This window comes from Panicum virgatum, chromosome 1N (assembly GCF_016808335.1).
Source record: "Panicum virgatum strain AP13 chromosome 1N, P.virgatum_v5, whole genome shotgun sequence".
Lineage (NCBI taxonomy): Eukaryota > Viridiplantae > Streptophyta > Magnoliopsida > Poales > Poaceae > Panicum > Panicum virgatum.
This window is the reverse complement of record NC_053145.1, coordinates 37514754-37658365: the sequence shown is the minus strand read 5'-3', so window position 1 is coordinate 37658365 and position 143612 is coordinate 37514754. Positions and strand designations below refer to the sequence as shown.

The following is a 143612-nucleotide window of genomic DNA, read 5'->3' as shown; positions in this document are numbered from 1 at the left end:
TTTCGGTGGTGTTCCACTAAAGGAAACGGATGAAGCTGGTGGGGTGCTTTGGTAACCTGGAAAGTATCGGTTATATGGCTGATTGGTTTGCTGCTTGTGATAGCAAGCATATGAGAGGAGTTTGGTATTTATAGGGAGATATCTAAGGCTGGCTGGCCTGCCTTGCTAGGTCTGATGGCTGCAGGCGAGTTGACGTGCGGTTCGGCAGGAAAAAGTCTTCTGGCGGGAATGTGGCATGCCGTGTTTTCTTCTCAGCAAGGTTGCCTCCAGATATACTAGGGAAAAAAGGGCTGTTTCTCCGTTGGGCGGATTAAGCCATCAGTTTGACTAGGCCATACCCATACGTAAATAATATAAGTGTCAAACTATTGATTCCCAGGTAGAAGTAGTCGCAGCTTGATCGACGAGCTTTTCCTGTATGATGTACTATTGTTACTACTACTTATTATCATCGATCACCGTAAGAACAATGTTATTCTAGTTTGGGTCACTATATAAGCCCTTGATGTTTAGCAACTCTAAACAGATATATTAATTGTCTAAACTTTCTGCTAAGTAACTTGCCTTTACTTTTTTTAACGTCAGTGGTTTTCGATCCCTTTGTCATGCTCGTAGTATGAAAGATATGGCTACAACCGGAGGCATGGAGCCCCTCCATGGATTTTTGGTCCTAGATACAAGCTAGCTGTAGGGGTGTCGTAGTGGTTTTGAGCCTCTCCTAAATTTTTTTCTGGACCCACCACTGAACGAGAGGGTGTTTAATTAAGGGTAATGCAGCGGCGGCCAAATATCCGTCATCATGGAGGTCATCAAAGAGGAACGATGCTGGATCATGGCAGAACTGGTCAGTATCCTTTTCATCATCCCCAATGGCTAGTTTTATGTCGAGTCTAGTTGTACGTCATTTCTTTCCTTTTAACAGTTCTGTAATCTTCCTTTTTGAGTCTTTGGTGTGTCTAGTGCGTGTCCTGTAAAACTTCTGCTTCTTCAATTCTTAATAAAATGCTTGCCCAGGCAACTTTTTTCGTGCCTCTTCAAGAAAATTTGAACACTGAAGACTAGCTTAAGGTGATTATTTTACAATGCATCATGACAAGAAGAAAATTGTTTCCTTAGGAAGAGAATAGAGATCGATGGATTCCTGGCTGAAAACGGCTGACAACTGTTAATTTTATATCTGAGCCGGCTAGCACGAACGCTTGTAGTCTGGTGCTCTCCAACACAACATACCACATATTATATGTCATCGCCTAAACTATTTAGTTTATGTTGATGTCAACGATTCCATGTTCAGACAGAGAATGCAACATGCATGCATCAGCTATCCCTCTGCCAAGACTTTCCAAATCACTAGTACACAACATATCATCGCAAATACCTCATCACCGCCGCCGCCAGTTTGAAACGAACCGGCGGTGATAGACTATCACTGCCGGTTCTATTTATTAGACTTGGCGGTGATGAATACACATCACCGTCGATTCCTATTACGATCCAGCAGTGATGCTGGAGATCTAACATCACTGCCAGTTTGTAATACGACCCGGGCCGTCGGATCATATGAACCGCCGGTGATACGAATCTCTACTCTATTTTAATCTGTCCTCTCACTACTCCAGTGCCCTCCATCACCGCCGGTTCAAAATGGTCATCACCGCCGGTTTTGGGGGGCGTTGGATTTAAATCGATGGTGATGAAAGGGGCCATCACCGCTGGTTCTCAACCCGACGGTGATGTTCCAAAACCATCACCGCCGGTTCAACAACCGGCCGTGTTGACCCTGTTGCGAAACAAAAATTGTCCTAGCTGTTGTTGTGCATCTGCCACACGCCGTTGTGCTGCTCGCTCTGCACCCACCGTCGCTCGCTCCCATGCCGAGGAAGAAGGGAGGAGAGGGTGCGGCGGGGGAAGGCCCGTGCGCCGGCCGCTGCGACTGCGGCCGCACCAACCCGTGCGCCAAGCACCCATGTGTCAAGCTCCATGCTGCCCGGGGCCGCCCGCCCGTGGATCTGGCCACCGGCAGTCGAGCACCGGCGCGCCAGCCAGCGGCGGCCGCGGTCGAGCTCCCGCGGTGGCCTGCAGTCGAGCTCCCGCGGTGGCCGGTCGACAGCACGTGAATCTGGGCCACCCACAGTAGAGCTCCCACGCCGAGCTCACGCCGGCCGTGGTCGAGCTCCCGCGCATGGGCCTCCCCGCCACTGGGCAGAGAAGGGAGGGGAGAGGAGAGGGAGTGGGGCGATGGCGGGAGGTGAGCTGCGTTGTGGGGGCGGCGGTGGGAAGAAGAAAGGGGAAAGGTGGGAAGAAGGAAGGGTGAGGAGGAGAAGGTCCGAGAGTGGGGAAAAAATCTAAGGGAGGGGAGAGGAAGAGAAAATATTTGAGACAGATGCAGGATACATCACCACCAGACCATATTACCGTCCGACGGTGATGCTAATGTATCACCGCCGGTTCGTAATACAAACTGGCGGTGATGCCCTCGAGAGCATCACCGCCGGTTTGTATTACGAACCGGCGGTGATAGTCTATCACTGCCGGATCGAATTAAACCGGCGGTGATAAGGTGTTTGTGATGAGGTAATCTATAGTAGTGTCTTCACCGTGTCTCTCTTATTCACTCCTGTCCTTATCCCCTCTCCCCACCACCTCCCCTTTCCTATCCCCGACCAAGATCCCTCCTCTCTCCTGCCGCCCCTCTCCTTCCTTATCTCGAGCTCCACCTCCATCCTCTCTCACACAGCCCCCTCTTCACCCCTCCCTGCCACGCTTCCCGCCGAGTCATGGAGGGAGTATATTGCAACTACAATGATCCATCATGCTCATAGAACAAAAAACTAAACCGATTCACTAATTGGACTGGGGAACTGTGGCCAACCGGACCGGTTGAACCAAAACATCGGTCGCGTAGTTGAATATGTGAACCATTGAAGTGTCTGATAGAGAGTCGGGCGCGAAGCAGACCTGTAGAAACATGCCTCTAACCAGCTCAGAGGCATAGTGGTAGCAAAGCAAGTGCGACAGACGATGCGTGACGGGACTGGATGGGAGACGCCCGAATCCAAAGCATCGAGCTTTGCAACGCTATTGAGATTTTACCCTTGAGCGAGTCTCTGGCTCTCCCAGAGGCTCGGGGGCTACACCCGGTGGGTGCGCTCGCGCGCAACCACCAGAGTCTGATCCAAGTCGAGACTGTTTCCGACCATTCCCGACCGACAACGGGAAGCTAACCCGAGATGAGATAACCATCTACACGAATCCCTTAATCACCTAGAGGCTCGGGAGCTACCCTCACTAAGAGCGCTTGCGCGCAACTGGCCCATGAACCACCTCAGGCAGAGGGCAACGTATTCAATCGGCAAGTGGACCCCTTGTGGGATTTGAGTCAGGAGCCCAACAAAGGCTCGGGCCTACTATCGGGTATATATATTAGGGATACCCAAGGACGAGGGATTAGCGGATAAACCACTCAGTTAGACCAAAATACGATCACGCCCAACTAGGCGGTTCAACATTTGCGGGAGGACTCCACCTCGCCCGACCGATGGGAGGAGGTTTCGCCTGGCCCGACTGGCAGCCGGGTGAGGGGAACGTGCCCGACCTACAAGAGGGCCCACCATGACCCACCCAGCTCAGAGACTGACAGCGGTGTGGGCAGACAGGCAGACAGGCGACTAGACATGCATTGATGCAGCAAACAGTGGAGCGCCCCTCCCCATCATGGCTTACGACAGTATAGGGCGTAGGGTAGGGGCATGCTGCGCCTCAGCGGAGGCCCCTCCACGTTCCCCGCTCTGCAAATCGCGCGACAAGACGAACCCGGCCGCGGAGGAGGAGGGCGGGGACGACATGTCTGGACGGGCCCACGATGACCGGAGCGGCGGAGAGCATGGAACTCTCTCTCTCTCTCTATTGTACTATTTTCCCTCCCTTGTCGTATAAAGGGAAGAGAATGGCCCCCGTGTGGGGAGAACTCTTTAGACATCGGATCCTCTAGACACACACATAGATACTCACATTCCCTTCTCTGGAAGAGGCACCGCAGAAGCTCCGCTCAGCTCAAGACCTGCGGCTGCCTAACCAGGCAACAACTTAGCTCTCCCCCACACTCGCTCACACTAGAGACTTGGGACGCCTGATCCTCTCTCGACCGTTTGTACACCCCTACTGCAAATCAGTGCAAGATACACGAGCAGCCACGCGAATTGGACGTAGGGTATTACGCTCCTGAGCGGCCCGAATCAGAATAAATCCTTGTGTCTTCTTGCACAATCATTTGCCTCTAAACATGCAATCCACGAGAATCACTAGCTGGTAGTAAAAACAATGACACACCCCGATACATTATAGATATACATATTTAATAATTTTATATATATCTATATATGCACTGATTGATGAATGAGTAATGATGAATCAAGAGCCGTGTTTGGTTAAAATTCACGAAAATACTGTAGCACCTTTGACCACTAATTTAGAGTAGTAAACGAAGTCTAATTACAAAACCACCACCACAACCCCCCGTGTAAATCGCGAGACGAATCTAATGAGACCTTTGACCACGTGATTCGAGGATGGTTACTGTAGCATCAATGTAGCAAATCATCGATTAATTACTGTCATTAGATTCGTCTCGGAAAGTTACACTCATCCCTGAAAAGGTTTTGCGAATAGACTTCATTTAGTACTCCATGCATGCGAGATTCTATTCTCGGAAATCGTGCCGGTAAAAAACCAAACACGGCCAAGAATGAATTTTTAGGCAACGTTCTTAAACTCTCAACCTTCGGTCCAAGCCTCAGGCGCGTTTAGTTCCCCAAAATTTTCACCTCAAACTTCGTGCCTATCCTTTTGGACACGTATATGGAGTATTAAATGTAGTTAAACAACAAAACTAATTGCACAGTTTGGATGTACACGACGAGATGAATCTTTTGAGCCTAATTAGTGCATGATTAGCCATAACTGCTACAGTAACCCACATATGCTAATGATGCGTCAAAGGTCTCAAAAGATTCGTCTCGCGGTTTCCAAGTGAATTCTGAAATTAGTTTTTTAATTAGTGTCCGAAAAGTCCTCCCGACATCTAATCAAACTGTTGATTTGACAACTAAAAATTTTGGTTTGGGAACTAAACGGCCCTATTTTTAGGCAAAAATGGTTCATCCCTTAGCAGCGTCATTCGTGAGAGTTCCGCAACTGCTAACCGTTGGCTGCTGCCTTCCTGAGTAAAGAATCTGATCCGTCCTGTCCTTTTCATAGCTCTCCCCTCATCCACTCTTCACTCACCGACGAGTGGGTCATAGGTCCCACCTGTCGGTCGGCCTCAACACGGACGCTCAAGAACACTCCAGAAGACTCACGCTTCCAAGCACGTGCGCTCGCTCAGTCTCCGCCGCGCTCACAAAATCGCCGCCGGGCATCGATCTCGGAAACCGCGAGGCGCACGCCCCCTCACTCCAGATTCCAGAAACCACTCGCACTCCTCTCTCCTTCTAGAAGCTTCCATTTCGGGAGAGGCCATGGACGACGACTACGACTTCCCGGCGGCCGGCGGGTACGACCCCATGGCCGCCATGGGGATGGGGATGGGGGGCCTCGGCCTCGGCGGCGCCATGGGGATGGGGGGCTACGGCCTCGGCGGCCCCATGGGGATGGGGGGCTACGGCCTCGGCGGCCCCATGGGGATGGGGATGGGGGGCTACGGCCTTGGCGGCGGCGAAGACGACGAGGAGGCCATGAAGGACCTCTACGCGGGCGCGGGCGCGGGGGAGGGTGAGGGGGACCACCCTCCCGCCGAGTTGAAGGTGGGGGAGGAGCGGGAGATCGGGAAGGAGGGGCTCAAGAAGAAGCTGGTGAAGGAGGGCGAGGGGTGGGAACGCCCCGGCGCCGGCGACGAGGTCGAAGGTGAGATGATTTAGTTCCCTCCGGCTTGCGTTCAGCTCTTGGATTGGGTATTGCGCGTGCTGATTGTGGTTTGCTCGCGCAGTGCACTACACGGGGACGCTGTTGGACGGCACCAAGTTCGACTCCAGCAGAGATCGCGACTCCCCCTTCAAGTTCACACTGGGCCAAGGTATCATCAGGCTCTCCTAGCCAATCTATTAGTCATCCTTCGACTACTACTAGTACAGCGATTTATAAAAGTTCGTGATGCAAACGAAGGGCTTCTGTTATCCGAATTCCGAAACCATGTGAAGGTAGGGAAATTTTGTAATGTAAGCTTTGTTTTGGGAAATGGAAAGTTTGTACCAAAGGAATTCGTAGGTCACAACTAGAAGGATACTAACAGAGCATCACACATTATTACCTTGCGATGCTTCAATGAGGCACGTGATAGACTGGGGTTATATGCATCTGAATCTATATGTCTGTACCTTGAGAAGGGATTGACCTAAAATTTATGTACTTGATCTTTAGGGTAATTGGCTTCAAATTGAATATTTTTCACTCTGTGAATTATCCAATGTACCAGATACACAGTATAAAGTAGCAGTACCAGTAGCAGATTATGCTTTAGCGTGTGCTGCTACTGTAGTTCTTCAAATGTTTATTTCATGTACAACTGATTTATTGTTTCAACATTACTGCATTATTTCCAAATAACCATTGATGACAGAGCAGTCTTTACGCTGATCACTATAGTGAAATTAACAAGATGAGATATCTCTGTAATTGTCTGGCAAGGAAACATTAAATGATCGCATCACTTTTCTTGGAGTCAAGCTTTAATTTATATTTTAGGATACCATGGCATCCTTTAGATTGGTGATATTTTAATACAAACTTTTAGTAGTGTTCGTTTGTGCTTGTGGTCACTCGTTGATCACCATGCTAACGCCATGATTTTCTTTCAAAAGTAAGTTTCAGCTTTTGTATTATGGGGGTTTGCTAGTTGTACTTCACTGAATGAGATGAGGTTTTGTATTATGGGGTTCTGCTAGTTGCACTTCACTGGTTAGTGTGTTTAGTTTTTTTTAGCTTACTATTTTACTATACTACTAGAAAGTGTATTCTACTTGTTTATTATGCATAGCTATACATGAAGTAGAAACTTTGGTGGAATAATGATTATTTTAATGGAAACAATATTGTTACTCTCCACAGGACAAGTTATAAAGGGATGGGATTTGGGCATCAAGACCATGAAGAAGGGTGAAAATGCTATTTTCACTATTCCACCAGAGCTTGCATATGGTGAAGATGGCTCCCCACCAGTCATCCCTCCAAATGCCACCCTGCAGTTTGATGTTGAACTTCTTTCATGGGTGAGTATCAAGGACATTTGCAAGGATGGAGGCATCTTAAAGAAGGTGCTATCTGAAGGAGATAAATGGGAGAACCCCAGAGATCCTGATGAAGTTCTTGGTACCGTACCATGCTCTACTCTCTTTGATTCAACATTGCCCTTTCAGTGATAAAATTTCTTAAAAGTTTTTTCAATGTTTTGTACAGTTAATTATGAAGCAAGGCTTGAGGATGGAACTTTGGTGTCAAAATCCGATGGGGTTGAGTTCACTGTGAAAGATGGTACTGTGCTTGCATTTTTGAGTTGTTGCAATGTAATTCTAGCTTTCAAATGTCAGCCTCTCATGCAGGAATGTTGTCTTACTTCCAGGGCTTTTCTGCCCTGCCATATCGAAGGCTGTCAAGACTATGAAGAAGAATGAGAAGGCCCTCCTTACTGTCAAGCCACAATGTGAGTTTTGCTACTAAATACTAATAACTAAGAATATCGGGTGCAGTGTAACAGTGGAAGCATGGCTAACATGTGTCAATTCGTGATAAATAGATGGCTTTGGTGAACAAGGAAGGCCAGCCTCTGGAGAGGAAGCTGCAGTGCCACCAAATTCTACGTTATGCATTGATCTTCAAGTGGTTTCCTGGAAGACAGTAACTGAGATAGGCCATGACAAAAAGGTCCTTAAGAAGATCCTTCAGGAGGGTGAAGGCTATGATCGTCCCAATGATTGTGCAACTGTCAGAGGTACATGATTAGATATGATGAGTTATTTTTCTAACTTGATTATCTCAGATTGGAAATCTTGGTAACATTCTTTTCCTTCTTCCATTGGCTGCAAATGATAATGTTCTGGCTGTGCAGTGAAACTTATTGGGAAGTTGGCGGATGGTACCTTATTTGTCAAGAAAGGTCATGATGGTGAGGAGCCATTTGAGTTCAAGACTGATGAAGACCAAGTGATTGAAGGGCTTGACAAAGCAGTACTTAGCATGAAGAAAGGTGAAGTGGCCTTGGTGACTATTCCTCCTCATCATGCCTTTGGAGCTAATGAAACAGCTCAAGATCTGGCTGTAGTTCCACCTAACTCATCTGTTTACTATGAAATGGAGCTTGTGTCATTTGATAAGGTAACTGTGCAATGACAGCATTTTTGGCTTAACAGTTACTGATCACCAATGAAAATTTAAATCCTACCTGCCATTTTGTGTAGGAGAAAGACTCATGGGATTTGAAAAGCAATATTGAGAAGATTGAAGCAGCTGCTAAGAAGAAAGATGAAGGGAATGTGTGGTTTAAACTGGGCAAGTATGCCAGAGCTTCTAAGAGATATAAAAAGGTCATAATTAAGTACACAGTGAAAAGAACCTTTTGCACTTGTTTTGCATTATGTTAAAAGTTGTACTATGTTCTGCTCTATGTCAGGCTTTGAGCTTTGTTGAGTATGATAGTTCCTTTAGCGAAGAAGAGAAGCAACTTTCAAAACCACTTAATATAAGCTGCAAGCTCAACAATGCTGCATGCAAACTAAAACTTAAAGATTACAAGGAAGCGAAGGAACTGTGTACCAAGGTACTATGCATAGAAACTAAAACATCGTCAAAGTTACATAGTCATAATATGAAAAATATTTACCTGTGCTGACAACTAATACTGGTCTTCAGGTCCTGGAACTTGACAGCACAAATGTGAAGGCCTTGTACAGAAGGGCACAGGCACACACCTATCTTGTTGATCTTGATCTGGCAGAGGCAGATATCAAGAAAGCACTAGAAATAGATCCAGACAACAGGTAATCCTTTGCTTGTATCATTTACTTCTATCAAATTTACAGGCTCGGGACATAGTAACCATATACAGCACTGAAGTTACCTTCACGTTGATGGCATCAATTGCGCATTCACATCTACGTCTTGCACAATTTTGTTTGCATGCAAAAATTCATCCTGAATGCTAATACACGTAACAAGCAATCCATTTTTTTCCTATCAGGGATGTGAAGATGGGGTACAGGAGGCTGAAGGAGACAGTCAAGGAGTACAAAAGAAGGGATGCCAAATTGTATGGCAATATGATTTCCAAACTGAGCAAGGTTGAAGATACGGAAGGCAATGTAAGTTCCCTGCTCCAGCCTCGCACCACCTTGCACCTTTTTTTACCTTGACAGTCATAGGTCTAATAGTATTTTTGATGATGTTGCTGCTTCAAGGACCATGAAAGTCAGGGGCGAACCAAGAAGCGTGGCCTTTGGCCATTGGCGGAACTGCTTAGGAGGTTCTTCACTGCCGATGGTACCAAGGGTTCCAGACTGTGCCTTGTGTTGAGGCTGTTGATTTTGGTGGTGCTAGTGGTTGCAATTTGTGTGGGTTACTACACGCAGAGTGGTGTTCAGGAAATAGACTGCATTAACTGTTAATGGAGGCTGCATTACTTGTTGACCGAGGAAGGTATATGTTCTTGCCTTCTCTTCTGTTCGTGGAACAAATTGTTTGTCACCGTATATATACGAGTGTTTGTTTAGCTGTGGGTCGAGGGTAAAAGAACTGTTAAATTGTACCGGTGAACTTTCTTGGTGTAATATATATTATATATACTACCAATGCAATGAAGCTTTCATGACGTCATAAAACGTAATGCTACAAGCTTGTGTAGTACTCCCTATTTGAGATTAAAAAATTGTTGCTCTTAACTACAGTTATATTAGTTCAACAATATGCATTAGCAATAATGCAAAAATAATGGTGTTGAGATTTTCAATGGGATGTACCCTGGTATGGTGTCGTAGATTCGTACTTATGGCCGCCAAGTACAGTTTTGAAGGTCTTGTCGAACCCATGAATATGGAGTGGCATAGGTGGGGTAATATATTTTTGGTTCTCTTCATTAGCTGCCAAAATCAAGAAGCTCGAGCATTTGTTTTTGCCATGCGTCCTGTCTATTCGAGCATTCAAGAAACAAGAAGACAGGAGGATGTAGAGGAAGCGAGACTTTGCGAAGTCGACAACAATCAGACTGAAGTAATTGGGGAATAGACAAGGAGGTGGTTGTGGCTGGTGTTGGGGAATAGACACGTACGTCACTTCTTTGGTCGGCTAGCGGTGCCATGTGGTTGGTCTGGTCATTTTTTGTTATATGGTTGATGCTCGGTGCTGATTTGTTGTGAGACAAAAGTATTGCTAGCTGGTTAGTGACTGGTTTGGTGTGAGAAAAACACTACTGATTGGTTGGCTGTATAGCTAGGATGTTCAAAGGTAGCAGAGTCAGACGAATGCGAACAAAGTGGCAGACACATCACACATGACACCAGTTAATGTTGGCTTCCTACGCAATCTCTAAGAAGTTGACTTGAGGCCGTGGTCGCCGTGATGCAGATTCCTTTTCAGTTCACTGCTTTGATTTAAACCGAATTATCATCGTGTGTTTGCGCCATAAACCGGCAGTGATACTGCCTATCATGACCTCTACACAAGCCTCTAGTGATGGTCATGGAACATCAGTGTTGACCAGTCACTGTCTGTTAAAAAATCTGATAGTAAAACCGTTTCGAACCGGTCACTGTCTGTTAAAAAAACCGATAGTAAAACTGTTTCGAACCGGCGGTACTGGTGACCAGGGTTTTGAAATTCGTTTGAGAAAAAAATTCGAACATGGCCGAAATCAGCGAATTTCACGAAATTTCGGCCGAAATTCATTTTAGACTATTTTAAAAATACTTTTAAAAATATTTAAATTATCATTTCCGAAATTTTCAAATTTCGGAGGGGGCCGAAATCAGCGAATTTCGTAGAAATTTCGGCGAAATTTCGAACACTGCCGGTGACGACTTTTTATGAGTGGACAGAAAAATGTAGTAGAATTACAATGGAAGCAAGTTTAGCCAAGCGGGGAAACCAGCACTTGAAATGATGGCTAAGCAGAAAAAGACAGCTGAACATCCCAAAAATTTAAATCCAGAAACCAATCTAATTCAAAACCTAATTGTAAAACATATTTCAAAATCAAATCGATCTCCTTCGTCACTCTCTTTGGGCCACGTGTCGGTCACTTCTGCAGAGTTTCATGGTGTTTGCATCCAGCAGTGGAGTCTGAAAGGGACAGAAACTCTGCTTCTTGGTCGTATTGAATTGATTTCCTTCTGCGCCGAGCGCCTGAGACTTTCCTGTCGCTAGCAGTGTTGTGCTGTACAAGTTCTATAAATGACCTCTTAATCCACTGTTGCTCGTAGGGACAAGTTTTAACTAGAGACAAGAGACCACTTGGTCACTGTTTTTATTTTACTCCTCCTAGTTTAGCTGCATACTTGTTGAATCTATAAGCATAGTTCATCAAAAAGATGAAATTGTTGCATTAGCGATGACCTTGCCCCCCAACACTTACTTGATGAATTCCCCCAAAAAAAATAAATATATTTCTACTGATCACTTGCTTTGTTTGTTGGAACTCAGAGAAACTGTTGTCTAGTGTCACAAAAATTAAGAACATTCTGATCACAAATGACAACTGATAAATCGCAGAAACCTGGACAGGTAAAGGACTAAACTCAGCATACATGATCAACTTGTATGCAGTATTCCAACTGACACAAACTTTACAACAATATGGAACTTTACAGTATCCAAACGTGATCATCTGCAATAATTTTGCAGGAAAATTTGCAGTGCTGAGAAGGTTTCTGATTGCACTGTTAGCAGAGCAGAGAAGGGTTCTAATTGCACTACCATCCTCACGGCAGGTAGTTCATGGTTCCTCGGTAATGTGCATTCCTCAAACAGACATGAGTTTAATCTGCGGCAAATGCTATCATGAGTATACTGTCAATCTCAAAGACTCTCTCCGGTGGCATGTCCTTTGTTTTTAAGTTTCCCAAAACCTCAACAAAGTCTGGCAATATCAGTGCCGTCTCCAGCCTGCGCCTGCCGTCCTCCCTCTGAACAGCATTGTAAATCATACCAACCGCAGTTTGAATGCCCCTGGAGGTGACATACCCGACTCCATGCTTGGTGGTGACTTTCATCAGAACTACAACACTTGAAACTATCCAATCTCGAACAGATTCACGATGTAAAGTACGCTCAAGCAGCAGCAAGGTCTCGTCAGTGACCACGCCATCTGAAAGGCACTCCATCAGTGAGGCATTAGGCACATGGCTCAATGCTGTAGCATCATCTGTGCAGAGCGCGAGAATTGCAGCACTGGCCTCATTCCTTAGCAGGGCATCCCTTGAGTGAAGCAGCAAACCAAGCATCTCAATTCCACCTATCTCGACAACCTTTCTCCTGAAAGTGTTATACTCTGACAGGATGGCGACTAAAGAAGATACCTTGAACGTTACTATTAATGGATATCCAAGCTCACGTGCCCTTTCAAGTTTCAATGGTTTCCATCAGTGCTTCTGGAAGTTGCTCATGCTTAGCGAGTATCTCCCGGTTCGGACTGTGGAGAGACAGGTTCAGCATTATTGTCACCCTCTTTTCCTCCAGGTCCCTGCTCCACGTTGACTTCCACTTCTTGTGTAGACCCATCAGCTTGGGAAGCAGATCTTGCCACTGATCAAGGCAGGGATTGACGCCTTTGGAGAATGTTGATAATAGCTGGATCTTGTGCAGAGCCTCCTCCCGCTGCTCTACTGAATGCACAGAGAGGTTCTCAAGGAGCAGCTGCATTTCTTCCTCTGAAGGTCGTGCGTCCTCACTGGCAACTGAGGTAGCAGGAGCGGATGGAGGAATTGCGTGATCAAGGCACCATGCCGTTATGACATCACGGAGGTGATTTGGAACCGTGAGTAAACGTTCGCCAGCTTGAGTAGAGGACAACTGGTGGGACAATCTGTCAATGGACTACAATAAAAGAAGGCAAACTTCAGTGACATCATCAATTGAATCGGTAACTATACTGGAACATAAATTTTAGAATGGTACATTACACAATGAAGACTACCTTGGCTAAACAATATAAGCAATAATGCACGTATAGCATAGTAAATATGAACTGCAATAAAGTTCGGTTTCGTAGTTGAAAGTGGTTTTGCATTTTCTAAAAAAATTAAATAAATCTAATTAAATTTAAAAAATTAAAACGAATTCACTTTAAATCAGAAAAATATAAAACTAGTACCAAAATTTTTCTAAAAATATAACCTATCTATTATTGCTCCATTTAAATCTTAGTTATTAAAAATAATAGGCATAACTGTAAGTAGCCAAATATTATGAACATAAAAAAATTAGATCTGAATAGCTCACAAGTCATATGACAATAGATAGGTTATATTTTTAGAAAACTTTTGATACACATTTCATAATTTTTTGACTTAAAATAAATTACTTATAATTTTTTTAGTGTAAAATTGAATATTTTTAATTCTCACAAAATGGAAAACTACCTTCAAAACCACCCCAGGGGCCAAATTTGCCCTGTTTTGACAGTTGGATAGCCTATATTGTCCGGTTTCGTAGTTGGAGGTTGAAAATCGGACTTTTGCGATAGTTGGAGGGTGTAAACCGGACTTTTCCCTAACCAAAATTATTAGACTCTGGCAATTGAGTACTTAACAGAGTTCATTAAAACCAAATATTGCAAGTCTGGAGATTCTGTCAACAGTGAGACTAGCATATCTAGGAATATTTGCAGTTTCACTGTTTCAGAGATCACTGGTAATGGTAAAAAATAGTAAAATACATGTTGAAACTGACCATTTGTGGCTTAATGGCAACACAATCTGTTAAATAATTCAAATAACAACCAAAGTGGTGGATATCAATTTACCAACTTCAAAAAAAATGATATCCGAAAAGACGGTGGATGAATATTGAGATGTGAAAATTTATAAATGGACATATATCGCAGTAGCATATTGACAGAATAAGAGGTTTTCAATGAAAGAAACAGTACACAATCAGATTATCAACCGAAATGGAGAAGTAGCCGACAGCATAGTAATATGACCAAATGAAAGCGAAGTAACAGCAAAAAATTGCCAAAAAATAATAGAAGTGAAATGAACACGGTGCTTACATTTCCAGACATCAGGATTAGCGGATCAGCAATAATATCCATCTGCAACCAATTTTCCTGGAAACAAATCATTGTTGTTAGATCTACTCTAACGTTAAGAACATGAGTATCTCGACCAATTTTCCTGGCACTGCTGCAATAAACCAACAAAACTACTAAAAGGGAACTGCAACTTTCCTGGCACTGTAGCAATAAACAGACAAAAACTACTAAAAGGGGACTACAATTTCCCTGGCACTGTTGCAATAAACAGACGAAACTACTAAAAGGGAACTACAACTGACACAAGCAAATGTGCCTTCTTTCACGAACTATTTCAGTAGGAGCACAAAGAATTTGAAACAAACTATGAGTATCTCGAACTAAGAAAAACAGTTAGTCTGTCTATAAATTCCAGTCCTCAAGAAGCCAAAAAGGACGGCACGAAGCTACCGAAATTAATCAATCTACCAAGAAAGAACCAAGCAAGACAAAGCAGAACACCCTGAAGGCATGAACGAAAGACAAAGCAGAACACCTTGAATTGGAACAAGAATCATAGCATTCCATGATACTTACATTAGCACAAGACCATTTGGACATGAACTCCGCAGGCAACACGGGCTCCTTCGCTTCGAACGAGACATCCATGAGGCCCTTCAACGCCTGCTCCATCTCAGCGAAGGCCTCGGCCCCGCCAGCTTCGCCAACCTGATGAATTCTTGCCAACGCGGATGTCATCATCGCCGCATAACCAGGCCTGTCCAGAACAGCGTCTTGCACCACCTGCACGCCGTCTCCCGCGGCGCCTGCTTCCGACGGATGCCAGGGCACGGAGCTCGAGTCCCCGGCCGGGACGCCGGTACCCTTCTTGGGGCGCTCCCGCTCTTCTTGCTGCGTTCTTGGCAGCGCCGGAGGCAGCGCGGAAGCGCTCTTGGAGGTGGCAGGGCCATTCTTGATCTCCTTGATCACCTTCCTGAACCGAAAAGTCGCCTCCACGATGAGACATTGGCGGTGGCCGCGGACTTGGACGCCTGCTTGGCCGCGTAGCTCCTAGCTATTGCCCTCTCAACGGCGCGGAGCAGCTTCTCCTCGTTGGACGACGGCACTCTCGGGGAACGCTGTGGCGCTGGCGAGGAAGGTCCGTCCGACATGGCGCCTGTCCCTCTCGGCGCCTTGCCTCGCCTCTTGCTTCAGGGAAGGAGGAGGAGGCGGTGGTCAAGTGGAGGCGGGTTATTGGTTTGCGAGTTTGTTTCTGGAGGAAAGAGGCGACGACGCCGTTGGGTTCCGGACAATATATAGGAGAAGGGAAGGCGGTTTGAAGATAGCCCATAGCGCGGCGCGGCGCGGCGCGGCCGTCCAGACATTTCGTCGAACAGCTGAGGTCCCGTCCTTCCCTCGACTGCCAGCACCGCCAGCGGCCAGCGCAAGTGCCATATCCGCGTTCGGAGCGCAGAAGGCGAGGTTCGCCGCTCTCCGGGGGCGGGAAATTGGGCTTCCTCCGCGGCCGGCGGTGCGGCATGCTGACATGCCGGCTGTAGGTGGGGGAGGCTTTCTGGGGAGGCTATTCATCGCGCGTGAGTGCGACGCGGCAGAAGAGGCGCTGCGTCGCTGCAGGTGGGCCCGCGCACTGTGCATCTTCAACCTTGCGCTCGCGATGGTTGGGGCCGCCGGCGAGCTAGGGGTGGGGGAGGGGGTGGACGGCGAGGGGTGGGAGGTGGGCGGGGCGGCCGCCGGCGAGGTTATCGGCGGCCGGGGTGGTGGCAGGAGGCGGCGGAGCTTTAGGTTTCGGGTTGCTGGGGGTGAGGCGGGCTCCATGGTCGCCGGACCTAGAGGAGAGGCCGGGGGTGGGGGGGGGGGCGGCCCGGCGGCGGCGGTTCGGCCGGCGGAGGGCGCAGCGGAACGGGAGCGCCGCCGGCCGGGCGGGGCCGGATAACCGGTGGCTGGTGGCTGGCGGCAGGGGCAAGAGAAGGCGGCGGCGGTGCTGGACAGACGGCGCGGTGACGAGATTGGTTCGCGTGGCGGTGGTGGAAGGCGGCGGCAGAGGCAGCGGAGGCTGCCGGAGCCGAGGGAGGGGCTCGACGGCGGGGGCGGGCGGGGGTGCTCGGCTGTCGGCTCTCTGCAGATAGTGATGAATAGACGCCCCCAGGCTTTGCGCGGAGCAAGTCTGGTTTGGATTAACAGTGAACAAGTAAACAGGGGTACCCGGATGCATTTTCTTTTTCTTTTTTTATTCAGTTGCATTTTGATTTTTTTTCTTTTCTTTTTTTCCTCTCCGGAGATCACCCTAAAGAAGGATATTATTTTTAGATAATGAAATTTACCGGCCGCTACGATTTATACACAGCCTTCGATTATTATATTTTTTCAGCTTCAATAGCTGGATTAGCAGGAGCGTCAAAAAGCAAAAAAGCAAAGAACGATACTTACCAAACCGGAAACTTCTTTCGAACATCTTTCGAATATTCGAAACAATTCTGAAATTACCCTAGCAAACTTGAAATCTGATGAGTAATTCCGAAATTTGTAAGTTGAGACAGATGGCAGAGTGAGTTAATCTTACTTTTTATATCAGTGTGCACCAGAACAATTTAAGCTAGGTAATGAGATTTGAGGAAAAGATTATATATATATATATACTCCCATATCTCATAAAAAATTGATGAAATGTTTGCAAACCTCTTCGCTCTCCAATTGCAGATGTTTTATAGATTCTACTCTCAAACAATATCGTTATCAAACTCATTGTTAGATATCTAGGCAATTTTCGATATATTTTAATTCCAAATATTAGTAGCAATTTCATGATATAAATGAGTGATAAGGTGTGAACAAAATATGTGCTTGTGTTCATGTTATTCTCACTAATAAGCATAAACAAAATATTAAACCAGAATAGGATTATAGTGTACCCCAAGACGGGACCAGTGCCGGAGTCACCGGGTGCGCCGTTACCAGCTGGAATAGACATTCTATTCGACTGGCCTTTCTTGATATAGCCGAACGACGTTGACGCAGGAAGATGTTCGCAGTGCAGTCCCACAAACGGTCACCAGGAAGTAGTCGTTCACATCGGGATGTAGACGAAGTAGTCGTTCAGGGAGCGCACGCCGGGATGTAGACAAAGTAGTCATTCAGGGAGCAAGTAGTCGCGTCAAGACACTCCCCAAAAACCTGATTGCTCGCGTCCCGTGCATGAACTTCAGCGAGCAGAGGTTCCGGAGGCCTGCTCTCGCTAGAGCTGTGCGCGCAGCGCTAGCGATGGGAATGACAGAAAGTAGCAGAGGGAGAAAGGAGAGGTCTCCTAAGCAGGAGTACCTGAAGCAAGTGCTGTGTTGTATGAGGATGAGAGGAGGAGGGAGTGGTTTATATAGGCGGGGAGGTGCCTCAGATTCAACGAACCTGAACGTCATAATGGGCTTTGATGAGCAGCAATTACTAGTGCAATTGAGTCACAAGAATCTCATTAACCGCAAAAGTTTTATTCTGTGTCATCATTCACCTGTTAATACCAACGTTTTATTGTCTCTGTTTTAATGCTTTCAACAGCAAAATGTTCCCTCATCTCAGTACATCACATCGCACCGCACCTGCACGTCACGTCACGTCCGGCCGCGCCACACACATGCGCCGCGCCGCGCCGCGCCCTCGCCCTCGACCCGGCAAGTCGAGCGAGCGCGCGCGCGTGTGGTTCACCGACCTCCTCTTTAAGTCGGTTGAAATCCTCCTCAATTCCCGATACGGAATTAAGTAATTGTTTCCCTAGCATTTAATAGTGGGCTTTGAATTCTTTTATTGCATTGATTAGAATAAATGGGCCAAGCCCATAATTCCAACAATCCCCACCAAGAGTTTCAAGCCACACTAGAAATGCTCTCATTCCCTTATTGATATACCAGTATTTGACAAAGACTGTTAAGTTGAACTTCCATCTAGGACAAAGGCTATACTTATTCACAACTGTACAATGGACTATGCCTTGAATTGCCAGTCTTGTGCAAACAAGTTTGACCAGAGCCCTACACTGGTACTAGGCTGCATAAGCATCCCCGCGGTTTGGAGATTATAAATCATACTCCAGGGCTTTCATGAGTTTCTGGAGAATACCTAGTTCTCATAGACTATGACCAGTAATCAAACTCATATAGGTGTGTTCCTTTCAGATGTTCTGTAGGACAACACATTTGTTTCAAGAAAACAACTCATTTGTTTTAAAGAAACCACCTGGAACACATTAAAGTATAGACCAACCTGCCATACATATTAGAAAAGAAATGCACTTTATACATGGAATGAGCCTTTTTACAAAGGTTCTCTTTATAAAGGTTCTCTTCTCTCAGTCAGACTTTAGTTTGTTTCTGTAACACCCGGTTTATAAAAGGACATAAACCAAGCAATCATATACGTGCCAGGATCAAGTCACACATATATACAACAGAATGAATAATATATCACAGCACATATCTCATAAAAAGATATAATAAAGCGAATACGAATGTTATTTATTATATTAATGACAAAATGTCTGATACAACGAAACCGTAGAATACATATACGAAGTCTCTCAGAAGCTGGGCGCCACAGGGACGTCGACTGGGAGACGAAATGCCTAGAAGTCCTCGTACTCCTGGTAGCTCCGGGTGAATTCCCTTGCGTCGGCAGGAACTAAGCAGCAGTAGAGTATCCCCATAAAGGACAAGAGGAAAAAGTGTAGAGGAGGCAAGGGTGAGTACACAACTCGTACTCAACAAGTATAACACAAACTATGAGGCTCTAAGGTTGGCTGACTCAACTGCATTAGCTTTTAATTTTGGAAAATTTTTATTAAAGCTATTTACTACAAGTTGATGAATTACCATAAAACCCAGTTACATAGTAATTAATCAAAATTAATTATGAAACTACTGAGAACCAAACCAAACCAAGCCACCCGGGGAAATCCTCCTAACCAAAGGAAGATAACCCCACTAATCAAAAGGAGGATCTGTGCCGCTCATGACCGTGAGCACGGCTAGTATACCAGTTTTACACTCTTCAGAGGTTGCACATCTTTACCCACAAGTCGTGAGCTATGCTAGTTGTTCATCACACTTCCATAGGTGAGATGACTAGCAAACTCACTACGAGGCCGTTACAAAGGACCACGTTGGTAAGGTGTAACCGCTAAGGAATCAGGCTCCGCAATGATGGGGCCCACCTCGAGGGGGTACACAGACCATGCCTCGTAGCGCAGGGACCATTGAAGCTCACCACCCCTCCTGCCCCGTCGATAAGTTACTCCCGAACCAAAATGACCTAATTAGTAAGCCAAGACCGTCCCATTCCAGTCTTGTGGTAGCGCTGTTGTCCCAGGTTGTCGCTCTATGAACCGGTCCTTATGGAGAGTGGCCAACCAGGCAGTAAACACCGTGCTGGCCCCCTAAATCATGTTTCTAACAAAACTGATTTTTAACGAGACGTGAGCCACTCAAACGGGCCACTCCCAGAATTAAGTTGCATATACCATTAATCAAATTAATTAAAAAGGACCATTATGTGTGAGAGCGCAGCAACCTAGCACAACTAACCAAAATACAACCCAAGGGATATATAAAGGATATAAAGTGGCTAGGAAAGTCCTTATAGGCATACAATATTAAAATGCAGTATGAAAGTGTATTTAAAAGTGATAGGTTGTTCATGTTATACTTGCCTTCCTAAAACTGCTCCTGCTGCTGCTCAAACTGATCTGAAGATGGCTGCTCCGGGTACTGGTACTGAGGCTCCTCAGATGGATCAACGTCTACTCACGAACACATGGCCAAAAACAATTCACAACATAAACATACATGCAAACAATAGCAAAAACTAAGAAACAGTATAATAATACATAAAAACAGCAAACAAAACTAAGCTAGAACTATTCTACGCATTGCAACGATCGCGTGGATATAATGAACGCCTAAAACGGAGCTATAACGCGAAAACTAGGCCTAAAACAAGGTTCAGGGGCTTAACTGTAAGAAAAACAGAGTTTCTGGGGGTTTTCTGCAAAAACCGAGGACCTAAACATAAAAAAACATTAACTCCGGGGTCTAACTCGCAAAAATAGCAGGTCTGGATGGCGGGTTCAAATTCTGGAAAGCTTAGGGGTTAAAGTGATAAATACAGGACCCATCCGGAAATACTTCTGAACTGCCTAGGACCGCGGGTTGATTTCAAAAGAGTTCAGGGACTCTTTAGCAAAAAGACCACAGCGAACCGGTATCTACGCTCATGGACTATTGGATTTTGATCTAGTGGCTCAGATCTAAAGGAGACTCGATCTAATCTTACGCGTACACTCCTGATCGGACGGCTCACGAAGTTCGCGAGCGCAGGCGGCGGTGGAGCTCGCCGGGATTGAGTCTCCGCGGCGGCGCGCGGCTCGGGACTCGCCGGAGTTCACCAAAACCGGTGGTCCGGGGGTCGTTTCGACCCGAGCTTGGGTCAGGTGTGTCTAGGGCGTTACGCGTGAAGCATCTGGGCCAAAAACAGGGTACGGCGGGGCTCTGCTCGCCGGACATGGCTGTCGCGGCGGCTCTGCGCGGCAAGTCTCGCCGGAGCGCGGGCTTTCTGGCCACGGGAAGTCCTAGGGTCTAGTGTAAAAGCTACAGGGTGGCGGGCCGGAGCTTACCAAGGGCGCAGTGCGGTCGGAGTCGCAGCGGCGGGACGTCGGCGGCGAGGTCCGGGCGATGGTTGCGGGCGGCGCTCGCAGAGGAGTTGGGGGATGGCGTTTCCCGGCATCTGAGCTCCATCGGCGGATGTGGCGTCGTACTGCGAAACCAGGGGAGGGGTCAGCGAGACCGGAGGAAGACCGGCGGTGCGGAGTAGATGGGGCGGATCTTCTCACCGACGGCGGGCCTCGGTGGAAATCTGGCCGCTGCACAGGCCGGAGTCGCGACTGGAGGCTTCGGGGAGGTTACTGGCGTCGGGGCGAAAACGCTACGGGGGCTCGGGCCGACCGTAGGTCGATGGAGCGGTGTGGCCGCGGCGGCGCAGGGAGCTCTGCTCCACTCTGAGCGCGGAGGGCTGTGGCGGCTAGGGTGTGCGGCGGTTGGGGAGGTAGGGATGGGTCGCAGGGGGTGTCACGGCTGGTTTAAAGGGAGTAGGGCGGGGATTGCGGCGTGGAGGCAAGGAAGGAAGGGCCGGGGATCATGGCCGGAGATCTCGGCCGGTCCATTGCGTGGGCGAGGAACGCGGAAGGAGGACGGGGAAGCTGACCGGTGGGGTCGCTTGGTCAGTGGAAAAGGGGGGTGGCGACGCGCGTGTGGGCTGGATAGCGTGGGGAGGAACTGGTTCTCGCGTGGGGTGTGGGGGGCCTGGGCTGAGTGCGGGAGAGCAGGCCTGCTGGGCTGGGTGCGGGGAAGGGACGTTGGGCCGAACGGGTGAGCGTGTGGGCTGGGCCACGCGGGGAGAGGAAGCGGGCCGGCCGGGGCTAAGCTGCTGGGCCGCCGGAAGGAAGAGAAGAGGAGTTGGGCTGGGTTGTTTTTGGGGTTTGGGCTGGTTGGGTTGGGTTTCACCTTTTCTATTTCTTTTTCCTCTCTTCAACCAACTCAAACTAATTCGAATTCAAATTGAAATTTGAATTCAACCCTAACACTCAAACAAATAAAACAATACACCAGCATGAATGCAACATCAAGATTAAACCTAGAAAAATTTAATTACTTGTGAAACAAAATTAGATTAAATGCAAGTCTAAACACAATAAACCTTAGAAATTTAAATAAAGCCAAAAATTTATTATTAAATGCTGAAATTTAAATTAGGGTGCTACAAATCCTACCCCCTTACAGGAATCTCGTCCCGAGATTCTGGGCTGGCTAGCAAAGAGATCCGGATATGTCTTTATCAACTCCTCTTCCTTCTTCTGGCAAGTCCTCTGGAAAGACATCCGGGAATTCAGACACCATGCGAATACCATCCGTGGGTCTAACCTCCATCTGATGAAGAAAACCAGAAGGCTCTGTAGGAGTGACTGTCACCTCTTGGCCATCAGATGCTGAAAAGTGAACTGTCCGCTGAGCACAACCAATACAGACTCCCCATTTGGTAAGGGTCTCCATGCCCAAAATCACATCTATCCCCGAGGAATCAATGATGATCAAACCAGTGCGGAATTCTGCTCCCTTTATGACAATACTAATTCTGGAGCATATAGAGCATGTGTGTATCTGGCCCCCAGGTGAGGTAACTATCATAGCTGTCCTCATACAAGAAACTGGTATACGATGCTGCTCGGCAAATGACTTGGAAATGAAAGAATGAGTAGCACCGGTATCAAAAAGCATTGTAGCTGGATGAGAGTTGACCTTGAACGTACCAATAACCACGTTAGGAGACTCGGCCGCTGACTCGGCCGTCACGTGGTTCACCTTCCCCGGTCGTGGCGCCCTGGGTTGGGCTGGGCGCCCCTGCTGTCCTGCCTGCCGTGGAGCCTGAGGTGCTAGTGGAGCCGGTGACAGGCGCTTCTGTGGACAACTTTTGGCATAATGACTTTTTGCCCGCATTTGTAGCACATGCGGTGGTGGTGAATGGGGCTACATGGTTGACCTCCCTGTGAACTTAACATCACATCTTGCATTATTTCTGCTGCTTGCTTTTTGGACTCCTTGTGACCGCGTGGCTGAATCACATTCATAGTGATAGTCAACCCATCAACATAATCATAGTGTGCTTGGTTCTTGACCTGTGTATCTCTAGAGCACTCATGATCCTTTCTCTTCTGGATGGTCTGTAGCTCTTCGACTCATGGACCGTCAAGGAAAAGGGAATCCTCTGTTAGCTGCTCTTGATGAGACCTCTTTCTGTTTGTACTGGAGAACAACCTCTGGTTCCTCCTAGTTGTGGCTTCATCTTCAGTCGCATGAACTTGACGACAAGGAATGCCATATAATTGGCAACACGGGCAAGCCTTCTCACCATTCTTCGGGTGGTATGTTGTTTGCGAAGACTGACCTTGTACCGTTATCGGCTGCTCCACAGAAACTGTTGCACGATCACCATCACCCATTGTGCTATCTCCAAGGCTGTTTTGTTCAGTTGACATCTGAGCTGGGGTAAAGAGGAAACATAGATTGGTAAGGTCAAAGAAGAGAGAAAACCCCACTATGTAAGGTTCTATCTTATTTAGACAATACTGCCCATGCATCACTGCTGCTAACCAGATAGGTGTTACATAAATCCGAAAAAGGGAACTATAGAATAACTCTTCTGCCTCATCTGAGAGATTCTCAAATTCTCCCGTACTATCTGCAAACCGGGGTGTCACATCCCTACCCCTTTACAGAAACCGACGTCCTCGTCGGTGAATCCTGGAATATCACATCCTCTTCGTGCTATCCTTCTTCTCGACGAGCAAGACAGGAGAAACCCTAGGCATGATAAGGTAGAGGGAACAGAGTGGATGGTTTTACCCCCAACGATCTAACTCATTTTACTAATTAAATAAACTTTAACTTAAGATCTGATTTTTACTAAACAAATTTTAACTACTAAGCTATGCAATCATTCAAAAATCCAAATCAAACATGTAGCATAATAACAAGCATTCAAAAGTTCATACTTTAGTCGAGTTTATCACGAGACTCGACTAACACAACACGTCGCAGAACGTTCTGTCATGCTATTGTAAAAAGGTCATTTAGCTTACACCTATGATGGTCAGTTGACTTACTTCAGGACAGAATCTACGGAAACTATTCTGTAGAGAGAAATCAAGGTAAGATGAGTAAAAATCTCGGAAGTTCAAGGAATATAATAGCAAAATAGTTTCAGCAGACAAGGCTTAGAGAGAAGAAGACTTAAAACTCGACCAATTCTATCTAGCCTTTCGTCCTACAGTCGATATAGCTCTGATACCACTCTGTAAAACCCGGTTTATAAAAGGACATAAACCGAGCAATCATATACGTGCCAGGATCAAGTCACACGTATATACAACAGAATGAACAATATATCGCATCACATATCTCATAAAAAGATATAATAAAGCGAATACGAATGTTATTTATTATATTAATGACAAAATGTCTGATACAGCGGAAGCGTAAAATACATATACAAAGTCTATCAGAAGCTGGGCGCCACAGGGACGTCGACTGGGAGACGAAACGCCTAGAAGTCCTCGTACTCCTGGTAGCTCCGAGTGAACTCCCTCGCGTCGGCAGGAACTGAGCAGCAGTTGAGTATCCCCAAAAAGGACAAGAGGAAAAAGTGTAGAGGAGGCAAGGGTGAGTACACAACTCGTCCTCAACAAGTATAACACAAACTATGAGACTCTAAGGTTGGCTGACTCAACTGCATTAGCTTTTAATCTTGGCAAAAATTTATTAAAGCTATTTACTACAAGTTGATGAATTACCATAAAACCCAGTTACATAGTAATTAATCAAAATTAATTATGAAACTACTGAGAACCAAATCAAACCAAGCCACCCGGGGAAATCCTCCTAACCAAAGGAAGATAACCCCACTAATCAAAAGGAGGATCTGGGCCGCTCATGACCGTGAGCACGGCTAGTATACCAGTTTTACACTCTGCAGAGGTTGCACATCTTTACCCACAAGTCGTGAGCTACGCTAGTTGTTCATCACACTTCCTTAGGTGAGATGACTAGCAAACTCACTACGAGGCCGTTACAAAGGACCACGTTGGTAAGGTGTAACCGCTAAGGAATCAGGCTCCGCAACGATGGGGCCCACCTCGAGGGGGTACACAGACCAAGCCTCGTAGCGCAGGGACCATTGAAGCTCACCACCCCTCCTGCCCCGTCGGTAAGTTACTCCCGAACCAAAATGACCTAATTAGTAAGCCAAGACCGTCCCATTCCAGTCTTGTGGTAGCGCTGTTGTCCCAGGTTGTCGCTCTATGAACCGGTCCTTATGGAGAGTGGCCAACCAGGCAGTAAACACCGTGCTGGCCCCCTAAATCATGTTTCTAACAAAACCAATTTTTAACGAGACGTGAGACACTCAAACGAGCCACTCCCAGAATTAAGTTGCATATACCATTAATCAAATTAATTAAAAATGACCATTATGTGTGAGAGCGCAGCAACCTACCACAACTAACCAAAATACAACCCAAGGGATATATAAAGGATATAAAGTGGCTACGAAAGTCCTTATAGGCATAAAGTATTAAAATGCAGTATGAAAGTGTATTTAAAAGTGATAGGTTGTTCATGTTATACTTGCCTTCCTCAAACTGCTCCTGCTGCTGCTCAAACTGATCTGAAGATGGCTGCTCCGGGTACTGGTACTGAGGCTCCTCATATGGATCGACGTCTACTCACGAACACATGGCCAAAAACAATTCACAACATAAACATACATGCAAACAATAACAAAAACTAAGAAACAATACAACAATACATAAAAAAAATAGCAAACAAAACTAAGCTAGAACTATTCTACGCGTTACAACGATCGCGTGGATATAAAGAATGCTGTCGGCGTCCCGACCCGGGGGCCCGGATCCCAACTAGTAATTGCTGCGTGTTTTCTCGTCCCAGGTGATGATGCAAGAGGCAATCACAGTAACGCACGGTTTGTCCTGGTTCCGGCCGCGGGGCCGTACGTCCAGCAAAGGGGGCGTGCGAGGGCACTGTATTATCTTGCACCCGGAGTGCTTGTAGTAGGGGGTACAAGCAAGGCGAGAGAGGGAGAAAAGCTCCCAAGTCTCAGCTAGGAGTGGAGTCGGTTGAGATCAGTGCTTAGTAGTCCCTGAACGTCCCCTTGAAGAGAGAAACCAGAGAGACCAAGCAGACTAGAGTTCAGATGAGAGAGCGACTAAAGGAAACCCGCCTCCTCCTTTTATAGTTACAAGAAGGGGCAAGACACATGAGTGGGGCATGGAAGTCGTCGTCCTCCCCTGAATCGCGGGGGTACAGTGGTCGAACACTGTAGGAAGTACTGTAGAAAGTACACTGTGGGAAGGCAGCGTGTGTCGCTGTCGTCCTTGGTTCCGCGGGGATTGCGCCGGTCGTCCTGCAGTGTTCCGGTGGCAGTAATGGCGCGAGATGGTCCCGGACGTCCTGGTTGGGGTGCGGGCGTGCGCTCTAGAAGGTCCGGGGGACACGTAGAGGCCCGGGCTCCTCAAAAGGGGAGGATCGGGGCTCCGTCCGCGTGCGCTGGGCGCTCCGTTTGGTAGGACACATGACCTCACCAGACCCCTTCCCTAGTGGGAGGGGAGTCCGGATGGTCGGTGTCGGCAGAACAGGAATGGGGGCCGTGCCGGACCCGTCTTGTTCCGCATTGCATGTCCCACAGTGCTGCTACAGCCTTCGGGATGGCGGAGCAGTGACCGAAGTCAACGGATGGGACCCCGGTCACATCCACTGTGGGAGTGATGGCCTGACGCTCCTGTCCTTTGAGCCACGGCAGAGTGGCTGGCTTTCAATGCCTTCGTACGGCGAGCGGTTGGGCGGCGGGGCCGTTTGTCCCTTGTGCTGAGAGACGGCCTCGAGCGAGGCGGAGATGAGTCACTACTCGAGGGTAGATCCGCTACCCTCGAGCGAGGCGGAGGAGCGTTGTGTGATCGAGGGTCCTGAGAGGGACCCTCGAGCGAGGCGGAGAATGAGTTACCCGCTCGAGGGTATATCCGCTACCCTCGAGCGAGGCGGAGATTGTCCAGCGGGCCTGAGAGGGACCCTCAAGCGAGGCGGAGAGTGAGTCACCCGATCGGGGGGATGTGAATGGGCCGCGTGCTGGGCTTCATTGAATCCTTTCCTTTCTTCCAGATTGAAAGGAGGCCGTGGGCCTAGTTGTCTTAACAGGTGTTGGTGTTTTTAAAAGCGGTCTTAGTACCCCGATTAGGGTGTCCCTAATTGTGATACCCGACAGTAGCCCCCGAGACTTTGGTTGAATCAGTGGGTTCGGCCAAAGGGTAATTCGGGGATTTCCCTTTTGATGTGATCAGTCAATGTCGCGCACCCGTCAGACGCGCCTGAGCACCAGCCTGGCGGATGCGACAACACGCTGGTCGGGATAGTACGCCCGTGGGGGGAGTACTTCGAGGCATGCGCCTCTTTGTTTGTTTGTTTGAAGGACAAGACGTGTCCGCGCGCTGAGGGGGGCCAGGGCGACGGTAGCGCCCGCTGCTTGGCAGCTGGCGCTTTCGTCGTGCTGTCCCGCACGTAGGGCCTTGGCCCCGGCGTTCCCGGTCGCCTTGCGGCGCGCCGTTCGAGGGCAGTCGGCCACTCTGCTGATGCTGCTCCGCTCGGCGTCCAGGGGCTCAGCTCTGCTTTATTTCGTTCGGTCATGTCTCGGCGCGGTGACCGAGGACCTCTTTTGCTTGTGGAGTGCCGCATCGTCACGGGTGAAACAAGCCTCCGCTCCTTGACAAGCTTGAAGCTACAAGCCCAGCGCAGCTATAAATAGGGGTTGTGGGGTTCCCTTTCCTCTCCAACCTCCCAACTCTCTCTTCCAGTACTGCCTAAATCTTGTAATGTTTCCTTTGCCTTTTTGTAACCAGCCCCCAGGTGGGGTGGCCTGGCTTTATTAGGCTTTTGGCGCTAGAAGAATGCTTGTGAGTGGTAGGGGAAGACCGGAGTGGGCGTGCGCTCCATCCCTCAGGTTCAGCGGGATCAGCAGTAGAGCATTGGGCCCGTGGGTCCTGCTTCCGCGATGTCCCCTAGCCTGAAGGGGGGTGGAGGCGCCTAACCGTGGCATTAGTGCCAGGTTGGGCGGCTGCATTTCGTATCGTCCCCCCCCCCGGCGACAAGGTTGCTCTCGGGGAGACAGTGCGGAGGGCGCTGTCCGCCAGCTCGACCCCCCGCATGGTCTTCGGGTGAGAAGACGCTAGAAGTAGGCTTGCGAGGAAAGCACCCCGCTGGACCCGTGTGGTCTGGGGGCTGGTCCTCGCATCCCTAGCAGCCTCGCTGTTGCGTCAGCTAGGGGCTCGGTGCCTTTCTTCGTCACTTGCTCCTCCCCAAGACAGGGAAAATTGCCACGTAGGTGGCAACTTGTTTGTATCTTTCGATGGCTTCGCGCCGGTGACCCTTTGTAATCTTTATTTGCATTGAGCAATAAAGTCCGCTTTCTCCTCTACGGGGAGCATTACCGAGGGTATAGGGGTGTACAGAGAGTCACGACCCTCGAATATGTGTGAAGTCTCCTTCACGGGGGCGCGTCAGCGCACCCGCGGGTGTAGCCCCCGAGGCCTTGGAGGAGAGTTTGTGCTCGTCCAAGGGCTATGAACGTTGTCCCACTGGGTAGCTTTACTGGGGCGGCTGTCCAGCAACTTTTTCAGCCGGCATCGGCACTCTTTCAGCCGGCCTCGGCACTCTCAGTGCTGGTACAGTGGCCCGGCGCTTAGCTTAACCATCAGGAGAGCGCATGTCAACAGCGGAGGGTTTGGTTTAGACACGTGGAGTCTTCACGATTGACGGTCGTCGACTTATTCGAGGGTGTGGTTTGAACCGTGGTGTGCGAGGAGCCCCCGAGCCCAGGCCTGTGTGAAGGCATTCAGGGGAACCCTCGACTTCGATTACGACCCTCGTCGCCCTTCCGCAGGGAGGAGGGGTGAAGCGCACCATGCTACCCATGCCCGGGCCGCGAGCCATGGCTGCTTCTGTGAGCTATTAGCGGGTTGTTCAAGTAGACGTCCGTGCCCCGTTTGATAGGGGTCGGCTCGTGGTCCATAGACACGTCTCATAAAGCGCTCGCGAGGGTTCGCTAGGCGGGGCTCGAACCCATTCGGTAGGGTTCGAGGGCTCGATGCTCTCCCTCGATGGGATCCCCCTTCTAGGCACCCTCGACCGGCCTTGAACACTGCGTAGGATGTCTCGAACTCCGCTTTCGAGGGTAGCTTGTACGGCACATCCCTGCAGTCCCTGACTCTGATGATCTGGGGTGCCTGTCGAACCCCCCGAAGGGCCAGGCTTCGAACCCCTGATCAGTAAGGCCTCGAAATGCGATTCCTTCGAGGGTAAAGAGACCCCATGAAGGAATATTCTGTCGTGATCTGAAAACGCCGCAGAGTCGCGAGCCACGCGCGTGCGCGGGTCTTCCGCCGGTAGCGGGCGGTGTGGCCCGATTTGTGCGGCACGGTGTGGGCGCGCCTTTTCAGGCGATAGCCTCGGGCAGACGAAGCGGCGTGGGTGGTGGCTGATGGATGGGATAGCGCAATAGTCGCACCGCGCCCGCCGGTTACTGTGCCGCATTTATTGCTGCGTGCGCGCGTGGGAGACTCCGCGGTCATGGGGCCCATCCGTCATCGATAGCAAAATCTACCGCATTTAATGCGGTAGATTTAGGCCGTGGCTACGGATGCGCCCGACTAGGTGAATAAATATGAAGAGAAAGGGGATGTTTTGGGTTCACCTGGCCATTTGCCTCCATCCTGCTTTGCCTTCTCCGCCTCCGTCGCTTCCTGAATCCGTAGCCAAGAGCGAGAAGGAGAAAGGAGAGAGAGAGAGAGAGAGAGAGAGAGAGAGAGACTTAGCCGTTTCGGAGCCTTCTTTTTCGCATCCCCCCTCGACTCTCGGAGATGTCGGACATCCAGGAGCCCTTGCCATGGGGGAAGTCATCCGCCACCGTGGCGGTACTGGAGCAGCTGGTCGCCGACCGGCTGCTGCCACGGAACCCGGACTTGCGGGCGCCGGCGTGGATTTCCCCGCACCCGGACAAGACCGAGCCGAAGCCCCCGCAAGGCTATGTCGTGAGCTTCGTGCGCCTCCACGAGTGAGGCTTCGGCGTTCCCGTCAGCAGGTTCATGCGGTCCTTATGCGACTACTACGAGGTGGAGCTGCACAATTTCAGCCCCAACTCCATCTCGCAGGCGGCGGTCTTCGTCGCCGTCTGTGAGGGGTACGTCGGCATCGAGGCCCACTGGGACCTCTGGATCCATCTGTTCCGCGGCGAACTCTTCGTCGAGAACGCGCGGAACCAGCCGAGGCGGTACGCGCGCGCCGGTGGCCTGACGTTCCACGTCCGCCCGACCTGGAGGAATTTTTACATCACAAGCAAGATGACGACGAACAACTCCGGGTGGAGCCGAGGGTGGTTCTACCTTCGGAACCAGAAGGGCACACTTCCGGAGTTCACCAACAAAGTTCTTTGGGAGCGACCAGCGCAACAGGCCAAGCTCGAGGACCTTACCGACGCGCTGGGGCGCTTGGCGAGGAAGGGGCTGATAGCAGCGACCGTCATCGCGAACTTCCACCGGCAGAGGGTTATCCCTCTCGTGGAAAGGGCCCTGCCGATTTTCGAGCTCTTCCCTGGGAGCAAGGTTGAAGGCTCGATGACGTCAAGCAAGCTTCTCTCCCATACCAACGCCGCCCGGAGGGCGAAGTACGCGGTGGCGGAGTTTCCCCAAGATCCCGCGGATCTTTGGAGGATCAAGATGCGCCCCGAGCTGGGGTATATTTCCTTGGTAAGTTTTGGCTTCGAACTCGTCGTGCGTCGTGTAGTTCCCCTTTCCTGACCCCATTTCGGGTGTGTTGTACAGGGGTTGAGGTGCGGCACCTCGAGGCCCCCGGTCCTAGAACAGCGCCTGATCAATCGCCTCCATGCGGAGAAGATGAAGAGGCGGAAGGACGCGGCGGAGACGAAGGCCGAGAGGAAAAGGAAAAGAAAGGCGAGGCACGAAAAGGAGAGGAGTCGTCCGTGCTGGCAGCCTCGACCCACCGGGCCGACACGAGGGGGGCGGCTTCGGGGCAGTCTTCGAGGGACAGCACGATGCCCCGGGCCCGAAGGAGCGCCACGAGGAAGCGGAGTATGAGTGCTCGATCTAGGTAAGTATTTCGGATCTCGTTTTTGTTATGTATTTGGCGAATTTCTCGATCCTGCTCAACTCGCGTCTCTTGATTTCCAGCCCCGGGGCCGTTCCCAAGGATGCAGTGCGGCTTGCCCCGGCCAAGGCTCTCAAGACCGGGGCTCGCAGCACTCCGCACACGGCGCCGCAGCCCCAGCCCGCCGTGGATCTCGAGGCGGCGGCCGCTAGTCTACGGGAGGCCATGGCCCGAGGAGCCCAGGCGGCGCAGCAAGCCCGGGAGGAGGAGGGTGACGCCGGTCAGAGCGACGCCGGCCAGCGTGGTGCCGAGGCGGCTGCTCAGGCGGCCGACGCCGGCGAAGAGGCCGGCCAGGGCGGTGTCGGTGGCGCTGCCCAGGCGGCCATCGACGTTGAGGCCGGTCAGGGCGACGCGGCCAGCGCCGCCCGACCGGATACGGAAGGAGAGACCGGTGGGGGCACGCAGGAGCGCCCTGTCGACTGTGTGGAGGAGACCCTCGTCTTCGAGCCCTCGAGGGCCGAGGACGGGGGCGTCGCGGAGGAGGGTACGGCGCAAGAGGCGCCGGCGGTGGAAGGAACCCCTGCGCCGGGGCCCGCGGAGGCCCTGGACGAGGGTACCGCTGCGGTTGTGGCTCAGCCAACGGCGCAAGGGGGTGTGACAGCGGTGGTGGAGCTGCCGGACAGCAGCGAGGAGTACGGGGATTCGATGGACATCGACCCCGCTGCTGCGTCGAGCGCTGCCGCACACATCGCCGAGTTCGCGTCGGCCACCGCGGGCGTGCTCGAAGCGGGGGCGTCCGAGGGGAGCCACCTCGGGGTGATCGTCCCGTCCGGTGTCCCCTCGGAGTTCCTTCGCAAGGAGCAGGAGGAGGAGGATGCCTGGAACAAGCAGATGGGCGTCGGGCGCGAGATCTTGCAGGAAATATTTCCCCGCGGAAATTGCTCGGATTCGGTTTTGGCTTTTATGCATCTTCACCCACGCCCTCCCCCTTTGCAGCAGCTGAGGCAAATCTCGCACGAAAAGAGCGCCGAGATGAACCGGCTGTACTCCCAGATGAGCCAGCTCGGACAACACAACGCCGAGCTGGTGCTCAAAATCATCGACGCCAACACAAAAATGGCCGATCTGGGAGCGCGTCAGCAGGCGCTGGAGGAGGAGCTGGCGCGGGTTGCTGGTGAGCGAGACGTCCAGAGGGCGGCAGCGGAGCAGAAGGCCCAGGAGGCCGAGGCGCAAACTGCCGAGCTGCAGCGCCTTCGGACAGCGCTCGAGGAGAGAGCTCGCGAGGCGGAAGTGCAGAGCGCTGAGATGCAGCGCCTCAGCACGACGCTCGAGCAGTAGAAGGACGAGCTCCTCCATAAAGAGGTGGCCGTAGTCGCGCTCACCGGGACCCTCCGGGAAAAGGGCGAGGCCCTCGAGGGGAAGGAGGTGGCCCTCCAGAACATGGGGGCCACTCTTAGAGAGAAGGAAGCCTCCTTGTCCTCGCTCGAAGAGGCCGCCCGTATCTAGAGGGAGGAGGCGCAGAAGAACATGGCGGGTGAGTACCTTCGATTTTTCGTCGATTTGTTTTCTTTCGTAACTGACATTGGTTTCCTTTGCTCAGAGCTGAGGCAAAAGGTGGCGGACGAGACCGCGGCGAAGGAAGCGGTTCACACCGCGCTCACGGTGGCACAAATGGAGTTTGCTGAGCTGGAGCAGACCGCTGTGAGTGTGTGTCAAGAGCTCGAGGGGGAGGGTGCCGTCTCGGGCAGTTCGGTGATTAGCCGCCTGCGCGCGCTAGGTGGCCGGATAGCCGAACACGCCAAGAGCACCTTCCGCCTCGGTGTCCTGCGGGCTCTCGCCGTGGCCTCGACGCATTACCTCATGGATCTCCAGAAGGTGTCGTCAGGGTACGTCGTTCCCGATGACGCTCACGCGGACGCCGCATCGGCCATCATGGATGAAGCCGACGCAGCCGCGGAGGAGTTCGCCACCCTTCTCGCCGAGAAGCTCGAGGCAGACATCCCTCCCATCGCCGAATTCGACGCCCCTGAAGACCCGCTCGGGGGGATGATAGCCTGTAGGAGAACTGGGCCTCGAAGCCCATGTAAATAGATTACTGTTTATCACAGTCGCGCTTTGTAATCGCATCCTATGAGTATATGAATATAAGAGATTTTATTTTCGTAATTTGAATGTGTGGCCCGTCGAGGCCTTGTGTGCTCGAGCCTGTGTTCTTTTACTTTATTCCCGTGTTCTTGTATGCGACTTGGACGAACGTATGCGAGGAAGCTTGCGTTCATAAGCAACGTAGGCGTAGGGTGGTGAGGGGGGTGCCGTATCCCGGAGGCATAGGAGGCCCCATGACTCGGCCGGCCCCGTACCGTAATTGCTTACGCCTCGCGTCCATTTTGTCCAAGGATACGAGAAACTTAGGGTCGAGACGGAAATATTTCGAAAAATAGTGGCGACTTTTTGGGGACGTTCGGGGGGTTCACCCCGTAGTAGCCCCCGAGGGAGGCTCGGCTTTGCCGAGGGTAAAGCCGAGCGTACCTCAGAGTTAACGCGCATCCTAGCCTTCGTGGGCCCGGATGGTTCCCAAAAATAAACCAGTAAAGCATACTTTATTATTTCAGGGAATTGAAGATGCGAGTACAAGCAAAAGTACAAAAAACTTGAAGTTCTAGGGATAGAAGCGATGTAGCTGTTGTATATTCCAAGCGTTGGTGAGGACTTCGCCTTTTTCATTTGCCAGCTTGTAGGTGCCGGGTTTGAGCACCTCGGCGATTATGTACGGTCCTTCCCATGGAGGTTAGAGCTTGTGGCGGCCCCTATTGTCCTGTCGAAGCCTCAGCACCAAGTCCCCTTCGTTGAGGTCTCGGCGCCGGACCCTCTGCGCTTGGTACCTTCGCAAGGACTGCTGGTAGCGTGCAGAGTGGAGGAGCGCCATGTCTCGAGCCTCATCCACTTGATCCAGTGAGTCTTCGCGAGCTCGCTGGTTTCGTTGCTCTTGGTATGTCTTGAGCCTCGGCGATCCGTACTCCAAGTCAGTGGGGAGTATAGCCTCGGCGCCGTAGGCGAGGAAGAACGGAGAAAAACCCGTGGCTCTGCTCGGGGTCGTCCTTAGGCTCCAAATGACCGAGGGTAGCTCTGTGAGCCACCTCCGGCCGAACTTGTTCAGCTTGTTGAAGATTCTTGGCTTCAGTCCCTGGAGGATCATGCCGTTGGCACGCTCCACTTGCCCGTTCGTCTGTGGGTGTGCCACAGCCGACCGGTCCACACGTATGTGGAAACTGTCGTAGAACGCCAAGAACTTCTTGCCTGTCAACTGGGTGCCGTTGTCGGTGATGATCGAGTTCGGGACCCCAAACCTGAAGACAATGTCGGTGAAGAACAGAACTGCTTGCTCGGATTTGATCTTGCCGATGGGTTGAGCCTCTATCCATTTGGAGAATTTGTCGACCGCCACCAGCAAGTGGGTGAAGCCCCCGGGTGCCTTCTTCAACGGGCCGACGAGGTCCAGTCCCCACACAGCGAACGGCCACGTGATGGGGATTGTCTGCAGAGCATGGGCCGGGAGGTGTGTTTTCCGAGCGTAGAACTGGCAACCCTCGCAGGTCCGCACAACGTCGGTGGCGTCGGCGACCGCGGTGGGCCAGTAGAAACCTTGTCGAAACACGTTACCCACGAGGGTGCGCGGCGCAGCATGGTGGCCACAGATGCCAGCGTGGATGTCGCGGATCAGCTCCTTGCCCTCGGGGACGGGGATGCATCGTTGCAAGACACCCGAGGGGCTGCGCTTGTGTAGCTCATTGTCGATTAGGATGAAGGACTTGGCCCACCTGGCGAGGTGCCGCGCCTGGGCGCGGTTCGAGGGTAAGACCCCTCGAATCATCCAGTCAAGGTACTGGACGCGCCAGTCTCGCAAAGTGGGGGTCTCGTCAACTTCCATTGCCTCGCCCTCGTCCACGGAGGTGATTTCGAAGTCAATGTCCATGGGTTCGACCCCGTCCGCCGGGGGATTCCCGCCGGAGCGCCCAGCGGACAAGGGGCCCGACTCCGTCGGGTCCATGAACTCGACGGAGGGCTTGGTGATGTCTCGAGCGAAGATGTTCGGGGGGACGGTGGTCTGCCCCGACGCAATCTTGGCTAATTCGTCGGCGTCCTCGTTGTACTTGCGCGGGATATGATTGAGCTCTAGGCCGTCGAACTTGTCTTCGAGGCGGCACACTGCATTGCAGTACGCCTCCATCTTCGGGTCGTGACAGCTAGACTCCTTCATGACTTGATTGACGATGAGTTGAGAGTCCCCGTGCACGTCGAGGCGCTTGACGCCGAGCTCGATGGCGATGCGGAGGCCACTGAGGAGGGCCTCGTACTCTGCCATATTGTTAGACGCAGGGAAATGCAAACGTATTACGTACCGCAAGTGTTCCCCGAGGGGTGAGATGAAGAGTAGGCCGGCTCCAGCCCCGGTTTTCATCACCGACCCGTCGAAGTACACTGTCCAGCATTCACCCTGGATTTGCGGTGGAGGCAGCTGAGTGTCCATCCACTCAGCCACGAAGTCGGCCAAGATTTGGGACTTGATCGCCTTGCGGTGGGCGTAGGTGATCGTTTCTCCCATCAGCTCCACAGACCATTTGGCGATTCTACCCTCGGCTTCCCGGTTGCGGGCTATCTCTCCCAAGGGGAAAGACGAGACCACGGTGACGGAGTGGGCTTCGAAGTAGTGGCGCAGCTTGCGCCGAGCCAGAACCACTGCATAAAGCAGCTTCTGAGTCTACGGATAGCGTGTCTTAGTTTCAGATAACACCTCGCTGATGTAGTACACCGGCCGTTGGACGGGCAGAGCATGGCCCTCCTCTTGTCTTTCGACCACGATCACCGTGCTGACCACCTGGGTTGTCGCAGCTACGTACAGATAGAGGGGCTCGCCATCCGTGGGTGGCGTGAGAATGTGGGCACGGGTGAGCGATGCCTTCAGCCTTTCGAGGGCTTCTTGAGCTTCGGGGGTCCATGTGACGCGAAATGAAACGGCTGAGGGACGCTAGGCATCCCATGACCCTCTGTACCCCCTTTAGGTCTCGGATCGGTCCCATCCGAGTGAAGGCCGAGACTTTGTCAGGGTTGGGTTCGATGCCCCGCTGGGAGACAATGAAGCCCAAGAGCATGCCTCGAGGCACCCCGAACACGCATTTCTCGGGGTTAAGCTTTACCCCTTTGGCCCGTAGACAATCGAACGCGATCCTGAGATCGGCGACCAGGTCGTCCGCCTTCCTGGATTTTACCACGATGTCGTCGACATATGCCTCTACGCTGCGCCCGAGATGGTCTCCGAAAACGTGGAGCATACACCTCTGGTATGTGGCTCCGGCGTTTCTGAGGCCAAAGGGCATCGTGACGTAGCAGTACATGCCGAAGGGTGTGATAAAAGTAGTCACGAGCTGGTCGGACTCTTTCATCTTGATTTGGTGATAACCGGAATAAGCATCAAGAAAGGATAAGAGTTTGCATCCCGCAGTAGTGTCTACAATCTGATCGATCCGTGGCAAAGGAAAGGGAACCTTCGGACATGTCTTATTTAAACTAGTGTAATCTACACACATCCTCCAGTTTCCACTCTTTTTCTTTACTAATACCGGATTAGCTAGCCACTTGGGATGGAATACCTCTTTGATGAATCCGGCCGCCAGAAGTTTCTGCAACTCCTCGCCGATCGCCCGGCGCTTGAGCTCGTCGAAGCGTCTTAGGCGCTGCTTCACCGGTTTGGAGTTGGGTCGGACATCAAGGGAGTGCTCGGCGACCTCCCTCGGTATGCCAGGCATGTCCGAGGGGCTCCACGCAAAGATATCTGCGTTGGCGCGGAGGAAATCGATGAGCACCACTTCTATTTGTCGTCGAGGGTGGCGCTGATCTGCAATGCCTTGTCGTCGGAGTAGCTCGGGTCGAGGGGCACCTTCTTGATACCCTCGGCAGGATCGAAGCTCCCGGCGTGTCGGTGCATTGAGTCCAAGGCCTCGCTCGCCATTTTGTCGAGGGTGGCTGCGAGGGCCTCGTCCTCCGCTTGAGCTTCCGCGCGCTCAACGCACTCGACGTCGCATTCGTAGGCATGCTCGAACGAAGAGCCGATGGTGATGATGCCCTTCGGACCTGGCATTTTGAGCTTGAGGTAGGTGTAGTTGGGGACGGCCATAAACCTGGCGTAGCAAGGACGACCAAGGATGGCATGATAGGACCCTCGAAATCCCACCACCTCGAAAGTGAGTACCTCCTTGCGGAAGTTGGCTGCTGTGCCGAAGCACACTGGCAGATCGATCTGGCCGAGGGGTTGAACTCGCTTCCCTGGCGCGACGCCGTGAAATGGTGACTTGCTGGGGCGAAGCTTGTCCAGTCCGATCCCCATGAGCTCCAAGGTGGGGGCGTACATGATGTTGAGGCTGCTGCCTCCGTCCATGAGCACCTTGGAGAAGCGGGTGTTGCCGATGATGGGGTCGACAACAAGCGGATACCGTCCCGGATGCGGGACGTAGTCGGGGTGGTCCTCGCGGCCAAAGGCGATGGTATCATTCGACCAGTCGAGGTAGGATGGCGTGGCTTTGGTGACAGAAAAAACTTCGCGGCGCTCCCGCTTGCGTTGCCGAGAAGTCATATTCGTCGTTGCTCCTCCAAAGATGAAGAAAGTGTTCTCCACTGGGGGGAACTCGTCATCTCCACCTTTGTCGCATGCATCCTTCTTCTTGTCTTCGTCGCGATGCGCGACGCGGTTGTAATACTTCTTGAGCATTTCGTACTGCTCGAGGGTATAGTTGACCGGGCCCTTGTGGTAAGGGCACGGCTTCTTGAGCATGTCGTCGAATTGGCCACCACTACCTCGAGGGGGGCCTCGAGGCCCTTTGCGGTCTGGGGCGGCAGCGAAGGCCTCCTCGGAGTCCTCTGCCCGCCCCGACTCACGCCAGTTTGGTGGGACCGGCTTCTTTCCCTTCCTCCCCTGCTTCTGTTTCTTGGCGGGGGCGTTGGGCTTGGCATTGCTGCCCTCCGCGGGCGCATCGTCTTTGCGCTTGCTCGATTTATCGTCGAAGATGGCACCAACGGCCTCCTCACCAGTGGCGTAGTTGGTGGCAGTGTCGAACAGCTCATTAGTGTTGACGGGTCGGCTTCTCGCGAGCTCGTGCACCAGGTTCCTGCAGGTCGTACCATCGAGGAAAGCATTGATGACCTCGACGTGGGTGACACTAGGGAGCTCGGTGCACTGCTTGGAGAAGCATCGCACGTAGTCACGCAGGGACTCGCGGGGCTTCTGGCGACACCCTTTGAGATCCCAGGAGTTCCCAGGGCGCACATACGTGCCCTGGAAATTTCCCACGAAGATGTGGACCAAGTCGGCCCAGTTGTGGATCTGATCCGCAGGCAAGTGCTCAAGCCACGTTCGTGTGGCGTCAGCAAGATGAAGAGGAAGGTTGCGGATGATAACCGCATCCTCCGTCGTGCCGCCTAGCTGGCACGCTAGGCGGTAGTCATTGAGCCAGACTGCAGGGTCAGTCTCGCCCGAGTACTTGACGAGGGTGTTGGGTTGTCGAAAGCGCGGGGGAAAAGACGCAGTTCGAATCTCTCGGCTGAACACCCGGGTGCCCGGAGGCTCCGGTGACTCGCCCCTGTCGTGCTTAGGGTCGAAGCATCCACCCCGTCGAGGGGTGTACCTCCTGCCGTCGATGACGTTGCGGGCGTCGCCGTCGCCAGCGTGCCCACGAGTGTCATGGATTCGCTCCCTTACGGGGACTCTCCCGATGCGCTCGTGCACCAAGGGTGCCCTCGCACCGGGCGCTACGGCTGCCTTGCCCTTCCCCACTGGGGGTGTGTGTACAGAAACCTCGCGGTCCTGATGCGCAGTCCCATCACACTGCTCCGGGGCCTTTGAGCGCATACGAGACGCAGAACTCTCGGCCTGCTGCATGGCAGCTTGTTCGATGAGCTCCTATGCCTCGCGGCGCAGGTTGCGACCCGAGGGTGTCGATGGCTCGGGCATAGCTTGAAGTAGATAGGCCGCAGCGATAAGTTTTTCGCCGGCCGTCTGCAGCTCCGGAGGTTTGTCGACGTTGTCGTCGGCCAGGATGCGCTCCCGGGCAACATGTCCCGCTGCCTGGGCATGTGCTCCACGCACGGTACGCTGCTGCTCGAGTGCGGCGCGTAGCTCCTGGGTTTGTTGACGCTGTTCGTCGAGCTTGGCTTGAAGCTCGTTGAGCTGCGCCAGTTGAGCTTGTTGCGCCGCTGAACTTGACGAGGAAGGGGCCGCAGGCGGGACCACCGGTTGCTTTGCCCGCGCGTCTGCCCCGCCGTCCCCGTCGTTGCTTGGGGCGTTGTCGTTCTGCTCGTCCGCGAGGTCCGCCATGAAGCACTCCCGGGAAGGATCGAAATCCCCCTCGCTGGAGTCTTTGAAGCATGTGAGGCAGTAAACTGTCGCCAGCTGGAACGAGCGAAGAGCGTCGGGGTCACGAACCCCGGAGTAGTCCTCGGCCTCCTCGGCCGCGAAGTTGTTCATGAAGAAGTCGATGTCGTCGGCGATCGAGCTCGCCGTCTCGGGGTGAGATTCGTCAGGGGACGACACGATGAGGCTGCGAATCGATCTAAGATGATGACCCAGCAGATCCTCATGCTCGATGAAGTTAGCGCTGGTTGACGGGGCGTGGGCGGTAGCATTGCGCACCCCGAAGGGGAAAGGCGACGCCGAAGTCGAGTCCCCCCTGGGAGGCACTAGTGCTGCCGCAGGCGATGGTGCCGGCGCAGATGACGCCAAGACACGTGATGATGAAACGGTGGCCCCGTTGGCCGTGATGCTGAGTTGCGACATGCCAGCCTCGACCCACATGGGGGAGTTGTGGCGTGCCGCACGACGCCGCTCCGTGCGTGCTTGGCGCGAACGTTGGCCCGAGCGCCTGTTGCGCCGGGCTAGTGAAGTCGGGGTGACGGGATTGCGTCCGGAGGAGAAGAGCTGCAGGAGGTAACTGTTGCCGGTTGCTCTAAACTCGAGACTCCCGAACCGGATCCTATGTCCCGCCGGGAGCGGATCCGAAACACCCATAGGGTATGGGTTGGATCTGCTCGCCATCCCCTGGAAATCAAATGGGAACAAGAGAGAAAAATGTCACGCAGCAGATCCCCTACCTGGCGCGCCAACTGTCGGCGTGCTGACCCGGGGGCCCGGATCCCAACTAGTAAATGCTGTGTGTTTTCTCGTCCCAGGTGATGATGCAAGAGGCAATCACAGTAACGCACAGTTTATCCTGGTTCCGGCCGCGGGGCCGTACGTCCAGCAAAGGGGGCATGCGAGGGCACTGTATTATCTTGCACCCGGAGTGCTTGTAGTAGGGGGTACAAACAAGGCGAGAGAGGGAGAGAAGCTCCCAAGTCTCAGCTAGGAGTGGAGTCGGTTGAGATCAGTGCTTAGTAGTCCCTGAACGTCCCCTTGAAGAGAGAAACCAGAGAGACCAAGCAGACTAGAGTTCAGACGAGAGAGCGACTAAAGGAAACCCGCCTCCTCCTTTTATAGTTACAAGAAGGGGCAAGACACATGAGTCGGGCATGGAAGTCGTCATCCTCCCCTGAATCGCGGGGGTACAGTGGTCGAACACTGTAGGAAGTACTGTAGAAAGTACACTGTGGGAAGGCGGCGTGCGTCGCTGTCGTCCTTGGTTCTGCGGGGATTGCGCCGGTCGTCCTGTAGTGTTCCGGTGGCAGTAATGGCGCGAGACGGTCCCGGACCTCCTGGTTGGGGTGCGGGCGTGCGCTCTAGAAGGTCCGGGGGACACGTAGAGGCCCCGGGCTCCTCAAAAGGGGAGGATCGGGGCTCCGTCCGCGTGCGCTGGGCGCTCCGTTTGGTAGGACACATGACCTCACCGGACCCCTTCCCTAGTGGGAGGGGAGTCCGGATGGTCGGTGTCGGCAGAACAGGAACGGGGGCCGTGCCGGACCCGTCTTGTTCCGCATTGCATGTCCCACAGTGCCGCTACAGCCTTCGGGATGGCGGAGCAGTGACCGAAGTCAACGGATGGGACCCCGGTCACATCCACTGTGGGAGTGATGGCCTGACGCTCCTGTCCTTTGAGCCGCGGCAGAGTGGCTGGCTTTCAATGCCTTCGTACGGCGAGCGGTTGGGCGGCGGGGCCGTTTGTCCCTTGTGCTGAGAGACGGCCTCGAGCGAGGCGGAGATGAGTCACTACTCGAGGGTAGATCCGCTACCCTCGAGCGAGGCGGAGGAGCGTTGCGTGATCGAGGGTCCCTCGGGACCCTCGAGCGAGGCGGAGAATGAGTTACCCGCTCGAGGGTATATCCGCTACCCTCGAGCGAGGCGGAGATTGTCCAGCGGGCCTGAGAGGGACCCTCGAGCAAGGCGGAGAGTGAGTCACCCGCTCGGGGGGATGTGAATGGGCCGCGTGCTGGGCTTCATTGAATCCTTTCCTTTCTTCCAGATTGAAAGGAGGCCATGGGCCTAGTTGTCTCACCAGGTGTTGGTGTTTTTAAAAGCGGTCTTAGTACCCCGATTAGGGTGTCCCTAATTGTGATACCCGACAAATGCCTAAAACAGAGCTATAACGCGAAAACTAGGCCTAAAACAAGGTTCAGGGGCTTAACTGTAAGAAAAACAGAGTTTCTGGGGGTTTTCTGCAAAAACCGAGGACCTAAACATAAAAAAACATTAACTCCGGGGTCTAACTCGCAAAAACAGCAGGTCTGGATGGCGGGTTCAAATTCTGGAAAGCTTAGGGGTTAAAGTGACAAAAACAGGACCCATCTGGAAATACTTCTGAACTGCCTAGGACCGCGGGTTGGTTTCAAAAGAGTTCGGGGACTCTTTAGCAAAAAGACCACAGCGATCCGGTATCTACGCTCATGGGCTGTTAGATATTGATCTAGTGGCTCAGATCTAAAGGAGACTCGATCTAATCTCGCGCGTGCACTCCTGATTGGACGGCTCACGAAGCTGGCGAGCGCAGGCGCCGGTGGAGCTCACCGGGATTGAGTCTCCGCGGCGGCGCGCGGCTCGGGACTCGCCGGAGTTCACCAAAACTGGTGCTCCGGGGGTCGTTTCGACCCGAGCTTGGGTCGGGTGTGTCCAGGGCATTACGCGTGAAGCATCTGGGCCAAAAACAGGGTACGGCGGGGCTCTGCTCGCTGGACATGGCTGTCGCGGCGGCTCTGCGCGGTAAGGCTTGCCGGAGCGCGGGCGTTCCGGCCACGGGAAGCCCTTGGGTCTAGTGTAAAAGCTACAGAGAGGCGGGCTGGAGCTTACCAAGGGCGCGGGGCGGTCGGAGTCGCAGCGGCGGGACGTCGGCGGCGAGGTCCGCGCGATGGTTGCGGGCGGCGCTCGCAGAGGAGTCGGGGGAGGGCGTTTCCCGGCGTCTGAGCTCCACCGGCGGGTGTGGCGTCGTGCTGCGAAACCAAGGCAGGGTCAGTGAGACCGGAGGAAGACCGGCGGTGCGGAATCAATGGGGCGGATCTTCTCACCGGCGGCAGGTCTAGGTGGAAATCTGGCCGCTGCACAGGCCGGAGTCGCGGTTGGAGGCTTCGGGGAGGTTACTGGCGTCGGGGCGAAAACGTTGCGGGGCTCGGGCCAACCGTGGGTCGATGGAGCGGCGTGGCCACGGCGGTGCAGGGAGCTCTGCTCCACTCTGAGCGCGGAGGGCTGCGGCGGCTAGGGTGTGCGGCGGTTGGGGAGGTAGGGATGGGTCGCAGGGGGTGTCACGGCTGGTTTAAAGGGAGTAGGGCGGGGATTGCGGCGTGGAGGCAAGGAAGGAAGGGTCGGGGATCATGGCCGGAGATCTCGGCCGGTCTGTTGCGTGAGCGAGGAACGCGGAAGGAGACGGGGAAGGTGACCAGTGGGGTCGCTTGGTCAGTGGAAAAGGGGGGTGGCGACGCGCGTGTGGGCTGGCCAGCGCGGGGAGGAACTGGGCCTCGTGCGGGGTGTGGGGGCCTAGGCTGAGTGCGGGAGAGCAGGCCTGCTGGGCTGGGCGCGGGGAAGGGGTGCTAGGCCGAACAGGTGAGCGTGTGGGCTGGGCCACGCGGGGAGAGGAAGCGGGCCGGCCGGGGCTAAGCTGCTGGGCCGCGGGAAGGAAGAGAAGAGAGTTGGGCTGGGTTGTTTTTGGGGTTTGGGCTGGTTGGGTTGGGTTTCACCTTTTCTATTTCTTTTTCCTCTCTTTAACCAACTCAAACTAATTTGAATTCAAATTCAAATTTGAATTCAACCCTAACACTCAAACAAATAAAACAATGCACCAGCATGAATGCAACATCAAGATTAAACCTAGAAAAATTTAATCACTTGTGAAACAAAATTAGATTAAATGCAAGTCTAAACACAATAAACCTTAGAAATTTAAATGAAGCCAAAAATTTATTATTAAATGCTGAAATTTAGATTAGGGTGTTACAGTTTCACCATCCTACTTCACGGGATCTCCGATCACATAGGACATGTTTCCACTATAGAATGACTCACGTGGGTTTCAAGCCCAATTCCCTAGATGCATTGTCTATCACATTTCGTGAAAGACCCTTTGAAAACTGATCTGCAAGATTTTTAGCCGTCTGAACATAGTCCAAGGCTATTACTCCGAAGTTTCTCAATTTTCCGACAGATTTCAACCGCATTTTCATATGTCTTGATGACTTCATGTTATCCTTTGAACTGTTCACATTTACAATCACTGTTTGATTGTCACAGTTCATTGGAATTGCCGGTATTGGTTTTTCAACTATCGGCAAGTCCATATGAAGCTCACGAAGCCACTCAGTCTCAACAGTGGCGGTACCTAATGCTGTGAGTTCTGCTTCCATAGTTGACCTCGTTAAGATGGTCTGCTTGCAATACTTCTAGGAAACAGGTCCACCACCAAGTGTAAACACATATCCACTTGTGGCATTTATCTCATCAGCATCAGAAATCCAATTTGAATCACTATACTCTTCTAGTACCCTTGGGTACCCGGTGTAGTGAATTCCATAGTCCATTGTGCCCTTTAGATAGCGCATTACTCTTTCAAGAGCCTTCCAATGATCATCTCTTGGGTTTGAAACAAACCGGCTCGGTTTGCTTACAGCAAACGAGATGTCAAGTCTTGTTGCACTAGCTAAATACATCAATGACTCAATGATCTGAGAATATCTCAGCTGATCTCGCATTATCCTTTTGTTCTTCCTTATAATTAAACTGGCATCTTATGGTGTTGAGACAGGTTTATAGTCACTATAACCAAAGCGACTTAACACATTCTCCACATAGTGAGATTGTGTAAGAATCACCCCACCATCGCTCTCTTTTATCAGCTTTATATTAAGGATAACACCAGCTTCTACCAGATCCTTCATCTCAAAACTTTGAGACAAAAAGTCTTTAACTTCCTTAATCACATTAAGGCTAGTGCCAAAGATCAGTATGTCATCCACATACAAGCACAAAATCACTCCTTCAGCCCCACCATTGCGATAGTACACATATTTGTCAGCTTCGTTCACAACAAAGCCAACAGACGTCAAAGTTCTGTCGAACTTTTCATGCCACTGTTTAGGTGCTTGCTTAAGACCATATAAAGATTTCAACAACTTACAAACCATTTCTTCTTGACCCTTTGATACAAACCCATCTGGCTGATCCATATAGATCTCCTCTTCCAACTCTCCATTGAGGAAAGCCGTCATAACGTCCATCTGATGAACGAGAAGACCATAAGAGGATGCCAGGGAAAGTAACACTCGAATTGTGGTCAATCGGACAACAGGTGAATAAGTGTCAAAGAAATCTTCTCCTTTTTGGGTATAACCCTTGACCACAAGTCTAGCCTTGTACTTTTCAATAGTACCATCTGGCCTAAGCTTTTTCTTGAACACCCACTTGCATCCAACCGGTTTACACCCATAAGGACGTTCAACGACCTCCTAGGTTCCATTAGACATAATAGAATCCATCTCACTCCTCACTGCTTCCTTCCAATAGTCAGCATCAGGAGATGAATATGCCTCTTCAATGGTTCTGGGTGTATCATCCATGAGGTATACAATGAAATCATCACCAAAAGACTTTACAGTCCTTTGTCTCTTGCTTTTTCTCGGAGCATCATTGTTATCCTCCTCAGGATTTTCCACAAGTGTAGGTTCATTGTGTTCTATCGGCTCAGCAGAGCTATCATCCTCAATGAACTCTTGTATAGATGAATTTGTTCCATCTCTCATGAGAAAAATGTTTTAAAAAAATATAGCATCATTAGACTCCATTATAGTACCAACATACATGTCAGGTACTCTAAATTTCACTATTAAAAATCTATATCCAACGCTCTGAATAGCATAACCTAGAAAGACATAATCCACAGTTTTAGGTCCAAGCTTACGTTTCTTCGTTATTGACACACTCATTTTTGCCGAACAACCCCATGTACATAAGTATGAAAGTGTTGGTCTTTTCTTCTCCCATTCCTCGAATGGTGTTATCTCTTTATTTTTTGTAGGAACACGGTTTAGGACATGACATGCAGTCAATATAGCCTCACCCCACCATTCCTTGAAAAGTCCCGTTGTATCTAACATGGCGTTAACCAAATCCGTTAGAGTGTGGTTCTTTCTTTCGGAAAACCCATTTGACTGAGGTGAATAGGGAGGCGTCCTCTCATGAATAATACCATGTTCCTCGCAGAACAAAGTGAATAAATTTGAGAAGTATTCGCCACCACGATCTGACCTAACTCTTTTGATCTTTCTCTCAAGTTGGTTTTCTACTTCAGCTTTATAGATTTTAAAGTGGTGTAAAGCTTCATCTTTTGACTTCAACAAATAGATGTAACAAAATCTAGTGCAGTCATCGATCAAAGTCATGAAATATCTTTTACCACTTTTTGTCAACACTCCATTCATTTCGCACAAATCGGAATGAATTAATTCTAAGGGTGTCAAGCTCCTCGCCTTAGCGGCCTTATGAGGCTTGCGAGTTTGTTTTGATTCAACACATACATGGCACTTAGAATTTTTGACAAAAGTAAACTTTGGAATTAAACTCAAATTATCTAAGCGCATCATACAACCAAAATTAACGTGAGAAAGCGACGAATGGCAAACATTTGTTTCATCAATGTTAATAATATTGTAAGCAACTTTATTACAAACATCTGTCAAAGAAAGACAGAACAAGCCTCCGCTTTCATAACTTTTTTCAACAAAAGTACCAAACTTAGACAAGATACAATTATTAGACTCAAAGACTAATTTAAAACCATCTCTACACAGTAGAGAGCCGCTGACTAGATTCTTCTTGATGGTGGGGACATGCTGCACGTTCTTCAGCTGCACGGTCTTCCCTGAAGTAAACTTCAGATTTACCGTACCAACACCAAGAACACGCGCATGTGATCCGTTCTCCATCAGCAAGGAGGAAGTCCCGCTGTCCTAGTAAGAAAGAAAACAAAGAAGCATCAGCACAAACATGAATATTAGCACCAGTGTCAACCCACCACTCGGGTGAACAAAAAACTGAAAGAACTATAGGTAATAAATTACCGTGCCCCCATGTTTCTCCAGGCTCGCTAATTACCATGTTGGCGGAATCCTTGCCATTGCGGTTCGGACACTTTGCACCAAAGTGTTCCGTACTAGTGCACATATAGCAAGCTCCCTTCTTCTTTTTCTTCTTGAAGGTGGTTGTCTGCTTAGTCTTTGGTTGGTTCTGCGGTGGCTTTTTCTTATTCTTGTGGGAGTTGTTCTTCTGAACGAAATTGACACTTGAAGCACCAACAACTCCTTTCCCACGTATGTCCTTTGCTCTTGCCTTCTCCTCAACCTAGGGATCATGCAACTAGGGTTCCAATCAACTCCTGAAACGTAATGCACAAGTAATAAATACATATATAGGTGTCATAATTTCAAATAATAAGATGTGCACCGGGGCTTGCCTTCGGGCTGCTGCTCGACACTGAGCTCAGCTGGGCCTTGGGTCGGGTGCTCACAATTCTCCTGCTGAACTTGCCCCCGCTGCTCCTGTGGCCCGGTGATCACCTCGTACATGGCTCCTTCGGCGGCGGCGTCTACACGTATGCATATGACATGAGAATGCATGCAGTATGATTTGTAACTTTGAAACAAGCCTAAACCGTATACACACACCACTACCCGAGACAACCCGACGTCCACAATTCTACAAAACCCGGAATATCCGGACTTCAATCCGGAATATCCGGAATTTCCGGAGTTTCCGGATTAATACACGGAGTTTACGGGTTTCACACAGTTTTTCGCCCCCAAAACTGAAATTTTGATTAAGACAAAACCAACCCACAAAAATCGAAACCCTCCTAGACACTAGTAGAGTGATTCATAAGAAGATGATTGACCCAAAAGAAATCGCTTAAAGCATCCTAGAACGATCAATCCATTTAGCCCTAGCTTGGGTACCTTCTCAAGTTGAAACTGAAGCCACCCCGTTAAAACTGAAGCCACCCCAGGGAGGAATGATTGGAAGGGATGATCCTCCCCGCCGATTAGCAGTTTTTCGAGGTCTTGAGATGGATTTGGGATGGTGGATTTGGTGTTTAGGGCTTGGGAAGAGAGAGAGAGAGCACGGAGAGGGCGAGAAAGGAGAGTGAATAACGGTTTATAACATTTGGGAACAGCAAAAAGGATCAAAACGTGTAACATAAACTTCCAAGTCCGGAGTATCCGGATGTTTCCGAAAGTTCCGGGTCCAAATCCGGAGGTTCCGGTTTCCCCCTGACTCGATTCGTAACCGAAGAATTAGGTCACTCATTAGCTGGTTAATTCCTAGGTTTAACACTCGGGTGTTACAATTTTCCCCCTAAAAGAAATCTCGTCCCGAGATTTATGACGTAGGTGCAAGGTTGAAAAGAGAGTGAGATGTGATGCACCTTGATGCATGTTCATAAAATCCGGATACTTAGAATTTAGAAAATCCTCTTGCTACCATGTAGCTTCATCTTCGGAGTGATTACTCCATTGCACTTTATAAAACCTTCTAGTTTGACGTCGGGTAACTCGGTCCTTGCGGTCAAGAATTTTGATAGGATGTTCAGGATACGAGAGATCGGGTTCCACTTGTAGCTTCTATGTCAATCACTTTGCTTGGGACACGGAGGCATTTCTTGAGCTGAGAGACATAGAATATATTATGAACCGCGGATAATTGGGCAGGAAGTTCTAGGCGATATGCTACCGGCCCACATTGCTCAATAATAGAAAAAGGCCCAACATAGCGAGGCGCGAGCTTTCCCTTCACCCCGAATCGTTGGACCCCTTTCATTGGAGACACCCGCAAATAGACATGCTCTCCAACTCGGAACGATACCGATTGACGTTTCTTATCCGCGTAGCTCTTTTGTCGGGATTTTGCAATCTTTAAATTTTTCTGAATAACCCAAACTTGTTCTTCATCCTCACCAACCATATCAGGACCAAAAATGTTTCTTTCACCGGCTTTTGACCAGTTCAATGGGGTTCTACACCTCCGCCCATATAATGCTTCAAAAGGAGCCATTTTGATGCTTTCTTAATAACTGTTGTTATAAGAAAATTCGGCCAACGGTAGGCACCCATCCCATTTCTGATTATAAGTGAGCACACATGCTCTAAGCATATCCTCCAATATTTGATTGATTCTCTCTGTCTGACCATCAGTTTGGGGGTGATAAGCCGAACTGCGGATAAGCTGGGTGCCAAGTGCGGCATGGAAGTGTTCCCAGAATCGGGCAATGAATTGAGTACCCCGATCTGAAATGATGGTTTTAGGAATGTCATGCAAGCTTACAATACGGTCCATATAGAGCTGAGCATATTGTTTTGCCGTAAAAATTATCTTCACCGGAAGGAAATGCGCGGATTTGGTGAGAATCATACCCTTTTGAAGTTTTTTGGAGTCCCACAATGAAGTCCATACTAATATCCTCCCACTTCCAAGATGGAATACTCAATGGCTGGAGAGGACCGGCGGATTTCAAGTGACTTGCCTTGACCCATTTACAGGTGTCACACTCGAACACGTACTTGGCAACCTCCTGTTTCATCCTCGTCCACCAAAACCGTTGCTTCAGGTCTTGATACATTTTATTGCTGCCCGGGTGAATAGAATATCAAGAAAGATGAGCCTCATCAAGAATTTGTTTCCGCAGCTCAAAGTCCTTAGGCACCACCATCTGATCTTTAAACCAAAGAATCCCTTCACTATCTTGATGAAAACATTGAACCTCAGGATCACTCTCACCGAGCCGTTGTCTGATCTTATCCATGCCCACATTATTTTTCTGAGCAGCAATAATTTGATCCCAAAGTGTTGGAGTAAAGGTAACGTTGGTGAGTGTACCCTCAGCCACAATGGACAGATTCAATTTTTCCATTTCTTGACATAGGGTTGCATGCATGGGTGTTGCTGAGGTGCAGTTGCACTTTGCCATACGGCTCAATGCATCAGCAACGACATTAGCGTTTCTTGGGTGATAATGAATCTCCAGGTCATAATCGTTTATTAACTCCAACCATCGCCTCTGGCGCAAATTTAGCTCGCTCTGGGTGAAGATATACTTGAGACTCTTATGGTCTTAGTATATATGAACAGGGTTGCCCAAAAGATAATGGCGCCAGATTTTTAATGCATGCACCACTGCTGCCAATTCCAGATCATGCGTGGCATAATTCTCCTCATGCCACCTGAGGGGTCTGGAAGCATAAGGAATTACCCCCTAGTCTTGCATGAGTACACAGCCGAGGCACGTACCTGATGCATTACAACATACATCAAAGGGCCGAATAATATCGGGCTGAGCCAAAACAGGGGCCGACGTCAAAACTTTCTCAAAGTCTGGAAAGCTTGTTCACATTTGTCATCCCAAACAAACTTCACCCCTTTCTAAACAATTCCATCATGGGCCTAGCAATTTTGGAGAAGTCCGGTACAAACTGGCGATAATAACCTGCTAGCCCAAGAAAACTCCGGATCTCTGGAACGGAGGTAGGAGTCTTCCAATTCAGGACATCCTGAATCTTGCCAGGATCAACAGAAATTCCATCTTTTGAAATGATATGGCCCAAGAATTGAACCTTCGTGAGCCAGAAATCATATTTACTGAATTTGGCATATAGCTTGTGCTCCCGCAGGCGCTAAAGCACAATGTGAAGATGCTCTGCATGCTCCTCTTCATTCTTGGAATATACAAGAATGTCGTCAATGAAAACCACGACAAACTTATCTAACTCAGGCATGAACACCGAGTTCATGAGATACATGAAATGAGCAGGGGCATTTGTCAGCCCGAAAGACATAACCAGATATTCATAAAGCCCGTATCTGGTAGAAAATGCCGTCTTAGGAATATCTTCTACTCGGATTTTGATCTGATGGTAACCCGAGCGGAGATCAATTTTTGAAAATACCTTGGCCCCGAATAGCTGGTCAAACAGGATGTCAATCCAGGGGAGTGGGTATTTATTCTTGATTGTGATGGCATTCAAAAGTCTATTGTCCACACAAAACCTGAGGCTTTGATCCTTCTTTTTAACAAAGAGCGCTGGACAACCCAGGGCGAAGTGCTAGGACGGATATAGCCTTTGTCGAGCAGCTCTTGCAATTGCTTCTTTAATTATGCCAACTCATTGGGTGGCATTCGATAAGGTCTTCTAGAAATCGGTGCGGTGCCTGGTTGTAACTCAATGGCAAACTCCACATTGCGATCTGGTGGCATTCCAGGCAAATCATCCGGAAAGACGTCCGGATATTCTCATACCACTGGTATATCTGCTAGTTTCTTGCCCTCGGCGTGGTTTACCGTATGGACCAACGGGGTGGGGCTCATAAGACCCAAGTTCATCGAACCATGGATAGGAGAATTGATGTGCACAGATTGAAAAACAGTGTCAAGAACGACTTCGTGAACTTCCATCCAATTCATGCCAAGAATAATATCCATCATCTGGGATGGCAACACTATAAACTGAGTGGCAAAAATCCTCCCCTGTAACTGCAAGGGTACTTGTCTAACAAGTTGATTAGTAATTAAGTGCGCCCCGGGTGAGTGAATATTATATGGCCTGGATATGCTTTCCACTTCCAATCCCAATCTACTTACACATTTCTTGCTAATAAATGTGTGAGAGGCACCAGAATCAAATAGCACAGTAACGGGGTGCTCGTTAATGGAGAACGTACCCGACATCACTGGTGCTCCCTCAGGGATGGCCTCGAAGGTGGTATAGTGCACCTGTCCTAGCTTGAAATGAGCCACTTTCTATTTCTGGCTCTGCTGACTTGATTGCTGGCCCTGCTTGGGTGGCATCGGGCAGTTACGTGCAAAGTGTCCAGGCTGCCCACAGTTGTAACAAGGGAACACAGTGGGGCGCACCCCCGGCTGCTGCACCCAGACCTTTTGCTCATTCTGATGAGGAGCAGGAGGCCTAACGGTCCCCTGTGACTGTGTGTACTGAGGTGGCTTATAGCTCCACTGCTGCTGTGGCTGGTGCTGAAAAGGGGCTCTCTGTGGGCCCAACTGTACCAGGCGGAACCTCTGGGGAGTGCTGCTCGAAGATCCTACTGTCGGCGCCTTTCTTTTCTTCTCCGCCTTATGAGCCAAGTGGGCATCCTCCTGAATGATAGCCCCATTGACTAGCTCACTGAATGTGTCAAATTTGATCATGACCAGGCGATCCTGGAGCTTGCTGCTAAGCCCCTGTCGGAAACACGCCTGCTTCTTCTCATCAATGTCTACATGGTACCCCGCATACTGTGACAAAGTGTTGAAGTCCTGGGAGTACTGTAGTACACTGTTATTGCCCTGCTTCAGGGCCAAGAACTCCGTGAGTTTTCTTCTGATCACCCCTGCTGGGATGTGATGTGCCCTAAATGCTTATTTAAACTGGGCCCAGGTGAACCGAGTGTCCGCCGGGAACATGGCCACGTGATTCTCCCACCATGTGCGCGCGGGGCCCCTCAACTGCTGGGCTGCCAATCTTTCTTTATCCCCATCGTTGTATGGGTGCAGGGTAAACTTGGACTCAATAGTCCGAAGCCAGCTATCCGCCTCCAATGGTTCATCCGCCTTATAGAAGAGCGGTGGCTGAGTAGCGAGAAACTCCGAATATCCAGGAGCAGGGGGCTGGTGGTGATGTTCGTGCCGCTGTGCCTTGCCCTGCTCCACAATCTCCCGGAGGAGTGCCGTCTGCTCATCGCGTCTGGTGAGCATGGCCGCAATGGCCTGGGCCAAATCAGGGGGTTCGGTGGTCCAGCCATTCTGCATTCAACCATGATTAGATTAGTCCCATGATTTTGATTACAAAACAATCAACCACAGAAGAATGCAGGAAGCATAAATTAAATCAAAAAGCCAGAAATTTTTGCAACCAAATCCGGACTGTCCGGATTCTCATCCGGAATATCCGGACATCCCACGTGGACTATCCAGACTTATGTCCGAAGTATCCGGTTACACCCGTGATGTTTCACACCGTTCCCACCCCTAATGCATGAATTTAAACCAATGAATGACATGATGCATGATGCATGATCGTCCTACGGTAACCTCTCAGCCCAAAACCAACCATCTACCCACGACTCTAATACTACCTATATAGGGCTATTACAAATAAACCCGCCCACACTACCAAATAACCTTTTATCTTAAGTTGAAATTTGTTTTTAATTCATGAAAACCTCAAAATTAGTCATGCTCGTACCTCCCCCAGTGCATTTTGGCTCTGATACCAGCTGTGACGAAACCGCCAAATTAAAACTCTAATTAAGAGTAATGGCCGTCATTTGAACACATCGGGCGCATTAGCTTAACGGCTTAATTTGGCGATCCTTTCTCAACCAACGGCCCGATCGAAACAACACCGGTAGTCCCACGCGAAGGTGGGCGCAGATGGTACGAGCACCACACAATACTTAAAAATACAAACATCAAATGCTCTGAAACATTTAGTTTACAAACCGAGTTTGAAATACATAATATTATACAAGTGTATCTGCCTTTTATACAAAGTTTGATAAACATGGAATCTGCCACTAAATATACAAGAACGGAAATGAATTACACACTCAGCCCACGAGTATGCAATTCCATACACTCTAAAGCTACGTGCCTGGGTCCTCAACGTTCCTCCCATCCGCGTCCAGTCGAACGAACTTGGCGCAACACGGACAGAAGTCTACGTGTGCGGGTCCTGAAATCATTTTTCCAACAAAACCCTGAATATACTAATACTCAGCAAGACTTACCCGTCTAATGGGTATACTTAGCCCACATATTTAGACATGCAAGGCTTTCTGGCAGGTAGTTTGTTTTGCAGAAAAAGCACCTAAAATTAGATCCTTGATTTCAAGATTTTTAGCTCCAAATTAAAGCAATAGATTTGCTAAATATCTATGGTTTGCATGTATATGACAACCAACGTGAAAACACAATTGATTAAGAAATATCAACATTTATCATATCATTCCGTTTCACTTCCTTACTACGATGTGACTCGAAGATCAAGGTGCTCATGTCCGAGAGCGACTGGCGGCGAATCGATCCGATTTAACCTTGCAAGGTGGACCTAACCAACACAGCACGCATTTGCCCCGTCGGACTATACATGCCAACCGTTCCCCTCCCCGCCTCGAACTACATAACCGCGCCACCTGCATATAGTCAGTCGAGCCCTACGAGAGACCACCAAAAGTAAACTTATGCATCCCAATTCTCCGCGGCCACTCGACTCGCCCTAAGGGGTGCGTAGAAGTTCTGTCCTTTCGAAGCAAGGCAATACTTGGCTTACCAGTTTCGACTACCTCCTACTCCCGGCATGCGGTTAGTACAATTCAAACATGATCGGCAGGGCCAACAACGGTACGGTCCTCAATCGATTCGGATGGGGCCAAGACACCCAGGAACCCTGTCCTGCTGCCATACCTATACATCATAATCATTCCCCGCCCGGTCTCATATTTCTATATCAATTTCAACAACTCAGGTACTGTAGATAAGTATATAACCTATATCTCGCGAGTAACCGGAAATTACTCGACTTCTAAATATCCTATATCTCGCGAGTGCAAGAAGTCACTCGACTTCTATTGAGAACTATTAAGCATAGCATTTCTATCGTCCTATACATGCTAGTATAACTCAGGGAAACCTAGGGATCATGCAACTAGGGTTCCAATCAACTCTTGAAACGTAATGCACAAGTAATAAATACATATATAGGTGTCATAATTTCAAATAATAGGATGTGCACCGGGGCTTGCCTTCGGGCTGCTACTCGACACTGGGCTTAGCTGGGCCTTGGGCCGGGTGCTCACAATTCTCTTGCTGAACTTGCCCCGCTGCTCCTGTGGCCCGGCGATCACCTCGTACACGGCTCCTTCGGCGGCGGCGTCTACACGTATGCATATGACATGAGAACGCATGCAGTATGATTTGTAACTTTGAAACAAGCCTAAACCGTATACACGCACCACTACCCGAGACAACCCGACGTCCACAATTCTATAAAACCCGGAATATCTGGACTTCAATCCGGAATATTAGGAATTTCCGGAGTATCCGGATTAATACCCGGAGTATCCGGATTAATACCCGGAGTTTCCGGGTTTCACACAGTTTTTCGCCCCCAAAACTAAAATTTTGATTAAGACAAAACCAACCCACAAAAATCAAAACCCTCCTAGACCCTAGTAGAGTGATTCATAAGAAGATGATTGACTCAAAAGAAATCGCTTAAAGCATCCTAGAAAGATCAATCCATTTAGCCCTAGCTTGGGTACCTTCTCAAGTTGAAACTGAAGCAACCCCGTTAAAACTGAAGCCACCCCAAGGAGGAATGATTGGAAGGGATGATCCTCCACACCGATTTGCAGCTTTTCGAGGTCTTGAGATGGATTTGGGATGGTGGATTTGGTGTTTAGGGCTTGGGAAGAGAGAGAGAGCACGGGGAGGGCGAGAAAGGATGTTTCCGGAAGTTCCAGGTCCAAATCCGGAGGTTCCAGTTTCCCCCGACTCCCGAGTTCGAAAACTGAGCTTGGATCGATTTCTGACTCGATTCGTAACCGAAGAATTAGGTCACAAATTGGCTGGTTAATTCCTAGGTTTAACACTCGGGTGTTACTGGACTCTTTGCTACAACTTTTGAGATCTTTTGCCAGAGTATATATTTCATGAACCTGTTGCACCACAGAACGGTCTTCGACCATCCTATAGTCAAGGAACTGCTCCATCGCATACAACTCACTGCCGGCATCAGACACTCCATATTGAGCCTCAAGAGCATCCCACAATTCTTTGCCAGTTGGCAGTAGGACATAAGAATCCACCAGGTTTTCAACGAGAACACTAATGACGCAGCATCTAAAGAGGGTATCAGCCTCATCGAACGCACTCCCTTCCTCTGGAGTGAACTGTTCAGGCTTACTCTCTTTTACATGCATCACTCTCAGTACTGTCAACCATAGTATAAGCCGCTCTTACCAACGTTTGTAATTGGAACCATAAAAAGGTGGTGGTTTGATTATTGCAGCAAAGCTAGATACCGAAAGTCTATTAACAAGTTTAGGTTTTTGGATTGTTAGATATCTAGGCAATTTTCGGTATATTTTAATTCCAAATATTACTAGCAATTTCATGACATAAATGAGTGATAATGTGTGGACAAAATATATGCTTGTGTTCATGTTATTCTCACTAATAAGCATGAACAAAATATTAAACCAGAATAGGATTAGAGTGTACTCCAAGGCAGGACCGGTGTCGGAGGCACCGGGTGCGCCATTACCAGCTGGAATAGACATTCTATTCGACTGGCCTTGCTTGATGTAGCCGAACGACGTTGATGCAGGAAGATGTTCGCAGTGTAGTCCCACGAACAGTCACTAGGAAATAGTCGTTCACGCCGGGATGTAGACAAAGTAGTCGTTCAGGGAGCGCACGCCGGGATGTAGACGAAGTAGTCGTTCAGGGAGCGAGCAGTCGCATCAAGACGCTCCCCAAAAACCTGATTGCCCACGTCCCGTGTAGAACCTTCAGCGAGCAGAGGTTCCGGAGGCCTGCTCTCGCTAGAGCTGTGCGCGCAGCGCTAGCAATGGGAATGGCAGAAAGCAGCAAAGGGAGAAGGGAGAGGTCTCATAAGCAGGAGTACCTGAAGCAAGTGATGTGTTGTGTGAGGATGAGATGAGGAGGGGGTGGTTTATATAGGCGTGGAGGTGCCTCAGATTCAACGAACCTAGACATCATAATGGACTTTGATGAGCAGCAATTACTGGTGCAATTGAGTCACAGGAATCTCATTAACCGCAAAGATTTTATTCTGTGTCATCATTCACCTTTTAATGCCAACATTTTATTATCTCTATTTTAATGCTTTCAACATCAAAACGTTCTTTCATCTCAGCACGTCGCACCGCACCTGCACGTCACGACGTCACGTCACGTCACACGCACTGCCCGTCCGGCCGGCCGGCCGCACCTCGCCACACCCTCGCCCTCGGCCCGGCGCGGCGCGGCAAGCGAGCGCGCGCGGGCGTGTGGTTCACCGACCTCCTCTTACCGGCTTCACAAATGGTGTACACATGGTCCACCCTTTAAGTCGGTTGAGATCCTCCTCAGTTCCCGATACGGAATTAAGTAATTGATTCCCTAGCATTTAATAGTGGGTTTTGAATTCTTTTATTGCATTGATTAGAATAAATGGGTCAAGCCCATAATTCCAACACTCATTATAAGTAAAATATATATAAAGGATGTTTCTTCTACATAATATATTGTAAATGTTTTTAAATGGTGTCTGAAGTGACTATGTCACAAAGTTTTGGTTGAACCTTTGTGATAGTTGTATAGTAAGATGCATTTGGGACGAACTTAAATGTAAAAGCCATCTGTTATGCAATATAGATATTTTTTTAAAAAAAGTATTTACAGACTACATGTAGTCATGTACAAAAAGTCGTTAGATGCGTACGTTAGGCTTCAAAATTTCAGCAAAATTCCATTTAGAGTTCATGAATTCTGGTTTTTCAGTTCGAACTACATTTTTCTGTTGAATTTTACAAGGGGTTAGATGGAAGTAACGTCAACCTTAGAAACAACTTCACTTTGTCGTGGTCGCAAATGTGAGACTTGCATATGCTAGCAGGTCGTGGAACTGAATCCAGGCTTTTTTCCTTTTTTGATTCTTCCCGTATATTAAGACCTACAAGTGGGTCTTACAGAAATCGATCTCACTAGAAATGGTCGCGGCAACGCCGCGTATGGCCAGTGTGGGCTATATTTTTCATCGTATGTTCATCGAGGGAGGAGAAGATGGAGGCAACATAACGGATATATGGTGCAAGAAGAACATAAACATCTTATTCACTTAATGGCTAGGTAGAACTATATAGGGAAAGCTCACTACTACAAAATTCCATTAACAACGAACTTTTAAAATGGGCCTTGAGGTGGGTAGGCCGGCGGCTCACCTCTGTTAATCGTAGAAGAGAGAACTTTGTTTAGTTTAATTCTTGAATAAGAGAAATAAAATATGCTTATGCTGCAGAATTTTTTTACAACCACATCAAGAAATGAGTTTACCAATTCTTAATAACAATCAGAATTTACATAATTTTTAATGAAAATTATAAAGAATATTAATAACCGTTTACCATTGGGGGGGAATATTCCAGAAATCTTTGTGGTGGCAGCATGGTCCCGGAGTGATTAGAAAGTTCAAAATAATAGGGTCAAGGACAAAAGTTCCTTGCCAAAGGTTGCAAAAGAGAAGAACCACAAGGATGACAAGTTGCATCACAAAAGCATTACTAATTTACTACAGGGTTCATGCCTACCCCGATCAACTGCGCTTCATTTTCTTTGCAGGATCATGGATAATATGGACATACATGGTGAGCCTCCTCCTTCAGCAGTTCAAACAGGCAGATGTCTCTCTATCGCAGCGTGTTTGTCTTTGATGAACTGATTCCAGCATCCACCAAGATGATACAACCCATCGCTCTGATCAAGAGTTTAGCTTCCCACTCTTTAGTATGAGCAGCGCCCTTCTTACGCCTTCGGAGCATCAGCGGTTGCTCTTCGTGTGGGAGATACTTTACAACCAGTATTTTTCAAGCCCTGGTGGCGATGTGCATGGAAAATGTTATATAGGAATCGAAACATTCAACTGCACAACCGAGATCTAATAGCAATTTTTTGCCCTTGTAAAATGGTAAAAATTAATAAGTTGTTGAACATACCACACTCACGAATAATCCATTTGTCCAATGGTGATACAGCTAGTAAATCCAAACCCTTGGAATTATAATTCAGACCATTTGATCTTGGGTCAGTTGGATCCATGCCACTCCAATTTCTTAAAATTGGATCTCATGTTGAAAATCACGCCATTGAGTGGCGTGATTTTCAACATGACACCCAATTTCACGGAGTTGTGGTGGCATGAATCGAATTTTCCCTTTGATCTTCTGATGTAACACAGTTGTACAAACGTGTTGTTAGTGTAGCAGCACTCTTCAGTAACTGTTGAAAAACAAGTTATGTAACTCACCATCTTGTAATCCCCCACTTCACCCCTTGGCAAAAAAACAAAAATTGGGGTTTCAAAACTGAATAGCTTCGACCTTTTTTACTATTTCGTCTTCTGCTGATTATCTAGAGTCTAGACAGGTTCTTTATCAGACACTCAGACCGCATACCAAGGTTCGGTATCTTCATATACAGAAATTTCAGAAGATGTAATTCCTTCCGCAGAATTTGTTTCATGTCTAAAGTGTATCATATAAGGAATAAGTGCAAACTGCACTGCATAGGTCTACACCTAAAGCTCATATCTGGTACAACATGCTGGTAGTATACAAAAAACACCTGATGGATGGTATCTTTTAAGAAGATTAAACATGCTGGTAGTATACAAAAACACCTGATCGATGCTTCAGATATAGAAATATCACCTTCTTGCAACCCATTATCATGAAAAAAATCTGATAAGCCAATAGAAGAATGCGTGTACCATCTGTGTTGAACTTGAAACCGGCATGCCATTTCTTGATGTTGCTACGATGGCAAAGTGTGATGATCTGATATTCATGTGAAAGATGCTTGACAGCATAATCCTTGTCAATTATCAATTACCTATAACGAATATATGGAGGTTAAAATAATATCACTGGCTTCCATTAACATCTCTAGAAACTGTAGCTTCTAGCCGTTAAACAAGTAGAAAGAAGAGTAATGTTTTGTCAATGAGTTCAACAAAGTTAGATGGTCGAATCTGAAAAAATTAATATTTCCTATTAAAAAAATTATCATGCAACAAAAGGTACAGTCTGAGTCAATTGCAATATGCAATTGAACATACCAGAAATCTACCAGACAGACTTGACTTGTCTTGTTAAAGTTTGTGACATACAATCCAATGTGGTGCCTAAGTTTCTGCTCAAGCATGAAAACTCTAGCCTTTTACACTGTAATCCGATTGCACCCTGTGGCTAAGACACATTGAGATTGGGTGGGTGCCCCATGTTGTGCTATAAGCGTGTTGCGTGCATGCAGTATACATAAGAAAGTTACAAGGTAAGGATCACTTTAAATCTATATTTAAACTTCAGAGAGATGTTATATTCTACTGCTGTCAGAGGGTTTGAAGTATGATTTCTTAACAATAAAACATAGAATGAACTCCGTCTATCAAATATGTAATGAGCACTCATAGTCTAGGAAACATGAAAAAAAAGGAAGAGGTGATTGGCGGGAGCAGAACATCGAATACCTTATGAGCTGCTGGCTGCCTCGTCGCCACCGTCACAATCCTTGCACTGCTTGTTGGAATTATCTTGCAGCACCTCGTAACGAACACACATAACTTACCAATTTTTTTCTCCTAAATCCTAATGCACAATGAGGCCACAGAGCTACAGCAAACGAAGGCAAGAGTGCAAGAGGCTGGCTGGGTTACTTGCGTCGAGCGGATAGGCAAGGATGAGCATCATATGCTACTCTGCTCCTTTCAGTGCTTGCGAGGAGGAGCCGTGGAGGGGATAAGACACCACGCATCGGCCCCGGTTCTTGGTTTGCGCTCGGCACCGGGTCGCCACGGGAGCCACGCTCATCTCGGCGGCCTTGATTTTGAGCAGGGAGGCGGTGAGCAACAGAACGCACAGGGCACTTTCCCCGGGCCGGTTTCACTTTTGGGTGGCTGTGTCGGATGTTCGAGGCTGGAAGTCTGGGACCAGAGGGGAGAGCTCCAGTGCGGGGCACTGAAGAACAGAGCGAGGAGGTGGCGTGGCTGGAGGAGGCAGAGGGTGGCCGGATAGGCAAGCACAAGCGGCGTAAGAGGCATGTAAGGAGGTGGCAGCAACGTCGAAGAGGCCAGCCGCAAGGCTTTGCCTTTGCGCAATAAACAGATTCAGGAGCTTCGGCGTAGAAGCGAGGGGAGGCCCGAGAGCTGGGGTACGAGGCGGCTACCGCAGCACGGCAAGCGTCGGGCGACGAGCAACGCTGCAAGTGGTGGGGATGAGGTCCTCGCTCGGGCAGATTTTGCCGTCAGGCGACATGCGGGGCAGCAGCGGAGCCGGCAGGCAGAGGGCTCCACCGTCTCGCGGGAGCCGCCGCGCCGTGGCCTCGGCCTGGTCACGGGATCTCGGTCCGCCCAGCACCAAGGAGGTCGCGCAGGATCTCTGCCCGCACAGCGGAGCTCGCGTCGGAGCTCCGCTCCACCCAGGGGAGCTCGCGGAGGGGGCGCTGGAGGTCCGTTCGGGGGAGCTCACGGAGGGGTCACCGGCTGGAGGGAGCGTCGAAGCTGCAGACGAACCAGGAGTGGTAGGCGGTGGGCGCGATGGTGGACTCGGGAGGCGCCGGGACGTCGCGGCCAGCCGAAGGCTCGAGACTCGGGGCGGAGCTGGAAGAGGGAGGCGAAGGGCAGAGGCCGGCGGGCGGAGGGTACGATGGTGGGCTCACGAGGCGGCGGCGGCGGTGATGTTGAGGTGGAGAAAGGGAAAGGGGAGGGGACTGCAGTCTAATTTCAGTAGAGATCGAGGACTTTTTTGAAAAATTATTAGGATTTGCCCGATCTAGACCGTCCGCCCGGCCGACGATTTGCCCGATCTAGACCGTCCGCCCGGCCGATCGGACGGCCGGGAACGTGGCACGCTGACGTTGCACCTTTTGGTGCGCGAATCGTAGTTTAGAGATGGCCTTTAGAATGCAGCTTACTCTCCATTATAACAGCTGTTGGCATTGGAACTAATTCTATTATTTGACTATATGGTTATGACCTCTATTATTTGACTCAAACACACCCTCACGAGCAACAGAGGAACAGCGGGATACATCATACACTTTGCTGATGCAACCTATTATGCTATGCTAAAACCAGCCTCTTCAAGGGCGGAACTAGGACCCGTGCTGGGGGTGGGCTGCAGCCCGGTTCCATACAGGTAGCCCAAAGTGGCCCAACATCTCATTAGTCTCGTGGTGGTGGCCAACACCGTAGCGATTCGTGAATACTACGCGCGGGTGCGTGATAATCCGTTGCAGAAGACCCTCCGCGTGCGCGGCCCATTATGTTATATGATTTTTCCGGTGTACTGGTAGATTTTAAAGATCTACTAGTGGTTCCTACGACCCAGTTTGCTTTTTTTCCTTTTCTCCTTGAATTTTCAATAAAAACATTTTTCTATTTTGTTCCAACGGAATATTTTTGTTGCAGTGGAACATTTTGTTGCAGTGGAACATTTTTCGTTTAAAGGTAATATTAGATCCAACTGAATAAATTTTATTTTTAGTTTTGATGGAACTTTCTTTTAACGGAATATTAACATTTTGTTCCAACGAAATATTTTTTTCCAGTTAGAAGTAGCTGCAAGGCAACGGCCCAAGAAGAATTTTGGCCCAAGAGCATCCCCGCCGCTTCTGCGACCGGCGTGCTCCGGGTAACACGGGAGACCCCGAGCAGCCCCCTAGGCCCTAGCGATTCGTCCTCGTGCTCGAGTGTGAGAGCGGCACAGGGAGCGAACGGGTCTGGGACCACCGGGCCTCAGTAGGAGGCCCCGGGTTCAAACCCCTTCGGAAGCAAAATGGGAGGGTTTGCCAGGAATTTTCCTGGACTGTTGCAGCCTCAACACATGCTAGGAACTGGAGTCCGAGACCATCTCTTCAAGACAGGTGTGTGAGTGTGATGTTGATGATGGGTGTGTGTGAGGTGTGTGTCTATGTGTAAATTCACGTACTACAACTTGAACTCTTGTAGACGAGGCTATCTCAAAAAAGAGAGAAAGAGCAGCAGCATAGGGATATGTTGCTCGCTGCTTTAGATCACTACTAACCTCTATTTTTTAATACTTGGCAACTTTGACCAAGATACGAATACCAAGTCAATTCACCTTTTAAGCATGAAATTATCAAAATACCATTGTAAATTAAGGTACCTTTTAGTATTTCTAGAAATTCCTATAATATTCTTGTGAGGGTAAAATAGGGAATCATGTTTTTGGGAACGTGGAGTGTCAAATATTTTGAAACCAATAAAATGGTCAAAAGTGACAAATATTAGAAAAAGAAGGTTGGTAGCAAGATTTGTAGCCTTCTTTAGTTAGCCCCGTTTACATTACATCATTTCTGGTTCCTCCACTAAGCTCTTGTAGGTATGGCGATGGAGCCTGGACAGGAACCAAAAAAAAAACCCTCCTCTCTAACGTTAACTTTGGTGGACCTCAATTTTCTTGGCGCAATTGGACGGTGAATAAAAGTTTTCGTAGCTTCTGAAATCATCGATCAGCGCAAAAGTAGGCGTTCCCTTTATCCAATTTTTATCCAGAATTTGACTTGCTTTTGAAAATATTAGCTGACTTTTAATAGAATAGCCCAAAATAGAATTCCAACCAATAATATGGCCGTCATCTCCCTAAATAAGTCGCCGGATGCCTCGCTCATCTCTCATCCAGGAACACAACCACCATTCAGCCAACATGTCGAGGCCATCGAGGGCTCTCCTCGTGGTGGCCCTGGCCTCCCTGGCCACCCTCCACGGGCTCTCCGGCGCCGACGCGACCGTGGCGGAGACATGCTCGGCGGCGTCCAACAGCGACCGGCGCGTCAACTACGACTTCTGCGTGGCGGAGCTGAACAAGCACCGCGACAGCCCCGGCGCCGACGCCTGGGGCTTGGCAGGGGTGGCGGCCAACGTCGGCGTCAACAACGCCGGCGCCGCCGTCAACGACATGGAGGCCCTGCTCGCCGCCACGCAGCCGCCGCCGGACGCGAGGGCGACCGCCGCGCTGCGGCTGTGCGAGAAGCTCTACTACGACATGGAGCTCGCGTTCGCGGGGGCCTACGACGAGACCAACGCTCGCAACTACACGGCGGGGAAGCAGATGGCCGCCGACGCCGACTCGCTGGTGCGCCGGTGCACCGGCGGCTTCGCCGAGGCCGGGCTCCAGCCGCCGGAGCCGGTGGCGCGGCGCAGCGCCTACGCCGTGCAGATCGCCATCGTGTGCACGGCCATCACGAACCTCCTCATCAGTCCATGAAGTGACGCTCGCGTCCACGATTTGGATCGCCAGCAGGATGCGCTCTTTTCCTCGACACTTACTAACGATCTTGTAGCAAAATAATTGGAAGGTTGTTCCAGCAGCAAATGGTACATAGGCAGGTTTTGATTGCTTTATTTCTGATCTTTGCTTTCTCTTGTAGTAAAGATCCCAAAACAGTGAAGTTACCATGTTCATCAGTGCAGACGAAAATATTTCAGTAAACAAAGCATTTTTTTCTTTCCAAACACATCATTATTAATTGGGAATATAAGTAAAAGAACAAAGGTCATTTGTTCATCACAATCCAAGGAAACTGAATGCTAGTCGCTAGCCTCACTTCCTCAAGAACAAAGGTCATTTGTTCATCAGTGCAAGGTTATTTGTGTTTTCAGAAACTTCACTTCATTGTTCAAGTGATTCGTCAAACTTCCATCACAGTCGACAATTCCACAGCCTTATCACACATCTTATCCACCACACACTGATCTTTTGGCAGACAACAATCAAGCAGAATCAGGACCATGAGGCATTCCAGCAGGACATCAGACACGTTACCTGATTGAGCATTTGTCTTTCCTTCCTCATCTGTGCAGAGTCCTCGGATTGCAGCAGCAGCCTCCTTTCTTACAACAACATCCTCAATCTTGAGCAGATCCTGGAGCATTTCCATCCCACCAATATCCGTTTCCGTCAAACGCAACTCCAGCAGAGTTACTTGGATCCCTACTTTTAAAGTTTTTAAAGTAGAGGCCGAGACCAAAAACCAACTCCAGCAGAGCTCTACTCGGGTTCCTAGAGTAGGGACTCCTATCACGAATATAAATTAGTCACAACTTACTCCTTCCGTTTCAAATTATAAATCATTCCAAGAATCTTAGAGAGTCAAAATTTTCAAGTTTGACCAAATTTATACAGCAAGATAATAACATTTACGATACCAATTAAGTATCATTAGATTTTTTGTTAGTTATAGTTTTATAGTATACATACTTGATGTTATAAATCTTTGTGTTTCTCTCAATAATTTTGGTCAAACTTTGAAATAATTTGACTCTTCAAGATTCTTGGAATGACTTATAATTTGGAACGGAGGAAGTACTTAACATCATGTACTTTGACAAGTTACTTCGTATCAGGAACCAGAAAGTTATTTTTTTAAAGTTCATATGCTACAATGTTACTTTTCTTAACTTCCATAAAATTTCATGAAGTATAAAAGTTACTTTTCGTAATAATGCACGGATCAAAAAAAGTTATTTTTTCCAACATTAATGTACTGCGAAATTACATTTATATAATTTTCATGAAGTACAAAGTTACTTTTTAACACTGGAGCCCTTAAATTATTGGTAAGGTAAATATGACAACTTTCCTCTTTTTTTGGGACTTCCTATTTTAAGAAAATTTATGGTTCTCCTTTTAAGACCAAACGGATATGCCTCTCCATTTAGTCCATCGACTAAAAACTTTTAGTCCCTACCTATTTGGTTGCCAAAATACCCTAGACTAATTTTAGTCCATAAACAAAAAACTTTAGTCCCTACATATTTGGTTCCAAGGACTAAAAGAGGCTAGGAGTTATTAAATGAGTGCACAAAGTACCATATTACCTCTAATATGTGTTAGAAGCGATGACGAGAAAACAACGAAGAACAACGAAATCAAACCACAGAAGACACGAGGATTTAACGTGGAAAACTCTTCCAATGCGAAGGGTAAAAACAACGAGCACCAGTCAGCAAGAACTTCACTATATCGGGTATGTGTTTACAACGCATAGTGGCGGCTTACAAGAGAAATAATGAAGTGTGAAGCAAACCCTAATCAAGGGTATATGTACCGTACCGCGGGGGACTCCGTCCCCCCAGGCTCCGGCCCAGCCTTCGGCTTTATCGGGCCTCCGCTCCGTTCTGTCAGAAGTTGGTCTTTTTTCTTGTACAATGAATTTCAATTACAATATAACAATATGCATGCATCCAAGAGGTGGGGACCAAGGTATGGGTGAAATAGTAGGCCTCATGTAGACTAAAAGTCTCAAAAAGCTCCTCAAGACGGTCTTCTCTAGTTTTAGTTCCTAACACCAAAACGCCCCTAAAAAGTCCCTCATGTTTGGTTTTTAAGTCTCATAAGGCCAGTCTCAATGGGAGTTCATGGAAGATTTCATAGCATTAAATATCATTAATTTTGCTGACATGACAAGGAGAGAGAAGAGAGGAGTTTCATCACCATGAAACCCATCTGGCATAGTTACTTGGTTTCCGGTCTTTGCAACTGTGCCCATAAAACTCCGACTAAGACTGGCATAAGTCCCAGAGACTTATAGAAAAATCTCAGCAACCAAACAGGGGCCTTGTTTAGATGCGAAAAATTTTGGTGTAAAGTACTGTAGCACTTTCATTTGTATTTGGTAATTATTGTCCCGCCATGGGTTAACTAGACTCAAAAGATTTATCTCGCAAATTATATTCATGTATGTGTTTAAAGATTCGATATGATGGAGAATTTTGTAAAGTTTCGGAATTTTGAGTGCATCTAACAAGGGCAGGGTCTAAGAATCCCCGCGAGTTAGCGGCGTAACGTGGAGTTACCGCCGACCGATCAGGCTCGACCAGTCAAGTGCGTCTTGTAGGATTGGCGGCTCTGGGCGAAGGGAAGAGTCCTGTACGCCTGGACGACTGTGATAGGAGGTGAGGTGGGCCTCCGGCTGGCGCGTGCGTGCGTGGGTAGCAGAGCCAGCGACCACCTGGCTCCTCGATCCTGTGAATTTTGCACTAGTTCGATGTGGAAGAAGGCAAGATCTGCCCACAATTTGCGTTGCCGCGACGGCAAGCCGGCCGTCGCGCCCCGGCAGCACGTACTACGCTGAAAATAATCCCCAGGACAGACGAAAGGCAACATGAAGCGATCTGTGGTCCATATGTATGGATGCAAGCGGGGCGGGACAGACGAAAGGCAACATGAAGCGATCTGTGGTCCATATGTATGGATGCAAGCGGGGCGGGTTGCGGCGCAGCCCGCATAGCGCCGCAAGCTTTTGCGGGTTTTGCGGCAGCCCGCGCCGTGCATGTCGCCGTGACCGCGAGATTGATGTCCGTGCTAGCAAAGCTAGCAGAGCCGGCGGCCGCCGGCATGTGTGGGCGTCGCCAGGCGATCTGGATAGGAGCCGCGAGCTTCGGGCAGGAGACTCCTGCGGGCGCTGCGGGAGGGAGCTGAGGTCCGCCGCTGCCGGCGAGCGGGTGGGAGGTGCGCGCGCTCCACTGCCGCGGGCCGGCGTGAGCTGCAATCTCCGCTGCCGTGGCTGCTCAAGCAACCTCCACCATCGGTCGCTACGAGCCGCGCGGAGCCGTTGTGACCTTGAGCTCCGGCGAATCGAGATCCCGTTCGAACTGATGGGCATCCTGTTCAGAGGAATTGAAGCCGGTGAATCGAGCGTGAGCGGTGCCGAAGCGGTGAAGAACGGCAGCGGCGGCCACGGCCACCGCCTGGCTGCTCCGGCAGTCCGCTCGGGGGTACGTCGCCGCTCCGCCGCACGTGGCTGCGCCGCCGTCCCGCCGGGGAGTGCGTGACTCCTGCCATGGCTACTGATTCCACCTTGTTCTTGTGGACGGGGCTGGGGGTTGGATGGCAACGAGAGGGAAGAGGCAAGATGGAAGCACGGATTGCAGTTCACCCATCGGCAACTGGTGGTAGCAGCACACGAGCAAGCGACGGAGACGCCATGGATGCGACCCGCCGACGCATGCGACAATGGCGGCGCGCCGGCACCCTCCCCCCTCTCTATCTCAAATCGCACCTTGGGCTCCTCTATTCATGTACCCCGATGCCGTTTTGCGGGCTCGCGGCGCCGCTGGGCCTCACGAGCTGTCCGCGAAGTGCCGCGTCAGCGATGCGGGCAAATTTGCGGCGCTACGCAGGTATGCGGCGCGGGTCAGCCCAGCAGATTTGCGGCAGAGCCTGCCCCGCTTGCATCCCTATCCATATGACCAATTGGCTGGCACGTTTTAGTTGGTTGGTTGGGTGGAGCGGCAACCCTTCATTCACGGGCCACTCTTTGATTGAAGGAACGCTTTGGCCCATCTCGCAATATCCTTTAATTTTGAGTAATTACTAACCATTACTCGACTGACAACATCTTACCATCTTCAATCGATTTTTCCAGTGGAATCTGTTTTGAGTCCATGGATGAAGCGCAGGGGCAAAAGGTCCATATGTGCGGATAGCCCAGCAACTTAGAGCATTTTCAACAGACTAAGTACAATCATAGCTAAATTTAAAATTTTACAAACTCTTAGAGAATTTCCTGCAAGGTGAGGAAACCAAAAGACTCTTCATTTTACAAGCGACAACTTTTGAAAACAAAAGTTAACTCAAGTTATCGCAAATAGGTCCCTAGATCTAGCGAAAGCACCATAGAAATTTTGCAATCATAGCAATTGGGTCCCTAGTTGCTGTTCAGGGATGGGGGAGGGTCTGTCCGGCCGAAATCTGGCAACCTCGCTCATCGACGGCAAGAGCAAGGTGGGGGAGGAGCAAGAGGAGGTCGATGGGGGAGGAGCAAGATGAGGTCGAGGGCTATCATTTGGTGGGTTGATGAGTCCGGCCCAGGTGGGATTGGATGAAAAGCCCGACACACCGATCCAGATTTTCCGAATCCCGCAATCTTAGCAACGACAGCTGAAAATACGACGCACCGATCCGGCCTCAGGAGCCCACTAGGACCCAACGACCTGAACCTTGGCAATCTTAGCACCGTACTCCGGCGCACCCCTTGGAAAAAGGCCCAATCACCACAAAAGACTAATCCGATAGGGGAAGAGTGGCTCTCCCTTTTAAGGTGGCTTCCTCCTCCCAAGCTAAGCAAGGTGGAATTATTCAAAAAAAATTGTTGCGTCTTTACCAGCGGATAATAGTGGAGGATGTCCTCATCATTCCCACCCTCTTAAAGTTTCCTCCTCCCAAGCTAAGCAAGGTGGAATTATTCAAAAAAAATTTGTTGCGTCTTTACCAACGGATAATAGTGGATGATGTCCTCATCATTCCCACCCTCTTAAAGCTTCCTCCTCCCAAGCTAAGCAAGGTGGAATTATTCATAATTTTTTTGTTGCGTCTTTACTAGCGGATAATAGTAGAGGATGTCGAAAGGATCGAGGCCCAAGAAGGGGGGTTGGATTAGAACTTTTTCAAATTTCTAGAGAGTCCTTAGCCTAGACTAGTATTGTCCAATCTATAAATTTGAAACCCAATGACTAGATCACACTAGCAAAGGGTCCTTAGTTAGGAGAACATACTAACATGATTATCTTTCCTAGGAAGAACCACACTTAGCAAGAACAAGTTCTAGTCAAGAGATCAAACTATCATGCCATTGTCCTAGTTAAACAAACAAGCAAAGAAGAGCAAGATCATAATAAAGGAAATTTAATGCTTGAATGTAAATGCGAAGGACACGAGACAACCGGATTTTTTCCCGTGGTATCGAGGAGTTGACGCTCCCCCATAATCCACGTTGGAGCACCCACACAAGGGTATCGCTCCCTTGCTTCACCAAGGAGCAAGTGATCACTAAGAATGCTCCTTCTCCATCTCCTGAACGGCGAGCTTCACACCGTGTACAAGCTTCTTGTCTAGGGGCTCCCACAAACTCCAAGAGCTCACCAAGAACCTCCCGATCACCGAGACCGGCTAGGTGCCGTCAAACACCAAGAGTAACAAGCTCCTAAGCCTTCACTTGACCTACACTCAGTTGGCCCTAGCTCAAGCACACTTGCTACACTTGCAAAAGTTGAATTCTTCAAGGTTGAAGCACAATCAATGTACTAAGTCTTCACTCTTTTGCTCAAAGCACTCTCTCTTCTTCTCAAGGGTGGCCTCAGGTATTCAATGCATCAAAGGCAGTTTAAATGAGCCAGGGGTGCCCTTATATAGAGTGGAGAGGGTCATATAGCCGTTGGAAGTCCACTGCAGAAAAATCGTGACCATCGGAAGAACCGACGGGTGAGAAATTGAAGGCATCGATTCAACCGGTCTCTCTGTGTCCACATAGTAGCCGTTGGGGGTTCTGACACAGTATCCAGGCTGGCATCATTGCACCGGTGCATGATCCGTAGGGTCATCGGTTCCACCGGCGCTGAAGAGGTTCACTGATCAACTCAAACAACCTTTCTGGAACATACTACATCCAATGCACCGAGGGTTGATTCTTAAGCGTCGGTTCAACCGGTGCTGAAGACGAGTTGAGGTCCACCAAAACATGCTCTTTGGAACAAAATACATCTAATGCACCGGTGCTTTGCTTGGGACCATCGGTTCAACCGGTGCTATAGAGATTGTTGACTTGATTTCCCCTTGTATCCAAAGAAGATAGACCGACATGGGCGTCGGAACTTCCGCCAAGCGTCGGATGCACCGATGCTAAGGCATCGGTTAAACCGATGCTGCAGTTTTTCTTGATTTTCAGCTGAATTGACTTGGAGTTGAATGTAACTTCGATTGTTTCTTCTTTCAAGTGTTGTGTCGACTTATTTTGACTATCTTGTGCTATTTTTGAGCGAGTATGCAAGATTTCTAAGGCCAACTCAATTTTGGTCAAGCTACTAGCTCATGAACCCCTCTTAATAGTACGGTCAAGAACTAAAAACTATAAACCCTAGCTAAATCAAGTGTCATTCATCTCCTTGTGACACTTGAGACTAGAAAGGTCCTTAATCTTTGAAATTGACTCCTTGGCATACATGATTGTTTTGAATTGAGGGGTCTCCTTTCGTATTTCATATGAGACTAATCTAATCATTGATTTTTCCTTCAAAACACATGTTAGTCGCATACGGTTGTCATTAATCACCGAAACTTACCATTAGCATCTATCGGCCTAGATGCGCTTTAGATGTCCTCATTATTTCCACCCCCTTAAACAAGAGCCTAGCTTTGATACCCAATGATGAGTCCGGCCCAGGTGGAATTGGATGAAAAGCCCGACACACCGATCCAGATTCCCCAAATCCCACAATCTTAGCACCGACAGCCGAAAATACGACGCACCGATCCGACCTCAGGAGCCCACTAGGGCCCAACGACTTGAACCTTGGCAATCTTAGCACCGTACTCCGGCGCAGCCCTTGGGAAAAGATCCAATCACCCAAAAAGACTAGTCCAATAGGGGAAGGGTGACTCTCCCTTTTAAGGTGGTTTCCTCCTCCCAAGCTAAGCAAGGTGGAATTATTCAGAGGCTCATACGATCGCCGCGCGACTAATTTTTTTGTTGCGTCTTTGCCAGCGGATAATAGTGGAGGATGTCGTCATCATAAGTTTTGATAGGGTCGAGATGGCCAAGAAGGGGGTCACCGGCATGAGCAGGAGCTCCGCTGACTTGCTACCCTGGACTCCCTTCCCTCCCCTGCACTAGCGAGCCCGCCAGCTCGCGCAAACCATGCAGTCGACAATTATCGCCGCCGCACTGCGCCAAGCCACATGCTCGCATGCCCGGCAAGCCAACAGTGCCATTGCCCGACCAGCCCAATCCCCAGCCGTCCCCTCACCTCCTCCGGCATTCCTCCCCCGCTCCCTCCCCTGCTAGCGCGCCCGAGCTATCCCCCACCTCTGCTCACCATGGCCGCCGCATAGAGTTCACCGTGAAGCCCCCTCCTCGGCCACCCACTGCAAAAACCGAGCCCACAGCCACCTTCCCTCGACCCCTTGAAGCCTCACGGTGCAAGCGGTCGGAGCTGTGCGAGTGGGTGGGACCGGCGCCAGTGCGAGGGCGGGATGCGAGGGCGCCAAGGCGGGACCGGTGCGAGGGCGGGACTCAAGGGGATGAGCGCGTTGTTTAGCAATTATTGTATTGTTTATAGTTGGGTCTCCTATCTCTAATGTGCAAGGTTTTTCTCATAATTTAATATTCCTGTACTGTTATGCTCCACCACTTCTACATATGTCATGTTATGTCTATATCTCGGTTTATTTCTAAGAGATATGGATATTTTTTTTGTTTTGATTTTGACACTTGTGTATACTTTCTTGTAGATGTGATGTGTAACATGAACTTCAAATTGTGTCAATGTAATGTAATCTAGCTATTAGTTACATGTAACTCAAGTCGTTTAGCTTGCATATGGTGAAACGTGTTCATTCAGGTTTGAGCCTGAAGGCAACATGCGCATCTCCAGTGAGATGCATGTAATGTTTTCATTAGTTTCAAGATCCGTCAGTCCGGTCTCTTAAATATTCTCGTAAGTCCAGGTAGGGCATAACATTTCTAGCCCAATAATCTCCATTTGCATTTGTAATTTTTAAAATAACATATAAACTAGCTAACCAATTCTCACTGAACGTAACAATTTGTTTCACATGAATATTATATTGTAACCAAGAAGGGCCATGTGTCTGGTTGTGTTACATGGAAATTTGATTGATACCATAAAAGTTTTCCCTCAGTTCTTTTTGTGTTAAGTGATAAGAAATTCTGACTGTTTTTCCTTTTCCCTCACCTAGATCCTTTTTGGCTTGGCTAATGCTTCATGGCCACGTGGTCACACATTACTTGTAAATAAGTTCAACTGATACATAACAAAAAAAAAGCACTCGATAGTTACGTAGTCACTCCCTAATTTTGAGCCTGAACCGCACGTTGTTGGGGTATATGGTGGTGGCACCTGCCGGCGCGCTCCTCTTTCGTCCTCATCACCGACGCTGCCGAGCTCCGCTCTTTACTATCATCAGGTCGCTACGGGATCGATAGAGCAATGGGAATCGGCAGGGCGGGTCAGGCACCCCTCAGCCTTGGGACCTCCTCTCCTCTCCGCCCACACATGGCCATCTCAATGGTTGGTAGGAGTAAACATTCTGAAACCCGAAGGTAGCTACTGATCCACGCACGCTCATAGTGCTGCAGAAGATTAGAAATCTAACATGCGACAAGCTAACTGGTGTTTCCGCATGCAAAGCAGCAGTTGCATAGGAGTGGTAATGAGCCATGACCCTAATGGTCACTTCACAATCCTACTTGGCTCTTAATATTTTTAACTTAAAATTATATAAGATTAGAGTCCGACTCTTTTAGGATCCGGCTCTTAGATTATCTACGCAAAAAATTAAAGCTCTTTACCACCCTTATGCATATGTGGTACGTGTTCGCTAGAGTGTACTATATATTCTCTATCAGCGAATGGTGAGTTCTAAAGTTCTCTGTTCAGCACTTGTCTACGGCGCTACTGATACTGCCATGAAAAGACACGCAGCGGAAGAGTAAGTTCCTACAATGTCCTGATTTCGTCCTGCCAAATCTTTCAATATTCTGAGCGTCAATTGATAATAGTCATGCTAATACTCGCAAAAAAAAGATGCAGAAATATGTTGCAGCTTAAATCATATATCATCTAGATGCCTACAGAAATCACTGATCTTACCATTTGTAATTGACATCAAATTATTATTGAACTCGTTGACAACCACCAATGTTTTCTTATACAACCATGTCTTTAATACATTGACTTATTTGTACTTATATGCATCTACACAAATATAAAAAGTGTACAAGGATCTTTCAAAAAACAAGTGTACAAGACACTTTGTATACAATACATCAATCATACACATGAAATGTATGTATCTAGGTGATAGTTTGATCTAAAGGAAGCTAACTATAATGTGATCCTTTACTATAAGATATGTATCTCGAATGTGTTCATCGCCTAAGCAAGCGCTTGGTGGGTTATCTTGCGCAAATATAGTTAGCGTGGCATTTCAAATGAAGATGCAAATTCTTGCTCCAAACTGTAGCACCCAGACATCCCTTGAGGCGTTATATATGCAACATTGACAAGATTATTATGTTCATGTTGGTTCTTAGCTTCTGGGCATAGCAAAGGCTCAATATCTCCATCTTTTTCAATTAAGTGTTGCCTTTTTCTCAGTCTCCTTATTCTTAGGAATTGCAACCTCATGTCAACTTCTTTCATAGTAGGCCTCTCTTCTCCTTTGATCCTTAAGCATGCTTCTGTAAGAGAGGCAATTTCATTAATCTCTTCTTGATCTGCCTCTGCCACGACTTGTCAATCTAGTATTTGAACAAGAGACCCTTCATGAAGTCTTTCAATGAAGTAATGAGACAAGCTTTGTTTTGCACCTAAATTGTTGATAAAAATTGTCTTCTTTCTTGTTAGAAGTTCGACAAGTATTACTCCAAAGCTATATACATCACTCTTCTCAGTTAGTTGACCAGTATAATAATACTCTGGATCTAAGTAACCGAATGTTCCTTGGACAATTGTCACCACATGAGTCTCATCAAGTGAAAGAGATCTTGAAGCACCAAAGTCAGAAACTTTGGTGGTAAAGTTGTCATCCAAGAGTATATTGGAAGACTTCACATCTCTGTGGAAAATTGGTATTGAAGTAGCTGAGTGTAGATAAGCAAGTCCCCTGCTGCTTCCATTGCAATCCTAATGCGGTCATTCCATGATAATGAGCATTTAACTGCAGTATCGCTATGAAGAATTTCAAACAGAGTGACATTTGAAATGAACTCATAGACAAGCAAGGGTACCTCATCTTCTAGGCAGCAACCAAACAATTTCACCACATTGCGATGGATTATTTGAGACAAAATAGCAACCTCGTTGCCTTCTCTAGTTCCTCTAATGAGAATATCTTTGTTTTGCTTGTAGCACTTTCATCTGAGATCAGCTGCTCCAATAAGAGACCTTGATTTTTCTTGAAGTATGCTCGTCGGATTCTCTTTTGGATGCCTTTCTTCCACTTATTGCCGAATACAATTGCACCTAATGCAATAACTATGGAGCCAAGGCCACAACCAGTTCCAATTGCAGTGCCTATAGATATGAATTTGCTGTTGTTATGAAGTCATGTTAATGTTTACTATGCAAATCGTAACTGCAAGGGGATTTTGTTTGTTATAGCTTACCCAGAAGAAGATTTCGTTGCTTCGTTGATATAGCACACTGACCCTTTGTGGAATCAAACTCCTTACCATGAGGACACGGTGTGCATTTATAACTTACAGGAGTGTTTTCACATATACCATTGGAAGAGTTTGGCACTAAGCATTCATCAATATCTGTAGATAAATCATTAGTTATTTAATATATATGTTTTTGTACAGATACATTGTTGCGTTACTAGCTGCTTAAAATAAATCCCCTGGCTACATATCCTATCTGATTTATAATCTGTGTACAAATTAAAACTCTGTTGTGAGTATGTAAATTGAATGATTTTCCTTAATTTTTGGGTATGAGGATGTTAGTATATTGTGGCACATAGTGTGTGTGTGTGTGTGTGTGTGAGAGAGAGAGAGAGAGAGTGGTACCTTGGCAACCGTCCAGTATGTACGGGTTTCCTTTGTAGCCAGAAGAACAATTGCAACGATATCCCATAAATATTACACCATGGGTTACATCATGGCAAGAACTGTTTACTCTGCGACATGCATAGCTGGTCATATTCTGCTTAGCTTTCTGACAAGTTGAGTTGGTTATTGCCCATCTTATAACAATGCCATATTCCATTGAAAAATCAAATACATCTTCTACAGGACCCACCATGTCATACTTTCCATGTTCATCAGTATTAACTACTATTACTTCTTTCACGGCGCTTGCATTGTTTAGCACATTGCTGACAGTCAGAGTCCCATTTTCTACTGACACACTAATAACGCGGTATTGTGCACTTCCTGTTCTAAAAAGCGTGTTACCTGCTGTACAATTAAGTTGGAACCTTTCGTTTCCAAAACAACCTTCTTCAAGCCCGAAGGGGAAGGGAATGCTCATTTTCCAACATGACTTGGGGCAGTGTTCTTTAGGCTTGGGGTTGTAATCTGCTCCATAATAGATTAACCGAGACTAAGAACAAGAGGATTGAAGTTAAATATGATGAGGTTTTAGAGGAAAAAGCAGGCAGGGAGAGAACCTTCTTTTTGCAGCATGCATCCATCCAAAAGGTAAGGATTGAATTGGTCGTTGTTGCAGTGACATGTGTAACCTCCATATGACGCGTTCGCACAATCGCTGTTGGTGGCACAAGCATAACTCGCGTTATTGGTTTGCGCTCTTTCGCGGCTTGGTTGGTCCATGATGGCAACCTCAAGCAAACCAGGAATAATCTTGCTTGCATCTGTCCAACTTGAGGAAACATCAGCCACGTTCATCACAGGATAATTGTTGCCCATGAAAGCCATGATGATGCCAGGGTGCACAGAATCTGATCGTTCTGCTATACCATCAGCCCGAACAATTGTTGTCTGAAAACCTGAGATGTCCTGTTGTAAACTGATGAAACGGCAACCAATATTATTAGTCTCCTTGATTTGGTAGTACCTCGCCACGGCACCTACTCATGCAGGAGCCGATGGGGTTTCCTACATGATCGAACAACTTGACATCGAAATCACAGCCAAGGGAGTAGAAATAATTATAATCGGCGACGATAGTTATACCCTTAGCCGGGGCGTTCCAGGATACACTGTGGTTGTTGGTACCTGATCTTCGGAGGCTCAGTCGCGTGGTTGCAGGTAAGCTCGAAGCCTTGTCGGAAGCAGCCGGACCCTATGCCGAAGGGTTGACCCCCCCCACACCTGGAGGGGCAGTGAGCTAGTGAGGCGGCCGAAGGGATATGCAGTAGTCCTCCGTCTCGCGAGGCTGCGGATGCAGGCGGCATGGCAGCCAAGCATGCCAGCACGAAAGCCATGGCGCAAACTACTCCATCCGAGCGCATCGCTACGCCAATCAGCTTGTCAGCGTGGTGCTGGTGTTTGGGCTTTCGGGAACTATGCATATTCAGAGGCAACAAGCTGTTAGGCTTAGTGCAAGCGTATAGACTATAAAGGCGTCCTGAGGTCTGAGCAGAGTGTAGCCCTCAGTGCCAGGTCCAATCAGATTGTCACGCGGTCGTCGCTGCCCCTGCCGGGTCGTCACGCGCGATCGCTACGCCGACAGAGTTGACCAGAGTGGCCATGTCCGTGCGTCGTTTTCACCAGGTCACTACACCTGCTAATGCTGCCGGGGCTTCACGGATTTTTTTGGATGGGTTTTAATACGGGTACTATTGGATGGGTGGAAACGGGTGATACTATGAAACAGATTGGGGCGGGTTGGATTGACAACACAGACGGGTTGGGGCGCTATGGTAGTAGATCGGCGCGTAAGTGACATATCATCTTCCGTCGTGACTTCGAGTTGGGGCGGGTTGGGGCATTGGGCCGACGGGTGGGTCGGGGCGGGTGGTAGTTAAGGCTCTTGAAATATGGGTAGGGGTGGATTTGGAGTGGTTTCAACTCCATTAGCAAGCATACAGGTCACCTTCGAGGGTGACAGTGCTATAGAGAGAGAGTTGACCAGAGTAGACCTTGAATTGCAACTATCTGGTCAGTGGTCACCAGTCGGAGATTTTTTTTTTTACGTGCAGTTCTTCCCCATTCAGCTCCCATCCAGGATAGGATCCCGACTCTTGGTGCAAAATGGGCTTGTAACATCAAAACAAAGAAAATGGGCATACGTGTACTACCATTCGAAGTTTTTTTGGTACATATGCTAGTACAGCTCGTACACTAATAAAGAGAGCACTGCTGTAGCTTTTTACTTTTAATCAATAAATGATAGAAATTGTTTGGGGTTTTTGTATTCTTGCCTCTGTTTCGAAATGAAATGGTGATTTTACCCTTATTTTCTGAACTGTGTGAATTCGCCCCCGCTTTTTCAAAACGAATGAAGTGTTTGCCCTTATTCCGTGAAAGTCCATTGACTGCTATGGAAAGACCAATTTGCCCTTGCGGATTTGTCTCTGTTATTAGATGAATTTGTGATTTCACCCTTGTTTTGAATAAAAGAACTAGACAACATTTTTACAAATCCAAAATGAATTTTCTCAAGTAATTTCAAACCAGATTTGTATAAATTTCAAACATGATCAAATTTGATATTTTTTTCAGAATTTTAGCAGCAATATGACATTTAGCATATTGATGCATGGGAAATGATTCTTTAGCGCTTACTGACCGGTGCTCAATACTACTGCAGATTCATTTGCTCAGATCGAACTCGAGAAGGGAGCGGCAGCATGTTGGTCATTTCAACAATGATCCCTTGAACAAGCACAAAAACTTCAATGTAATAATATTGCAAGATCCACAATGATTGTAAGATCTTGTTTGTTTCCATCAGCTTGTTTTTAGCCCATGTCACATCAAAAAAAATCTTATCATTTAAGAGTATCAAATAAAATTTGTTTATAAAATATTTTTGACAGATGGGTGCTAATTTGCTAGACGAATCTAATGAGCCTAATTAATCCATGATTTACTTCAGCGATGCTACAGAAATCATCCGTTAATTATGGATTAATATACCTTATTAGATTCGTCTCGCAGTTTAGTCCCAGGATTTTACAGTTAGTTTTATAATTAGACTTTATTTAATACTAATAAATATTAAGATTCTTTTTACGGGACAAGAGATGCTTTGGTTCAGCGCCGGGATAAGTAGTTTAGGGCATGTTTAGTTTCTAAAATTGTTTGCCACCCTTTTGGAGACATGGATGGAACATTAAATGTAGTTGAAACAAAAAAACTAATTGCATAGTTTGGATGTACCTGACGAGACGAATCTTTTGAGCCTAATTAGTATATGATTAGCCATAAGTGTTACAGTAACCCGCTTTAACTAATGACTGATTAATTAGTCTCAAAAAATTTGTCTCGCGGTTTCCATGCGAGTTATGAAATTAGTTTTTTAATTAGTGTCGGAAAATCCCTTTCGACATCCGATCAAAAGTCTGATGTGACACTTAGGGCAAATATTTTTGCCAACTAAACACACCTTAGGACGATTTTGCAGCAACAAGGTCATCGTGAGATTAGCAGCATCTTCCACGGTTGCAATTGACTGCGCGCTCGACTCCACACTGATCCCAAAAGCCTCCTCAAGGCCCATAACAATAACCTGAAAAATAGGTCCACTTAAAGTGTGATATATAGTTAAAAAGTGTGATATATAGTTCACTTACAGTGTCCAATGAATCAGCACCAAGATCTTGGAACTTGGAGGAGCCATATGGTTACAGAACATTTTGCAGCTACATCAAAAGGTAACACATGTCAAACATGAATCCAGGGATGCCAAATGCCCGGCCAGGCCGCACAGCTGCTCGCCCAGGCCGCACCCCGCACTGGTCCCCGGCCACGCCCGCACTGGGCTCCTGCCTGGGCTCTCCCGGCCCCGCGCGCGAGATCTGGTGCCGCCGCCACCACCTGCTGCATCTGCCCCTAGGGTTGAATAGAGGAAGGAAAGTAACCTGACTTTGGGGATAAGAGAGGAGGGGGTTAAGGGTAGCACGGTGTTTTCCCATTGTTCTGAGTTTTACTCTAATTTATTTTTATTATTTTAGTGGGAATCTAATTAACAGTGTAAATGGCGCCTTCATTTTGAAAAAGCGGGGTAAAATCGCACAATTAAAAAAAAGGGTAAAATCACCTTTTGAGATCCATACAGGGGCAAGAACATCAAATTCCCAAATTGTTTTATATTTGTGATCTCAGTTTGTCTGATCCTCTATCAACAGGTAGCCTTAGGTGGATGAAAATCGAAGTGGTTGATTACGAAACCGACAATATAGATCATATATTTTCAGATCATTTGCTATGCTTTTATTTCCACAATTTACTAGTGGAACTAGACTATACCGTGTCACCCTTTTCCTGCACTACTATGTCCTGATCATCGCGTAAACTAAACATTTCGGGTATATTAACAAACCTCACCAGGGGTAAACTCGATGTTGACAGAAGTCTATACATACCACTACTGATGTAGTTTTCACATTTATATCCCATTCGACAACTTGGCGTTGATCTGAGGAGTCTTCGCACAAGTTACCATATGTGATGTGAGCACCTATGAAGCCTACCGAAATACATCACAATGATAATAAGTTCATTCGGTTTAAAGCACTCACCGCAACTTCAACATACTCGCATTGCTGATGAGTTAGCTAAAAAAAATCTCAACAAAATCCGGATCCAACGGACTAGTTATCTTGCTCGGTATTTCCCATCCCTCGCTAGGCAAAAAAGCAGAGCAAGTCCCGCTCATCATCTCTCTCTTCCAGCCTCCCGCATAGGTCCCGCAGCCCGCCGTCCCGCTGCCACGCCTCGTCCCGGAGCAGCCTGCGTAGGCACCACGTAAGCTTTCTCCTCTAATCCTCTGTTCGCCTCTTAGAATTCCCCTTGAATTGGCGCTGATTTTGGAGGGGTTTCGCTCTGTTTGGGCAGTGGTGGATGCAGTGGGGTTGACGGCGGCAGTGGGGCTTGGGTGGGGGCAGCCGAGGGAGCAAGAGCAGGAACGAGGAGGAGCGCGGTTGTCCCGTTCCACAGCATGAGGAGCGCGGCAAACAGCGCGGCGGGGCGAGAGGGGGAAGAAGGGAAGGGCAAGACAGCCGGCGGCACCATCGATGAGCCTGCGCAGCTCCCGCACCCCCTCCCGCCGGCACGCCGTTGAGACTGCGGCGCAGTCGAGCCGGCTGCTGGTGGAGAGGAGGTGGAGGTGAGCTTGGTGGATTTGAGGAAGAAGGGGGGGTTTGAATATGTTGGAGTTTACCTGGATATGGGGAGTGGATCATAGCTAAATGAAAATATATATGGAGAGTGAAATTTAGCTAGTTTCTTGGAGATGCTCATATCACAATCCTTACAACATGATGGTTATTGGATGGTAGAATTCCGATAAAGGGCTGGAAACCATCTGCCGTATGGTCCACATAAGTTAGCGGTCATCCACACCTAAAGAGCTTGTGTTGGCATGTGTGGGTTTGTGTTGGTGCTTGTACTTTATGTTCCTCTTCTTAGTGAAATGACATGCAGATCTCACGCATGTTCGAGAAAAAATCAACAGCTAAAGATGGGCGTGACTAGAATTGACCAAACGTTTCATTGAACTAATCCATGGGAACGGTGTAGGGGCAGTGGTTCAGAACCTCGTCAACCATAGAGGATTTGAGTGGATCAGTACACACCGTTAGACCCCTTCCAGCCATGTCACTCCCGCTGGCCGATGGTGCGCGCAAGGTGGAGGTACCGGAGAAGCTGAGACTGTCGTCATGTTCGTTTGATCAGGAAATATAAATCAGGGTTTAGGGTACTGTACTACTGTTCATCAGCAGAATATCACGCGGTTACTGCTGACTCGCTTCAACACTTGACATGTGTCTCGTAGCTCCAGCACCTGCGGGGCCAAAATGTCCACTACTGGGATCATCAATGATATATCCGAACTCCTAAGGCAATGATAACTACGGGATCTCGTGCGCGCTCATCCGACGCGAAGCACGTACCTCGCTCCCACTTTCGGCGAGACTACCATCGGCCCTGGACTGGAGGAAATGACACCACGACCTGAACAATGACAAAGCGATGGCCCAGTTTTGTAAGCACCAAGGATAGTACACTTCCGCAGAGGCTAACATTAATCATTCCTGCATTCCTGCCATGACCCGCTCACGTCTGTGAACTTAGAACTAAGTTCATACCCTCTTACAGCTGGGATGTGCTCTTTGGATTAGCGAAGTAGCGGTTTCTACAACCGGGTGGTTCTTTACTGGGGTCTTGCTTGAACAGGGCCCACAGCATGGTCGGAGCTGCAGGCACAGGCTCTTCAAACACCCAAACGAGAAGGTGCCAATCGAGTGTCAACTTCTCCAACAGAGTCCGGCAAGTCTGCAAAAAGACAATGCAAAGCCAATCAAGCAAGAAAGTAGCATTTCAACGAGTCAGAACATGTTTGAATTTCGACTTTCTTCTATCTGATGAAATTTGGTTGGCATTTCTTCTGCGAGACCAGTAAGAAGTAAGTACAGGATGGGCCAGATACCTGAGGATTCAATACATCCATCCAATAGATAAGATCCTCCTGTAAGACAATAAGTGCAAAGCACACAATTAGAACCTTTAAAATAACAATGTCGATAATGAAAAATGTTTTACTTTATTTTAGAAACTTGAATAATCGAACAATAACCTACGAATGTTTGCAAATGAGTCATTTTTCTGTGACAACACTGAAAGTATAGCCTGATGAAGACCAACGAGCTATATCACATGACAAGTATAAGGTATTGTATCCTTAATTGGGTTGTAAACATGCATCACCAGAAATTTTTATAACAGTGTCGCCAAGGTTTTCAGGATGAGGCACAAGCTTACAGGAGCAGTGTCCAATGGAGAAGGGATTACAAGGTACATAAATTCAAATTGTCCAGCAGCTTACATTATGATTTGTTCCTACTATAGTCAACATAAAAAACTAAAATATGGTGCATATGGTCCATGTAAGAGCATGTATAGATAATTCGTCTACAATCTCCCATTCACAAATATTTGTCAACTTTGAGCAAATATGAGTTAACTAAGGGCCCACTATATTTTATACAGTGTGACCAAAATGCTTTTCATAACTAATTAGTAATTACATCTCCATCGCAAAAGTAAATCTTTCAACAGCATGCAATATACAAGCATGCTGCCTAGCATTTGTCAACAAATAAAGTGATAAAAGATTAGTAGCACTCGTAAACTGATGAGGTGCAAAAATACCAAGCACTGTATTGGAAAAAGGTGGCCTCCAGCTAACTGTACACGGGTACTCCATCTCGGTTCCTTAAGCATTATATTAGTTCTTTTATTTTTACTGGTTTCCTAATATGAATAGATTACTCCCATCAGATTTTCGAAACCAAAGCGATTTTTCAGTATTCCAGACATTCAAGCATTCAAACATCACATTGTAAAATTGGAATCAATTACAAAGATGGTAAAAACATGTGTGGAACTTGATTTTGATATCCAGAATTTGAAACTCAGAGCTGAAATTGATTAATGCAAATTCAAATATCAAATATGTATACTCCTAGAATTGTGAGGGACCGAAACCGGCGACCAGTGGGGGGTGAATGGGAGCCGGTCAAAATTTCTTCTGAAATCGATCCGTCGGCTTATATCCCAAAATCACCACAAGTCCTCAAGAGTTCTAGGTGAAGTTTGGAATAGCTATGAAAGAGCTAAACCATCACAAACAAGCCCTATAACGAGCGAGCGAAAACTCGGAGGCAAACGAGAAAATCAGCAGACCTGGCAGACGCAGACCGGTCGGACCGCTTACACAGACCGGTCAGACCGGTCGGGCTGGAATTGAAATCCCAGACCGGTCGGGCTGGAATTGAAATCCCAGACCGGTCAGACCGGTTGCTCCCAGACAGCCCGCAAACAAAGCTTCAAATGTTGAATCTCGAGCAAACGAAGTCCAAATCCAACGAAACTTGGAGGATACCTTCACATCTGTCCCGTGAACATATCCCCAAGAGATCTCTCCCAAAAGATTAAAGGATCTTGAGAATTCGGGGGGAAGATCAAAGTGGATTGGGGTTTTCTCAAGAACACAAAAACTCCAATTCGTGAGAACTCGCGATTCCAGGGGGTTTGGCACTAGGCTAGATGCATAGGAATCGTCACAAAGAGTACAACAAAGCACAAATTCAAAGGGTTGTCTCCTCCAAACACAAAACACACCAAAAGAGGAGAATTCGAACCCAAAACGCAAGAGAGGAGGGAGAGGACGAGAACTCAGCACACAAAGGTGAATCTAAAACGAATTTCATTCATTAATCTCAGAGAAATTCACCTATACAAAGGCTAGAGCCATCCGCCCATCATCCTACCCACTAATTTGCATTGGAGTCCTTGGCCCTAACTTGGAGCAGGGGCAGGGAGAAGGAAAAACGAAGAGGATACAAAAAGACGCAAGAGACTCACCCAGCCACGGGCTGGTGGGGGTAGACCTGGGCATGGGCTGCCCGACCCGACGGACCCGACCCAACCCGCCCGAAAATAGCCCGACCCGACCCGACCCGAAGAGTTTGATGGGCGGGCTCGGGTCAAAATTTTTGACCCGGTATGACTGACGGGCCGGGCATGGGCTAAAAATTTTGACCCGAAACCCGAAAAAACCCGAAGGAACCCGACATTTTACATAGGCCCGGCCCGACCCGACCCGAACCCGACCCGACCCGACTGGCTGTCGGGTCGGGTGCGGGCTCAATTTTACGGCCCGGCCACCGGGTCGGGTCGGGCACGGGCCGCTAGAAAAAATACCGGGCTTTTTTTGGCCCGACCCGAACCCGACCCGGCCCGGAGGATGCCCAGGTCTAGGTGGGGGTATTTATACCCAGCTGCTGCGGCCAGACCGGTCAGACCGGTCGGGTCTGTAGCAGCCCTATACACGTCCTCAATCAACGGTGGAGTTTCTTTCTTCGACGCGAAGTCTTCCCTGTGATGCCTCCTCGTTGACGAAGATCCGGTCCCCGGTTTTGGAGGGTCCGCGAAACCCGGGTAGATGGCCGGTTTTGAGAAAACCGCCAAAACTCCACGTGTGGGAAGATTCCCGCCTCCACGCCATGGCCCTAGACGCCGTTCCCGCCTCGGCCTCCTGACGGCCCTAGACGCCGCCCGACGTTTGTCACCTCCTCGCCCGCAGCGAGGCCCTGGACGCCGTCGATGCCCGTCGCCTCCGCCAGTCCCGAGACCGACACCCGTGCCTCCACGACTTGGCGTCTTCGACCGCCGTCTGCCTGCTTGGTTTTGTGACGCAAACCAAGAAACCCGCCTTCCGTCGCCGCTTGCGCCCTCAATCCAGGAGTGGATGCCACAGCTGCCGCCCGGCCTGAGCTCCTCCACGGCAACTCTCCGTCCACACTCGACACCCGTGTACCTGCAATCCAAAGACCAATTGCACGATCACACCGCACGGTTGACAATTCACTCATCACAAGCAGGATAGAGTACTCAACATTCCTCAATCTCCCCCTTGATGAGTGCATTGTCAACACACCACCAGAAACCAGAGAAGTGATAAAATAGAAACAAGAAAGCGAAGAACTCAAGCAAGTGACAAAAAGCTCAGAAAGTCAAGAATAGTCACTTCCTCAAGCACAGATCGATTCCCTAAGACAAAGGCAACGGCTCGACACAATCGATCAAAAGCCAAAACATGACTCCTCAAAGACAGAGGTAACGCTCGACGCAGTCATACTGGAAGTGGAAGGAAAACGAGGAAAACTCAGGAGCCAGAAACAAAGCAAAGCAGATACTCCCCAAGCAAAGCTTTTCCCTCTCACAAGTGCAACTCTCCCAAAATGATGCACTCTCAAATACCTATGCACAACAAGTTTTTCAAAAATCAAACAAGTCTTGTTCGATCACTTCTTTTCAAAAATCAAACAAGTCTCCCCCTTGTTCGATCACTTCTCCCAAAAATTCTCCCCCTTGTTGGCACATGCACACATCAAGCCTAAAATATGCCTAAACCTCCCCCTGAAACTGAGACTCTCCCTGAACAGATGCTATGCAATGAATGTAATGCAGGAGGTGTAAGTGAAAGCAATCAGGGATACAGTGATATGAGCAACATCTAGTTACAAGCACGTGTGCATCCATAAACAAGACCTGCATCTAGCTCAACAGGATATATCAAATCAGTCTAGGGCTAGGCAAGTTCAGTTTAGGAGAAATAAAAGCATCACCCAAGATCTAGCACTAATAAGTAGGGAATGGAAAGCAGTGCTAATCATACTCATACAGGTGAGCCAAACCAGCCAAAAGCATGTTGCAAACATTCATTTTTCGATCAAATTTACATCAAGCAATTCTTAATGCCAGGGGTTGAAAGCTTGTCATGCTTTACTTAGCAACGTGGCCAAGCCTATGCCAAAGACAATCAGAAGCTTAAGGCACTCATTTCAGTCATGCACAGCCTTGCCCAGGTTCTCACAAGTGCAAAGTGAGCCGTCCCGAAAACTCGATCAGTGCGACAAGCAATCCCACCTGTATCTTTTCAATCCATTTCAAGAACAGTCCAAGCAATTTTATCAAATTTAGATCATTTCAAGTATGAATTGCTGAACGAAAGGCTACACTAGCATGAATAAGATAGCAAAGCATATCAACACACCCTAACATGCTAGTAGCCAAGACAGGGTGATCATGTTTTCAGGTTTTCAAATCAAAATAGCTTAACTCAGATGATGTCATATACATAGTGAAGCAAGCTATACATGATCAAATTTATCAACTCACACTAGCAGGCACTAGAAGATCATAGCAATGTATACAAGAATGCTAGTGCAAGTGAGGCAATGCAAAATACAAACATGTACAATGCATATGCACAATGCAACTACCAAACCTAGAAAACTCAGAGAAGAACAAACAAGACCTACAAAGCTAACCAAAGTAAAGTCAGCGATCAAAAGGGGTAACAAACCCCAAGCTCCCCTTGCAAGCGAGCAAAGGTGTCCTGCTCTAGCGGTTTGGTGAGGATATCTGCAGTTTGTCTCTCTGAAGGGACATGGATCAAGTCTATGTGGTCTCTCTCATGATTGTCTCGCAGGAAATGGAACCGGATATCTATGTGTTTGGTTCTGGAGTGTAGGACATGGTTCTTTGCAATGCTAATAGCGGACATGTTGTCTACAAAGATGGGAACCCTACCAAAACCCAATTCATAATCCTGCAAGGTTTATTTCATCCAAAGTATCTGGGAGCAGCAGCTAGCAGCGACAGCATACTCAGCTTCTGTGGAAGAAAGCGCTACGCTAGCCTGCTTGTGAGAGGACCAAGACAACAAAGATGTACCGAGAAATAGACAAGTGTCAGATGTCGACTTGCGATCCAACCGACACCCACCGCAATCGGCATCAGAAAAGCCCACCAAAACCAGAGAAGAATCCGCAGAGTACCAAAGACCAAATTCAGGGGTGAATTTCAGATACCTGAAGATGCGTTTCACCACCTGCCTGTGGGAGGTGCGCGGAGAAGCCTGGTACCGTGCACAGAGACAGACACCGAACTGAATGTCCGGCTGCGTCGCCGTCAGGTACAAGAGGGAGCCGATCATGCTCCTATACTCCTTCTGGTCCACCTCCTCGCCATCCAAGTCCTCATCAAGCGCCGTCAATGTGCTGATCGGAGTCGGCTGAGGAGACAAGTCACTCATGTCGAACTTCCGCAGCAAGTCTCTGGTGTACTTGGCTTGATGGACGAACGTGCACTGGGAAGTTTGTTTGATCTGCAGCCCGAGGAAGAACTGCAACTCACCCATCATGCTCATCTCGAACTCCCTGGACATCTGCTCAGAAAACTTGGAGACAAGAGCGTGAGAAGAGCCACCAAAGATAATATCATTTACGTATATCTGAACTAACAGAAAATCAGTTCCAGACCGCATGAGGAACAAAGTTTTATCCACACATCCCATTTTAAAGCCCTGAGCCAGCAAAAAGGTTTCCAGTCTATCATACCAAGCTCTAGGTGCCTTTTTCAAACCATAAAGTGCTTTCTGAAGTTTATAAACATGGTTTGGAAACTTGGGATTTTCGAAACCAGGGGGTTGTTTCACATAAACCTCTTCTTCGATAAAACCATTTAAGAAGGCAGATTTAACGTCCATTTGGAAAACTTTAAAACCCTTAGAAGCAACAAATGCAATAAAAATCCGAATTGCTTCCAAACGAGCAACAGGGGCAAAAGTTTCCTCAAAATCAATACCCTCTTTTTGGCAAAACCCCTGGGCAACAAGACGAGCCTTGTTTCGAACAACCAACCCATCCTCACCCTGCTTGTTTTTGAAAACCCACTTCGTTCCGATGGGATTACAAGCAGGTGGAGGCTCGACTAAAACCCAAACTTGGTTTCTTTCAAAATTTTCGAGTTCCTCATGCATGGCATTGACCCAATTAGAATCAGAAAGAGCGTGTCCAATATCCTTGGGCTCAAAAGAGGCAACAAACGCTGAATGAGCAAAGCCAGCGATACTTGTTACCTTGGACCGTGTGACTCGCTCATTGAGATCACCTAGCATCAGTTGAGGTGGATGACGACACTGAATGTGTCGAGGTGCTTCCCGCGTCGAAGTCGCCTCCTCCTCAACCAAATCTGGTGTCTCTTCAGGTGCAACTGGTGAAGCCTGAGTCACCTGCTCGATCGGCCCCCGGGAAGTAGACGTAGTCGGGTCGGGGCCGTCGTCATCGTCCGAGCTTGTGGCAGAGACGGCTGGGTCCGCAGCACGCGTGGTAGCCTCAGTGTCACCCTCCGCAGCTTCTTCCTCCTCATCTTCAAAGATGGAGGTGCCGAGCTCATCATCTCCTGCAACTTTAAAGACAGAAGAATTACACGGTGCCGTCTCGTCGAAAGTGACTTCACAAGTTTCTCTGACGATGTTAGTATCAATAATCAACACACGGTAAGCTCTAGAGTGAGAAGCATAACCGACAAAAATGTCGTCAGACGAGCGAGACTCAAACTTATCAAGATTTCCATCTTTTAGCACAAAGCACCGGCAACCGAAAACTCTGAGATGGTCAACACGGGGCTGGCGTCCAAATCGCAACTCATAAGAAGTCCTGTGCATGAAAGCACGTAACAAGCGATGTTAACCGCCTCAGCCCAGTATTTGCGAGGAGTCCTATGCTCATCGAGCATCGTCCATGCCATCTCAACCAACGTCCGATTCTTCTGCTTTACAACTCCATTCTGCTGTGGAGTGTAGGGAGAAGAATACTAGTGTTCAAGCCCTTGATCACTGCAAAAAGACATCAAAACGAGCGTTTTTTAATTCTGTGCCATTATCACTGCGAATCGCTCAGATGGCCTGGGGTAGCTCGTTTTGCAACCTCAAGATCAAGTCTCGAACAAACTCGAAAGGTTCATCCTTGGTTCTCATGAAAAAGACCCAAGAATAGCGAGAGAAGTCGTCCACGATCACGAGAACGTACCACTTCCCACCAACAGACATCACCCGAGAAGGACCTACTGTGTCCATGTGTAGCAACTCTCTAGGGTGAGCGGTCATCACCTGATTAATAGGCGGATGAGAAGCGGCAATCATCTTCCCGTGGCGACATGGATGGCAAACAAGGTCTTTTTCAAACTTCAATTTGGGCAATCCTCGGATCAGGCCAAATGAGCTCAGTCTCGACCACAGATCAAAACTCAAATGTCCAAGTCTCCTATGCCACTTCCACAGATCAGAAGAAGGACCAGCCAACAAGCAACGAGAAGGGCCAAGAGGAGTTCCAGAGAAGTCAACCAAGAAAATCCGATCGCGAGGTGTAATCTGGCAAACCAAATCTCCTCTGGAATCCAAAATACGCGAACAACCCTCCTTGAAGCGAACCTCAAACCTGATAAGGACACGGCTACGCTGTCCAAATAATTTTCCCAATCTTTCACGGTACAAAAACACAAGCAAACTACTTCTCTGAATTCTGAACAAAGAAATTGGAATTTGAATAACCCTCAGCTAGCGGCCACAGAAAAACAAAAGTCGTAATCTGATATTACTTATGTCAACCAACCGCAGCAATACTACTTTATTTGAATAGATAGGTGTTGATTCAGCAGTAAGGTGGATGTCGACCACAGCAACAATCAGCCAATCCAAATTCTGAAAGCTCACGTATTCTCGATCAAGATAATATTCACGGCAATAGATCAGCACAACTATTATTTAATTCCAGCGGTCAAACAAGAGTACTTTAGAGCAGATAAAAAAGATCTCGCACAGCCAGCAAGTACTCACAACCAAAATAAGATGAATGAAATTAATTCCGCTTGATTAACCAACACCTGTAGCAGCATTGAAAGAAAGAGGGATTCGGCTTACAGAAGATGCAAACCAAACCCTACATAGATCTTCCACCCGCGGCCACGACAAACCACGATCAGAAGATGGGGATCCACTGAAGAATCCGGAGCAGCGCACCCAGGAAACAATCCTGATCACGCTCCCAATCACGATCCAGAAGAATCGGCAAGGTAGATGAGATCGGACGGCATCTCGCTATTCGTAGGAGAAACCCTAGACAAGAGACACAAATAAAATCCAATCTAATCTGTACACAAGGGTCATTACCCTGGCTTTATGGCTCGCAGGCCAGCCAAACACCGAGCCCATCTTTGGCGTGCGCGCAGGCACCGGACCAGACTCGACTCAATTCTTATTCGGACTCCAATAAAATACGCGACCAATCAAGACTCAATAAAGACCTATCTCGAAGCTAACTATTTAAAAAGAAATACTAATTGCTATGTGAACTCTCGATTAGCATATAGCTGCATGCATGATACGTTGTCCAATGGATTAAAATATTCAAGCTACCATGCAATTACGCACTAGCAAGTGTGTCTGCCTGGTCACGCTCTTGAGGCTCATCTGATTAAATGGACTTGGTCACTTGGCCTCTTCTCTATTATATTCACCCGCACACAACCAATATGGATGTATCGTCCCCTTGGATCAGGTGGCTTCTTAAATTCACACATATCCTGTTCTTTGTGTAAATTATCTCCATTAAATATAATCTTGTCAGACAGAGTAGCAGTACCAGCTAGAGATCCTTCTTTCATCAAATTTTGCTTCACACCAGAAGAAAATGCACCAAGCTTAATAAAAAGAGGATCCTTTAGATTATTACCAGATGAAATGCCAGCTAAAATATTTTGATGAACCATGAGCTCATCAAAACCCCTCATCAAAAAATTGCGAAACAGAGAGCAAATTGAACCCAAGGTTCGAAACCAAAGCAACCTCTCTCAGGGTAAAGCGATCAGAAACTCGAACAGCGCCAAGTCCACGTACCTTTCCTCTTCCATTATCCCCGAACACAATGTACCCCTTTGAGCGCATCGGGGTGAGGCTGGAGAACCATTTGTCATTCCCAGTCATATGGCGCGAACAATCGGAGTCCATGATCGACCTATTCTCCAAGACTCGAACCTTCACATCAGTAGTGAGACAAGGGGTGAGCAAATGTCTCAACACTGGGGTTAGTAAAGTGAGAAGCAAACCAGTGTCGAGCCATTTGCTCTACAGAAGGTTTAGCAAAACCAGGCAAAGCGTATCCCCTATCAGCGCGCCCTAGCATCTCCCTGACCTCCACCTACACAGCGCGCCCTAGCATCTTGCCTACCACCACGCCGAGGATGACCAAGTACCCGAGCAGAGTACATGTCCGCGTTCCGTCTCTCCTGCTCACGCCTAACAGCTCGCTTCCTTCTGAAGCAAAACTCCTCCAGGTGACCTTCTCTGTCATAGAACTCACAGTGGTACCTCACCTCACGCTTGGGAGGTGGAGGCCTAGCCTGCGGACGGGGAGGAGCAGCCCCCTTCTTCTGGGCAACCTGGGCTGCGGCAGCAGGGAGCGTATGGAGGGGATTCTTTAGCTCATTAGGCTTTGGAACCCAAACCTGCTTCTGCGGAGGTGCTTTCGGTGGTTCTTTAAGCACACCATCCGCGGGGTCAACAAGTGAAGGCTGTGTGCTCGTACTAGCAGTGTTTCCAGCAGCCTTGCCGATCTTACCATACAACTTGTCAAAGTCTGACTTTGTGTATGTGTAACCGACCCCAAACCCATCACCACGCTTGAACTGCTTGATCATCATGCCCAACTGCGGCTCACTAGCACAAACCCAACTAAGAATCGCCCTAAGATAGGTATTCTCATTCTCAAAGTTGGCTTTCTCTACCGCAAGATTATCCAAATCAGAGATCAAACCAGGGCAAACAGAGCAGTCTATAGGTGGGCTAGACTCCACGACCTTAGTCTTCCCTAAAGACTTAACCAAGGCGTTCTTCTCATCTAGCTCCGACCTAAGCGTGGGACAAAGCTTACAGGCACCAAGCAGAACAGGCCTAGACCTAAGCTCCTCTAGTTCACACACAATAGTAGCAAACTTTGACTGTAAAGAAGCTAGATCAGCCTTAAAGATAGGACACTCATCACATTCAAGCACATCACTAACAATGGGAGCGTCCTTAACCAGTTCAAGTTCATGCTTGGCCTTAGCGAGCTCATGAGACACGTCAAAAAGCGAAGTCTTAGCAACATCTAAGTTCGCAACGTTCTCATCATGCTTGGCACGGAGAGCAGCAAGATCGTTCATGTGAGATATGCATCCAGCGCACTCATCCTCACTAGATTTCTCCCTAGCACAAGCCAGCTCAGCCCTAAGCTTTCTACGCTCTCTAGCTGCTTCCTTAAGCAGCCTCTTCTGGTTGTCGAGAGCGGCGTACAACTCCCTAACCTCTGTATCTAGCAGGTCGATCGTGGAGTTTACCTCTGAATCACTCTCGGATCCAGGAGAAGAGTCGGAGTGTGTCGGTGTAGCATGTCCACCTGAAGACGCACGAGCACCATGGCTTCGCCCGCCATGGTGCAGAAACCCTTGTGCCGACCGGCCGCCAAGCACAGGCCGATGAAGCCGGTGGCTTCCTTGTCGCACTTCTTCTTCTTCTTATCGTCGTCGTCGGAGGTCGGTGAAGAAGAGTGGTCGGTGTCGGAGCTCTTGTCTAGGTCGCTGAGCTGCGCCAGAAAGGCCTTCTCCCGCTTCTTGGCCTTGTACTGGAAGCGCTTCTTGAGCGACTCCTTGTCGAAGCTTCCTCCCCGGTCACGACTGCAGTGCTTGTGGCGCCGACGCTCCTTGTTGGAGCCTCCCTCGTCGCGGTCGCGGTGGCGGTAGTAGTCGAAGTGATTGTTCTGGCCACCGCCGGACTTCTTGGGGCAATCGGCGATGAAGTGGTTCAAATCGCCGCAGTTGTAGCACCCGGGGTTCTTCTTCCTCTGCCTGTTGTGGTAGACGCGCTGGATTGCTGATGAGGAGGCACAAGTCGTTGTCGCCCAGCGTCTCCAGCTGCTCATCTGTGACAAAAGGCAAAGAGACAAGAGAAAAGCCAAGAGCAGAGTTAGTGTTAGAGCTCGATCCACCTAGACAAGTCACAAGAGCAGGGGCACCATTGAGCTTGGCTCGTGTCTGGTTATCCACCTCCGTGGCTTTGAGCTTGCTGAAAAACTTGTTCACGATCAGAGTCTCATAGCCAGCAGACTCAATGATCGTGTTCACCTTGAGATCCCACACAGAGCGGTCAAGTGCTTAGAGCAGCTTGAGGGCCTTCTCATTCTCTGTGTACTCAAGGGCATCAGCAGATCTATTCGCATTGACATTGTTCACAATCGATTGAAACCGACTGAATATATCGCCAATAATCTCACCCGGCCCCTGTGTGAAGTTCTCGTATTCACGCCGGTGAGTCTTGAACAGTCTGGCCTTCACCTGAGGTGTGCCCTTGTGGTAGTTCTCAAGGCACGTCCAAACTTTGTGGGCTTCCTGAAAACCCTGGACGCGTGAGAACTCCGCACGAGAAACGCCAGCGAACAAGGCATTGACAGCCTTGGCATTAGCCTCGTGCTCGGACACCTGAAGTGGTGTGGTCCGAACGGCAAGCACCTCGTAAGCCTGGTTCTTGGTGATCTCCCAAACCTCGCCTCCCATGCTCTGCAAGAAGGCTCGCATGCGCACCTTCCAATAAGCATAGTCCTCGCCGGCAAACACGGAGATCTTACCAAGACTCGTCATGGTCGCTAAGTGGTTTTCGAACCGGATAAGGTACTGAAAACCTCAACCAAGCTCTAATACCAATTGAGGGACCGAAACCGGCGACCAGAGGGGGTGAATGGGAGCCGATCAAAATTTCTTCTGAAATCGATCCGTCGGCTTATATCCCAAAATCACCACAAGCCCTCAAGAGTTCTAGGTAAAGTTTGGAATAGCTATGAAGGAGCTAAACCATCACAAACAAGCCCTAGAACGAGCGAGCGAAAACTTGGAGGCAAACGAGAAAATCAGCAGACCTGGCAGACGCAGATCGGTCGGATCGCTTACACAGACCGGTCAGACCGGTCGGGCTGGAATTGAAATCCCAGACCGGTTTCACCGACCGATCAGACCGGTTGCTCCCAGACAGCCCGCAAACAAAGCTTCAAATGTTGAATCTTGAGCAAACGAAGTCCAAATCCAACGAAACTTGTAGGATACCTTCACATCTGCCCCGTGAACATATCCCCAAGAGATCTCTCCCAAAAGATTAAAGGATCTTGAGAATTCGGGGGAAGATCAAAGTGGATTGGGGTTTCTCAAGAACACAAAAACTCCAATCCGTGAGAACTCGCGATTCCAGTGGGTTTGGCACTAGGCTAGATGCATAGGAATCGTCACAAAGAGTACAACAAAGCACGAATTCAAAGGGTTGTCTCCTCCAAACACAAAACACACCAAAAGAGGAGAATTCGAACCCAAAACGCAAGAGAGGAGGGAGAGGACGAGAACTCAGCACATAAAGGTGAATCTCAAACAAATTTCATTCATTAATCTCAGAGGAATTCACCTATACAAAGGCTAGAGCCATTCGCCCATCATCCTACCCACTAATTTGAGAGATTAGCTAAACCCTAACCCTCTTTTGCGTTGGAGTCCTTGGTCCTAACCTGGAGCAGGGGCAGGGAGAAGGAAAAACGAAGAGGATACAAAAAGACTCAAGAGACTCACCCAGCCACGGGCTGGTGGGGATATTTATACCCAGCTGCTGCGGTCAGACCGGTCGGGTCTGCAGCAGCCCTGTATACGTCCTCAATCAACGGTGGAGTTTCTTTCTTCGACTCGATGTCTTCCCTGTGATGCCTCCACATTGACGAAGATCCGGTCCGCGGTTTTGGAGGGTCCGCAAAACCCGGGTATATGACCGGTTTTGAGAAAACCGCCAAAACTCCACGCGCGGGAAGATTCCCGCCTCCACACCGTGGCCCTAGACGCCGTTCCCGCCTCGGCCTCCTGACGGCCCTAGACGCCGCCCGACGCCCATCACCTCCTCGCCCGCAGCGAGGCCCTAGACGCCGTCGACGCCCGTCGCCTCCGCTAGTCCCGAGACCGACGCCCGTGCCTCCACGACTTGGCGTCTTCGACCGCCGTCCGCCTGCTTGGTTTTGTAGCGCAAACCAAAAAACCCGTCTTCCGTTGCCGCTTGCGCCCTCGATCCAGGAGTGGATGCCACAGCTACCGCCCGGCCTGAGCTCCTCCACGGCAACTCTCCGTCGACACTCGACGCCCATGTACCTGCAATCCAAAGACCAAGCGCACGATCACACCGCACGGTTGACAATTCACTCATCAGAGGCAGGATAGAGTACTCAACATTCCTCAAATTGTTTAAAACTTACCTGTTGCCTGCGCTAGATACTACCTACCCAAACTCTTCTCACAAATGAACTTTGTTTTCCTAAATAAAGGATATTGTGGCCAACAATGTTACCTAGTGTAATGGAAAACTTATTGTAGACCACACAAGCAAGCAAAACATAAATTTCCTTTTGAAGAAAAAAGGCATAAAGAAAAGCAAACACACCTCCATTACTCCAGGATAGTGCATGACATAACCAATTACTCGGCGACTCAAACCTTCATAGACAGTGCTAGTGCTACCATCACCATTTATCCACGGTAATATAGGCTGATAAATATGCCCTCCGCAATCATGATAGCAACTGCTCTCCTAGTCGTACTCTATTGGAGTAGATGGCCTCTCGTCATCCCCAGGATTTTTGCTGTAAATATGAGGTGAGCTCAACTTGCTTTGAACATTAATTATGGTCACCGTGTGCCCATCACCAAGCATTTTTATAGGCCCAGGAAAATTAATAGGCATTGTATGCTTCTCTTTCAGTAAATTTTTGGGGTCTCCATTACCCACAACTTGAGAAGTTGGACCTGAGCAGCTGCAAGGATTGCATTCTGCAAGTGTGGTTATATGATACTTTGACAAATGTAGCGAGTCCACGATCTGAACAGCATCATATGCATTGACCTATGAAGCAATTGAATGAATCCCACCGATTAGCTAATGGAGTATAAGTGAATGCAAAAAAAATGACAGGAAAGCAGAATGTACAGTGTAACATTGCGTATAATGCATTTATAACCAGAGGAAACAACAGTAGCATTTAAACCACACCTACAGGACTAACATATATTGAATGTTACAGCTTTACCTCAATGGCCAGCAGAAATCTCTTGAGCGTATCAACAATTCTGTAGACCAATTGCATGGCTGCACAGTTAAGAACAAAAAAAGACACTAACAATCGTTGTCATTAGGAAACTATGAAAAATATTTGCGCATAAGTGTATCAAGTACCTAATGGATGCAGTGCCAGTGACAATTCTCTCAAAGTAACTCCTTGTTCACCAGCTTGATGAATAACACAAAATGCACCCCTGAATAGATCAGAAGACCATGTGAATGATTCATTTTGGTGATCAGATACTGATGGTAACTCTTCCGCATATTTTTTTCATAGCATCCCAAGGCCATCCACTATAAGAGTTTTCCAACTGAGATTCAGACAACAAATGCCTATATGAACTTGAGTGATTTGAAAACGATGGCATGTTGTGCCTTTCTGCATGCAAATCAACATCCTCATTAATCATTGCTCTGCTTGAAGTAAAAACAAGGCATTCTTTATCGTGTAATTCTTGCATGCGATTGCTTGTTTGAATTCTCTCAAGATCTAGACCAACTTGGATTGCAGGGAATCCTTTTTCCCGGCGGTAGCAGAAGTCACTGTCTATCTTCGGCAAAGGCTTGTGTTTCTTAGCTTTTCCACTTTTCTGTTTCATCGTATCAGCTTTGTGCTTCTGACTACTGTCAACCAATCTGCCGGTGTCTACGGTAGAGTTGTTAGGCTCATCAGCCTCGCCAACTCCATCACTAGGCAGGAAAGGCAAAATGAACAGCTTTCCCGACAAAAGCAGAGAGAAAAGATGAACAATTTCTCCACATTGTATATCTGGATACAGATAAACTCAATTGTTAGTAGCATTCTTTTGCTGCGTTATAAGCCAATTAGAAAATTCAGAAGCCTTTTTTCCTGAACCAAATGGGAAGGGTGAAGTACAAGCATTGGTTAAGAACTTTGAAGAAAGGGTGTATGGCTTCCCACCACTCCCAGTAACCTGTGAAATGGGGGAAACATGAATGGTCATACAAGAATAACTGCGGCTTTGAATCAGAAGCCATTTGAAAAGAGTAACATCCAATTCCACTATTTGGTTAGGTAAGAATAAAATATGCCATATCCTTGATAGCATTATTTCAAATAGCATGAACAAAGATGCCAAACAGGGGAAAAAATTATCCTACCAAAGGAAACATAAGTTCCAAATACTAACCAAGAAATTTTTTTCTTTAAGAAGGGAAACGGCAGTAAAAATCTCGCTTTCTGAATAAAGCTTCAGTGTTGCTGCTAGTGAAGCTTGTACATCTGATCCTGATGATCTGCTGAGGAATACTAACTTCAAAAGCTCCAATGCATTTGCAACGGGCAATGACTTCCGTACACCTCTTTCAATAATCTTATTTTTGCGGTCCTTAATGATCTTTTCTTGAGGTTTGCAGCGAACATCCATGCTTTCACTTGGTTGGACTTCATTCGGGTCTCTGCAGATTTTTTCCTGATCACAGAATCCACTTTCTGGAACTGGAGTTCTTGTTTTTGTTTTACCTTGTGTAGCCTGATTATTCTGAAGTGGAAAATCATTATTAAAAGTAATGATTATTCTTAAGTGGAAAATTATTATATATATGTTGCCAGTTGATCTTAAATGTAGAAATTACTTACCGATAGTTCCTGCGAACTTATTATGTTCTTCGTGACATCATTATCATTATTATTGTTCTTTTCATTCTTGGCCCCAACTCTCTTGGTCTGGTCCACTTTTTCTGACTGAATTAACTCAAGGACTTCATCAAGTGCATTCTTTATTTCTGGAACTTCGAAGTCATCCCAATTGAATTGCTCAGAATCTGAATCCAAACTGGTTTCATTACTACTTTCTGAAATCTGAGGAAGCAATCTTCTCTTTTGTGATCTCCTTTCCTTTTCAAGGAATCTAGTATAACGTTTCCCAAGAAGGTTACATATGCACATCACAGCTCCTCTTATGTTTTCATTTCCCTTCAATAGTATCGCCATCCTTCTACGACATGTATTCGGTGGAGCTGGAAGGTCAGAGAGAGAGTTCCAAGCTACACGATAATATCTTGCTCCAAGTATTGCACGCATTCTGATGTATATCATCAGCAGTTTTCTGCAAAAAATAAAAAGAAATCAGGACTATCACGTATAACCTTTAACTCCAGTATGGTGGTTTAGGAATAAATTTCAAAACCAGAATGGGCACACCAAAAAAATAATACCTATCGGATTCGTATGTCCACAAGAATCTTTTACTTCTCATGCAGCTTTTTCTTAGGATAGTAGATCGACTTATCACTGGACTGCTCTCCTTATCTTCATCTGCGTGGTGTGTAGAAGTACTGCCAATTCTGGACACCGGGTGATCACTTTGGTTTGTTTGGTCAGTGGGTGATGAAGAGATTGTCTCTGGTACTTCCTCATCATCAAGAGTAGACTGGTCCGATATTTGTTCAACAGATCCACAAGCTTGTACTTTTCGTTTGAAAAACTTCAGGGTGATATCATCAGCAGATCTCTTTCTTTTCTCAGAAGTCTTTTGCTGCTTTTGTTTAGCAGTAATGCTGGGCTGTTCACGAATCCGATTTTGCCTTTCATATGCAAGGCGAAGCACCTACATAAGAAACCAATCGTCTTGATCAGTAGGAGGACACTAAAAAGGAACCATATACAGAATAAACAGATAAAAATGCCAATCAGTACGGAAAGATAGAGCATCTAAAAGTGAGAGAGCACAGGATAATGATACAATGCAAAGTAGTAAAGCCTCTGTCTCGCATTATTTGTCTGCTTCCTTGTGAAGTGTCTTGTCACAATGTTTGTTCATCCACAGGAAATGGAAAAATTGGTTATTGCAATATTTCCACTCTCGACTCCTACATTGCTGTAAGAGAATTTTGGTAGTTGCACCATGCCATTTAACACTCCATGCTCATATATATATGTCTCATCTACAAATGTGTGCAGTCAAACTTTTGACGTCCAATATACGAATAAGTAATAAAATTTGTCACATAGTAGTATTAGACTATTAGTAGATTTGTCATGAAAAATACTTCAGATCGACTCTATTTCCAATATCTTTTATTGCAATTGTCCAGGAAAAGTAATGGTCGAGACCATGGTTATTATGGCGTCGCCTAGGCTTCCAAGCGTTTATCCAATCGGGGCGTCTCGCTCGCTGTGACTTGGCTGACTATGGCATCACCTCACAAGCCAAGGCGTCGACTTGGCGTCCGATTGGTCGAGGCGGACGCCGGACGGCCGGAAAAGCGGTTGCGCGTGCGGGGAAAACAGTGGCGGGGAGCGCGCACGGGAGAAATCGAGCTCGTATACCTGCAGCACGCCAAATCAAGAGTGGGAGGGAAAGAGATGAGAGTGTTGGTGGAAATTGGTGTTTCGAATACTGCTAACATTAGTCAGATTTTTGGGAAAAGCACTACAGAAATTGGTCATGAAAAATGACTTGTCAATTAAAAGCAATGGCATAGCAGATATGTAAGGTGAAATCAAACCCTGATAGCAGAAGCGGGAGGCTGTGAACTGGCACGCCAAATCGACTCGCTCTCGTGTCGAGCCAGCAGTGTACCACCCGCCTGTCATCCACCGGGACCTTGGTCATATTCATCCCATGGTGACTCGGCGGGCGGCTGGGGTTCTTCGGCCCGCGACTCTCTCCGCCACCGAGGGAGCGCCGCAGATCTCTCCAATACCCTCATCTGTCCGCGACGCCCTGGCGGATCCTCACTAGCGTCGCGCGATGGAAGAGGAGTACGAGACTCTTCTTGCCAACTAGACGTGGGACCTCGTGCCGCGTCCGTCTGGTTGCAATGTGGTCACTGGCAAGTGGATCTGGACACATAAGCGTCGGGCTGATGGTACACTGGATCGCTACAAGGCTCACTGGGTTCTCCGGGGTTTCACCCAGTGGCCTGGTGTGGACTATGATGAGACCTTCAGTCCAGTGGTGATCCCGTGGCTGATCCTACTACCTACCGGAGTCTTGCTGGTGCCTTGCAGTACCTCACTTTCACCAGGCCAGACCTCACATATGCAGTTCAGTAGGTCTGCCTTCATATGCATGATCCCCGGGAGTCACATCTTGCTGCGCTGAAGCGTCTCCTCCGCTACGTCTGTGGAACTGTTGACTACGGCCTGGTTCTTCACCGATCTCCCTCTGCTGAGCTTGTTGTCTACACCGACGCTGACTGGGCTGGTTGTCCGGACACTCGCCGCTCCACTTCCGACTATGCCGTCTTCCTAGGCGGCAACCTTGTCTCCTGGTCGTCCAAGCGGTAGCCGGTTGTCTCTCGCTCCAGTGCCGAGGCGGAGTACCGTGCTGTCGCTAACAACGTGGCGGAGGCGTCCTGGCTACGACAGCTCTTGGCTGAGCTTCATAGCCCGCTCGTCAAGAGCACGCTCGTCTACTGCGACAACGTCAGCACCGTGTATCTCTCCACCTACCCCGTTCAGCATCAGCGGACGAAGCATGTGGAGATCGACTTGCACTTCGTTCGCGACCGGGTTGCTCGGCGATGTTCGGGTCCTCCCTGTCTCGACCACCTCCCAGTTTGCCGACATCTTCACCAAGGGTCTCTCCTCCTCGACTTTCTCGGAGTTTTGCTCCAACCACAACGTAGTAGGTGGCTAGTTGTGGCTGCGGGGGGTTGTCCCTGTGTGTGCTTTCTTTGTTGTCCAGTCTTGAACTCCGCTGCGCCGATAGTTCAGACTGCGGGGGTGTTGGTGTATATATGAGTTGCCCATATGGCCCATGTGTTAGGCCCATCTAGAGTCCCATGTACATCTACTATATTACCCACCCTTCTAGGGTTTGGAGGAATACAATGGAGATTATTCACTCTAGCAGAGAGAGGGGAAGAGAAGAGGGCAGCGGCAGCACCTGGAATCCGGCAGTGCGCCGCCTCCATCCAGCCTCCGCTGCTCCTTCCACGCCGCCGATTCGAGGCTCCTGCTGCTCCACAGCCTCCAACCTTTGCTCCGCGGATTCGCCCCTCCGATTGGATCTCTGCTCCGCCGATTCATCCCTCCGATTGGACCTCCACCCGTCGATTCGCACCTCCAACCTCGGCCCCCATCGATTCTGGGCTTCTTCCTTTGCTCCGCCTCCCTGCTAGCATCCTTCACGTTGGTCACAAGTACACTCTTCTCTCTCCTCCTTTGCTCTTCCTTCACGTTCTTCCTCTGCTCTGAATCTCTTGGACTTGGATATACTGTGGTGATGTCTGCTTGTGCTTTACTGCTTGCCTCTAGCTAGTGGTGCTGGTTGTTAATTTGTGCTAGCCGGCTAGGTGTTGATGGTCACTCCAATGTTGTTGTGTTCTTCCTGCTATATGGTCATAAGCATAAGCATAAGCATGCTGCATGGATCAAGCCAGCAGGCGAAGCTGTGGTGCATATGCTCCAGAATTGGCGGCAAAAAGGTGCATCAGTGTGTTTTTGTGCTCCTCCATTGTAGGTTAGGATATGAATATGGCGCCTCGCCGCACGCCTTATTCGTTTAGGCATCTGGAAGGGGGTAGGTCACTGCGCCTCGCCCACCCGCATTAAGTGCGAGTGGTTGAGGCATGCCCAGGCCAGGCCCATCATCCTGGCCCAGGCCACCCCCGGCTCCACGGGGACTGGGTCGGGACAGCGTCGACGACAGGGCGGCGCACCAACCTCTGCGTGCTCTCCTACAGTGGGAAGCACGCGGACAGCTGATCTGCGGGCAGAACTCAACTAATCCCAGCTCGCAGCATACCTCACTCATGTGAGGAAGCCCACTCCGGCGGAAAGCCGACTCCGATCGCACCAAGCCCGCTCCGGCGGAAAGCCCACTCCAGTCGCACTAAGCAGACTCTGGTGGCTCTCTCCGATGTTAAGCCGACTCCAGTCGCACCCCCGACTCTACATCTCTGTAAGTCCTACCCTTAGAGGCCTAGCAGGGAATAAAACCTTTTCCTTTGTAACTAGGTAGTACTTCCATGTGGTCCAGTCCGGTGAGCCTCCCCCGTGGAGGGGTCTGGACCTCTGCGAACCAGGTTCAGAGAAGCGTACTCACCCTCCGGGGAGGTCCGGAGCCGTGTAGCCGCTTAGCCTGGTTCCGTACCCTAAGCCTGCATCCTCTACCTCCCTAGGGCGAGTACCGTAGTACCTAAGACTGGGGGCCCGGAGGTCCGGGCAGCTCCGGCCTCATAAACCCGTGTTCTAGCTTACATTGCACATCTCATGTACATCTAGTTATAAAGGAAAAATTTATTCTCAGTTCGCCACTAAGGATGTTACATTCCAATTTCAATCTACGCATTCTATTTGCGCTAACCCCCACGTGGCTTCTTACTCTTGTGCGGTGATTGTGGTCCGAATAAGAGTTGGCTAGCTAGTGACTTAGCTCGAGACCCCTCATAGAAGAGAGGGGTTCGGAACTATGGGAACCTGCAGGTTCAGGAAAGCGCACTCATTCTCCTGGGAGGTCCGGAGCCGTGTAGCCGCTTAGCCTGGTTCCGTACCCTAAGCCTGCACGCACCACCTCCTGTGAATGAGTGTCGTAGTACTTAGGACTGGGAACCTGGAGGTCCGGACTTTCTCTTAACCTAAGGGCCGGCCCCTTGAGCTCCGTTCACTGAGCTTAGTTGTCTATCTCAAAGGATCACAGCCAACAGGATTTGGGACCCGTGGGCACGCTACTAAGCATCTACCTTGAGTCATGTGCAGGTCCAAACGTGATGATGCAGCAGGTGGCCCAAAGGATGGGTGATGCAGGACAAGACCCTTGCGGCGCACACCGCTGGGCGCCAGAAGCAGCCAAGTTGCTCAAAGTAGTGGCCCCACCTATGGGTTCGTTGCCTCTCCCGAGGCGGGCCCGGGGGGCCTCTGTCGGTACCCTGCAACTGGGGTACCCACTCCTACTGTGCCAAGACTCGCGTAGTTATCCGTAACTATGCCCTAAGGAGCTGAGCAGCCGGACCCCTGGGGTCCGACTCCATCTCACCGGACCAACAGTCCCGGACCTGCTTCCCGCTCGGGGACGGGTCCGGAGTCACCACGTGTCCCAGAGGTGGAAATGCTCAGCACCTGTGGCCGCGGACCCGGAGTCACCACGTGTCCCAGAGGTGGAAATGCTCAGCACCTGTGGCCGCGGACCCGGACCCCCGCAGGTGGGTCCGGGACCTCCGCGTGCCATCCGGACTCCCGCATATGGGTCCGGGACCTCCACGTGCCTATCCGGACCCCCGTGAGCTCTCAGCTCAGCTATCTGCTCAGGAGGGGTCCGGAGCCGCCACGTGTCACGCAAACGCGGGCGAGGGCGCAAGCCTTCCGCTGGAAGCTCCCTCACCCACCCACATTAAGTGCGAGTGGTTGAGGCATGCTCTGCTACCGCTGGGCACGGGCAGCTTTTGTCAGTCCACACTGTGGATCGCCAGTTACCGAGGTGGCTCGTCTGTTACTGAGGCACGCAACAGTGTCTCCGCGCCGCACGCGTGGGCGACGAGTCATGATGACCAGCTACTAACTGGAGCAACAGTGCACACTGCTACAGCGGACTGGGTCAGTAGTTTGGCGCTTCATCATGACCTCGACGCACGGCTCCAGAGGTTAGACTCTACTCCGACAGGACAGCTCAAGACCATCCCTGGTCAGAAGCTACGCACGGAAGCCGACGACAAGATCTCCGGATCTGAGGCATTGAAGGCCAAAGTCTAGTTTATAATACATCGCCGGGCCCACCTGTCGGGGTCCCACTCAGTGTACTGCTCCCCTTAGGCTTATAAAAGGGAAAGCACGCACGGTAGAAAGGAGGGGTTCCACAGGGTTCCACAAGGTTCCACAAATTTTCGCACATGCAGAGACAGGCATAGCTCCTCCCCCAGCTTGCAAACAAGCTCAGGCAATACATCACACAGTGAACGTAGGGTATTACGCTCCGGCGGCCCGAACCACTTAAATCTTTGTGTGCTTCCGTGTTCTTACGCCTCTAGATCGAGCATTCTTTGACTGCCCCCAAGCACATCCTACACTTAGGATTATGCGGGTGCATTCCGCCACCCGGCTGTGATTTTCCACACCACGACATTTGGCGCGCCAGGTAGGGGGTAGCTTGGTTTCCGCTTGATCGCCCACTTGGCATCTCCATGGCTCGGATTGTCGAGTCCCTTGACCACCCGATGGGGGAGGACGCGGCGACACCCGCGCCGCAGGCCTCTCACCGTCCAACGCCGAGGGCTGCTGCCCACGGCGCGCAGCAGCATACAGCGGAGCACGCCCCCACAGAGCCTCCGCGCAGGCCGCTCCGAGCGAGCCGATAGCCGCGGCCAGGGAGCTGCTCCGCAACCCACTAGATCTGGCGGCCTCGCCGGACGTGATGAGGCAGTGGCGCGACGACATCGACCGCCTCATCATCCTGGCCCAGGCCACCCCCGGCTCCACGGGGACTGGGTCGGGACAGCGTCGACGACAGGGCGGCGCACCAACCTCTGCGTGCTCTCCTACAGTGGGAAGCGCGCGGATAGCTGATCTGCGGGCAGAACTCAACTAATCCCAGCTCGCAGCATACCTCACTCATGTGAGGAAGCCCACTCCGGCGGAAAGCCGACTCCGGTCGCACCAAGCCCGCTCCGGCGGAAAGCCCACTCCGGTCGCACTAAGCAGACTCTGGTGGCTCTCTCCGATGTTAAGCCGACTCCAGTCGCACCCCCGACTATACATCTCTGTAAGTCCTACCCTTAGAGGCCTAGCAAGGAATAAAACATTTTCCTTTGTAACTAGGTAGTACTTCCGTGTGGTCCAGTCTGGTGAGCCTCCCCCGTGGAGGGGTCCGGACCTCTGCGAACTAGGTTCAGAGAAGCGTACTCACCCTCCGGGGAGGTCTGGAGCCATGTAGCCGCTTAGCCTGGTTCCGTACCCTAAGCCTGCATCTTCTACCTCCCTAGGGCGAGTACCGTAGTACCTAAGACTGGGGGCCCGGAGGTCCGGGCAGCTCCGGCCACATAAACCCGTGTTCTGGCTTACATCGCACATCTCATGTACATCTAGTTATAAAGGAAAAGTTTATTCTCAGTTCGCCTCTAAGGATGTTACATTCCAATTTCAATCTACGCATTCTGTTTGCGCTAACCCCCACGTGGCTTCTTACTCTTGTGCTGTGATTGTGGTCCGAATTGAGTTGGCTAGCTAGTGACTTAGCTCGAGACCCCTCATAGAAGAGGGGTTCGGACCCCTGGGAACCTGCAGGTTCAGGAAAGCGCACTCATTCTCCTGGGAGGCCCGGAGCCGTGTAGCCGCTTAGCCTGGTTCCGTACCCTAAGCCTGCACGCACCACCTCCTGTGAATGAGTGTCGTAGTACCTAGGACTGTGAACCTGGAGGTCCGGACTTTCTCTTAACCTAAGGGCCGGCCCCTTGAGCTCCGTTCACTGAGCCTAGCTGTCTATCTCAAAGGATCACAGCCAACAGGATTTGGGACCCGTGGGCACGCTACTAAGCATCTACCTTGAATCATGTGTAGGTCCAAACGTGATGATGCAGTAGGTGACCCAAAGGATGGGCGATGCAGGACAAGACCCTTGCGGCGCGCACCGCTGGGCGCCAGAAGCAGCCAAGTTGCTCACAGTAGTGGCCCCACCTGCGGGTTCGTTGCCTCTCCCGAGGCGGGCCCGGGGGCCTCTGTCGGTACCCTGCAACTGGGGTACCCACTCCTACTGTGCCAAGACTCGTGTAGTTATCCGTAACTACGCCCTAAGGAGCTGAGCAGCCAGACCCCTGGGGTCCGACTCCATCTCACCGGACCAACGGTCCCGGACCCGCTTCCCGCTCGGGGACGGGTCCGGTGTCACCACGTGTCCCAGAGGTGGAAATGCTCAGCACCTGTGGCCGCGGACCCGGACCCCCGCAGGTGGGTCCGGGACCTCCGCGTGCCATCCGGACTCCCGCATATGGGTCCGGGACCTCCACGTGCCTATCCGGACCCCCGTGAGCTCTCGGCTCAGCTATCTGCTCGGGAAGGGTCCGAAGCCGCCACGTGTCACGCAGACACGGGCGCGGGCGCAAGCCTTCCGCTGGAAGCTCCCTCACCCACCCACATTAAGTGCGAGTGGTTGAGGCATGCTCTGCTGCCGCTAGGCACGGGCAGCTTTTGTCAATCCACACTGTGGATCGCTAGTTACCGAGGCGGCTCGTCTGTTACCGAGGCACGCAGCAGTGTCTCAGCGCCGCGCGCGTGGGCGACGAGTCATGATGACCAGCTACTAACTGGAGCAACAGTGCACGCTGCTACAGCGGACTGAGTCAGTAGTTCGGCGTTTCATCATGATCTCGACGCGCGGCTCCAGAGGCTAGACTCTACTCCGACAGGACAGCTCAAGACCATCCCTGGTCAGAAGCTACGCACGGAAGCCGACGACAAGATCTCCGGATCTGAGGCATTGAAGGCCAAAGTGTAGTTTATAATACATCGACGGGCCCACCTATCGGGGTCCCGCTCAGTGTACTGCTCCCTTTGGGCTTATAAAAGGGAGAGCACGCACGGTAGAAAAGGGGGGTTCCACAGGGTTCCACAAGGTTCCACAAGTTTTCACACATGCAGAGACAGGCATAGCTCCTCCCCCAGCTTGCACACAAGCTCAGGCAATACATCACACTATGGACGTAGGGTATTACGCTCCGGCGGCCCGAACCACTTTAAATCCTTGTGTGCTTCCGTGTTCTTACGTCTCTAGATCGAGCATTCATTGGCTGCCCCCAAGCACATCCTACACTTAGGATTAGGTGGGTGCATTCCGTCACCCGACTGTGGTTTTCCACACCACGACAAATACGATACAAGTATCAAGATCCTGGAAATTGGTGTTTCGAATACTGCTAACAGTAGTCAGATTTTTGGGAAAAGCACTACAGAAATTGGTCCTGAAAAATGACTTGTCAATTAAAAGCAATGGCATAGCAGATATGTAAGGTACTGAAATCAAACCCTGATAGCAGAAGCGGGAGGCTGTGAACTGGCAAAGATACAGTCAAGAGTCGTCCATTTAAAAGCAACATTGTTTTGTGGGACCACACTTAAGCTAGGCGCCACAAGCAGACTAGCTTGACTCACGCTCAGTAAGCTTGTTAGATTTAGGATGCTGGCCATTTGTGATAAGAATTTCTTGTTAGTGGTTGAGATTGATTTGTTTCAGCTGGCCTTCTATACATATGCTGGCAGCCCACAAATAAAGCAAGAAGTTATTTTTCTCTCTCTTCTCTATATGTCCCTCCAGGTACCATTTTCCCTTGTACCGTTCTCGTCCACCACGACTCCAGTAAGATAATGGAACCCCACAACAAACACGCATAGCTCAGTCAAGTATTTCTTTTCATAGTTGCAAATCTAACAATTTATTTATATATTAGCTCTCAAAGTTGAGGAGTTTGAGCATTCAAGTTCTAAGTACATTTAGTCAGAATGGAGGGCGAGTATTAGGTAATAATACCATGGTTATTAAAACGCCGAAACGCTAATGGGTAGATTTTGACTTTTAAACATTTAAACGAACGTTTAAACGTCTTTTTAAACAACATGGTGAAAATTTAAATATACCTTGAATTCACACAAAATGCAAAGTTAAATACCAAATAACCAACATAGGTTCACATAATAATAGTTCCTAAAATGACATGTCCACAACCACAAACATACAACAAAATAGAATAGTAGCATTTCAAGTCCACACCCACAAGCGCAAAAGCAAGTAAACATGCAATGAAATGTCCACAATGACAAGCACACAAGCGTTATTCAATCACCCATCTATCATGTCTCAATAACCATCATCCAAATCCTCAAAACCAGCATTATCATTGCCTTCCTCATCGCCATCGTCACCTTTGTTGTTTGTTGCTTCATCATCATCCATATCAAGGTCATCAAGCACAAAATTTTCATCATTCTCGTTTTCTTCACCCACGTCAAGACCATCTTCATCTTCCTCAAATCTTGACACGTGACTACCATGAGCTCGCCTAGAAAAATTGCGTCCTTGAAGTTGTGTAGATGCACCAGTGGCATGATCAACATGGTTCCATGTGAAAAGAGGATCATCCCCAATATGTGATGAATTAGCTAATGGATCAACCCACTCACTGTCCCAATCAAAATCTTCAAGAACCAAAGGATCGAAGTTCTTTCCTTCTTCACGCATTTTTTGGAACCTAGCTGTCATCTTTCTATTGTATGAAACATACACCAAATCATTCAATCTTTTGTGCTCTAGCCTGTTCCTTTTCTTAGTATGCATCTACAAGTTGCAACCAAAGCAACAATATTCAATAAATAAGGAGAAAACAACTAAAATTTGAATAGTTTTCATATGATCATGTAACTAACTTACAAATTCAAATGTGCTCCAATTGCGCTCACAACCGGATGATAAAGCACAAAGACTAACAATCCGCCTTGCAAACTTATATAGCTCAATGGTTCTACCACCATATGCAAGCCACCAGTCAACTAGTATAGCAAAATAGGTTGGGATTTAGATGCTAAAAATGAATTTATTGTTGCTGAAAATAGCTATTAAAACAGAATTTTAGAATACTCACGTGGATTTCTTGTTTGCGCATTTTTTATGGCCATTGGGTTTGCAAATGCTTCTCTTTGGTTCTCATAATGGACCGCCTGGCCATCAATTTTGTCTCTAAGGTCCTCATCTGCCACCATTTTAACAAGTACATTGTTGAAGCAACCCCTTAGCTCTCCAACATAGCCATCATCATCACTTTGTTTCATGTTGTAGAATTTTCCAGGATTCAAATAGAGTGCTGCCATACAATGGAGTGTCCATTTGTTTCACCCAACGGTTCTCAACAATTTTCATGATGCGGTTCATGCAAGATTGCTTGTTTTGAGTAGAGAAAGATGACTTAATTTTTTTGCTTTGCTATATTCATAGCTGCTGCAACCTCAGGCATGGCAGGCTTCTCATCACCATCAACCAATCTTAGCACAACAAGTAGTGGTAAAGAAGCTCTAAGGCAGTCCTCTATTGAATTCCAAAATTGTGTTGAGAAAATAATTTCATATACATTTTTCCCTGCCTCTGTTTTAGCCACTTTGGAGCGAGTAAAAACATCTCCAGAAAATAAGGCTCTCAATGCATCCTTATGCTTGTGTAAACTCCTCAAGGTGAGGAATGCAGTAGCAAATCTAGTAGCAGCAGGCCTCACAAGGTCCATACCTTTTGTGTGCACCCTCGTCTCACTTAGAATTCTCCCATACCTATATATGAATGTTGTGACATGACGAGCACGTGTAATGGGCTTCTTAAAATCCTTCGATTTTCCTATGTCCTCTAACATAAGGTCCAAGCAATGAGCAGCACAAGGGGTCCAAAATAAGGTAGGAGTCCTCTCAACCAAATATCTACCTGTTGCCTTGTAGTTGGCACCATTGTCAGTGACAATCTGTACAACTTTATCCCTACCAATCTTCTCAATTCTCTTATCTAATAGGTCTGCAAGCATCATAGCATCATGAGACTCATTTGATGCATCCACTGACTCTAAAAAAATATGTTCCTTGTGGGCTGTTAACTAGGAAGTTTATTAGATGACGACCCCTCCTATCTATCCATCCATCTGACATGAGGGTGCAGCCATACTGACTCCATGCATCCTCATGCTTATTCCTACCACCATCAGTCTCTTTCACGACCTTCCCAAGCAATGGTTCTCGTAGCTCATGATAACTAGGGGGCTTGAACCCTGAACCATACTGTGCAATGGCCTCTACAGCAATCTCAAACTATCTTGAGTTGGCAGCATTGAATGGTATGCCACACTCATAGAACCACTTAACTATCTCCAAACAAACATCATCTCTTTCTTCTTTGGGTTTCATTGCAGCATTGATGGTTCTTTGATAAGAACCTTTGGCATACCTCTCCGCTACAACCTCTTGTGGTGTACGTCGTAGCAAAGCTGTAATGGGCTTCTTTGATGCTGGAGCAGTTGGTAGCTTGCTTCCTGATTGCTTTCTTTTGCTGGTTGTTCCAGAGCTGCTATTTCCTCTAGCTGATGACTACTGCTTGATTTGTTTCCACTTCCGCAACATCTTCCTCTGCTGCTTCACTTGCCTGGTCATCAAGGTATACTGGCCTGCCCCTTTTTCCATCATCCAAATCTGCTTTCAACTCTTTAGCAATCGCAGTTGTGGTATTGGGACACTTTATGATATCTTTGTACCCACCTACAAGATGTTGCTTCACCCTCAAGATTCCCCCTATAATCCTCCTTGGGCAAAGGAAGGATTGGATCAACTCTCGCTTGCCAGGCTCAACATAATAGGCATACTTCCATCCCGGGTCATCAGAATTTGGCTTTCTTCATGGATCCTTTAATGGATCGTATCCGTCACTTTGAGAACAGCTGCAGATGCACCAGCTCCTTCATCACTATCAGCAGTGTTTGCCATCTGGAGTTCTGGACAGCAGCAGTAAGCAGAGGACAGCAAGCAACAGTAGCAGCAAGCAACAACAGCAGCAGTCACGCAGCAGCAGCAGGACAGCAACAGCAGCAGCAAGCACGCAACAGCAGCAAGTAGCAGCAGGCAGTAGCACGTAGCAGTAAGCAACAGGCAGCAACAGGACAGCCACAGCAGCAGTAAAGAGCAGGCAGTAGGAGGACAGCAACAGCAGCATTAAATAGCAGGCAGCAGCAAGAACTATGGAAGATTGGACTATTGAAGATTTATTATCAGTGCGACCTTGAATGAGCTTCCAGGCGGCGCGGAAGGGGGCGAGCTCCTGGCTTACTGCTACTACTTCAGGCCTCCTGTTCCTGGCAGGGGAAGAGCTAGGCGGGGGATGAGCTCCAGTGCAGACGGCGGCGCGGGCGGGGGACGAGCTCCAGTGCAGGCGGCGCGGAAGCTCCTGGCGGCGGACGGCAGGTCACGGGCAGGCTAGCGCCCGATCCAGATCTGCTTTTGTGTTAATGGGTGCCGGGGGAGTCTTAGGCTATCTCCAACAATTCCTTCCATCCAACTCTCACCAAACATATTATTTACTATATTTTACTATCTCCTTTTAAAAGATTTCTCCCTCTATAACTCCTTCTCTCCAACCATTCCCTCATATCTATTTCATCTATATACTATCACTCATTAACTAACTATTTATTTATCATTTTTTAATTTTAAAAAAATCATACAGTATTTGTACTGTCATAATACGCATTATCATCATGTTACGGGCCTCAAACGAGATTAATATTATAAAAAACAGTGTAATTAGAGATATAGGGGGAGTTGAAACTCACTCTATATATGGAGGGAGTTTCAACTCCCCCGTATATAGGGGGAGCTTTGGGGGAACCGTTGGATTGGATTTCCCCCAAAGCTCCCTCTACGTGGGGTGGGGGGCGATATAGAGAGCACCGTTGGAGCAAGCCTTAGCCTCTTAGGCTCCAGAGTCCAGGCGTTTCATGTCTGAAACGCTCGTTTCAAGCATTTCACGAGAACACGACCAAAACGAGCGTTTAAACATCCAAAACCGTCGTTTTACATCATTTTCTAAAACGTTACAGCGTTTCAAGGTCTCTATAGCGTTTTGGCGTTTAATTGTCGTTTAAACAACATTTAAACGTCATTTTAATAACCATGAATAATACTATGCTTAATGATGTACGACAGATGTGACAAACCTCAGGAACAGAACAGCCAGGGAAGGCACTCGATGGCTCAGCCAAGCCAGCAGTCAAATAACAACAATCCAATGTTTCCCAATAGGCATTAACGAAGAACTGCTTCAAGAGCACAAAATCATGCCGAATTTTTCTATGATTGTTCAGTTGGGCAGACGGAAGAATTCTCGGTATTGGTTCTTCAATGTAAGGCCTGAGCCCCATCGAATGTGTAGGAATGGCATCTGAAGGTACACCAGCATCTTCTATGAATTCTTTGGAAAACTGAACCAACTGTCAAACATAGCCACAGAAGTTTTCATCAGTCTGCTGCAGCCTAGTCACCTATGCAATTAAATATTGCACAATGTAGAAGTATCCACTATCTTACACTACTAAGGTGCCCGTGCTAACGTCACGGTTAATTTCAGGCTTACGCGCACCAAACAACACATCATTTATAGTCGAATCTGATAAATATATGTTTCACACAAAGGATAGAGCTATTACGTTGATTACATAAACGCATCCAAAGAGTAAAGTCACAACTTTATGGGATCATAAGACGATTGAGAATTTCTTGAATGTCTTCAGGAATATGATCTTTAGCTTCATTGCCTTTGAACTTGAATAGATCAATTAAAAACTGGTTCCTTAATGTATCTCCATTCTGTACATGCATTATCAAGATAAATATTAGAAAGCAAGGGTAGAAATTAAATGTAGCACAAAATTTAAGAGCCGAATAGTTACCGTGGAAATTAATGGCAAGTGTTCACCATTCCAATTGTGCATGAAATTAATAACCAAATAGCCCGATATGTTCCTACAAAATAACACATTGTTAACTCTATGAAGGCAAGCTGATTTCGTGAGTAGATTAGAAGTTTTAGTTAACAACTTACCAGTCATCCAATTTTGGAACTGATTTTGATAATATCCGACGCCACACATAAATATCATCATTCCAAGCAGGATAGGCCACTTGCATCGCTAGTTTTAGATTGTTGGCAATGTTTTTTATCTTGTGAACATAGTACAATGTTGGCTCAGAACCCTTAAAAGCGTGAGGTATGGGCATTGGGTCCAATATAGATATAGTTCGAGATTTCATATCAAGTGAGAATAATATGAAATGTCCAAGAAAAGAATATGGCAATAGAATCTGCAAATAGCAGTCCATGTGAGAAAAATAAATGTATCATTCTTCTTCTTAGAGAGTGTGTGAAACATACAATGCTACAGTGTGAAATGCGATACTCCATTTGAGGCCACGGATCAAACAATCTTGCCAACTTTTCCACATCAAGTGTTACGCGCAGTTGTGGATCTCGATAGAAATCCGAGATGGACTGTTTTGTCAAGCACATAGATAATAATTAGGATATTGAATAAATATTGTATAATGTATATCCCACGAGTCTAAGTACTTACAAAGAATTGCAGGTCCATGTAGTGGAATATTCCTTCATCATCATCTAGATATAGGTGAGCCTCGTCGCATGCAAACATCCTAACGGCCATGTGGAAGCAATCTTTATCCATTGGCCTACTTGTATCCAACATTTTTTTAAGTTTTTTGAGATTTATAGATATAGGGTAAGGAATATTGCTTCGAATCCACTCTTTCCTATAAAAATGGTTATTAACTGTTAGTTTAAACAGTCACAATGAACTAAAACAAAGCTTATATAGTATTATAAGGAAAAGAGCTTACTGCAAAGATTCCGCATCGTCTACCGACTTGATGTACATTAAAACTGCATGCAATAATTCTTGTTTGTTCATAGATGATATTCCAGTACACAGATATGCATCAGAACGAATATCTTCAGTTACACCACGTAGACTTTGAATTAGTTCAACATCACTTGGATCAATAACTTCACTTGGATCAATAACTTCAACATCACTCGGAGTACCCATGGCTTCTTCTGTTTCATTCAGAATCTTCAAATCCTTTCCTCGTGTTGAATCTAGAGTCCCACAATATCGCTGCTAACTTAGGCCTGAAATTTGTGATATCTTCCTGCAAAACGATTATTATGTACATGATTTAGACTGTTACCTAAGTAATTATTATATCACAATATATTATAATTGATTATAAGTAACAAACAACTCAGAGATACCTGAGTTAAAGGATCAGATAGACGCGATCCAGTCCAGTACTCCATAAAGTTTATCACCCACAGACCACATGATGACCTGCAAGCATTAGCAAAGGAATTATTCTAAACTATAACAAATGTAAGAACTGCTTTTTATATTAGGGAAATGATGAACTGTACCCGTCGGTTTGCATAGGACTGTGTATCTTCTCTCTAACAGGCCAATTTATAACATCAAGACACTGCCACTTCTGCTGGTTAAGTTGTTTATGTTGGGCGGCGATTTTTATGTGTCTATGTAGTCAAATAATCTAATTTTGATAGAGATGTTGCATCGATGGGTTAGTCAAAAAAGATTATATATTGAACAATTATAAAATAATACTCTTATTTTCTTCAAAAGTAATTCATACTAACCGTGGTTTTTAGCTCGGCACGATCCATTTTTCCCAATGAATCGAGGACTTGTATCTCTCGCTTGTGGGCATTCACAACTGCCAAGTACCAGTGGAACCTTGCTATGTTAATTGGAAAGAAGACCTGCAAAAAGAAAAATTGAATTATTTGTAAGTTATTATCTCCAGTGATCTATATATTGTCATAGATGCTTTGGGGTTTTGAGTATACCATGTCATGGTAAATAATTATCCACCCTCGTCCTAATTGTATCCTCATGCGTATACTGAAACTCATCCTCCTTCATTTTTCCATCTTTATGAAGTAGGTTGGAAATGTAAGAGTTCTCTACGAAGACTTTTCCACCATCTCTCTGAAGTAGATGGTCTTCAACTCTCATGCAGTGAATATAAGAATTTAATACCTGTATCCCCTTGCACAAATGCAAATATACATAGTAAATAAGTCGACCATGTTTAAATATATATATACTTGCATAGATATATACTTACATCGTCAAGCACTTGCCAATCATCATGGAAAAGACATTGCATATGTGATCTACAGACCCATTCGCCTTCGATTTCCACCATAATTTTTTTCCCAGGTTTTGATCCTATTATGTATTCAACAATCTAAATATCTTCTGCATCACAAATATAGTCTGCGAAGAATATTTTTTCCCCTTCAATAAAAATACTTATTTTGACGAAAAAATAAACAATAAAGTATGATGCTGAAATTAGTACCTTGCGGGACTAGACGTATGTGTGCCTTCTTTGGTTTGCTGTGTCGGGAAGAGTTAGTAGTAACTTGTGGGACTACTTGTACCAAAGTATGAGGATGGTCGGTCTCCATACAATAGACACCATTGTTATTTCCTTTATCTCCCTCTGTCCCAGATATTTTTATGAGTTTATTGAAATGCAAAGCTGGAATAGAAACAATATTATTATAATTTGAAAGCTTACGTGGTTCTTGTTGCACATCAATTTCGGTTGAGACATGAACAGAATTATGAGGTTCTTGCCCAGTTGCACTCGGTTGCTTATGTGCCAGCATGTCAACCGAGTTTAAATCATGGTCAAGACTTATGACAGGATTGACCAAAGGCTCTTGAACATCTCCAGGATGGAGATTTGCTTCCTCCATTTGAATGTCCATATTGAGATGGTCAGCACCTCTTACATCATCGAGTAATTCCTCTCCAACATAGCCCTTTCCTGGATCCCTCTCTATTAAGCAAAAGTATGTGAGTAAAACATTTTTTTGAATTCAAACAAAATGGAGCAAGTTAATGTCATTACCTGTATGTTGCCTGACATCAGTTGCAACCAACATTTCAATTGAATTTAATTTGTGGTCCACCTCTAGGATAGCATCGACACCATTGCTATGTCCTTTCTCTCCCTCTGTCCCAAAAGTTTTTTTAGTTTATTCAAATGCAAAGCTGTAATGAAAATATTAGAATAATATTGCTTACTTGCTTCTTGTTCCACATCAATTTCGGTTGACACATGAACAGAATTATGAGGTTCTTGCCCGGTTGCACTAGGTTGCTTATGTGCCAGCATGTCAACCGAGTTTAAATCATGGTCAGGACTTATGACAGGATTGACCAAAGGCTCTTGAACATCTCCAAGATGGAGATTTGCTTCCTCCATTTGAATGTCCATATTCAGATGGTCAGCACCTCTTACATCATCGAGTAATGCCTCTCTAACATAGCCCTTTCCTGGATCCCTCTCTATTAAGCAAAAGTATGTGAGTAAAACATTTTTTTGAATTCAAACAATGGAGCAAGTTAGAGTGATTACCTGGATGTTGCCTGACCTCAGTTGCAACCCACATTTGAATTGAATTTAATTTGTGGTCCACCTCTAGGACAGCATCGACACCATTTCTATTTCCTTTCTCTCCCTCTGTCCCAAAAGTTTATTTTTAGTTTATTCAAATGCAAAGCTGTAATGAAAATATTAGAATAAGATTGCTTACCTGGTTCTTGTTGCACATCAATTTGGGTTGAGACTTGAACCAAATTATGTGGTTCTTGCCCGGTTGCATCAACTTCATTACGCGCCAACATGTCAACTGAGTTTAAATCATGGTCAAGACCTATGGCAGTATCGACCAAAGGCCATTGAACATTGCCGAAATGGAAATTTCCTTCCTCCATTTGAATGTCCGTATTGAGATGGTTACCAGCATCGGCCTTTCGTGGTTCGTCTTCTATTAATGAGAAGTATGTTAGTAAAACATTTTTTCATACTAAATGCAGTAAACTTTTAGTTACTTTGATTGAAATGCAGTAAGCCCTAATGTAGTAAATCCTCTGTTCCAAAGTTACTTTTAGTTTACTGAAATGCACTAAACCCTAATGCAATAAATAAATAATGGTTTCCCATACTAAATGTATAGTAGAAAACAGTAATGCCAAAACAAATACCAAAATCAACATAATGAGTATTACTAATCAACATCCCATTCATAGCTGTATTATCTTTGTCTAATGCAAAGCATTTGCTAGGAGTGGAGGAAGGAAGCGTACTGACCTGTCGCGCTCGCCGCAGACGAGCCCCCACTCGGCGATGGTCGACGATGCCCTTGGCTTCCAGGGCCGCCGTGCGCTGCGGGCGGCTGCCCTCAGTGGCGGGGCACCGGCCTCCGTGCCCGGTGTGTGGACCGGCCGCCGTGTGCTGCGGGCGGCTGTCCTCAGGGTAAGGGCAACGGCCTCCGCGCCTGGCGTGCGGCCCGGCCGCCGAGCGCCGCGGGCGGCTCAAGGAGCTACGGTCATCCCAGGGTCGCGGCCTAGGGTTTTGGCGGGGAGCACAGGGCGCCGGCGTGGATTTAGTCGCGGCTGGAGAGAGGAAGAGCCGAATGGGTTGGGAGGCGCCTAATTTTCGAGGAAGATGAAGGGGTTGGGGACTCTGCGGAGGAAGATGAACGGGGCGGCGGGAAGCTGGAGTCGGGAGGCGCTAGATTTTTTGCGAGGAAGAGGAAGGGGGCGAGACTCCAAACGCGGGCTCCTGATTTCACACGCGTGCTACACGCGACCGGGGCCAGGGGTTGCAGAAGTGGCGACTCCCAGGCCTCGCTGGGCGGTGACGGCACATTCCGGCGAGCCCAGCAGGCCAATTCGAGCAGCCATGTATGTGTTCGTTCAGAAATAGGTTTGAACATTTGATTTCCAAGCTTGGTCAGTTACAATTTACATTAGATTCTTGAAGTCTACAAGAAATCAGCAAGTCATATACTAATTACTATATTATTTCAGTGTAGAGACAGAAGGGCCAAATTTCATACTCCCAACAGTACATGACACACAGATGCCAACAAACAGCTTGAACAAATCAAAAGTTAGAAGGTTTAGCTTTAAAAAATGAGGCGTACTGGGATTAGCACATTCCAGTCCTCATATTTGACCAAAGTATACAGGAATAACATGCAAGATTGCCCTGCTCCATTTCATCAAACAAAGCGAATAGAGTACAGTTTCAGGAAAAAAAAAGACACCAGCACCAAGCTTCCTGGATTAGTATAGGCATGAAGTTCCTGGATTAGTACAAGCTTCCTGGATCAGTACAGGAAAAATGCAGACTTGCATCAGAATTCAGGTCGCCTGTTTTGTGAACTATTTGTCGAAATAATAATGTTCGGCAAGCTGCATTAGGAGAAAACAGTGATATGACGTAATGAAGAAAGTGAAAATAGGCTATTAGCTACTACAACCTTATGCACACACAGCACATGCCGAGAGGAGTAATGGGGATGACATTATCATAATAGATAGGGGTCAATAATATCGGCAATATAATCTGTAACGCAAACTCACATTATATATGCAACAAATAAAAATAGCAGCTTCAGCTACACCTAGATTATATGCACCATTGTTGATCACCAGTTCAGGACGTCCTTGTAGACTATATTCTTGGTGCTCTTCCCAGTGGGGTCTAATTCTTTTTTTGGTTTAGCCAAAATCCTTGTAGTAGCTCTTGATACACCCCTTTACAATGCAACATAAAGCTGTCCATGTGAGAACACAGGCTCAGGAAGGTAAATCCCAACATTAGGGATGGTTTGTCCCTGAGATTTATTGATGGTCATGGCGAAACTGAGGCGTATTGGGAATTGTTTTCTCTTGAACTTGAAAGGTAGTGACATATCATCGGAGGGAGCCATAGGGATCCTTGGTATAAACACCCTTTTCCCTACATGCTGTCCACCAACAATTTGGCCATCAATTGCATTGGCTTGCAATGCCCTCACCATAAGTCTCGTTCCATTGCACAACCCATTGTTTGGATCAAGATTGCGAAGAAGGATCACAGGACAGTTGATTTTGAGCTTCAATTCATGTGGGGGGAGGCCATTTGGAGTGATTGAGTTCAAAAAGTCAATTGGGTAGTGATTATGTGAATCATCATCTACGGAAGTCGAAGCTGTAGAAAACGGTTGACTCCCCTGGGAAATTATCAATCATCATTGTGTTTAGCTTGTCAACATGCTCATTTTTTGTTGACAGAATTGCACGGGTGCTCATATAAGATGCTGATGTTGCATTTTCTTCGAGTGATGGGAATACGTGTTCAATGAGTGTTTGAACTACAACCTCTGTGTCTGTATAACCAATGAAAATGTCATTAGGGAGGCGAACATAATCATCTCCAATGGTTTCCTTGGTTCCATTTCCAATTCGAAGCAGGTATTCTGAAAACCATCGGTCCGACTGTGCCCTCATGTTACGTGACAATCTAATCTTCCTTATATTTTCCCACAAATAAGATCTTTGCAATGTAACCTCAGTTATCTGTGCTCTCGTCCCTCGTGTCACGACAGGAAGGATCTGTCTAAAATCTCCACCAAATAACATAACCTTTCCTCCAAATGGCAATGAAGATTCCATAATATCTTGAAGGGACTTATCAAGTGTCTCGACTGCTTGACGTTTTGTCATTGCAACTTCGTCCCATATAATCAAGGATGCTTGACGAAGCAACTCTGCGGTGTCACTTTGCTTTGTGAAGTTGCACATGGAATTGTGTCCAACTTTAATTGGGATTTTAAACCTTGAGTGTGCAGTGCCTCCACCGGGCAATAAAGATGCAGCTATACCTGAAGTGGCAGTTGCAATGGCTATCATACCTTCTGATCTGACTTTTGCAAGAACTGCCTTATAAAGGAATGTCTTTCCCGTGCCTCCTGGACCATCTATGAAAAATACTTGGCTTTTGCGATCAATGACATGACGTATGATTTCATCAAATCCAGTACGCTGCTCCTTGTTAAGTGACTTGTATGCATCTATATCATCTTGGTCCACTCTGACATTTTGTTCCTCTCTGATATCTCGCACATGTCATTGGAAAATTCACCTATTAATTAGAAAGCAGTAAAAATTAAATAACTTAACATGATATAGAAGCACAGAAGCTTAAGCTTGGCGGATGGGAACACAAGTAATTACCTTGCATCGTTCACATCAGGAAGACCGTAAGTTCTGAAATCTTTCCCCATCGAGTGAACCATATCTCGTATGTCCCTTAGCACTTGCTGCTCAACTGCGGCTGTATTGGAGTTATCTCGGCTGTAATCCTCACCCATTGCATTCTTGTGCTTCTCCCAAAGACCACGTATGTTAGTGGCCTCACAAAATACCAGAATGGTCGCAAATAACCTTCACAGGGAACACGGCATCTGAAAAATGGCTGACTCAGTCAAGCAGTCGTCGAGTGACCTATCTGTCTCGATAAGGCCTCTTTTCTCGCATGCTTCTCTAAACGTAGAGTAAGTGATGCCTGCCACTGTTCTCAAATTCTCATATGAGGTGGCACCTCTCACATGATTCAATAGAACCATGAGGAAGTATCTCTCCCCTTCAGCCGGGTTTGCATATATAACCCGTCCAATCTGTCGATAGTTTTGCTTTCTTCTTTGCCAAACCTTTCGACCTTTGATCCACCGGTAGTGCTCTGGAAATTCTCTGTACAACAATTTCCTAGCATAAGTATCAACAATGTTTGTTTTGAAGTACTCAGTAAGAGTGGTCATATCAGAACCAGGATGCCTAACAACATCCTCAAGGTTATCAGACTCCTCAAAAGGAACAGACTGCATGCCAGAAAGATGTAGCTGGAGCTGCAATACAGCTGGGTAGACACCAAAAAGTGGGAAACCAAAGATCCTATGCACAGCCTCGGGTGGTGATATATATCTCGCATCCCTGTATTGACGAATCTCATTGATTACTCTATTTTGCTGGTCTTGAGCGGGGTCAACTGAGAATGAAGCATGGTCATGCCCTTTGTACACATACTTATATAGATACTTAACAGCTTTGATGTTCGAGCAAGCTTCAACATTAATGTGGCAGTTATATCGCATTAGCAGTCCAGGATTGTATGGCACAACCCACCTGTTATCTGACTCTGCACCTCTGATCTTCACCCGGCGTCCATCATCTCTCCTCCTGTATAAAGGGTATGAGTCGGTTCCTTGCTGTGTTGCTGCACAAAATTGTCTAGGATAGTGGAAGCGACACTCCCCATCCACCATACAAGGGCAATTCCTATTTAGTATGCCACATGGTCCATGCAGCATATGCTTGATCACCAGACCATGTAACACCGGGTACTTGTCATTATCTGGTATCTCAGCCGAAATAAATTTATCATATCCTTCTGGGGTCGTTAATTTGCTTCCATGCTTCATGATCAACAGAAAGTGTTCATGTGGTAACCCCCTCTTTTGGAATTCAGTAACATGCACATATGCTGCAACTTCTCCAAAATACTGTTTCTTAATCAATAATTCTTTGACTTCCCGCAACTTTGCCTTGTAAACTCTTGACACAAGTTCTGGCCGATCTTGTGGTGTTTGGCCAGGTTCAAGATTACTGACAATCTCCTCCCAATAAGGATTGCAAGTCATCGTGATGAAGTAATCAGGCTTCCCAAAACGCTGGACAATAGCCATTGCATTAAGAAACCTTTGTTGCATATCTCGATCGCACCCCGGAAATGTTCTTGGAAGAACAACAAGTCTGAACATATGGATTATCCTGCAATATTTGTAGTATATTCCGGATGATGTTGATATCAAGGTCAGGGGACCGTTTTGCTCTATGTGCCAATGTCTGATCTTCGGTATCATAAAAGTATAGCTGCAAATGCCTTGGACCATACGAACCTGGCACCAGGTGGTCCAGTCGATGGTACAACCCTCCTTGAACTTGAAATGTATAAATACATGTCCCTTTTGCAGTGCTAACTCGACGGTCAAGTGTAACTCCAAGACTTGTGAAGGAGAAATGAGAGTTGAAGTACCTAATATGTTTTCGGAAATACTTTGCATCATCATGCACTTGACTTGTGAACAATCTTTTAAGTTCAGCAGGAACATCTGGTATATGTATGTGTATCGTGCCTTTTCTACAACAAAATCCGGGGGACTCATATTGAAATCTCATTGCACCACAGTACCGGCAGTCAGGAACATTGCTCAATTTATGTCTAGCTGGCAGGTGCTGGTAAATTAAATTATATGGATCTTCTTCAACATTGTCCGAATTAGCACCCTCACCATACACACGATATGACACGCACTCATCACCTGATTGTGCAAATAATAATAAGATCAGGATTGAATATTGCCCAAGTTTTGTTGTGTTGCTGAAATAATACAAAATGTGAAGACATATGTACCTTCATTAGGTTGTCTGATCCCATGATCAAAAAAGTCTTGGGTTTCTATGTGATGAGTTGCAATAATGTCAGTTTCATCACATTCATCATCCTCGTTAGTGTGGGTAGGTTGGAATAAGTGGGGGTCGAAATCGTGCTCGTCAGGTTGCCTCCTACCCTGGTTCTGGGATAGACCTGATGTGGTACTGTCTGCATATTTCATAATAACACGGAAAAAATAAGACATACAGTAAATGAAGATTAAATGTTGTCGTACTGGCTAACCCTGGGTTTATAGTAGGTTACCTTGACTATGGGGGGGTGCAACTGTACGATGTCTGCTTACCCGTAGAGGCACGTAATTATCATTTCTGTGTAGCCACTCATCGGGTTCATCCGGAATAATATTTTCCTTGTCTTGTAAGCTGTGTGTTTGGTCAACGGTGGAGACTCCAGTTAAACATGGTGATTGGCCACATAACTGAGTATTTGAACCTGTAGAAAATGAGAAATTTGTATTATTATTACTTCATGGTCAAATGACAGAAAACGTCAAGTTGGTCAGCACGATCCGGTTTGTTTTACAAACCTGCAAATGTTGGATGGAGGACTGTTTCAGGGTTTTCAATATTCTGGTTTGATTCAGCCTTCTTTCGTGCTCGGTATTCACGTTGTCTTCTATTTATCTCTTGCCTCTGTTCATCGGACATTTCGGCTCGACGTTTCCGTTGCCTGATAATATTTTCATCGGGGTGATCCGTAACAAGATTTTCCTTGTCTTGTAAGGTCTGTGTTTGGGCAACGGTGGAGACTCCAGTTGAACAGGGTGATTGGCCATTCAGCTGAATATTAGAACCTGCAGAAAATGAAGATTTTTTATCATTATCACTTATCATGTTCACATGAATGGCTACACGCTCGGGTTTGTTTTACAAACCTGCAAATGTGGGCGTCAGTAATGTTGGACGGAGGACTGTTTCAGGGTTATGGCTATTCTGGTTTGATTCGGCCTTCTTTCGCGCCCGGTATTCACGTTGTCTCCTATTTATCTCTTGCCTCTGTTCATCGGACATCTCAGCTCGACGTGTCCATTGCTTCATATTTCTTTCCAGCCTCTTACGCTCTGCATCATCCAGATCACCTGATTGCATATAGGCGGCCACACACTTGAAGTATTCAGCATGAGATTTATTTTCGAGTTAACCAAGTGTGCTGTGTATTTCCGGTACCTGTGTCTTGGACGTTGGTGATATCGCTAAGTACCTCCCGTTTCTGAGTAGGCGTGTCCATGATAAACCAACACAGGGGGACCTTAAAATGAGTTTATAGGAAATGAGAGAGTCATATACTTACTCACCGAGAGAGAAATCACTGTGCAAACCAGGATTAAAGTACACAAGTATATATACTCATTGGAGCCATCTATGTATACAGGAAGATATATGACCATATGTTTCTGAGTTTTTTACAGGAAGATCCATTAGCCATATAAAATATGTCTACAGGAATAGCCAATAGCATGTCCACATGTTTCACAAATTTGTAAGAAGATCCAATAGGCATTACAGGATGACAGGAAGGAATAGCCATTAGCCATTAGCATTACAGGATTACATGAATAGCCATTAGCCATTAGCATTACAGGATTATAAATATATGTATACAGGATTACATGAATAGCCATTAGCCATTAGCATTACAGGAAGGAATACACTCATGTAACAAAATCAGGAAAATTACAGGATTATAAATATATGTATACAGGATTACAGGATTATAAATATATGTACACAGGATTACAGGAATAGCCATTTGCCATTAGCATTACAGGATGGAATAAATTCATGTAACCAAACCAGGAAAATTATAAAATAACAAAAAGAATTCATGAAACAAAATTAGTTAGGAAAATAACAAAAGAATTCATGAAGCAGAATTAGGAAAATAACAAAAGGATTCATGAAGCAGAATTATGAATTATGAAAATAACAAAAGGATTCATGAAGCAGAATTAGGAAAAAACAAAATATATGGGTCCGTAATTATAGTAATCCCCATTAGCATGAGCATTGTACGTTTAACTGAAAAATCCCCATTAGCATGAGCACTGTACGTTTAACTGAAAAATCCCCATTACCATGAGCATTGTACGTTTAACTGAAACAATGATGATCAGATAGTAGTAAGAAAGCAAATGAGGAAAAATACGGAGTCAGCGTCGACGCGTTGTGAGCGTGGAGGTAGGGGCCGCAGTCTTCTCCGGCGGCGGGCACGGCGTTTGCTGTGGCGGAGGCGGCAACCCACCCGGAGGCCGTCCGGAGGCGTCGTAGGAGGCGGCCCGTCCACCGGCGTCCCCGTCCGGACGCGGCGCAGGAGGCGGCCCGGCCGGAGGCGGCGCTGGAGGCGCAGGCGGTGCAGGAGGCACCCCGGCCGGAGGGGGCTCCGCCCGGACACCGCGCCGGAGGCAGCCCGGCCGGATGGGACCCGGCGGGAGGTGGCGCAGGAGGCGCCCCGGCCGGAGAGGGCTCCGCTCGGACGCCGCGCCGGAGGCAGCCCGGCCGGATGGGACCCGGCATGAGGCGGCGCAGGAGGGGGCTTCGGCCCGAGGCGGCGCAGCAGGCAGGCCGGCGGCCCAGCGGCGGCCACGGACCCGGCCAGTACCGGACGCGCCTGAGGGGGAGCTGGAGGCCGCGGCACAGTCGGATGGAGCTCGGAGAAAGTTTCGAACGCGGGGCATGGGGAAGAGGACCTGGCGCGCCGTGCGCGGGTTGGGCTGTCCGTCCGCTTCAACGCGTTGAAGCCTAGCGTTCCGGTCCGTTCGATGGGGTTTGGATGATCCAGATCTTTTGTTTTGAACTCTGTCGAGTTTTGGGGTACAATTTTGTTGGTGCATTCGGTCCCAAGCATCTCAGTGGGGGACGGCAGTTTGGGTGGGCGTAGCGATGTTTAATCGTTCCCTTTAGGGGTGGATGGATATGTAGCAAGTATTAGCTTGTACGTACAGAATGAATAGCATTTCAGATTTGTGCTCGGTAAATGTTTTTAGGATCACACCTAGGATTCTAGATTATGAAGGGCGGGCCTGGTACAGCAGTAGAGCCTACTGTCTGTAGCCGTAAGGTCCCAACACTGGGCACCTAGGATTCTATATTATCCTAAGGTTAACTACAAATATTAGAAACGAACGTCAAGTGCAGTACCTTGAGCTTGTCTAAAATATTTATTAAACGTGAGAGTCGGCCCTTGGCATGAGTATCCATAAGCTGGTTGTATTCCTCGGTAGGAATTTCTTAAAGTGTTTTTCCAAGCCTACACCAAGTTATCATGTTATCAATTTTCTTTGCTGATCCAACAACTTGTACAAAGAGTTCAAGAGGCATTTCTTTTGTAGCTGCTTCCATTGAAAATAACAGGTTTGATTGATTAAAGCTCTTATGATAATGCCCTTCATTGACACACCCAAACACATTGCACCAATCTGGAGAAGCATTGACATATGCCCACAGAAATTTATGGAAAAGCTTTGACCGAATCATCTTTCACTACTACAGAATAGGCATTTGTTCCAGGCCATTTGTCCCGGCAGCCTTTGGGCCCGGGACAATAGGTGGCTTTTGTCCCGGGTCCAACGGCTAGCCAGGCCAGCGGGGGGGACAGGGGCCTTTTGTCCCGGTTGGAGACACCAACCGGGACAAAAGGGGGGCCTTTTTGTCCCGGTTGGTGGCTGGCCCGCGTACCCTTTTGTCCCGGTTGGAACCACCAACCGGGACAAAAGTCCCCCCTTTTGTCCCGGTTGGTGTCTCCAACCGGGACAAAAACCTTGGCCCCCTTATCCCCTTCCCTCTCCCCCCGCCCGAGCCATTCAGGTCACTTGTTTCTTGCTGTTCTTGGCTCGGGAGAGAGGAGTTCTTGCTCATTTCTTCACCACATTTGTGAAGATCTTTGATTCCCCGTCCATCCATCGGCGCTAAAGGTTTGGGGCTTGTTTTTCTCTTCTTCCTTGGCTTGTATAGCTCATTTCATGCTTTAGAAATAGAGAAAATGTGTAGCTAGCTCATTTCTTGGACATTTAGCTAGATTGCATATGTAGGTGTGATTTTCTTTTAGATTTAGATGAGTATGTGGATAGTAGAAATTTTTAGAATGAGTGTAGACACTTCATGTGATGTACTTGTATATATGACCATATTGTGGATAGTTGATTTTTGTATTCATGAATGAATTAATGAAATGAGTATATTAGAATTTTTTGTATTATGAATGGATTATTTTGACACTCTAGTGATGTATTTATTCAGACTCACATTGAAACCATCTAGAAGCTAAAAAAATCTTTATTTTGAAACAAGTATACGTCGTTAATCTCCATCCAACGGTGATGGCACTACCTTTCGGGAATACACGATGCGCTATAAGCACGTCGCGAATCGGTTGGTCGCATAACCAGCACTTCCGATTGATAAGAAGACAGCATTTGACGCAGTCAGCATGGCTGTTGTTGTACTGAGAGCATATCAACGAGCATGCTGCCTGTGCCAAGTGTTGTGCCTATTAATCATAAATGTTGGTGCTGCGACTGGCTGATTGGTGACATCCTTGTACCGCACCGTGTCCCCCCGAAAAGCAGTGTCATCACCGCAGGGTTGAGGTTACTGACATATACATTTTCAGAAATAAAGGTTTATTTTTCTTCTAGAGGGTTTCTGGAAATTGAAAAGAGTGTATTCCTGGAACTGAAGGGTGTCAAAGTAATTAGAAGTTATAGAGATTTCTTTCAATTAATTAGAGATTTCTTGAGGATTAATGATACATTTCATCTTTTTTATATGATTTCATTGTTATTTGCAAGAGTTATTAATCTGATCATTGTAATTGTAATAGTAAATAATTTTTGCATTGTAATGGTAAGAATTTATAATTGTGTGGAAAATAAATGTATTTTTCAGTAAAATATGGCTTCAGCAGCTGGAGGAAGTGGCGCCGGTGGGGATGATCGTTGTCCTTCTGGAGAGAAGGGCACAACTCGAGTAGGTCGTCGGTCCAAAAAATCTAGTGCTTTTCATAGAGCATTCTGCGTTCCAACGCAAGGACGATTGAAAACCTATGTGTTGTTGACCGAATTTTTAAGTTTCATGTATAGTACTCCATTGTTAAGTTCTGTAATGGATTAAGTACTCCTTTTAATTAATCAAGATGTATGATGGATATTGCATATCTTTTAATTATTCATGTTATGTTACATTTAGTTTAATTTAGGTTTGATATATTTTATTTATTCGATACGTGTAAAGAATTCAAATCGATTTATTTAAAATGCAGATGGACCGGCAATAGATGTACAATGATGACCGACGTTCGAAAGAATTCATTGATGGCCTGCATTATTTTTTGTCTGTGGCTGAGGCAAACAAGCAGAATGGTTTTATGTGCTGCCCGTGTGTTCATTGCAACAATAACAAGGATTACTCATTTTCAAGAATCCTACACAGCCACATTTTCGCAAATGGTTTCATGGAGAAGTATGTTTGTTGGACGAAGCACGGAGAACAGGGGGTTACCATGGAAGACAATGATGAAGAAGATTTTGACGACCACTTTCCCGGGAATGCTGGAATCGGTGCATTCGATGACGATATTCCCATGGAAGAGCCCGAAGTAGATGTAGCAGAAAATGATCCCAGCGACGATCTGGGGCAGGCATTGCACAATGTGCAGGCAGACTGTGAGAGTGAAACAGAGAGGTTGAAGTTCCAGAAGTTGTTAGAGGACCACCATAAGTTGTTGTACCCAGATTGTCAAAATGGATTGAAGAAACTTGGCACCACCTTGGAGTTGCTGCAATGGAAGGCGACAAATGGTGCATCCGACAAGGGATTTGGTGAATTACTCAAACTTGTTAAAAAATGCTTCCTAAGGACAACGAATTGCCAGCCACAACGTATGAAGCCAAACAACTTGTTTGCCCTTTAGGACTGGAAGTGCAAAAGATACATGCATGCCCCAACGACTGCATCCTCTACCGAGGCGAGTACGAGAATTTGGATGCATGTCCCGTATGCAGTGCATTGCGTTACAAGATTAGAAAAGATGAACCTGGAGATGTCGAGGGGGAGCCTCCCCGGAAGAGAGTTCCTGCGAAGGTCATATGGTATTCGCCTATAATACCACGTTTGAAGCGTCTGTTTAGAAATAAAGATAATGCTAAGTTGATGCGATGGCACAAAGATGAACGCAAGAAAGACTCGATGTTGAGACACCCCGCTGATGGGTCACAGTGGAGAAAAATAGATAGAACGTACCCTGAATTTGATTTGGATGCGAGAAACATAAGGTTCGGTTTGAGTACGGATGGCATGAATCCTTTTGGTGAGATGAGCAGTGGTCATAGCACTTGGCCTGTGACTCTTTGTCTGTACAATCTTCCACCATGGCTCTGCATGAAACGAAAGTTCATCATGATGCCAGTGCTTATCCAAGGTCCAAAGCAGCCCGGAAATGACATTGATGTGTACCTAAGACCATTGGTCGAAGAACTCTTATTGCTCTGGGGCGATGAAGGTGTACGGATGTGGGATGAATACAAACAGGAAAACTTCAACCTACGAGCATTGTTGTTAGTAACGATCAATGACTGACCTGCTCTTAGTAACTTGTCAGGACATTCGAACAAGGGATACAAAGCATGCACACACCGTTTAGATGATATCGATAATATATGGTTGACTCACTGTAAGAAAGTTGTATACATGGGTCATCGTCGGTTTCTTCCCATCAGGCATGCGGTATGAAAGAAGGGCAAGCATTTCAAAGGCCAAGCGGACCACCGAACAAAACTGATGCACCGTAGTGGTAAAGACGTCTTCAACATAGTAAAAGATCTAGAAGTTATTTTTGGAAAGGGATCTGGTAGCCAACCTGTTCCGAACGAAAACGGAATGGCGCCCATGTGGAAGAAGAAATCTATATTTTGGGAGCTACCATATTGGGAAGTCTTAGATGTTAGTCGTGCAATTGATGTGATGCACCTCACGAAGAATTTTTGCGTCAACCTGATAGCATTCTTGGGAGTGTACGGAAAGACAAAAGATACAGTAGAAGCACGTCAAGAATTGCAACGTATGGAAGAACGAGATGCCTTACATCCACAACAGCGAGATAATGGACGACAATACTTAAGTCCTGCCAGCTATACTCTTAGCAAGGAAGAGAAAGAAACCATGTTTGACTGCTTGAGCAATATAAAGATTCCATCTGGATACTCATCCAATATAAAAGGAATCTTAAATTTGGCAGAGAAGAAATTTACAAATCTCAAGTCCCATGACTGCCATGTGCTTATGACCAAACTTCTTCTGGTTGTGCTGCGGGGGATTCTGCCTGATAACGTCCGGTTAACCATCGTCAAGATATGTGCCTTCCTCAATGCAGTTTCTCAGAAGATAATTGACCCGGAGAATTTGATAAAGCTGCAAAACGATGTGGTGCAATGTCTTGTTGACTTTGAGCTGATATTTCCACCATCTTTCTTCAACATCATGACACATCTTCTAGTGCACCTTGTCAAAGAGATTGATATCCTCGGACCAGTATTTCTACACAACATGTTCCCATTCGAAAGGTTCATGGGGGTACTCAAGAAATGTGTTCGTAATAGAGCTCGTCTAGAAGGAAGCATCGTCAGTGCCTACGGAACTGAGGAGGTCATTGACTTTTGTGTTGACTTTATTGATGACCTTAAACCGATTGGAGTCCCTAAATCGCGATATGAGGGGAGACTAACTGGAAAGGGTACATTAGGAAAGAAATCTTATGTCTGCACAGATGATTTCTCATTCAAGAAAGCGCAGTATACGGTTCTTCAACAATCATCCTTGGTTGACCCATATATTGAGGAACACAAGAAAATTCTGCTCTCCAATTTCCCGGAAAAGTCTGAGGCATGGATTACACGTGAGCACATGAACACTTTCTGCAGCTGGTTGTGGAAGCATCTAATGCATAACATGGATATAAGTGAACAATTGTTCTTATTGGCTAGGGGACCATCTTGGAATATCTTAACATACCAAGGGTACGAGATAAATGGAAACACATTGTATACGATAACCCAAAAGAAAAAGAGTGCCAACCAAAACAGCGGTGTTCGTATGGATGCCACGGACAATAAGGGGAAAAAAGACACATATTATGGCTACATTGAAGAGATATGGGAGCTGGATTACGGTCCCAATTTCAAGGTGCCTCTATTTCGTTGCCAATGGGTTAAGCTATCTGGGGGAGGGGTAACAAAAGATGAGTATGGGATGACAATAGTTGATCTCAACAATCTTGGGTATAGAGACGAGCCATTTGTCCTAGCCCAGGATGTCGCTCAGGTTTTCTACATTAAGGACATGTCCAGCAAGCCAAAGAAGGGGATAAACAAGCAAAAGGATGAGTCTAAGCAACACATAGTTCTATCAGGAAAAAGAAATATTGTTGGAGTGGAGGACAAGACAGACTTGTCAGAAGAATATAATAATTTTGTTGTCATTCCACCTTTCGAAGTAAATGCTGATCTATACATCCTGCTAGCCAATGATGATGCTCCATACTTGCGCCGTGATCATAATCAAGGGACATTTGTGAAGAGAAAGTATGTTACCGCTAATCCTTCATGTACTTGAATCATTTTATATTATTGTATAAAAACATAATCGCAATTCGAATACTTTATTATATATGTACTGTACAATTATACTTTATGTGTTATATATATTATTTTATATATTTTTCACTTAATTACCAGACTCAATTATAATTTTCATTCAATAATGGATTACTCAACTAATTTTATTTATTTCATGAAATTACATTCACATTAACACACTATACTCTCTCACTAACACACACAATCTCACTAACACAAACTATCTCTCAAACTCACACACTACTCATTAATATCATGAAATTGCTTAATTTTATCTAAATTTCACTTTTTAAATGTTAATATCGTGACAGAATCCACTTTCTGTCGAAAAGCAACAGTTTGAAAAAATTTGTTCACCTAATATATTTTTGCATGGTCAAAATAACAAATATGATTTCAAAAAAGTTAGATATTTCATTGACCCAATCACTTAGAATGAAAATTAATTATTTTTGTTGCGTGTATCAAGTTTATATAGAGATAAGAAATTATGTTCCATAATTTTTGGAATCATAATTTTATTAACTGAATTAACAAATAAAAGCCAATTTTAAAAGAGAAGTAAAAAGAAACAAAAACAAACATAAGATTAGGCGGGAACGAGGGAAAACGGGCCCCTTTTGTCCCGGGTGGTAGATCCACCCAGGACTAAAGGTGGGCCGCGTGCTGGGAATTTTCCCGGCCCGCCCAAAAACACCTTTTGTCCCGGGTGAAGCCACCACCCGGGACAAAAGCCCCCCCCCCATATATTTCCTTCCTCCTTCGCCCTTCCCAAACACTTGGTTTCATCTGCGCCTGGTGCCGCCGCCGTCCCCTGCTCCCCCCACCGTGCGAGCCCAACGTCCCCGAGCACCGCCGCCGTCGTCGTCGCCGCCCAGAGCCCAGCCGCGCGAGCCCAACGTCCCCGAGTGCCGTTGTACCTGTGAGCGCCGCCGCCGTCGACGTTCGCCATCCCGGCCCGAACCCCGCCGCGCGAGCCCAACATCCCCGAGCGCCGCCGACCTCACGCCGCCGCCCAGAGCCCCGCCGCGTCCTCCGGCTCGCCCCGCCATCGCCTGTGCATGCCCTCGCCGTACGTGCGCCACGCGCCGCCCCTGGCCCTGCCACTGCAGCGCCCAGCCGGCGCCGCCGGTCGGCGCCGCCCTAACCCTTATGTGTTTAGAAATTAGTTTAAATATGGATTATTTGTTTAAATTTGAAAATATGGATTATTTGTTTAGAAATTATGTTGTAAAATATAGATTATTTGTTAATTTGTTTAATTTTGATGACAAATAGGGTGTTAATTACTTTTGAAATTATATTATTTAGAGTTCATGTTATTTAGAGTGAAATCATAATTTGTTGTTTAGAGTGAAATCATAATTTGTTGTGTAAATAAAGGTATATTTACAAATTTTTAAATGTATGAATGTGTATGTATGTATGTATGTATGTATGTGTAAAGTGAGTTTAAATTTCTTTTAAATATTTCATGTATATTTCTTGAATTACTTAGAGAATATTTCTTAACTTCATCCATCGATCGTTACTTAGTGAAAAAAACCGTCTAGAATATTTCATATATACATGATTTCAAGTTTATTTCTTGAATTATTTAGAGAATATTACTCGACCTCGTCCATCGATCGGTACTTAGTGAAAAAACCATCTAGAATATTTCACAGTCGATACTTAGTGAAATTATAGATAGAATATTTCGTGTATATTTTTTGAATTACTTAGAGAATATTTCTCGGCCTCATCCATCGATTGGTACTTAGTGAAATTATCGATAGAATATTTCTTTTATATTTCTTGAATTACTTAGAGAATATTTCTCGACCTCATCCATCGATCGGTACTTAGTGAAAAAACTGTCTAGAATATTTCATATATAGAATAGTTCAAGTTTATTTCTTGAATTACTTAGAGAATATTACTCGACCTCGTCCATCGATCGGTACTTAGTCAAATGCTCGCAAATATGTGGATTATTTAGAGATTTTTTTAAGGGTTTTATTTGTATTCATATTTTAGTTACGATGGACCCGCGACACACAGACGCGGAAGACGAACAGTTCCTGTTGAATATGATTGGCGAAGGTCAAGGAGATGTCCCTGAACAAGCTGATGATGGCAGCAATACCGACATATATTTGAATATGTCCGGTGATGGAATTGAGCCACCATCTATTCAGGATGACGCTGCTGCTGAACAAAGTGCTAATGTACATATCACAACTATACTTATTTGTAGTGACAATCATATTTTCATCTGAATATATATGAATACTATGAATGTTTTTTTATAGCCGTCTGGATCATCGTCGTAGCAGAAAAAGACGAAGCGAGGCCCAACAAAAAAACTGGAAGGGCGGTTCATTATAACGGGATGCGGTACCCGAAAGAGAAAAAGAATGGTGCTGGCGGGAGCTTAAGAAAAACTTCACGGTTCCAGCTGAATCCGAAGAGATATGCATGCGCTGGACCCTGAGTAAGATGGCCGAACAGCTGCAATCATTCAAGAAAATTTTGACGAAGAAATATATCAAGACCGGGACCACACCTGTATTTACCGGCGAGCTCGAAAAGGTCAGGGGTCACTGGGGTGCATTTGTGGAATACAAGTCTTCAGAGCTTGGGCTTCAGAAGGTGCAGAAGGCCAAAGACAACGCCTCGAAGAAAGTGTACCATCACACTCTAGGCCAAGGAGGCTACAAGCTTGCAATACCCAAATGGGAGAAGATAGAGTAGGATCTGCTTGACAGAGGCATCCAACCTGCGACCATGAACTGACCTGAAAGGTCAAGGACCTGATTTTATAGTCACGGGGGAAGTTTGGACCCATTGACTGGTGACTGCATCTATGGGCCAAACATCCAGCGAGCAACGCAGAGACTACAGGAGGCCATACAAGGAGCGGCCGAGGGAACATTCCAGCCGGATAGAGAGAGGGACGAGCTGACTTACGCCCTTGGGAATCCAGAGCATTCGGGCCGCACAAGAGGCAAAGGCGTGGTTCTGTGGAAGTATGGGTTCAGGGATTACATTGAATCATATAGAAGCCGGCAAAGAAGAAAGAATGATGAGCGGGAGCACTTGCGAAGGCTAGAGGAACGGCTCATGTCACACGATCAAAGACTGGAGGAAGAGGTTCAACGCCAAGTGGCCATAGCAATGAGCCAGCAACAACAAGCGCAAACGGTGCCTCCAGAGCCTAATGTCGCAGCCGATCACCTGTCTCAGCGGAAAAGCAGCTGCGCTTCCACAGACGTCGCCGTCGCCGAGCCAACGGGGATCCAGGCCGCAGTTGAAGCGTCGGCCCCGCAGCGATTTCCAGTGGATGAGATCACCCAGTGGACACCTTGTGACCTGCAGACTGTCGTTAAGAACTTAATGTTCACTGTTGCGTATGGTACCGCTATGCCAACCCAACCAAGCGACGTGTACCACGGACCGCAAATTCCGCCTGGATACACACGAGTTGGCGTGGAGCAGGTGTGCCAGGGTTGGGAGATGCTCGAGCTTGATATTCCTGGAGGCGATGGGGAGAGGACACTAGCAGAAGCCATTCATGGCTACATCCTATGGGATAAGCGCTACATTGTTCTAAAGTCAGATGATCAAACACCAAGACCGGCATCTCAGCATGCCTCTCTAAGGCCGGCATCTCCGCAAAACTCCCTAAGGGAAGCACTGTCTCGGCAAGGATCACCGGCACATTCTCCATCACCATCATCTCATGCGCCGATGAACACTCAAGCGTCACCGTCGCCTCCATGGTCACCCCCTCCGCCGCCGGCAAAGAAGCAGAAACGGCCGCCGGCAAAGAAGGTAGCTGCACCGGCTAAGGAGCCTCCAAAGAAGAAGGAAAAGGAGAAGAAAACCAAGGAGGGTCCTATTAAACCCTGGGACATGAGCCTTGAAGAATGCGATCAGATAACTCAAGAAAGAGTTAAAGAGCACTTCAAGCCGAAGCCGGAGCCGGAGCCCGAGAAAGTCATAAATCCGATAGATTTGAAATTTTTTAAAGGAATGTGCGAAGCAAATAAGAGAAAATTCATTCCGAGAGACCCCCCCCCTTCAGACTACGAATGCACAATTATCAAAACTACTGAGAAAAAGAAGAGACAATCAAAGTCGTCGTCGTCCGACATTCCACAGCTCGGAGCCCAAAAGAAACAATCAATAGAGCCTCTCGTAGTGGGATAGACGACGCAAGAACAAGACTTTGTTACATTTTTGAAAGAATCAAACCTGACGGCGGCTCAGATTGCAGGGGGAGAAGATATTCCAAAGGCCGATGTGGTCGTCAAATGGACGTTTGTGATCGGCAAAACTCTGGCACCCCCCGAAGTAGTGTCTGTGCTTCCAACGCAAATGTATAAGCTGCACCAGCACTATATGCGTGCGATGGCCGATTGCATCTTCATGCAGGACGCAAAGATTAAAGATGACGATTTCTTACGGGGGGGAGGCCATTATATGGATAAACTGGGAAGAAATTTACCAACTATTCCATCAGGAGGCCCTCGACATCTCTATGGTCGGCTTGTGGGTTCTGTAAGTATTTTACTCTCCTTACGTATTATTTTGCATGATCTCAACATACTGATCCCTTGATTTATTTGGTATCATGTAGAATGGAGATACAAACTTGCAGGAGAAAGGGGTACGCTCACCTCGGCTTCATCGACCCAATTACTTGTAATTGGAGGCTTCTACACGACAATCCCGATGAGATATTCCAAAACTTGTTCAAGTACATAAGCGTTCTTCACAACAAGCAAATGATATTGTTTCCTTACAACTTTGCGTGAGTGATTCCTTCCGTCTAACTCTTTCTATTATGTAATCGAATTGTTTAAACCTTAACTACCAAGAACTACCTCCGTATAATCATGCAGTGAACACTGGGTCCTAGTTGTCATAATTCCCGAGAAGAGCCTACTCGTGGTTATGGACTCATTGAGGAGACCTCCAGAACAATACGAAAATCTTTTTAACATGATGAAAAAGTAATTCTACCACTACTCCGTCTATGACCGATAATTTGAATCACTTTGTTACTTGACTATAATTGTTCTAATCATGCACAGGATTTGGAAAGAATTCGCTAAAAATCATCCAGGCAAATTTGACAAGGAATTGAAGATTAAGATAGATTTTGTGGTATGCACTTGGATGATTCGTTGCACGATTCATTAGTTTTATTATATATTCATGTAAATACCTTATAATTTCTTCTCTCTTAAAGTGTATGAGGCAGAAACAAGGCACTGTATTGTGCGCATACTGTGTATGCGAGAACATCCATGATCTGGTAGGTCCTCCAAAGGGCTGGACAGATTGGGAGGAGGAAGTAAGTAAAAAACTTGTTAATATTTGAACTCGTATTTTAATTAGTCGAAATTAATTATCCTCTTTTTCCATAGGTCGAGGAGATGCGCGATAAACTCATACCGGAGGAAAAGATTATGGCGATTCAAGAACAATTCTCCGGATTTATTGTTGAGCAAGTCCTCGATCCAAAAGACGAATTCTACTATGATGGAATATCTAATATTGACAATCACAGCAAATATGACAATATACACGTATATATGCAATTAAGAACGAATATACCTATGTAAATATATATGTGTGTGTGTATGTATTAAATTTCTATTTATGAGTATGTATGTATGTATTAAATTTCCAAAAGTCGAATTCTACTATGTAATTAAGAACGAATATACCTACGTAATTAAGAACGAATATATCTATGCAAATATGATGGAGTATGTATGTATTATATATATAAGCACTCCAATAATATATATATAATATTGGTCATAGACATTTTCATATGTAAAGGAATTCACATGTATAGATATGTGTATACATACATACATATATATATAAGTGAATTAATTTATATATGAAAACTATCTATGACAAATATTATATAAGTAACTATATATATATAGTTATATATGTATATATTAGTGGAGATCATACACACTGAATTCCAATACATAAGTTTAATTAAAATGCAAAAATATAATTGAAATAGAAAAAGAATTGAGAAAAGGAAAACATGAAGAAAAAAAAGGGACCTTTTGTCCCGGTTGGTAACACCAACCGGGACAAAAGGGTGCGCCAGCCACGTGGGCGCCGGTTGGTACTCTTTTGTCCCGGTTGCCAGACCCGGGACAAAAGGGCACCCCTTTTGTCCCGGACTGGCGTTCCCGGTTAGGAAACCGGGACAACAGAGGTTTCCCAACCAGGACAAATCAACGTTTTTGTAGTAGTGTTTGCACCAATGAATCCATTAGCATACATATCTTCTAATAGTAATGGTTTATAAACATTAACTCTGTGTGAAATCCTCAGACCAGTTATGGCAGTCGTATGTTGATTTTGCTTCACTTTAGCTGCTGCAGCTGCACGAGATTCAGTATCAAAGTTCCTTTGTCTGATCTTAAACTGTTCCACAAGTTCCGGTGACAAGTCTCCAACAGAAGAATGCAGTACTACATCAATGAGACGACTGCGAGTATAGTTTGTAACCAAAGGAACACTAACTTTGATACATTTACAACTTCCCTCTTTCTGAAGCCTATTCAACGTGCGAGTCAATGTCTTCATATCCATTATTTTTCCATCTTTTTTTTCAAGCCGCTCTAACCATTTATGTAATTCCACCTTTAGTACAAATTTCTTCTTCTGCAAGGGCCCAAAAGAAAAAAAGGAAAGCATAATGATTAAATGCGATTAGACATGATTAAGGTACGCCAAGGACTAACATGAAGATGAGCACACAAAAGTACATAGAAAACAGAAAGCTGTTCATCGGAAACAAACAATAAAAGAGAATTATCTAAGTAGTCGCTATCAAATCCCTCTGTTCAAAATTATAGACGGCGGCCTCCAATATGCAACTTTGGATGTTATTTTATATGAAAACGATAGTAGAATTGTAAAACTATTATATATTGCTAAAACATATCATATGGTGAATCCAATGACACCATTTCCAAACGACCAACTCATACAGTTTATTTAATTAGTTTATCAAAGTTGGAGGCTTGACTGGAGTCTGGACAGGTTTTGAAGCATCATATATTAACGAATGGAAGGAGCATTGCACTACTGCCTAGGGTAACAAGGGAAAGAATGCATGTGGAAATTCATCGAAGACAACAATAATAGGATTAGATCTTGTCTCATGTTGACCACAAAAATATGCATGGTTATAAATATGCAGTCCCTTAAACCTTCCATAATGGTATTGAACAATCAAAATAGGTATTTGGAAGAAAAATATGAAATACTAAGAGGGGATTGTAGGTACCGCATCACCCTGCCATATGCAAAAATCAGGGCTATTTATCTTGAATCATAGAGTCTACTTTTTCCAACTCCCAAAAAAATAATTAATAAAACATACTGGCTTAAAGGCAACACACCCCAAAAAAAACAAAAACTATCACTGAACTTGTTTCTGTAGTTTCAAATTATGGATACAAAAAGTAAACAAGTAACAAAAACAATAACTAATGATAATAAATGAAACCAGCACATCTGATGTATCCATAACACCTGCAACTAAAACATGAAACAGGCAGTGCATCAAATATAGAGAACAAAGTATAGGGTAGATCGCATGCTATAATTCAATATTGAACTACCAAAATTTACATTACAGCACATTTGCATTTGACAGATTGTGAATAATCTTGATTGAAAAATAAATACTTGGAAAGATACCTTTAACATGTGAAGAATCCTTCTATGGCGTTGATCATCAGAAGTTAATGGACGGCTCCATCGCCTCTTCCTCTGACCCAAAGGAAGTTTATCTAGAAGAAAAGCATGTGATCACTAACATTGAGTTGAATAACATTTTGTCTCCAACCTAAATTACACAAAGACTAAAGAGAGGTAATAGTTTGCAAAATCAACACACTGTATTACTTGAAAAATTTAACGCAGATAACTATTGGTTGCCCAAATAACTTCTGTACTTGTGAATCTAATAACCTACTAAAGAATACACCCTTCGTTATGATTTGGAATTTTGAATAGGGCGCTTGGGGGGGACAAGATATGCTCAATATGGGTGCAGTCAGACATTTGCTTTTAAGTTTACTTGGATTAAAAAACATAAAGCTCTCTGGATCTATTAGTGATCTTAAAGTCAAAAAAGGTCATTGTTTAATCAGTACACTGCAAGCTCTTACTTCAGCGTGGCAATCCCAGCGATATTAACCACAGAAGATAACAAAAAAAAACAGATAATTATGCAAATCTATGTCATCGTACCTTCTTCAACCAATTGACAAGCTCCAGTAGAAGCATCAAGGTCGTTCTGGATATGATGACCAATTGGTTCATCGTGGCTCTCTTGTTCAAGCAATAATAAATTGTCATGTGTGCTAGAAGAATCCAATTCTTTCGATGGAACTAGGGACCACAAATCCGAACCATCATCACAATCTTCTGATAGCACCCCAAAATTTTGCAGAGCAGTACCAGCTTTGTAGAGTGGGAAGTTTTTTGAAGTCCAAACTCGGTACTGTGATGTCTTGTCTGGAACTTCTGCTTCCCAAGTCAGATTGAATTTTTTGAGCATGGATGATACTCGTTTATGTAGCCTTTTGGAATTGTTGTGTCCAAGACGTTTGCCAATCTAATGGGAAGTTGTACAAGATATTATACTGATTTCAAGATAAATAAGAAAAATATCATGACACATCAGATGACACAAGCAAACACCAAAATGTGTCACGTAATGATGTGTACTCAAGCTTCTCTATATACTGATAACTATTATCAATACATTGTGGGCTTCAAGACAGCAGCTTTTGCTCATGGATCTACTTTTTTAACTAGGAAGCATACTGAGTCAGAAGAATGCTATTTCTGTCCCCAGGATCTTCTCTATGTTTGCATGGGAAATTATTCATGTTTCCATATCTATAATAAATAACATAACCACAAGTCGATAACCAAGCAAAGCAAATATCTTCAATCTGGTTTTAGGTAGTAACCATAATAAAGTAACAAAGAGAATAGTAAGTGAAAAAGAACATGTACAACTAGAGATGAAACACAATTGCAATAACAAGAAAAATAGAAGCACCAATAGATGCTAAGGAGTGTAGCATATCATCAATCAAAAACATATAATAACACAGAGTTGCAGCAATATAAGGTTTCCGAGAAGTACCTCAACAAGTGTTATACCTTTTGTCCCTTCGGCACTGATCATATCATATATACAGTTCTCTAATGGAAGTTCCAGAACTTGATCAGTTGCCTGACCTTTTTTGCCAAATTTGTAATTTGACGCTGTACTTTTCGGCTGAAACTCATTTGGATCAAATTTTTTCAGCAGACGTAAACAGCGGACAACCTGAAAAAAAGGGAAATAACATTATAGCTTGCTGCTTAATAATGCATGTGAAACAGAAAAATAAGACATTAAAGCAGGCATGGTGCAGTACGGACTGAATCATCTATGTGGTTATAAACCTATCTACAATATCTTGCATCAGATTTGTTGCAGTTCTGAAAGTAGTTGCAAAAGAACTAAGCTAGAAACGTGGATAAGATGAGTGTGATTATGCTTTCTCTCTCATTTAGGTCTCTGGTATAATATTACATGTATATAGGTTGAAATGTACAAAGTCTCAGCACTTGCACCTTGTGTACTCTTTCAATCTTGCTTAATCAGAAATGGAATTGCAGATCGTTGCCCCTTCAGTACAAAAATATATGCGAAGTTTAAGGTAGCGACTAACAAGGCTAAGGAATCATGCTAGTATACAGTACTCGAGTTAACTGGAAATCCTATGACAAATTATACTTCTAAAAGCCCAACAGTTTTCGAGTAACAGGTTTAAACATTTCAATCCTAACAGGAAGCACCAGGAACTGGGAGAATGAACCTCAAAAAAGTAGAAAGTGGCATTAAGTAGCAAGTGAAAATGCAAAACAGCAACAAAGATTAACATCACCTTATCATCAACTTGGGCATCAAATATTTCGACAAGTTGTGCATCTCTTAGCCTATGCAATACCTGTGAGGAATAGGCCATCTCAGTAACAAAATGAGGGGAAGTATCATCACAGATTACGTAAACTAGTGTTGTGTTTGGTTTGAGGAGCAGAATGTTGAATGAACATCCAAACATAATCAACTAGTTTAGTATGAGGAATAGGATTGATTCACCCATCACCATCTCATCTACCATCCCTCATAAGCACATGCCAAGTACAAAATGAGTAATGATGGCATCCCTTCAAAATTGTGGGTTGATCAAAATCTATAGGAAAAGTTGGTTCCCCAAACCAAAAACTCCGTAAGTGATTTCAAGCAGGCTTACATTTCTCCATGCTCTGTGCCCATATGCCATCCTGTAGTCGAGATCGACTTTTATATCAGATACAACAAGAGCCTAGAGGAAATAATTGTGCAAATTAGCAAACTGGAAATCTAAAGCGAATACCAGTAGAGATTCAATTGGGAAAATGTGGGCGCAATTGACCTTTCCGCTAGCTTCTTCAAGTTTATCACATATGGCTTTCATTGCTGGAAGATAATCATGAATAGATATATCATTCTTGGAGTTAGCACCAGAAGTCCCATCTTCTTTTCCAAAGCATCTACATTGGTCTCTTCATTCCTCCCTAGTAGCTCTGGCTTTGTAATCTCAATTCTTTGTTGTGAAGTCATGTTCAAGTCTTTGGCATATCGGGAGAGATATAGTGAATTTGTATTGATAACCTGTTTATTATGTGAGGCATCTTCCCTATCAGCTCCATGATCTTTCACCTTTATGATAGTTGATTGGCTAACTATTAACCGCTGTGATTCAAGACTCTTTACAATAAAATGGAAATTGTTTCCTTACATTTTAAAATTTTTGCAAAGCACATTCTGCGTTACACCAGAATTCCTATAACAAAAGCAAAGATATGAGAAACTGCAAATAAAATAGTCAAAGGCGAAACTAAAAAAAAATCTATGAACATGCCCCATTATGTGAACAAATTAAAAACTGGAAATAGTACAAACATGCAAGAAAGGCAAATAACCATTCCATTGGACGGTGTCAGTTATGTTTATTTGTGGATTTGTGGATGAATGAAACAACTGAGTTATGCTAATTTGTGGATGAATGAAATAAATGACAGTGTTCATAAGCATATCGCACCATGCTAACAACTCTGATTTCTGAGCCACCTAATTAAGTATATAAATGTTAGGCTCCCTACATGTCATCTTTTGTGGGCATTTGAAAACTAAGCACACAGAAATAATTGAACAAAATGAAACTAACATCAATTGAACAGAGACCAGCCAAAAGAAAATAAACAAGGGATGATGAGCATTAGTTGGGGAAAACTATATAGAAGGCAAAGAAATACTACAATCAGTACTTAATTTCGAAGAAATTTATATGTAGTGTGCATGGATGAAGAAAGGTAACGTGATCTATGGCTTCAAAATAAATACATACACATAATTTATCCTTTGCAGGTAACCACATAGGAAGGTAAATTAAGTGAATTAATATTCCTAATCTTCCATTCCATAGAACTGAGCTCGCTAGTCACAAATAACCTAGCTACTGAGGCTGATAAATGAAACTGAAATGAAAGGCGTGACAATCATATTTGCTAAAAACCCATGGCGGATCGCACCTGCTTGCCGCAACACACTCCAATGCCGCCTTCTGGACGGCACTCAGCTCCGTTTTCGCGAACCTGCGTTCATACATCCCGAGGAAGTTGTCCCTGATCGCCGCGCTCGCCACCAGCCGCAGGCCCCGCCGCTCGGCCTCCTCCACGTCCTTGTCCGCAGGGTCCCCGGCCGCGACGGGCGCCCTGTCCCCCTCCCCCTCGACGAGGTTGACGACGTCGAGAGCGAGGAGGCGGGCCCACAGAGCGCGCTTGACGGGCGGGCCGAGCAGGAGGCCCGCGACATCGAGCGAGCCGCGGAGCGCGGGCCAGAGGTCCGCAACTGGGATCCCCGGCGCGAGGCGCGCGCACACCTCCTCCAGTGCCGCCGACACGAGCCCATCCATGATTGTTTCGGCCTTTCGGGGGGGGGGGGGGGGGGGGGGGTTAGGCCTTTAGGGTTTTGGCTATGGCGCATGGCGGCATCGGGCACGGGGCTTTGAGGGAAGAGTGAGATCGGGGAGGAGAAGTGCACGCGACACTGCGAGGTGGCTCTCGGTGGAGGGAGGCGACGGACGCGGCCGCGCGGCGAGTCTGACTGTCTGAGAATGAACGGGGGTACTGTCGATATGCTTTGGGCTTTCCAGTTTGGGCCTGCGATGATGAACGACTCAATTTAGGCCCAGGTTTGCCCATTTGGGTGCATGATTACAAGAAGAATCAAATGGGGATAATGGAGAGTATGTTCCATCATCAAACATTTGGGAAAAAAAACAAAGGCGAGTCATGCATGTTTTATGGAATGAGTTATTCTTCTACCCAACATGTAAACTAGGTGACGCTTTTTATGGATATGACAAGCAAATTCTGTTACATGTTCAAGAACTAAAGTGATACAATGTATACATTGTCATCAAAATTACTGCTAGTTCAAACACGGTCTAGGATTTGAATAAGGCCCTCTTACCATTCATGGATCTCAACAAGACATGGTAAGATTGTTTCCAATAGCGTAGGCAAAGTGCGACGCAAACCCAAAATGCATCGTGTGCAGCGTTTTACCTACCAAAACCATACTTCAACGGAAGACCCAAACACAACACCTATTTTGCCTAGCCCTCCTCCCGAAACGCAAATAAGTGTTGTCTCTCCCACGACGTAAATATCCGGCGCTTCTCGGGGGTGGGATCGGCGAGGCGTGGTGAGGAGTGACCGCGATGGGGCGCGGCCGGCGCGGCGAAGAGTGTCCGTGGTGGGGAGCAGCCGGCACGGCGAGAACCCACCTCTGCTGCCTTCGCCAGCGCAGGTTGACAGCCGTGAATGGCGAACAGTAGGGCACGGCCGATGTGGCGGCTCCAGGGTGGCTGCTAACTGGTGCCACGCAGGAAGGTGGCCGGTTGGGTTGTGTTGGCTGTTGGAGAAGACAAGTTTTAGGTACTGGCCGTTGGAGAAGGCAAATCTTGGAATTGGTCTCGTGTTTAGATCTTTGTTGTTGGAGATAGTCTAACCTCACCGTTCTATGGCCGTAGTCCAAGCGGATCAACTGTTGATCCACATCATACTGCCACCTTGGGGAAATATGACAACACAACGTATGTAAAACTGTATATGCACAAACATACTAGTTGTAGCATGTGATTGCATGTTTTACAACTTGAAAGACTAAAGTGATACAACATTACAAGTTGCATATTGGTTGCTACTGGTTCAACTTTGGTCTTTGCAGCACCGCTTTTGTATGGCCCTCAATCCATCATGCAGCGGAATCAAATGTTATTTCTTACCATATGCTCATAAGAAATGAGACTTTTTTTCTCTCTTTTTCTGGCAAGGGGACCGTTTGTTTGTAGACGAAGATACTGGCCAATAAAAAATTCTTCTAGGGCAGCTGCATGTGCAAGATCAGGCACTAATTAAGTACCACATCCCTGAAAACAAAACGCTGTAGGCGTACTACTTGACTAGTATGGCGAGCATATTTGTTTGGTCCGAGGTCCTAGCTTGACTTGGCTTGTTATTTCA

General features: G+C 47.2%; 6 protein-coding genes, 1 long non-coding RNA gene and 2 pseudogenes across 8 annotated transcripts in view; 2 read left to right on the top strand and 7 right to left on the bottom strand.

Annotated features, from left to right (window-relative positions):
• The window catches only part of LOC120654069 (putative germin-like protein 2-2), a 766-nt gene extending 765 nt beyond the window's left edge, over position 1 (bottom strand). For both annotated transcript variants that reach the window (XM_039931658.1, XM_039931657.1), the window contains exon 1: position 1. This exon is cut by the window's left edge. In XM_039931658.1, the coding sequence (XP_039787592.1) occupies position 1 (1 nt within the window).
• A 5349-nt stretch (positions 2-5350) lies between these two features.
• Positions 5351-9868, top strand: LOC120655759 (70 kDa peptidyl-prolyl isomerase-like). The gene is made up of 12 exons (XM_039933720.1): positions 5351-5901; positions 5984-6070; positions 7102-7362; positions 7450-7524; positions 7613-7693; positions 7787-7981; positions 8099-8364; positions 8448-8573; positions 8660-8806; positions 8899-9026; positions 9227-9347; positions 9444-9868. The coding sequence occupies exons 1-12, from the start codon at positions 5517-5519 to the stop codon at positions 9648-9650; spliced, it is 2079 nt and encodes a 692-aa protein (XP_039789654.1). The 5' UTR covers positions 5351-5516; the 3' UTR covers positions 9651-9868.
• A 1760-nt stretch (positions 9869-11628) lies between these two features.
• On the bottom strand, positions 11629-15776 carry LOC120655758 (U-box domain-containing protein 73-like). Its single transcript, XM_039933719.1, has 3 exons — positions 14807-15776; positions 14249-14305; positions 11629-13071 (listed from the first exon to the last, which is right to left on the bottom strand). Exons 1-3 carry the CDS (start codon positions 14969-14971, stop codon positions 12598-12600), a joined length of 696 nt encoding a protein of 231 aa, XP_039789653.1. The 5' UTR covers positions 14972-15776; the 3' UTR covers positions 11629-12597.
• A 47144-nt stretch (positions 15777-62920) lies between these two features.
• Positions 62921-63706, top strand: LOC120654068 (pectinesterase inhibitor 8-like). The gene has a single exon (XM_039931656.1). The coding sequence runs from the start codon at positions 62930-62932 to the stop codon at positions 63488-63490; it is 561 nt and encodes a 186-aa protein (XP_039787590.1). The 5' UTR covers positions 62921-62929; the 3' UTR covers positions 63491-63706.
• A 9244-nt stretch (positions 63707-72950) lies between these two features.
• Positions 72951-76283, bottom strand: LOC120655757 (annotated as a pseudogene).
• A 4363-nt stretch (positions 76284-80646) lies between these two features.
• On the bottom strand, positions 80647-95509 carry LOC120655756. The gene is made up of 4 exons (XR_005667720.1): positions 94780-95509; positions 81367-81405; positions 80831-81212; positions 80647-80721 (listed from the first exon to the last, which is right to left on the bottom strand). It is a non-coding gene; the product is annotated as an uncharacterized LOC120655756 (long non-coding RNA).
• A 359-nt stretch (positions 95510-95868) lies between these two features.
• LOC120655754 lies at positions 95869-124726 on the bottom strand. Its single transcript, XM_039933717.1, has 6 exons — positions 124450-124726; positions 111082-111354; positions 97633-98024; positions 97055-97523; positions 96606-96956; positions 95869-96389 (listed from the first exon to the last, which is right to left on the bottom strand). Exons 1-6 carry the CDS (start codon positions 124507-124509, stop codon positions 96240-96242), a joined length of 1695 nt encoding a protein of 564 aa, XP_039789651.1. The 5' UTR covers positions 124510-124726; the 3' UTR covers positions 95869-96239.
• On the bottom strand, positions 107041-110345 carry LOC120655755. The gene is made up of 3 exons (XM_039933718.1): positions 107986-110345; positions 107775-107893; positions 107041-107681 (listed from the first exon to the last, which is right to left on the bottom strand). The coding sequence occupies exons 1-3, from the start codon at positions 108209-108211 to the stop codon at positions 107205-107207; spliced, it is 822 nt and encodes a 273-aa protein (XP_039789652.1). The 5' UTR covers positions 108212-110345; the 3' UTR covers positions 107041-107204.
• A 10803-nt stretch (positions 124727-135529) lies between the features above and the next one.
• LOC120653487 lies at positions 135530-141997 on the bottom strand (annotated as a pseudogene).
• Between the last annotated feature and the right edge of the window lie 1615 nt (positions 141998-143612).

Bases quoted from the DNA above. Each gene is read 5' to 3' on its own strand.
- LOC120655758 (XM_039933719.1), bottom strand. From the start codon at position 14,971: ATGATGACATCCGCGTTGGCAAGAATTCATCAGGTTGGCGAAGCTGGC. The intron at 14,306-14,806 runs GTAAGTATCATG...ATTTGTTTCCAG, and splicing joins CCAAATGGTCTTGTGCTAAT to GAAAATTGGTTGCAGATGGA. The intron at 13,072-14,248 runs GTAAGCACCGTG...CTTTTATTGTAG, and splicing joins TAATCCTGATGTCTGGAAAT to TCCATTGACAGATTGTCCCA.
- LOC120655755 (XM_039933718.1), bottom strand. From the start codon at position 108,211: ATGGCAGCACTCTATTTGAATCCTGGAAAATTCTACAACATGAAACAA. The intron at 107,894-107,985 runs GTGAGTATTCTA...TTGCTATACTAG, and splicing joins TGCGCAAACAAGAAATCCAC to TTGACTGGTGGCTTGCATAT. The intron at 107,682-107,774 runs GTAAGTTAGTTA...TGCAACTTGTAG, and splicing joins ATTGGAGCACATTTGAATTT to ATGCATACTAAGAAAAGGAA.
- LOC120655754 (XM_039933717.1), bottom strand. From the start codon at position 124,509: ATGGATACTCATGCCAAGGGCCGACTCTCACGTTTAATAAATATTTTA. The intron at 98,025-111,081 runs GTTTGTCACATC...TTTCTTATGTAG, and splicing joins CTGGCTGTTCTGTTCCTGAG to GTGCTTCGCCTTGCATATGA. The intron at 97,524-97,632 runs GTATTATTTTTT...TATTTTTTGCAG, and splicing joins TGGACATACGAATCCGATAG to AAAACTGCTGATGATATACA.
- LOC120655759 (XM_039933720.1), top strand. From the start codon at position 5,517: ATGGACGACGACTACGACTTCCCGGCGGCCGGCGGGTACGACCCCATG. The intron at 6,071-7,101 runs GTATCATCAGGC...TACTCTCCACAG, and splicing joins CAAGTTCACACTGGGCCAAG to GACAAGTTATAAAGGGATGG. The intron at 8,365-8,447 runs GTAACTGTGCAA...CATTTTGTGTAG, and splicing joins AGCTTGTGTCATTTGATAAG to GAGAAAGACTCATGGGATTT.
- LOC120654068 (XM_039931656.1), top strand. From the start codon at position 62,930: ATGTCGAGGCCATCGAGGGCTCTCCTCGTGGTGGCCCTGGCCTCCCTG.